This window comes from Bubalus bubalis, chromosome X, assembly GCF_019923935.1.
Source record: "Bubalus bubalis isolate 160015118507 breed Murrah chromosome X, NDDB_SH_1, whole genome shotgun sequence".
NCBI classification, from domain to species: Eukaryota; Metazoa; Chordata; class Mammalia; order Artiodactyla; family Bovidae; genus Bubalus; species Bubalus bubalis.
In genome coordinates, this window is record NC_059181.1 from 82,792,478 (window position 1) to 82,936,656 (window position 144,179).

Genomic DNA, 144,179 nt, shown 5'->3' on the forward strand with positions numbered 1-144,179 from the left:
AGATGTTACCAATGTTTGTCACACCACCACAGTTATGAATACTAAAAATACACAGTCTTTTAATAGTCTGAGTGTTTCTCAGTGTGGGAATTGAATGCTTTAAATGATATGGCAAGGATGTGTGAGATTTAAAGGTCTTCTTTACTTAAAATATATAATAAAGACAAAAAAATCTATTATTAAAACTTAACATTTATGATATCCTACCATTACACATTTTTGCTTGTCACCCTGGAATGCTATTGGCATCTAGTGAGTAGAGACCAGGGTTGTTGCTAAAAATCCTACAATGCACAGGACAGATCCCTTTAACAAACAATTGCCACACTCTACATGTCAATTGGTTGGGAAACCCTATCCTAGAACACATATACATTTTCTAAGGAATACATGAAGGCTGTTATCCTAATCTAGACATAACTCACCAGTTGAGGGCCTGCTACGTGCCAAACACTCTGCCAGGTAGTTGGAGCACAGTGATGAGCAAGATATAAACAGCCCCTACTCTCTCATGGAGTGACACACAATAATAATAGAGGGTGATGAATGACGGAGTATTCTAACAAGAGCAACACAAGGTACTGTGGAGACACAGAAATGGGGGGACACCCAGCTGGGACTTGGGGATTTGAGGTAGGCTTTTCAGAGGAAGCCATGTTCAAGCTGAGGTCTAAAGGAGGAGCTAGTTGGATAGAAGAGTGTTCCAGAGAGAACAGCACATGCAGAGACTCAGGCAAGAGAGAATATGTTCATACAGGTGGACAGTGGCGAGCCTGGGGAAAGAGTAGAAAGATATGAAACAGGAGAGATGAACACATACCAGGCCTTGAAAAACCTTGTAGTCTGTGGTATGGCATTTTTCCTTTTTCATAAGGTCAGTGACAAGTTACTAAAAAGTGTTAAGCAAAAGAATTAAATCATCAGATGTAAGCTTTTCAAAGATGGTTTTTAAAAGAGCAATCTAGTATCTAGGCAGCCAGTGAGAGATAGAAGACATTTCACAGGGACTTGGATAAACAGGGTCCCCTGTCCCAAAATGGGGCTTCCCAGGTGGCTCAATGGTAAAGAATTGGCCTGCAATGTAGGAGATGTGGGTTTGATCCCTGGGTTGGGAAGATCCTCTGGAGGAGGAAATGGCAACCAACTCCATTATTCTTGCCTGGGAAATCCCATGGACAGAGAAACCTGGCCAGTTACAGGCCATGGGATCACAGAGTCGGATACAACTGAGCGACTGAGCACTAGTCTCATCACCTGACATTCCACTTCCCTAGTTTTATTGCTGAGTCCTAAAGCTTTTCCTCTTCTGTATCTTTCTCTATGCAGATGTCGATGAGAGCCAATACACTACTCTAATACCGTCATTGTTGGTTAACATTTCAGTCTGTTGGTGTACTCCTGATAGGGAGGTTCTGAAATCAACTTTACCAATTGCACATTTTTTTCCAATGGCCAGCCCTGCCCACAGATTTGTCACTATGTTTTTCTTGTGGTGGAATAATGTAAGATGTTTCTGGTAGTTCGTATACCTTGTGATTTGCTATGAGACAAAAACCTGGAACATTCCAAAGCTTCTTAACATAACATGTCTTCTCTCTTGCCCTAGGAATTAAAGCAGGATATCTCCAGCTTTCGATATGAAGTGCTTGACCTCTTGGGAAACAGGAAGCACCAAAGAAGAAGCTTTTCCACTAGCAGCACTGAACTCTCTCAGAGGGATGATACCAATGATGGCAGTGGTGGGGCTCGGGCCAAATCCAAGAGTGTCTCTTTCAATGTAGGCTGCAAGAAAAAAGCCTGCCATGGGCCACCTCTCATCAGGACTATGCCAAGAGTCGGTGGTGCCCAAGGCAAGTCAAAAGCTGAGTCATCAAGCAAACGATCCTTCATGGGTCCCTCTCTCAAGAAACTGGGTCTCCTATTCTCCAAGTTTAATGGTCATATGTCCGAACCCAGTTCAGAGCCGATGTACACAATCTCTGATGGAATTGTTCAGCCACACTATATGTGGCAGGACATCAGATACTCTCAGATGGAGAAAGGGAAAGCAGAGGCCTGTTCTCAAAGTGAAATTAACCTCAGTGAGGTAGAATTAGGTGAAGCCCGGGGCACTGCTCAGAGCACTGAATGCCCTCTAGCCTGTTCCAGCTCTCTTCACTGTGTATCCAGCATCTGTTCCTCAAATTCTAAACTTTTAGACTCCTCAGAGGATGTATTTGAAACGTGGGGAGAGGCTTGTGACCTGCTCATGCACAAATGGGGTGATGGACAGGAAGAACAAGTTACAACTCGGCTCTAAGTCAAGCCGTTATCACGTGTCCTGGAACTCAGAAAATTTCTCATTTCTTTGCCCTCAGAGGTGACATAGAATATGATTCCCTCACTGCTCCCCCACTAGACAGGAGAGTGAAACTCCTATTGCTTTCACCATCTTTTATAGTTACAATCATTTTTTTGTTCTTATTAGTATCACTATTATTTGCCTTTTTATACCTATAAAACACTAAGTCCATTTCATAACCAACTGAAGGGGTATTTGCCCCTAATCAGCAGAGGTGCAGTCAGGTGCTTAACCCTTTGGCTTTGCTTTTCTTACCCTTGCTTCCTTGAAGCTCCAGGTGCCACTTTGCTACTGTCGCTGCCGCACAGATTCCTGACCTTCCTTGGGATCTCACACCATTTCCCCACAGGGCTGAGGGCTGTGCTCAGCAGTCCCCACCAGCTATCAGATGAGGCAAACTCACCTGCCTATGTTTGTTGCCCTTCAGTACTCCACGCTGCCCATTCTGGTTCAATGAACAGCATCAAAGGGAGACTGAATAGACTCCAAAGAATTGTCAGCTTGTGGTTTCTAGGTATAACTGGCTTTCGTGTTTTTGTTTTTAAACACTACAACTTCTCCTTACTGTGGGGGCTGTTGAGTTTTTTTGTTTCTTAAAGACTTGTGGGTTTCCTAATGTATGCCAGTGACTATTTAACCCCATAGTATATGTCATATCTAATAAGTTAGTGAATTCCTTTCCTGTGTTTGTGTATTTCAGTTAGCTTACTACATCTTAAAATTTGACAGTATCAAGATTAGTATTTAGGATGTGGACTCTTTTTAAAAACTTTTCCTGCACTCTAGCCAATAGTCACTACATCTCATACATTGGTAAGAAAAAATAATTAGCTGGCATATTTATAGGGTTCTATCTACTGTTGATAGTTTTAATCATTATTGCTATCAAAAGTATTTCTAAGATAAAAATCTGGATTTGAAAATATTTTATCAGAAAAATGACATCTTGTTCAGGTGTCAGAATCTGAAAACAACTTCATTTTAATTAATTGCTCTCTGATAAAACAAGAACAACAAAACAATTTTAGGTCTAGATAACTTGATTCAAGTTGCAGTTTTAATGCTCAGTGGAGACAGTGGAATTGCATGTGTAAACTGATGTTAAATATATAACATAACAACCCTAGTGAATTCATGGAACTACAAACATGATCCAAATTCTACTGTCTTCATTATACACCAAAACAAATTATTTTCCACAGCTTAAGAGTACCTCATCAGACAACATAGGTGAAGGTTATAAAATGAAGCCCATAATGTGTGTGGTGATCATGTTAGACCTGGTAACCAGTGACTGATTACCTGCTAAACAAGGGTGGTTCTTACCAACATTAGCACAAAGGTATCCCCAACTTACACTCTTAACACATGACCTAAAATAGCTCAAGGTCTGAGTCCTGGTGATTAAATTAACACATAGCTCAAAAACATAAGAAACTTAATTGGTTGTCACCCTGTTCTTGTAAAGGCTAACAGTAATAGGAAACCATCTAAATTAATGTGTATACTTTCTGGCAAAATTTAGTGAAATTCTCAGTGCAAATATGCCGCCAAAATGGTTTTTGACAGTGTAGTTTCTGTTATTTGAATTGATTCCCATTCCAGCCCTAGCTTCAGTGATTGACAAAATATTCTACAGGAAAAAGACACAAACTGGGGATAAAGGGGAAACAAGAAGAGGTATTGAAGAACAAAGCTCAGATCCAGGACAAAATGACCAAGAGAGCAAGCTGCATCAAGATCCATTTGGCAAGAGATTATCACAAAATAATTCCTTGATCATACCTGAAGCGATCCTTTACTCAAACTTCCTGCTTCTCTAAGTGAGACTATTCTAAGTGGCCCTGACATCAGTAACAGGTTACCTTCCAGAAGGAAGTTTTCTAAAGTTACAGATTCAACTTTCCCAGTTTCCAAATTCACTTTGAATAATAAATAGCACCTAGGCTACATTTCTTTTCATATTGATGGCACCAGAAACCGATGGCCCTATTTCATCTCTCTTACAAATGCATGTACTTATGATAACCTAGGCTTAATTGTTCCAGCAGTTACTTTATCAATTTGTCAGAAAATAAGGATAGCCAGGGATAGAGCCATGGTCCAAAATACAGTCTTCTCTATGTGCCAAAGAGAGAATATGTATAAGTCATAATAGCAATCTCTACTACTGAAAGAAACCAGTGTCATATTTCATTCCTTTTCAGATCGTCTCAGGGTTATTGTCTTTATGACGTGAGCTTAAGATTTCACCAGCTATGCTCAGGCCTAGCTGTGTTGAGGATTGAAGCCAGTTAGCTGTTAAAGCTAATCAGTTATTGCCCTAACGTCTATGATGGTGACACCAACATTTTAATAACTCTAATTTCAGTAGAAAGTAGGAAAGGAAAGAGACTTGTGTTAACTCTGTATCAGCTACTATCAAGAAAGACATTTCAAATCAAATGTTTAACTATGTTCTCTGACCCCAGAGAAGGTATAAGTCAACTTGAGAGTAAATTTATAAACATAAAAGTTAGAAGTAAAAGAGAACCTTAGTGGGGATCCACTCAATTCTAAATTCTTATTTTACAAATAGAAAGAAAAAATGAGGCCCAGAAAATAATGACTTGCTCAAGGTCAGAAAGCCAGTCAACAAAGCCAGTTCTTCTAGATCATAGAAACAAGACATTTACTATTAAGCATATATATACAAAGGAGATGTGGAAATGGATTGGCCACTGTACCTTTTTGTTCATTTGCCCAAAATGCCATGAACTCCATAATTTAAGACTGACATATTTATATGTAAAGTTAAAAATGTACTCCAAAGTCAGATATAATAATAAATGATTCAAGAATCACTTTTTGTCTAAATATACTACGGTTCACCTCCACAACAGGTGAACTTATCATTTATGGACACCTATATTTGTTTGATTCCATCATAATTATATTAACATCTCCTTCATAATAACCCACTCCAGTACTCTTGCCTGGAAAATCCCATGGATGGAGGATCCTGTTAGGCTACAGTCCATGGGGTGGCAAAGAGTCGGACATGACTGAGCAACTTCACTTCACTTCATAATTAGTAAGGGTAAAATTGTTTACAAAGAAAATATCTGAAGTATATTCAAAAATGGCCATTGTTGAAGTAGGTCCTCCACTTACAGCTTTAAATCCAGTGGAGTATAAAGAAAAAGGAATGATTCCAAATTCAAAGTCATTACTTTTGGAAGATGTCAAATTTTATAGGGATATAAATCTCCAAGTTATACTCCTGTCCACTTATATAGGCATACTGGAAAATTTTCTGATTCTTTTTGCCTCTCATAGTCATTTTTCATTCCACTCTGACCTAATTTAGGGCATTTCAGCTAAGTTCAAAACATCTAAACATTTGTCTGCACTTGATTAAAGACACACACACACACACCCCAAACCACACCACCACCCCCCCATGGCCTCTACCTTCTGAATGACTTAAAATGAGTTGATAGCTTAGCTAGGAAATATAAATAACCATTTGACATTCATATTGCCTTGTGCTGAGACTGAAGGGGTGTTTTAACTAACAGTTTAAGTGGCCCAGATCTTGGTTTGTTCAACCATTAGGAAAAAGTACTTGAAGTGAGTCAGGCATTCTTTCCTATTTAAAAAGTACACAAGAAATATTGATCATATTATTTTGGTAATCAAATTTCAAAACAGTGTTAGTAAACAGATTGTTTGTATACACACAGCTAATATAAGCTGATGTAGTTATCTGAATCACTTAAATAACTTTTCCATATATACTTGTCAGCTCCCTTCAACCCCAAACCCTGTGGCTTTGCCTCAAATCTGTGTAGATTCTTTTTTGACATGCTTTATCTAGATAACTTTTCCAAATACACACTTTGTTGGTGTAGAACTAGTCATTGGGAATCGAGTACCCCAATTCAGTGTGAGCATTACTTTAGTACAGAGAAATGCTATTTCTACTGTTTCCAAAGACCCTTCCCATCGCTTTTTCCAACAGATGTGGGTCATGGCTTGCACTTTTTGGGGATGTTTGTAAAAGTGAGAACCTTATCTGTGTGCGCGTACACACACACACACACATGCAATGAAACTTAATAGCATTTGATTGCTCTGGCTTGGCCCTTCATCCCTTTTGGTAATTACTAAATCATTTTGAAGGGAGGGGGACAGGAATAGGCTCAATGGAAAGAAACTGCCTGAGATGTGATGAGGAATTGCTAAAATGAACTGCCAAGGCAGAATCCACTGTAGTACAGCTGTTCAGACAGCGCTCAGGATTTGGTGTTTCCAGTTTGAAGGAAAACCAAAGCTTGTCAGTCAGAAGAGAGAACTTACCTATAAAAAAACAAATATATATATTTTTTGTGAATTAAAGTCTGCATAATTCAGATTTACTGTATACTTGAGATATTACTATTCATATGTTGATATGTGGCCTAGGATTTTCATCTATATACTGCATGGTGGTCCAGAGAAGGTGCTGGTAGGTGGTTTTGAGAGCTTTAAGAAATTGAATGTTTATTAAGAAACAAAGGAGTTAATTGCTGGAATGATACAGGCAGCTGGCCAGGGTGCTCTAGCATTTTTAAACTCTAGAGTGGATTTGTATCTTATACTTGTTAGTTTATTGGATCTGAGTTGTGGTCTTTTTCTAAAGATATACCATGAGTGTTTGTGGTACTTGAGAAACATGTACATATTGAGAATTATTAATGTTTAAATATAAAATCAAGCAGAATGCCCTTATGCCAAAAGGTCATCTGATGTGAAAATTGTGAAAGTTCTGTAGCAACTTCTCCTTACTATCCAAATGAAAGGCATTTTCCATAGTAACAAAAAGAGCCTGCAAATTTTGGTCATTGTAATCAACCTTCATCAGTCCATCACTATAGCACACATTTGCCCTAACCTCATCCCTCACCCTCAAAAAAAAAAAAAAAAAAAAAAAAAGCCTCCTGACAACTCCAAATGACTTGATAGAACCAAAACAGACTAAATGAAGAAGAAAGGCCTACAGTGTGAATGCCATTTTCAGCAATGTGCAGGGCATTTTGCTCTTTGACTTTGTCTATGAGCAAGTTCTAGAGCCACCTAACACCCCAGAAGCTGCACTTCAACACAAGCATACACACGAGACATCACCCTTGGAGGCAGTGTGACTTTTATTTTAGCCTGTGATAACCAACCATTTGCAAATACACTTAAGCTAGGTTTGGCCATTTTGTCTTGTCCCACAATGTTCGATATGTCCCACAATACTCATTGGGACTCATCACCTTCTAACCTAGTAACCCTCTTGACAATTCTCTGGTCTTATACAACCCTTAAAACTGACCCTTGGGTGACAAGACAAAAAGGAGGCTTTGGACTTTTATGGGGAGTGCTTGAGGTACTTGGTGTGGTAAAGAGAGAATTGGAAAAGCTTTCAAAGTAAGGACTAGTATAGATAAGCACTTTAAAATGTAGTGCTAAATCATCACACTGTCAAACTTTTTCAATAACCAAACTGAGGTGGCACTCCTTGATTTTTTAAAATATGTAGTTTCTGGATTAAAACATTAACATCATCATTTTCTCCCTTAACACAACCCAGAAGTGCAACAGTATATGCAAACTATCTCTGAAAAAACTGCAAATCTTTTTTCAAAGGTTGAGTTATATATATTGAGATTGAATTTCAGATCACAGCACATCTCACCTTGTGATCACTGTATTCCTAAATTCAACACATCAAACTCATAGTAAGGTTACATTTTAAATTGTACAATATCACTGTCTTTTATAAATATGTACATATGACCAATTACTGAAAGGAATGATTTCCCCACATTTTATCTAAGAAATGAAATTAATTTACCAAAACTCTACAGAAAAGAGAAATAAAAGGTAAAAGTGGGAGAGGGTAGTATGGAAGAAAGCTAGATTCTATATCTGATGTCATAGTTTGAAAGTGAAAGTTGCTCAGTCATGTCCGACTCTTTGAGACCCCATGGACTATACAGCCTATGGAATTCTCCAGGCCAGAATACTGGAGTGGGTAGCCTTTCCCTTCTCCAGGGGATCTTCCTAACCCAGGGATTGAACCCAGGTCTCCCACATTGCAGTGGGTTCTTTACCAGCTGAGTCACAAGGGAAGCCCAACAATGGAGTGGGTAGCCTATTCCTTCTCCAGCGGATCTTCCCAACCCAGGAATTGAACCGGGTCTCCTGCACTGCGGGTGAATTCTTTACCATCTGAGCTATCAGGGAAGCCCCTGTCATAGTTTGGCCTCATAATTTAGGATAAACATATAAAGTGAGATTATAAAATGAGACTGGTATTTTCATAAACATGGCAATTAATATGCCCAAATTAATGTTGTTCTTCAAAATTCTTCAAAGTAGCCACCTTAAGGTGTACCCATATTCGAATACTGACATTACTCAAACCATCATGGACTCCTGCTTTGGGGAGGATGTTCAAAACACACAATACAATCTCTGAATACCCTCAATGGTAGAAAATCATAATCTTATAAAATTAAATTCCAAGAAACAGTCAAAACTAATTTTAGATTCATACTTGATAAAAATTTGGACAATTGAGGTTAGTTCTTTTTCTGGTAAAAAAATAATTTTCAACTGCTGTCACACAATATGCACTTTGATAGGCACAATTATAAAACAAGTTTCTTGTGGGGTTTGTGAAGTAACCTGAAACTTCTTTGGAATCTAGTTTTTTCCTTATCAGCTCTGAGGAATAATTTGTGTACAACTACCTGCATCCATTTAAAGTGTACAATTCAGTGAGTTTTCACAGTTGTGTATATCCCTAGAATCATCACCACCAAAATCAAGATACAAAAATTTCCATCAGGCCCAAAAGAAGCCTTGTTCCTCTTTCAAGTCTGGAATCTAGTTTCAAACATGCTTGGAACAGTGCCAGCCTTACTGGAGTAAGTTTATAGCTTCCCAAGGAGGAAACATTAAAGAACACCATGTTTAGATACAGAACCATTATTGATTTGAGAACAACCTTAATGACTTATCTCTTGAAATATTTGTATTTAAACAGTAAAACACATTCCAATTTCCAATGGCTTATGTTATAAATAAACTCAGAATTGGCTTCCCAAACCTTATTTGATCCATAAGAAATCATACTTTATAATACAGAGGTTCTGACAGCTAGGCTGTTAGCAGGAAGAAAGAGCAGTAAAGAAAAGCCCTAGCCGCCCCAGAAAATTGAGGGGAGGGTTTTGGATTCAGAAAGTGCTCTAGTAACAGAAATAGGGGGCAGTGCTAAAGCGAAGATGGCAACAGCTAGCTGAAATTTCAGGTCATTTGAAAATCACATGTTAACACTTGATATTTCCTATATAAAATATAGTCATATTATTTGAAGTACAGGTTCATCCATTTTTGGTCTCATCTTGTAGGACTTCCTTTTACAATATGTATTAAGCAATCGGTTTAAATAACCAAAGCAATGTAGCCTGTGGTCCAATAAGCAGAGTGGTAACTGTGCTTTGTATATACTTAGGCAGGAGAAGCAGTCAGAATCCTTGAGTGTCTAGTAGGATTCACTGAAACCAATCACACTAAAATGAATGTTGCGTGAACTCAAGAGGAAACCTTGAAACCCAAGGGGTTAATACATTAGTCTGTAGTTTTCTTAAAGACAATCCAATAAATTATTAACCTAAAAACTTTTAACTGTTCAAATTACTCTTCTAGCATAGCAAAAGTAAACCCATACATTCTCTAGTGAAAACATTTTAATTTGTCTGTTTCTTATAACATATAAATGCATACCAGTGGTAGGATTCAAGAAAATATCACTATTTAAACTCCTCACAGGATTCAAGATTTCTCAAAAACAGGTTGAAACTGAGGATGAAGAATTTCTTCCTATTCAAAACAATGAATGTAGTTTGGAGCCAACATTTGAGGAAGATAAAGAATACCTTTAGTAAACACAGGCAGTGTTTAATTAACTTTCTTAGCCTAGTTGGAGGCCCCAATTACACATCACACCACACAGAAAATGTATGCATCAAACTTCAGGTTAAAATTGTATCTCCTGAGCTTAATCATGAAAAGGGAAAATTCCAAATGTTTGTGTAAATGGCATTTTGGCTTTACAGACTATTTTAAAAGCTAAAAACTTGAGAAAACTATTACTTTTATTTAAATATTTTCTGTAGGAAGCGCAAAGCTGTCATCCTTAAATGTGTTAAAACATATCTTGTACAATAAAAAGATTTTGTGTGTTTTTAGCTTCAGTATAAACAAAAATAAAGCATTTACTTTTTCCTCTGAAATGTATGGCTGCTCAGATTTAAGGTGTTCTTTTCCTCCCTTTTGCAACATAACCATTTCTAGCCACCTATTATTAATAAACATTTGTGAACAATGATAGATTTTACACTATAATTTAACCAGCATACACACTTAAGGGAGACCTCCACCATCCAATATATTTTTAAAAAGTAGATGATTAAGAATAAACATTATTATAACTCTAACTTTTATACTTCCCATTAAATAAAGCTGTGTTAAATATTTAGAAAACTGCAAGCATTCATAAACAACTTTGAGATGATGAATGAAGGGACCAGTACAGCTACAACTTACAATACTGACAAAACTGAGTATCCAAAGAATGATACATGTTGTAGAGAGCTATTTCAACCTGTGGATCAGTGAGAAGAATCATAAACTGAGGTTAGGCTGGTCATTATTAAGCTAGTATAATCTGAGTACATTTGGGTAATATTTTCTGAAGCTATCAGTTGACATTTCTTTTCAAGTTTTTTTTTTCTGTAGTCATGGACTCTTTAGCAATTAGCTTTCCCCTAATTAATTCAGATTCCTGAAAATCTGTCTTTTATTTTACATAATTAACTTTTAGGCCATCAGAGCACTGGTTAGGATATCAGACCAGCTTAACGTTCAGTCAAATAATTCATTCCAAGTGCTGGCCTAATTATTTTAAGTGTAACTGGGTATATAACATGTATACATTGGTTAGATAAGACAATTAAAAAAGCAGCAATATATCTAGAAAAGATGTGCAACCACTATATGCAAACTCCAACAACTCAATAACAAAAACACAATTTGAACAATTTCAAAAAGAAAATATATATGCCAAGTGAAGAAGCAGATGGAAAAGTGTTAAATTACAGGGATATGCAAATTAAAAACCACGAGATAACACTTACTACCAAACCCATCAGAATGGCTAAAATCACAAAGACCAATACCACCAAATATTGATGAGGATGAAAAACAACTGGAATTCTCATATGTTGCTGATGAGAGAACAAAATGGTACAATCATTTCAGGAAAATTTCCTGCATTCTGTACTAGTCATATACATAACTTATGATCCAGTAATTCCAGGAAAAATGAAAACAAATGCTCACAAGATGACTTGTACAAAAATGTTCATAGCAACTTCATTCATATCTAAAAACTGGAAATGGCCCAGGTATCCACCAACAGGAGAATGAATAAACAATGGCTTTTGTGTACAATGAAATGCTGCTCAGCAATAAAAAGAATTATATACACACACCATGGATGAATTCCAAATACCTATGCTAAAGAAGTCTTACACAAAGGAGTGCATGCTCTGATTCATTTACTTACACTTTGAAAAACAAACTATGATAGGAGAAAAATCAGAAGAAACAGTGGTTGCCTAGGGGACTGGGATGGGGGAAGCAGTGATTGACTGGGAAGGAGCATGAGAGAATTTTCTGGAGTGATGAAAATATTATCTTGATAAAGGCCTGGATTTCACGGATGTGTGATTTGTAAAAAGTTCATTGTATCAAACACTTTAAGATTTGCACATTTCATCACATGTAAACTTTTTTTTCTGAAAAGAACCTTAAAAAAAAATGAAACTTTAACACATACTAAACTGTAGTTAACAATACGTATGCTTAAATGTTTAGTGGGGAAATGTATTTAAGTCTGCAATTTTCTTTGTAATCATCAAAAAATAGAATTTATAGATGGGTATGTAAAAAAGTAAGTGTAGTAAGATGTTAATTATATAATCTAGGTGGTGAATATATAGATGTACACTGCACAATTATTTCAACTTTTCTGTCTAAAATTTTCAATAATAAAATGCTGGAAAAAATAAGCAGCAATTCAAGAAAAGAACTAGGTTAATAAAAGCCAAATCTACACCATGCTTCAAAAAATTCAAAACAATTAGGAGGAAGAGAACTTCTTGAATAATTGAAGCTATTTGAGCAAACTTAAAAGAGAGAAAGAAAACTAAAAGTTCAACTGCTGATGCAACCAAAACAGCTGAATAGAAGTTTGTTTTTTTTGTAGGGTTATACATGTGGTAGAACTTTTATTGTGGTAAGAACACATACCATGATATTTCCCTCTTAGTATTTTTAAGTGTACAATCCAGTTTTGTCATCTATAGGCAAATGTTGTAGAGCAGATCTCTGGAACTTCTCTTGTGTTACTGAAATTTACCAAGAAAAAAAATTGTTACTTGGATCTGGTTAATACACTAGCAAGGAAATAAAACAGTTTAAGTCAAGAAATTTAATACCTTAGTATTATGGTAGAATTTTTTCTGTGATTCTGCAAATTATTTGAATAACCTGTATTAAATTTCTTAGAAAAAGCCATAATATCTGCAAGAAAATGTTTACTAGTTGATTAGGAAAAGGGGCTGAACACCCATATAAAACCTATTATTAATAGTTGGCATGAGAAAAAGAAATGCAAAAAGGCAAAATGGTTGTCTGAGGAAGCCTTACAAATAGCAGAGAAAAGAGAAGCTAAAGGCAAAGGAGAAAAGGAAACATATACCTATTTGAATGCAGAGTTCCAAAGAATAGCAAGGAGAAATAAGAAAGCCTTCCTCAGTGATCAATGCAAAGAAATAGAGGAAAACAACAGAATGGGAAAGACTAGAGATCTCTTCAAGAAAATTAGAGATACCAAGGGAACATTTCATGCAAAGATGGGCTCAATAAAGGACAGAAATGGTATGGACCTAACAGAAGCAGAAGATATTAAGAGGAGGAGGCAAGAATACACAGAACTATACAAAAAAGACCTTCACAACTCAAATAACCACAATGGTGTGATCACTCACCTAGAGCCAGACATCCTGGAATGGGAAGTCAAGTGGGCCTTAGGAAGCCTCACTACAAAGTTAGTGGAGGTGATGGAATTCCAGTTGAGCTATTTCAAATCCTAAAAGATGATGCTGTTAAAGTGCTGCACTCAATATGCCAGCAACTTTGGAAAACTCAGCAGTGGCCACAGGACTGGAAAAGGTGTTTACATTCCAAGCCCAAAGAAAGGCAATGCCAAAGAATGCTCAAACTACTGCACAATTGCACTCATCTCACACGCTAGCAAAGTAATGCTCAAAATTCTCCAAACCAGGCATCAATACTATGTGAACAGTGAACTTCCAGATGTTCAAGCTGGATTTAGAAAAGGCAGAGGAACCAGAAATCAAATTGCCAACATCCGTTGGATCACTGAAAAAGCAAGAGAGTTCCAGAAAAACATCTACTTCTACTTTATTGACTACACCAAAGCCTTTGACTGTGTGGATCACAACAAACTGTGGAAAATTCTTAAAGAGATGGGAATACCAGACTACCTTATCTGCTCCCGAGAAACCTGTATGCAGGTCAAGAAGTAACAGTTAGAACTAGACACAGAACAACAGATTGGTTCCAAATTGGGAAAGGAGTATGTCAGAGCTATATACTGTCACACTGCTTAACTTATATGCAGAATACATCACGCAAAATGTCGGGTTGGATGAAGCACTAGCTGGAATCAAGACTGCCAGGAGAAATATCAATAATCTCATATATGCAGATGACAACACCCTTACAGCAGAAAGCAAAGAAGAACTAAAGAGCCTCTTGATGAAAGTGAAAGAGAAGAATGAAAAAGTTGGCTTAAAACTCAACAGTCAAAAAACTAAGATCATGGCATCTGATCCCATCACTTCATGGCCAACAGACCAGGAAACAATGGAAACAATGATAGACTTTATTTTGGGAGGCTCCAAAATCACTGCAGATGGTGACTACAGCCATGAAATTAAAAGATGCTGGCTCCTTGGAAGAAAAACAGTGACAAACCTAGACAGTATATTAAAAAGCAGAGACATTATTTTACTAATAAAGGTCCATTTAGTCAAAGCTATGGTTTTTCCAGTAGTCATGTATGGATGTGAGAGTTGGGACTATAAAGAAAGCTGAGCACTGTAGAATTGATGCTTTTGAACTGTGGTGTTGGAGAAGACTCTTGAGAGTCCCTTGGACTTCTAGATCAAACCAGTCAATCCTAAATGAAATTAACTCTGAATATTCATTGGAAGGGCTGATGCTAAAAGCTGAAATTCCAATACTTTGGCCATCTGATGCAAAGAACTGACTCATTGGAAAAGACCCTGATGCTGTGAAAGATTGAGGGCAGGAGAAGGGGACAACAGAGGGTGAGATGGCTGGATAGGATCACTGACTCGATGGACATAAGTTGAGCAAGTTCCGGGAGTTGGTGATGGACAGGGAAGCTTGGCATGCTGCAGTTCACGGAGTTGCAAAGAGTCGGACATGACTGAGTGACTGAACTACTATGACAGCATCTCTAAAATCTTATGTTTCTTTTCAGGATTCAAGGCAAAATATTTAAAAATTTGAACTTTGACTAACTGTATAATCATTCACTCTCTAGATGGTCGGTTTCCAAGGCAGTTTTTCTTCAACTAGTATGAAAGTTTTCAAACACAAAAGTAGAGAGAATAGAACAATGAACTCAAGTTTCAATATTTATAAATGTGCAGCTTACCTTTCATCTTTAAACACCATTCCCCAGATTATTTTGATGTGATACCCAAAATACTCTAAAGCAGTTTTACTGCTTTATGCTTTTATAGGTCTTAAAGCTTTTTTAGATACTCTAAAGCAGTTTTAGTCACATGTAGGTAGTTACCTAATCTCAGGTCCATCCTTTCCCGAAGCTTTATCTCCCCATATTCAGACATCCTACACATCCCTGAAAATCCCTTTGATAACTGAGGCAGGAGAGAAGAGAAGTGTTCTAAATCAAGTTGCTCAAACTGAAATTTAACATTCTAGGTAAGATGGGTGAAACAAGAGGTTGCCTTTTGCTGTATGAGTTCTCTTGAATTCTCATTATAAATGGAAATATAAATGGCTTCAAAGAGGTTTCCTGTAAAATGGACTAAGTCTGCCCCAGATTTAGAAAAATCTAGGTTAAGTTCACCCTCCTCCAATGGACCATTTCATTATTCATGGAGATTTATGTCTGAATTAAGTTCTGAATATATGCTGTTTGCATAAAAATCATAATGTATGCTTATACCTTTATTTCCAAAGCGAATTAAAAGGTTATGCCTTGTTTTAGGCTCTAAGGAAACAAAAGATGTTTTAAATTCACATGTCTTGAATTTCAACAGCAAAACAGATTCAATCTTTTCATCTGCTCTTAATCAAGGCAGAAATCCACAATTAGTTTTAAGAATAAATATACACTGCATAAAAATGAATTCTAATGGTTTTTCCTCACTATGGAAATGAAACAACTTTCTACTTCTGGTGTAAATCAAATTTATCTCAGGAAAGGGGTGAAAGTAAAGGGTCCAGAACAAACCACAGTGCCTTTATATCCTCCTTACCCTAATAATTCTAAATGGATGAAATCTGGGTATAACAGCCAATAAAAGAAAGGATACCTTTTGTAACATTAATCGTAACTAAAGGGGCGATATATAAAAAGTCTACCACAGTAGTAGACTTATGTTGTATATACTTATGAGTATACAACTTATGTTGTATATACTTATGTATACTATATATATTATATATACACTATATATAATACATTATATATATACTCTATATAATATATACTTAATATATACTATATGCTTATAATATGTTGATCAAACATACATCTTTTATTGTTGTTCAGTTGCTCAGTCATGTCCAACTCTTTACAAGCCCATGGACTGCAGCACGCCAGGCTTCCCTGTCCTTCATTGTCTCTCAGAGCTTTCTCAAACTCATGTCCATTGAGTCAATGATGCCATCCAACCATCTCATCCTTTGTTGCCCCCTTCTCCTGCCTTCAATCTTTCCCAGTATCAGGGTCTCTTCCAGTGAGTCAGTTCTTCACATCAGGTGGCCAAAGTATTGGAGTTTCAGCTTCAGCATCAGTCCTTCCAATGAATATTCAGGGTTGATTTCCTTTAGGATTGACTGGTTTGATCTAGCAGTCCAAGGGATTCTCAAGAGTCTTCTCTAACACCACAGTTTGTAAACATCAATTCTTCAGTGCTCAGTCTTCTTTATGGTCCAACTCACACATGGTCCAACTCATACATGACTACTAGAAAAACCATAGCTTTGACTATACACACTTTTGTTGGCAAAATGATTTCTCTGCTTTTTAATACGCTGTCTTGGTTTATCACTGCTTTTCTTCCAAGGAGCCAGTGTCTTTTAATTTCATGGCTGCAGTCACTGGACCCAGTGATTTTGGAGCCCAAGAAAATAAAGTCTGTCACTGTTTCCATTGTTTCCCCATCTATTTGCCATAAAGTGATGGGACCGGATGATATGATCTGAGTGTTTTGAATGTTGAGTTTTAAGCCAGCTTTTCACTCTCCTCTTTCACCTTCATAAAGAGGCTCTTTAGAGCCTCTTCACTTTCTGCTACCAGGGTTGTGTCATCTGCATATTAGAGGTTATAGGTATATCTCCTACCAATCTTGATTCCAGCTTGTGCTTTATCCAGCCTGGTATTTTGCATGTAATCTGCATAAAAGTTAAATAAGCAGGGTGACAATATACAGTCTTGATGTACTCCTTTCCCGATTCTGAATCAGTCTATATAGCCTTGATATACTCCTTTCCCACTTTTGAGCCAGTATGTTGTTCCATATTCAGTTCTAACTTTTGCTTCATGACCTGCATATAGGCTTCTCAGGAAGCAGGTAAGGTGGTCTGGTATTCCTGTCTCTTGGAGAATTTTTTTTTACAATTTGTTGTAATCCACACAGTTAAAAGTTTTAGCATACTCAACGAAGCAGATGTTTTCTAGAATTCTCGTTTTTTTCTATGATCCAACGAATGTTGGCAATTTGATCTCTGGTTCCTCTGCCTTTTCTAAATCCAGTTTGTACATCAGGAAGTTCTCAGTTTACACACTACTGAAGCCTAGCTTGAAGGATTTTTGAGCATAAATTTACTAGTCTGTGAAATGAACACAATTGTACAGTAGTCTGGACATTCTTTGGCATTGCCCTTCTTTAGGACTGGAATGAAAACTGACCTTTTCCAGTCCTGTAGTCACTGCTGAGTTTTCCAATTTTGCTGGCATACTGAGTGCAGCCTTTTAACGGCATCATCTTTTAGGATTTGAAATAGCTCAGCAGGAATTCCATCACCTCCACTAACTTTGCTTGTAATAATGCTTCCTACGGCCCACTTGACTTCACATTCCAGGATGTCTGGCTCTAGTGAATGGTCGCACCATCGTGGTTTTCCAGGTTAAGATCTTTTCTGTACAGTTCTTCTGTGTATTCTTGCTACCTCTTCTTAATCTCTTCTGCTTCTGTTAGGTCTATATTAGCTTCTGTCCTTTGTTGTGCCCATCTTTGTATGAAACGCTCCCTTAGTATCTCCCATTTTCTTGAGGAGATCTCTAATCCTTCCCATTCTATTGCTTTCCTCTATTTCTTTGCATTGTTTACTTAAGCAGGCTTTCTTTTCTCTCCTTGCTATTCTTTGAAACTCTGCATTCAGATGCGTATACCTTTCCCTTTTGCTTCTTTTCTCAGCTATGTATAAGACCTCTTCAGACAACCATTTTGTCTTTTTGCATTTCTTTCTCTTGGGGATGGTTTTGTTCTTTGCCTCCTGTAAAATGTTATGAACCTCCATCCATAGTTCTTCAGGTACTCTATCAGATCTAATCCCTTGAATCTATTTGTCATTTCCACTGTATAATTGTAAGGGATTTGATTGAGGTCATAACCTGAATGGCCTAGTGGTTTCACCTACTTTCTTCAATTTAAGTCTGAATTTTGAAATAAGGAGCTTATGATATGAGCCACAGTCAGCTCTAGATCTTGTTTTTGCGGACTGTATAGAGCTTCTCCATCTTCAGCTGCAAAGAATATCAATCCAATTTCAGTATTGACCATTTGGTGATACCCAGGTGTAGAGTTGTCTCTTGTGTTGTTGGAAGGGGTTGTTTACTATGACCGAGTTCTCTTGGCAAAACTGTTAGCCTTTGCCCTGCCTCATTCTGTGCTCCAAGTCCTAGGTTTGGAGTTTTTATTATTATTATTATTATTATTACTATTACCAGAAAGACCTCTTCCTTTTTATCTGAAAGCTGCCTTCAAAACCCACTGCTGATTTCTGCAGCAGTACAGGTTACCTTCATTTCCCTGGTGGCTCAGATGATAAAGAATCTGCCTGCAATGCATTACACTCAGGTTCAATCCCTGGGTCAGGAAGATTCTCTGGAAGGAAATGGCTACCCACTCCAGTATTCTTGCCTGGAGAATCCCATGGACAGGGAAGCCACATGAGCTACAGTCCATGGGGTCGCAAAGAGTGAGTGACTTTCGCTTCACAGGTTACCTTCACTGTTCAAACTCCCAAAACAGTATAGGAGGGTCAGGGTACACTCTTTGATTATCTCTTAGGGAAGTCTGAATGTAAAGCATAAACAAGTGGACTATACTTGTATGACTTATAAACAGAGCATACATACCATTGATTTCAATTGTGATAAAAACAAGTTGATCTTGGGTTTCTAAGTTAATAACAAGTATTTCATTAAATTGCATTAAATTAGTAGTGGAAATGAAGGCAAGGAAACAATCTACAAGTTTAAAATATAAACAAATTAACTGGAAGCCTAAGGCAAACATATTTATCTCAAAGCTACATAATTTCCAGACCCACATTCTCAAGATACACTACAACCTTCTAAAACACTGCTTAGAATCTAATTAGTGAACCATTGACAGTTATAGATATAGGAAAACCACTTAATATGAGTTATATACATTTCAGAAATGCTGCATATTTGAAAAACACTGGAGAGGGGTTGTTCTAGATTTGAAGCTTGACTATAATAAACATTTACTTAAAATAATCTGTAGGTTGCACAAATTGTGAACCCAGGAGGTTAGTAGAGAAAAGCTGACCAGGCACTACTGTACATCTTTCTTTATTAAAGTTGTCAGATGCCAACTTGTAGAGCAAGAATTTCTAAAGATGAAGGATGGAAAACCAAAACACTACCAGTTCCATGTCTATTATGAAGCAGAAGCTTTAACTAGTACACTGATTGATTTGACACTATTATCAATTATCTCAAGAATAGTATATTGAAGATAGGATATCCTCTTTGAAATGGATTCCATTCTAGTTTTTTCAACTGTTCAAGCCCTGAGTCTCAAATGGTTCTTTTTCCCTGGGGTTTGCCTTAAGGTGGAAAAGAACAGAATGATTCACAAGCATAAATAACTTTTAAAGGAGGAAATATTAATAAGTTTTGTGGCAACCAAATAGACGTTTGTAGGTGAGACAGAGCAGAGCATTGTGATGAATTACATCTCAGAAAACTAATGAATACAGAAAATTTTGTGGTCTTTGGGTAGGTGAAAGGGAGAAGGCAGAAAGGCTAATAAAATAAGTCTCACAGAAAGCTGAAGATAAGGTAGGCCTGGGCAGATATGAGGTAAATCTAAACAACTTAAAGATTCAACAGGGGCGGTCCTAAGACGGTGGAGGAAAAGGATAGGGAGACCACTTTCTCCCCCACAAATTCATCAAAAGATCATTTGAATGCTGGGCAAATTCCACAAAACAACTTCTGAATGCTAGCAGAGGACACCAGTCACCCAGAAAGGCAGTGCATTCTCTTCCAAAGAAGGTAGGACAAAATATAAAAGACAAAAATAGAGACAAAAGAGTTAGGCATGGAGACCTGTCCCAGGGAGGGAGTCATGAAGGAGGAGAAGTTTCCAAACACCAGGAAACCCTCTCACCAGCAGGTATGTGGGGAGTTTTGGAATCTCAGAGGGTAACATAACCAGAATTGGGAAAAAAAAAAAAAAAAAAAAAACTACAGAATATGTGCCTAACTGCAACTCCCAGTGGAGAAGTAGCCCAAATGCTCATGTCCACCAGCAGCAAGCGGGGGCTGAACAGGGAGGCACAGGTTGCATGCTTATGGTAAAGACTGGGCATCAATGCCCTGAGGACAATCTGAGGGAGCTAACATGAGAGAGCAACCCAAACTGTGGGTTAATCAGAGAGAGGAAAAAAAAGGAGAGAGAAAACGTTCCCACAAAAAGCTCTAACCTAAGGCACACCCTGGTCTGCTCACAGAACAAAGGATTGAGTGAATACCAGAGGAGAGCTAGCCAGCTGCAGACAGGCCCATTCCCCTGTGAGAGGCAGAGAGGCAGGCGGGCAACAGCCAGAGGCAGAAGGCAAGGGGCAATCTCGGCCCCAGAGACAGATCCTCCACCAAATTGTGAGCAGACTCCCAGCTGCTAACCAAGTCTTCCTTGGATCCTGGACAGTTGACATCCACCAGGAGGGTCAAGGCTTGAGATCAGCTCCCCAGAGGAGACACATGGCACACCTGAGACAGTGCTCTCATTGCACACCCAGGAAACCAAGCAGCTGGGACCTGGGAGGTGATAAGACACACCACACACCTGGGACAGCACACTTGCCAAGCACCTGGTGCCTGAGTTGCTTGGACCTAGGAAGTGCACAAAATGCAGGCCCAACCAAGTCTGTGCCTTTGTGCAGTACCTGAGAACTTGAACCTGAGCAGCTTAAACCTGGGAAGTGGGACAACGTCAAATGCCACAACATTTGAATCATAGCAGAAGAAGAGAAAAAGAAAGGCCATGAGAAAATACTTGAGAGATAATAGTTGAAAACTTCCCTAAAATGGGGAAAGAAATAGTCACCCAAGTCCAAGAACCCCAGAGAGTCCCAAACAGGATAAACCCAAGGCAAAATACTCCAAGACACATATTAATCAAATTAACAAAGATCAAACACAAAGAGCAAATATTAAAAGCAGCAAGGGAAAGGCAACAAATAACACACAAGGGGATTCCCATAAGGATAACAGCTGATCTTTTAAAAGAAACTCTTCAGGTCAGAAGGGAATGGCAGGACATACTTAAAGTGATGAAAGAGAAAAATCTACAACCCAGACTACTATATCTAGCAAGATCTCATTCAAATATGAAGGAGAAATCAAAAGCTTTACAGATAAGCAAAAGCTGAGAGAATTCACCACCACCAAACCAGCTCTTCAACAAATGCTAAAGGATCTTCTCTAGACAGGAAACACAAAAAAGGTGTATAAACTCAAACCCAAGACAACAAAGTAAATGGAAACGGGATCATACTTATCAATAATTACCTTAAATGTAAATGGGTTGAATGCCCCAACAAAAAGACAAAGACTGGCTGAATGGATACAAAAATAAGACCCCTATATATGCTGCCGACAAGAGATCCACCTCAAACCTAGGGACACATACAGACTGAAAGTGAAGGGCTGGAAAAAGATATTTTACACAAATGGAGACCAAAAGAAAGCAGGAGTAGCAATACTCATATCAGATAAAATAGACTTTGAAATAAAGGTCATGAAAAGAGACAAAGGACACTACATAATGATCAAAGGATCAATCCAAGAAGAAGATATAACAATTATAAATATATATTCACCCAACATAGGAGCACCGCAATATGTAAGACAAATGCTAACAAGTATGAAAGGGGAAATAAACAGTAACACAGTAATAGTGGAAGACTATAATACCCTACTCACACATATGGATAGATCAACTAAACAGAAAATTTGCAAGGAAACACAAACTTTAAATGATACGATGGAGCAGTTAGACCTAATTGATATCTATAGGACATTTCACCCCAAAACAATGAATTTCACCTTTTTCTCAAGCGCACACGGAACCTTCTCCAGGACAGTTTACATCCTGGGCCATAAATCTAGCCTTGGTAAATTCAAAATAATTGAAATCATTCCAAGCATCTTTGCTGATAATGCGGTAAGATTAGATGTCAACTACAGGAAAAAAAACTGTTAAAAATACAAACATATGGAGGCTAAACAACACACTTCTGGATAACCAACAAATCACAGAAAAAAATCAAAAAAGAAATCAAAATATGCATAGAAACGAATGAAAATGAAAACACAACCCAAAACCTATGGGATTCAGTAAAAGCAGTGCTAAGAGGAAGGTTCATATCAATACAAGCTTACCTCAAGAAACAAGAGAAAAATCAAATAAAAAACATAACTCTACACCTAGAGGAAAAAGAAAAAAAGAAGAACCCCAGGGTTAGTAGAAGGAAAGAAATAAAAAAATTAGGGCAGAAATAAATGAAAAAGAAAAAACACAGCAAAAATCAACAAAGCTAAAAGCTGGTTCTTTGAGAAGACAGATAAAATAGACAAATCATTAGACAGACTCATCAAGAAAAAAAGGGAGAAGAATCAAATCAACAAAATTAGAAATGAAAATGGAGAAATCACAACAGACAACACACAAATACAAAGGACCATAAGAGACTACTATCAGCAACTATATGCCAATAAAATGCACAACTTGGAAGAAATGGACAAATTCTTAGAAAAGTATAACTTTCCAAAACTGAACCAGGAAGAAATAGAAAATCTTAACAGACCCATCACAAGCACAGAAATCAAAACTGTAATCAGAAATTGTCCAGCAAACAAAAGCCCTGGACCAGACAGCTTCACAACTGAATTCTACCAAAAATTTTGAGAACAGCTAACACCTATCTTACTCAAATTCTTCCAGAAAACTGCAGAGGAAGGTAAACTTCCAAACTCATTCTATGAGGCCACCATCACCCTAATACCAAAACCTGACAAAGATGCCACAAAAAAAGAAAACTGCAAGCCATTATCACTGATGAACATAGATGCAAAAATCCTTAACAAAATTCTAGCAATCAGAATCCAACAACACATTAAAATGATCATACATCATGACGAAGTGGGTTTTATCCCAGGGATGTAAGGATTCTTAAATATCTGCAAATCAATCAATGTAATACACCACATTAACAAATTAAAAAATAAGAGCCATATGATTATCTCAATAGATGCAGAGAAAGCCTTTGACAAAATTCAACATCCATTTATGATAAAATCTCTCCAGAAAGCAGGAATAGAAGGAACATACCTCAACATAATAAAAGCTATATATGACAAACCCACAGCAAACATTATCCTCAATGGTGAGAAATTGAAAGCATTTCCCCTAAAGTCAGGAACAGGACAAGGGTGCCCACTCTCACCACTACTATTCAACATAGTTTTGGAAGTTTGGGCCACAGCAATCAGAGCAGACAAAGAAATAAAAGGAATCCAAATTGGAAAACAAGAAGTAAAACTCTCACTGTTTGCAGATGACATGATCCTCTACATACAAAACCCTAAAGACTCCACCAGAAAATTACTAGAGCTAATCAATGAATATAGTAAAGTTGCAGGATATAAAATCAACACACAGAAATCCCTTGCATTCCTATACACTAATAATGAGAAAATAGAGAAATTAAGGAAACAATTCCATTCACCATTGCAACGAAAAGAATAAAATACTTAGGAATATATCTACCTAAAGAAACTAAAGACCTATATATAGAAAACTATAAAACACTGGTGAAAGAAATCAAAGAGGACACTAATAGATGGAGAAAAATACCATGTTCATGGATCGGAAGAATCAATATAGTGAAAATGAGTATACTACCCAAAGCAATCTGTAGATTCAATGCAATCCCTAACAAGCTACCAACGGTATTTTTCACAGAGCTAGAACAAATAATTTCACAATTTGCATGGAAATACAAAAACCCTCGAATAGCCAAAGCAATCTTGAGAAAGAAGAATGGAACTGGAGGAATCAACCTGCCTGACTTCAGACTATACTACAAAGCTACAGTCACCAGGACAGTATGGTACTGGCACAAAGACAGAAATATAGATAAATGGAACAAAATAGAAAGCCCAGAGACAAATCCACTCACCTATGGACACCTTATCTTTGACAAAAGAGGCAAGACTATACAAAGGAGAAAAGACAATCTCTTGAACAACTGGTGCTGGGAAAACTGGTCAACCACTTGTAAAAGAATGAAACTAGAAAACTTTCTAACACAATACACAAAAATAAACTCAAAATGGATTAAAGATCTAAACGTAAGACCAGAAACTTTAAAACTCCTAGAGGAGAACACAGGCAAAACACTCTCTGACATACATCACAGCAGGATCCTCTATGGCCCACCTCCCAGAGTAATGGAAATAAAAGCAAAAATAAACAAGTGGGACCTAATTAAACTTAAAAGCTTTTGCACAACAAAGGAAACTATAAGCAAGGTGAAAAGACAGCCTTCAGAATGAGAGAAAATAATAGCAAATGAAGCAACTGACGAAGAGTTAATCTCAAAAATATACAAGCAGCTCATGCAGCTCAATTCCAGAAAAATAAACGACCCAATCAAAAAATGGGCCAAAGAACTAAACAGACATTTCTCCAAAGAAGACATACAGATGGCTAACAAACACATGAAAAGATGCTCAACATCACTCATTATCAGAGAAATGCAAATCAAACCCACAATGAGGTACCATCTCACACTGGTCAGAATGGCTGCTATCAAAAAGTCTACAAACAATAAATGGTGGAGAGGGTGCAGAGAAAAGGGAACCCTCTTACACTGTTGGTGGGAATGCAAACTAGTACACCCACTATGGAGAACAGTGTGGAGATTCCTTCAAAAACTGGAAATAGAATTGCCATATAACCCAGCAATCCCACTGCTGGGCATACGCACTGAGGAAACCAGAACTGAAAGAGACACATGTACCCCAATGTTCATTGCAGCACTGTTCACAATAGCCAGGACATGGAAGCAACCTAGATGTCCATTGGCAGATAAATGGATAATAAAGCTGTGGTACATATACACAGTGGAATATTACTCAGCTATTAAAAAGAATGCATTTGAATCAGTTCTAATGAGGTGGATGAAACCGGAGCCTGTTATACAGAGTGAAGTATGCCAGAAACAAAAACACTGATACAGTATATTAACACATATATATGGAATTTAGAAAGATGGTAACCATGACCCTATATGCAAGACAGCAAAAGAGACACAGATGTAAAGAACAGACTTTTAGACTCTGTGGGAGAAGGCTAGGGTGGGATGATTTGAGAGAATAGCATTGAAACATGTATATTGCCATATGTGAAACAGATCGCAAGTCCAGGTTCAATGCATGAGACAGAGTGCTCAGGGCCAGTGTACTGGGATGACTCTGAGGGATGGGATGGGAGGGAGTTGAAAGGGGGGTTCAGGATGGGGAACACATGTACACCCATGGCTGATTCATGTCAATGTATGGCAAAAACCACTACAGTATTGTAAAGTAATTAGCTTCCAACTAAAATAAAGTAATTAATTTAAGAAAAAGATTCAACAACTAGTTGAAGAACATGGCAATGAGAAAGTAAATCTAGATTAAAATTCCATGAGGGAATTAGTATATTTTAAAAAGGAAAAACAGAAACACAACTTAAAGGAACATTCTCAAGAGAAAAGAACTAGATATGGTAGTATGCATTGCAATATCTTGAGATTAAATAACATTTCAACTGACCCTGCCAGTTCATGCTATAAATTCATGTTTTTTGCCAACCAAAATAGCAGGGGAAAACATATGGACACAATGAAATATCTGGTACTCTTTGCTGCCATGAAAATGCAAAAGAGAAAAACATCTCAGTCATTTTAGCAATTTTAAATGCTAATTTTTATTTACTGCTAATGTGCAAAGGACATCAATACTGTGCAGTAAAACAATTACATAAATCCAATATTAAACAATAGTATATGGGATAAATCTAAAGCAGAGCACCATGTGCCTTCAAAACTGGTTAATATCATAGAATGCAACTCAGGTCAGACGATTCTTAAGAAACCTGAAGAGCTCTCTCTTTTAATATTATTTAGTTACCCAGAAGCAAATGCTCTTGGTTTTGCTTCATTTTCTAGAAAAAAGTAGGCTTTCCAATTTTGTATTGTTTAATATGATGTGTGACATGTGAACCAAGGAAACAGTTCGTATGATTTATTCCTTTTATCAGTTGGTACAATCAGCTAATATAAAGCTGACAAGCTGGCTGACAGGAAAATAGCTGAATACAAGGAAATGTGCTCAAATATGGGACTAGCTGTACATTCATCTCAATTTCGTTATTCACAACCCAAAGAAATACTCCTTTATGTTAAAGTACTATTTTAAATCAAAAGATAAAATAATCTTAAAGACAGATATAATAGTAACCACTCTAACCACCCTAAATCACTTAAACACTAACATAAAACACTTTTTAAAGCCAAAATAGCAAGAAAGATGGCAGTGCAATAATACTTCATACTGCTGAATCTTACATATTCTGAGGTACATAATGAGAAGCTGAGGGAGGGGCAGCAATATAGCCAAGTGGCCCAGGATTCATAGCACCATGAATTTGCGGAGAACCACCATACGCTGCAACAACTGGATGCCAGGGAGCAACATAGGGATAATCTGGCACAACAGGAAGGCAGGAATCAAAACCTGGCAAAGGTGGCTGCCCATACGGATCTGACATCACTGGATAATAGACTGCTCCATGAGGGACAGATGCAGGGTCAGCATTTGGAAAAGTACCTGAAACAAAGAAAGCACACAGTACACTTCATATACAAAGATTCACTAAACATCAACATAAACAGATGTTCTTGAGGTAAAAATGAAATTAACTAATTTCATTAATTAATTAATTAGCATTAACTCTAAGAAAAGATCCTAGAATTGTAGGAGAAACACTTTAGATATGAACATTACTGACTAAAGCAGACTACTAAAATACAAAAATTTTCTAATTAAAATTAAACATATATGTATATAAAATATATCAAATGTACTCTACCTAGAGACAGCTACCTTTCTGGGATGAGTTAGGTATCAACAGACAAAATACACAAAGAAACATTCTCTAGAGTCATTTTTGTCAATTAAGTTCTTAAAAGAGTTGGTCAGAATTATCAAATATTTTTTCTGTATGACACATATCACCCAAATAGCCATTTTGTATTATTTTAGCAATTAAAAATTCAAGTGTTTTTACAGTTTTGTCTATACTTGAAGGTAAAATTCTGAAAAGCATTCCAAAAATTTAAGAGTCATCCCTTGAATGTCATTAACATGCTGCTGCTGCTGCTGCTGCTAAGTCGCTTCAGTTGTGTCCAACTCTGTGCGACCCCATAGATGGCAGCCCACCATACTTCCCCGCCCCTGGGATTCTCCAGGCAAGAACACTGGAGTGGGTTGCCATTTCCTTCTCCAATGCATGAAAGTGAAAAGTGAAAGTGAAGCCGCTCAGTCGTGCCGACTCTTAGTGACCCCATGGACTGCAGCCTACCAGGCTCCTCTGTCCATGGATTTTCCAGGCAAGAGTACTGGAGTGGAGTGCCATCGCCTTCTCCGCATTAACATGCTAGCATCATTTTAATTTTATAGCACTTCCACTGCATCAGTTTTAGTGGAAATAAACAGATGCTGTTCTGCTATTATAGTGACTATATAAATATTTTTTTAATGGATTCCTTTATTACTTGGGATAACTTCGTTTTGTGAAATTAAGACAGGCACTGTCTCATGTTTACTACAATAAAAATAGCTCTATAAAAGGTAAGTGGAATAAAAAGGCAATAAAAATTGATATTTTAATTTGTATTAGCATGGAGCACATCATACCACCACATGAGGGATGAGATTTTATAGTCCTAATATTCTAAACTATAATATGCCTTCAGAAAAGGGAGGAGAGAAAGAAAATTCACATTCCTCACACACAACAGGATCAGTATACTTATACATATAAGGTCTCATTTAGTTCTTATAACAAGTCTGGAAAGTCATAAAATATATTATTTCCCATTTTATATAAAATCAGACTTAGGGAGGTTAGGTAACTTAGCAGAAATCACATCCATCAAGTAGCAGTTGCTGGAATGGAAAGCAGATTTGGTTCGGTTAGTATACATTGTTCTACCTCCTGCTGATTCTAAGATGGGCAGTCCAAAGATCCTAGTCTAAACCCTTCAAAATGCCTCCTGATCCATATTATACTATAAACTGACAAAAAAAGCAGCATCCTTATGGTCTGGCACAGAGGTCTCAAACTCTTTGGTCTCAGGATCCCCTTACATTCTTAAAAATTGAGGATCTCAAATAGCTTTTGCTTATGTGGGTTATATTTATCAATATTTATCCCATTAGGAATTAAACTAAGTTAAATATGTTATTTCACATAAAAATAAACCCACTATGTTAAACTCATTTTTCATAAAAATCTGTATTATTCACACACCCCCGCAAAAAAAATTGTGAAACCAGTGGCAGTGTTTTACACTTGTGCAATCTCTAATGTATGGCTTAATAGAAGACAGATGGATTCTCATATCTGCTTCTGTATTTTATCTATTATGATATATCCACTTCAGTATTCTTGCCTGGAGAATCCCATGGACAGAGGAGCCTGGTGGGCTATAGTCCATAGGGTCGCAAAAAGCTGGACATGACTGAAGCGACTTAACACACATACACATTATGATATATTTAGTTGAAATACATGAAGAAAATCTGGCCTCATACAGATATGTAGCTGGAAAAGACAGAAGTCTTAATTAGCCTTTTCAGATAAATGTAGATATTCTTTGATGCTACACCAAAACTAGGTAAGTGGTGATTTCTGAGAGGTCAATCGCAATGTGGACTTTTCATACTTTGTTAACATTAAAATCCATCGTTTTTTCTTGCAGACATCTTTTACAAAATCATGCACAGGTAAGATTATACATGGTAATTGTGAAAATACTATTTCACTAAGTTATACAGATCTCCCACATGTTCATACATTTCATTATACAATGTAAAAAACTATCATAAATAGTCCCCCATCACCTATTTTATTAAAAGAAATAATTATGTACTAGAAGCTGTCAAGCTCATGGTTATTAGATAAAAATTAGAATTCTGGATAATTTATATTTGAAAGTTGGAATTTCTATCTTTGACAAAAAAACATACTATCCATTGCCCTTCTTGAAGTGACAGGCTTAGTTGTTCATTTAAGAAAATGTCTGCCAGATCCCCAGTCTGAACAACCACAGTTTGTCTATCATTCTGTCAAGTAAAAATAGCGTTCCATGAAAGTCAGCTAGTTTAGCTCGAAACTCAAGCTCACAAATCCTTTTCTTTTAAAGTCAATTATCATACTTAGATATGCAGAGAGCTTTCTGAATACTTCCTATTTTGTCATATACAATATTAAATACAATTTTTCGAAGATTAAAAATTTAGTAAAATAAGAACATCTTTGATCAAACACAAAATAAATAAAGCTGGTATTTTTATATCAAACATGTGTGAAGATGCTGATTACTAGCACAGTTTGGTGCCCCTGCTTTGATTTGTGCTTAGGTGCCAGCTATTCTACCCACACTGATTTTTGCACCCTTAATACAAATCTAACACAGCAAAAGAGACAAAATCCATGTATTACAATGAATACTTTTAGCCTCATGGATCCCTTGAAAGAGTTCCAAGGGACCCCAAGAGGTTCATGTACCATGCTTTAAAAAATGCTGGTGTAGGATGAATGGATAACAAAGTCGTGGTACATATGCCTCAGCCATAAAAAGGAATAAATTTGAGTCAGTTGTGAGGTGGATGAACCTAGAGCCTCTTATGCACAGTGAAGAAAGTCAGAAAGAGAAAAACAAATATAGTATATTAACACATATATATGGAGTCTAAAAAATAGTACTGATGAACCTCTTCACAGAGAAGAAATGCAGATGTAGACGTACAGAACAGACAGGTGGACACAGTGGGAGGAAGGAGAGGGTAGGACAAATTGAGAAAGTAGCATTGACATATACACACTATCATGTGTAAAATAGCTAGTGGGAAGCTGCTGTATAACAGAGGGAGCTCAGCCTGGTGCTCGGTTGATGACCCAGAGGGGTGAAATGGAGGGGGGAAGGCTCAAGAGGGAGAAGACATGTACATAAAATTATGACTGATCCACAGTGATGTATGGCAGAGACCACCACAACATTGTAAAGCAATTATCCTCCAATTAAAAATATATGAGGGTGGTTTAGTCACTAAGTCATGTCCGACTCTTGCAACCCCATGGACTATATAGCCCGCCAGGCTCCTCTGTCCATGGGCTTCTCCAGGCAAGACTATTGGAGTGGGTTGCCATTTACTTCTCAAAAAAAAAAAAAATATATATATATATATGCAAAATTTAAAAAATAAAGCTACTGATTAAATGAACCAAATTTAGGAAAAGGTTTAAACTGAACTTCCTATTTCTATACTTTTATTGCAATACACAGTTACATAGTTATGTAAAATAAATTAAAGAAATGTTGGTCTAGTATAACATCTGAAGGCTGTTATTGTTACAAACAATAAAATTCAATTGTCTTTCTTGTAGAAAATTTCTCACTACACGCTTACCATTTGCTGATACTTCTGCATGTGTGCCATCTTGTCTCTCCACCTCACTGTATAACTGAGGAATGGTTTGATCTACTAGAGGTGGTGGCTCAGTATAGACTGGATAATTCTCTGCATGAAGCTGCTGCTGTTGCATCTGTGGCACATAGACCATGGAGTGCCAGAAGCTGTGGTGGTAGCACTTGGGCAAGAAAGTAAAAAAAAAAAAAAACTTTACTATTTTTTTTCTTAAAGTAGCACCATTGTTCACTGAGAAAAAAAAAAGCTAGGCCATGATTTTCAGGTGAGATAACAATGACTTTTGAAATAAATGACATGATATTTAGAAAATCTATTCTCCATAGCAACTTTAACATCTTTCGCAGCCTCTGTATTTCATATTTGGACCAGGAATTCTTTAAGGAAAGCACTCTAAGGAAATTAGAGATATACACAATGGTTTGTATACAAAGATATTTGTTATAGCATTATTTTTAAAGGCAAAAAAAGTTAACAGCCTAAATATTCAACAATAAGAAACTAGAGTGCATTATGATACAGCCATGATGTAATACAATACAGGCAATAAAACAATCATGGCATCAAATAAAAAAAAAGTGTTCATATTGTTTAACTTAAAAAGTTTACAAAATACATAGCCTAGTCCATATTTTATGAAATAAGCCGTAAGGAAATATATCAAAGTGTACATTGATTACACAAGTGATTTGTTTTCTTTACACATTAGTATTTTCCATATGCTCCATAATGAATGCTATTACTTTTAATATGAGAAAATATTAAAATATCTATTCTACATAAGAATCTGCTTGCAATGCAGGAGATGTGGGTTCAATCTCTGTGTCAGGAAGATCCCCTGGAGAAGGAAATGGCACCCCACTCCAGAATTCTTGCCTGGGAAATCCCATGGGCAGAGGAGCCTGGCAGGCTACAGTCCACGGGGTCCCAAAAGAATAGGACATGGCTTAGTGACTAAAGAACAACAACAAAATGTAGGAGACTATACTGTACAACACAGGGAACTGCATTTAGGAAATACAGTTTCAAGAACAAAAATCCACTCCATTACCCTTAAATTATAAATGTGTGCCAATTGGGGAAGATAGTTTCCTGGAAATGATATGTTCAAGGTTTTAGGGAAATCAATGTCTTAGAAAATACAAACTAATCTGAGTATTATCCAGGAGAGTATCTAATTTAGTATATCATCAGCCAAATTTTAAGATGCATCATTCTTTTTCAGAAAATATGCCATTTTATTTTATCAGAAATGTATTTCAGGGGGAAATGATCCCTGAAAGAATAAAGTAAAAGAGCTCTTACCTGATATCAGAGATACCTTTCAGTGATATTAAGATATTTGTCAATATTCCCTTTCTACAACTCAGGGAAGTGGTAAAAATCAGTGTTTGGCAAGTATCTATGAACATGAGTGCTTTAAAAATAATACAGCTCTTTAAATGTCTTTGACTTAGTCTAATTACTTTTCATATAAATACAGAAATAGCCACAAAAATGTTTTAAGTAAATAGGATAATCCATTTGAGACAGAAAAACATAGTGAACCGTTAGCATATGATGTTAAACATGGAAGCCAATATATGCTAAAGTTGTATTGCATAGAGACCCCATTCACAACAATTTAACAACTATTTTATAAGAGAAGCTGAAGCACTAGGAGGTTAAAGTAGAAAATTGGCCTGGGTCACCTTCAGAGATATAAAGACAGAAATAAACCTTTTAGGTCACTCAAAGTGTTCTCGGGTTTTAAGGTTCAAGAGTCTGCTTAGCAAAACAGCTTACATTTTTAAGATAGCTTTTTAAAAATCAAAGCAATTTTAATAGGACTCTTACCTGTAATCCCAGATTGAAATAGTACTGCAAAACTTTTGTATCTAAAATTAAATATTTAAATTTTAGTGACTAGATGACATAAAAAATTAAAACTTACTACTTAAAGAGCTCTTCTCTTCGACTATTAATGTATATACAACAAATGCAGTCTTCCCACATCAACACTACCCTCAATCCTACCTTATAGTAAATGACCATTTACCTACCACTAAGATCATGTTCTAACCGAAAGTTTAATCAAGAAATACATATTTTAATTCTACTCTTAATATTAGGCAGATGTTACAGGAATACTACTATGCAAATACTTAGAAAGAATGTAATAAAGGCATTTTCTTGCTTGTCTCAAGACTAGAATTTTATTTTAATACAAATCTACTACAAAAGCAATCATACTTGTCTTCGGAGCTAAGACACAGTACAAATTAATGATCTATGAATGCCAGGATCAGTAATGTCCACTAAGATAACCAGCACTGTTTAAAACAATCTACCTTGTTTTTATTTAACATGGCAAATATACCACCACTAGAACTCCAAAAAGAGGAGGCAATGAGCAAGGTAACTCAAATTATACCCTAAGGTGATAAAATTTCTCCAGACATAGAACTTAATTAAAAATTTCTATAAATGAATAAAAACTAGATGTATGAGAGAAGAGGGAATAGCCTTAGCATTTCAATTATAGCTCTAAATGCATTTTTACTGATTGACCTGGAATTCACATATATTCTTATCAATATAACGAGTTTTACTAACAAACTCTCAGAAAGCCCCTCCTTCTTAAGTTGGAGACTCCCAATACATACAAATGTATTTACTGCCTCTTTAAAAGAATGAGCTCGTATTCTGACTATTATGTGGGAGTACAGTATAAAAGCCTAATGCTCAAGCTGAAGAATATGAAAAGATAATAGCAGGAAGTAAACCCACAAATGTCATGGGATTCCACCTCTTGGTATTCACATATATCCACACAAAATTTGCATACAAAATACACACCAGTATTATTCACAATAGCAGAAATGTAGTAACAACCCAAATGTCCATCAACTAATAGATAATAAAATAAAGTGTATCTATATATAATGGACTGTTACTCAGCTGAAAAAAGAAGGAAATAATGACATATGCTACAACATGGATGAACCTTGAAAACACTATGCCAAGTGAAAGTCAGCCTACAAAAGACCACATATTATATGACTCCAGAATAGGCAGAACTGTATGTCCAGAATAGGCAAATCTAGAGATGGAAAGCAGAACAGTAGTTGCCAGGGCCAGAGAGAATGAAGACTAACTGCTAATTGGTACAGAGTTTCTTTCGGAGTTATGAAAATGTTCTGGAATTAGACAGTGGTGATGGCTGCACAAATAATCTGTGAATATACTAATCATTGGAAAAGACTCTGATGCTGGGAGGGATTGGGGGCAGGAGGAGAAGGGGACGACAGAGGATGAGATGGCTGGATGGCATCACTGACTCGATGGACGTGAGTCTCAGTGAACTCCGGGAGTTGGTGATGGACAGGGAGGCCTGGTGTGCTGCGATTCATGGGATTGCAAAGAGACTGACGCGACTGAGCGACTGATCTGATCTGATCTGATATATACTTTACATGGATGACTTGAATGGTGTATGAATTATATCTCAAGCTGTCAAAAAATGGCAGGCAAGGACTATAAGAACTGAAAAACATCACTTTGAAATGTAATTGGGCTGGGATCATGAAAATGATAGGATTTAAATAGGAAGTTAGATGGAAGAGTGGGGGTCAGGGGAAGAATGTGAGTAGGTTCACCATGTTAGCAAAGGCTTAGAAGTAGAAAACCAGGTGCATAGAATTCTTGTAAAAGTAGGAGATAAGGTACAACTTTGGAATAATGACCAGCTGGTTCTTATAAAACTAAACACATACTTATCTATAAGCCATAAATTTCATTCCTAGGTATCTGCCCAAGGGAAATGAAAACACATGTTCACAAAGACTTTTACAAGCATATTCATAGCAGCTTTATCCATAACAGACCCAAATTAGAAATAGTCCAGGTGTCCCTCAACAGGAGAATGGACAAACTGTGGAATACCTATACAATGAAATACTTACTCAGCAATACAAACAGACTACTGATATATGAAGCAACATGGAACAATCTCAAAAACACTGCATTGAGTTTAAGAAGCCATTCATAAAGAGTACATATTGTATGATTATATTCATCTGAAATTTTAAAACAGGTAAAATTAGGGAAGAAAAATATCAGAATAGTGATTATCTCTAAGGGGAAGTAGAAAGAGGGCTGGGGAACGACTGGGAAGGGGAATGAGTGAACTTTGTGGGATAATGATGTTCTATACCTTGATGGGTATTTGGGTTATACAAGTCATTTGTCAAAACTCAGCAAGTGTACACATAAGTTTTGCTCATTTCATTATAAGTAGACATCACACCAAAAGAAAAATAGATCCAAACTCTAGTAAATGATACGTACGCTGAAGTTTTTATGGGGAAGAATGATGTCTACAACTTACTTTGAAATCCATCTTTGAAAAGACGGATTAATTGATGGACAGAGAGATGGATGAAGGAAAAAACAGAAATACATAGTAATGCAAGTATAGTTAAATGTTTACAAAGGAATATAGGTGGTAGATATATGAATATTTATTTTAAAATTCAAATTTATGTTTAAACATTTTCATAATAAAATGTTGGAAAATGCAATAATCAGCATTATGTACTGAGAAGATCTTGGCCAAGGGTAGGTAGGTGAAAGGAGAGGAGTAAAGGGATCAGAGTTTAGATCCTGGGTGAATTAGGTGGAAATGATACATTATTAACAAAATAGAAAACCAAGGAGAAGAGTCAATGTTTTACACACATAAAGAGAAGAAAGAAGGGAGATAAAGATGAATTTTATTACAGACAGAGTGAATCTGAAATAAAAGAAAGAAAGCCAAATGAAACTGTCTAGCAAGTAAGTAGAGGCCAAGGCCAGACAGATTTAGAAATCATCTACATAAAGTTGATAACAACTTTTAAGGAAGAGAAAAAGAACAGAATGAAGTTGAAGATCTTGAAGACTACCTTAGGGGCTGAAAAACAAACAGAGAAGCAGTTAAAAGAATCAATGGAAAGTTACAACAAAAAAGAAAAGAAAGTATAAATAAGCTACAAACAACTTTCAATTACAATTCTCTTTTGAGATACACTGAGGGGTAACAACAAACTTCCAATGGAAAGCTATCCTTAGTTTAATTAAGGAAATTCAAGGCAGACCAGACCTCCCTCTCCCAAAAACCTTTTCCAATTCCTCAAAATTCAGTTGGAATCCTAAATATCAATAATGCAACAATTTCATGTACTTGTGGTGGGCATTAAATAAAAGAAATGGAGAAAATTTTGTTATCAACTCCTACTTTTCAAGAAAAATAGTTGAGAACAGATACCCAGCTGCAAATCTTTAGGGCAGACATGTAGCTACCTTAGAAAAGCAGCATGAGTCAGCTCAATCATCCTCTTCTTGATGATGCAAAAGATATTCTCAGCTTTCAGTTGCTCCTTTCCTTAGTCATTTCGTCAGCACTGCTCTCAGTTTCCTTTGGGTCCCCCCACCCTACCCTCATTGGTCAACCAAAGAGAGATATGCTCTAAAATTAAAAAGAGAAAAACAGACCTAAATAACCCTCACCTAAGTTTCAAAACCTACTTACCTTGAGGCAGATCACTGCCACTTGGATCACAGGAATAAGGTGGAGGTGGCAGTGCCAAGTTTGAAGCCTCTCCTACCTCAAGAGGAGAAGGAGGAGTTGGTGGTGGTAACGGAGGAGGTGGAGGTGGTAGAGGGCCAGCAGCAGCAGGAATAGGAGCAGAGAGGTATGGATACGATGGTGAAGCAATCACTACAAAAGAAACAAACGAAGTAGTGATTCCACAACTGTAATACCTTATAAGCAGTAGCTCACCTATTTCTTTTGTGTTCTCAATTCCAACAAGCAACTCTCTTAAGTCTTATAGTTTGACTTAAAAACAAAAACTCAGAAGGTAAACTGTCCATAGTCTTTTAGACATGCCAACTGAAAACGAGTTCAACATAAGTTATTTTGAGTTAAGGAAATTACTTGACATTAAAAGTAAAAATGAAAACTGGAAGCTACAAGGTTTGACTACTAAGATTTTGAACAAGTACATAAATATTATTAAGGCAAAAATTTCACTTAGCTTAATACAAAGTTAAGGATGTTCTCAGCCATCTGCAAAATCACAAGATGTAGACACTAATAGGCAAGACTAAATTGCACAGATTACAAATTTAAGCAATCCTTGAAGATTTCTACTTGGTAGTATCAGAGGAATATAGAGAACTCTAAATCATAACAGTTCCATTTGTGATGACCTACAGAATCTAAAACAGGCTATATGAAACCACCTTATTTTCTTTAATTTTCTGTAACTTACTATAGTTTAAAAACAAGACTCATTTAGGAGTTTCACAGTTTTTGACATAAGACATTTAAATACAATTTTGTTTAAATATCAATACGTTCCCCTTTGATGATATAGGAAACAATGAAGCTCCAACCTAGTAAAAATAAATATCTCCATATATACATACTATGTTAGATAAATCTGTCAAATTTATTGAAAGATTATTGATACAACCTTTCAAGTTTAATTGAACATCTTAGCTGACTTAGAAATTCAAGTACTAAATTTTATCACTGTGTTGCTGCCGCTGCTAAGTCGCTTCAGTTATGTCTGACTCTGTGCGACCCCAAAGATGGCAGCCCACCAGGCTCCACCATCCCTGGGATTCTCCAGGCAAGAACACTGGAGTGGGTTGCCATTTCCTTCTCCAATGCATGAAAGTGAAGTTGCTCAGTCGTGTCCGACTCTTCACGACCCCATGGACTGCAGCCTACCAGGCTCCTCCGTCCATGGGATATTCCAGGCAAGAGTACTGGAGTGGGGTGCCATCGCCTTCTCCATATCACTGTGTTACCTGTATTATAATTTTAACCCTCAGAACTATAGAAAGTTTAGGCTCAGTAGTCAATAAAGGTTTAAATTCAGAGTTTTAGAACACTTAATTTAATATAAGTGTTGTCCACATAAGCTGAAATTGTTACTCTGGTAATTTAGCAGAAGGAATTTAAGGCCAAGTATCAGAAGTAATCCCTGTAGGACCTTCTAGAACTAACACCAAAAACAGATGTCCTTTTCATCAAAGGAGACAATGCAAACGTAGGAAGTCAAGAGATACCTGCTGTTAACAGACAAGTTTGGCCTTGGATTACAAAATGAAGCAGGGCAAAGGCTATCAGAGTTTTGTCAAGAGAACACACTGGTCATAGCAAACAACCTTTTCTAACAACACAAGAGATGACTCTACACATGGACATCACCAAATGGTCAATACCAAAATCAGACTGATTATATTCTTTGCAGTTGAAAATGGAGAAGCTCTACATAGTCAGCAAAAATAAGACTTGGAACTGACTGTGGCTCAGATCATGAACGGCTTATTGAAAAATTCAGGATTAAACTGAAGAAAGGAAAACCACTAGGCCATTCAAATAAGACCTAAATCAAGTCCCTTATGATTATACAATGGAGGTGATGAATAGATTCAAGGGATTAGATCTGGTAGACAAGAGTGCCCAAAGAATTATGAATGGAAGCTACATTGCACAGGAGGCAGTGACAAAAACCATCCCAAAGAAAAAAGAAATGGAAGAAAGGAAAATGGCTGTCTGAGGAGGCTTTACAAATAGCTGAGGAAAGAAGGGAAGCAAAAAGCAAGGGAGAAAGGGAAAGATATATCCAACTGAATGCAGAGTTCCATAGTATAGCAAGAAGAGATAAGAAGGCCTTCTTAAATGAACAATGCAAAGTAGTAGATGAAAACAACAAAATAGGAAAGACTGAGATCTCTTCAAGAAAACTGGAGCTATCATAGGAATATTTCATGCAAGGATGGGCACAATAAAAGACATAAACAGCTTCCTGAGAGAAACAGGACCTAACAGAAGCATAAGAGATTAAGAAGAGGTGGCAAGAATACACAGGAGAGCTATACAAAAAAGGTCTTAAGGATTTGGATGACCACGATGGTGTAGTCACTCACCTAGAGCCAGATATCCTGCAGTGTGAAGTCAAGTGGGCCTTAGGAAGCATTACTACAAACAAAGTTAGTGGAGGTGATGGAATTCCACCTGAGCTATTTCAAATCCTAAAAGATGATGCTGTGAAAGTGCTACACTCAATATGCCAGCAAATTTGAAAAACTCAGCAGTGGCCATAGGACTGGAAAAGGTCAGTTTTCATTCCAATTCCAAAGAAAGGCAATGCCAAAGAATGTTCAAACCATAGAACAACTGTGTTCACTTCACATGCTAGCAAGGTTATGCTCAAAATCCTTCAAGTTAGGCTTCAGCAGTATGTGAAGTGAGATGTGTAAATTGGGTTTCAAAGAGGCAGGAGAACCAGAGATCAAATCGCCAACATTCACTGGATAATGGAGAAAGCAACAGAATTCCAGAAAAACATCTACTTCTGCTTCACTGACTACACTAAATCCTTGAAGGTATGAATCACAACTGTGGAAAATACTTAGAGATGGGAATACCAGACCACCTTATGTGTCTCCTGAGAAACCTGTATGTGGGTCAAGAAGCAATAGTCAGAACCTTCCATGAACAGTGGACTGGTTCAAACTTGGGAAAGGAGAAAGACAAGGCTGTATACTGTCACCTTGTTTATATAACTTATATGTGGAGTACACCAAGTGAAATGCCGGCTTGGATGAATCACAAGCAGGAATCAAGATCAAGAACCTCAGATATGCAGATGAGTCAGTGAGTGAAGTCAGTCAGTCATGTCTGACTTTGTGACCGCATGGACTGTAGCCCACCAGGCTCCTCTGTCCATGGGATTTTCCAGGCAAGAGTAGTGGAGTGGGTTGCCATTTCCTTCTCCAGGGGATCTTCCCAACCCAGGAATCGAACCTAAGTCTCCCGCATTACAGGCAGACACTTTACCATCTGAGCCACCAGGGAAGCTTAAAGGGCCTCTAGGGAAGAGTTAAAGAGGAGTGAAAAGCTGGCTTAAAACTCAACATTCAAAACACTAAGACCAAGGCATTCATTCCCATCATTTCATGGCAAATAGATGGGGAAACAATGGAAACGGTGAGAGATCTTTCTTTGACTCCAAAATCACCATGAACAGTGAGTACAGCCATGAAATTAAAAGACGCTTGTTCTTTGGAAGAAAAGCTATTAACAAATATAGACAGCATATTAAAAAAGCAGAGACATCACTTTGTCAACAAAGGTTCATTTAGTCAAACCTGTGGTTTTTCCAGTAGTCATGTACAGACATTAACAGTTGGACGATAAAGAAGGCTGAGCACCAAAGAATTGATGCTTTTGAACTGTGGTGTTGGAGAAGACTCCCAGAGTCCCTTGGACAGCAAGGAGATCAAACCAGTTAATCCTAAAGGAAATCAACCCTGAATATTCATTGGAAGGACTGAGGCTGAAGCTGAAGCTCCAGTGCTTTCGCCACCTGATGCGAAGAGCCAACTCACTGGAAAAGTCCCTGATGCAGGGAAAGACGGAAGGCAAAAGGAAAGGAGGGTGGCAGAGGATAAGATGGTTAGATAGCATCACTGACTCAATGGACATGAATTAGAGCAAACTCTGGGAGATAGTGAAGGACAGGGAAGCCTGGCGTGCTGCAGTCCATAGGGTCACAAAGATTTCGACAGGACCTAGCAACTTAACAACAACAACATAATCTTTATATAGCTACAGGCCAACAGTAAAAGGAAATTTAAGTCTTAGGGTGATTAAAACTTGATAACTAACTCTTCTGGGGGGCAATGAAACTGTTCTCTCTTGGTTTTGGTGGTGGTTGTACAATGTATTGTTAAAACTCATAGAACAGGGCACCAAAAATGAATTTTACTGTATCTAAATTAAACAGTACATTTAAAAAATTTGTTCAAATAACTTTTGATTTTGGAGTTTTGTCATGCATGTAGAAATCTCCACTTTTACAGTTTTAGAAGAGGAATTTAATTTTTAGAACATCTCCAAATGCTCCAAGGACTTTATGGATTTGTTTTCTATAAAATAATGACTTCAACAAAGCCTCACTCATTTCTTCTAGATTAGCACTCAAATAACACCATATTTTTTTCAAAAAAAGCAACTGAAATGAGTTCAATTAGCTAAAAAAAGTAGAAGTGATTATGATTACAAGGTAAAAACCAACTACTAGACATACAAGTAGCTAAATAAGTTCTCATGGGCCTGAGAGAATCAAGGACAGAAGAAATTTGGTGGTTACTTTGTCTGAACTCACCTTTATTTTAAAATGCATATTATAATATACTCCATAAGAAAGAACTTTTAAAACTTTCAGTTGCTCTAGAGATGCATGAGCGTCTCATCCACAGATTTAATGGGGCTCCAAAGAGGCTTAACAGGTATAGTTCAAGGAAGGGACCCAGAAAAATGGAAGCAAACTTTTCTAAAATGTGAATGAAAACCAATGAAATGCATTCAGAAAGTTTATTTACTTGTCCATGCAGATGCAGGCTGCTTCAGGACATTTCAGAAGAGAACATGAAGATTTGGATTCTCTAGAGATCAATGGGCAGGGCCAGGACCAAAGTGCAGTAAGGTGTAAAATTTAAAGGGCCACCAAATTAAAATAAAAAAAATCCATGATGAATAAAATATCAAAATTCTAAAAGACAGAATGGCATTGAAACATGTACAATATCATATATGAAACGAGTCTCCAGTTCAGGTTCAGTGCACGATACTGGATGCTTGGGGCTGGTGCACTGGGCCGACCCAGAGAGAGGGTATGGGGAGGGAGGAGGGAGGAGGGTTCAGGATGGGGAGCACGGGTATACCTGTGGTGGATTCATTTCGATGTTGGGCAAAACTAATACAATATTGTAAAGTTTAAAAATAAAATAAAATTAATTTAAAAAAAAATAAAAGAGAAGAAACTGACCACAATGAATATGAAATAAAGACAGAAAATAAATAAATAAATAAATAAATAAATAAATAAAAGACAGGATCCAAGCTTGCACTTGCATGACCCCAAGAGTGACTGCCTCACTCACCTCATCCTAAGTCTGGCCGAGAGTTTTTGTCCTTTAAAAAATTTTTGATACTTTGTGTATCATGGATTCTTTTTTTGCACTAATCTTTTTTCATATAGTGCATTAAAGTGTTATTTATCTTGATCCCTATGTGTTTTTTTTTTAACACTCCCTTAAATTTTGCACCCAAAGCAAGTGAGTCACTAGTTCTGGCCCTGGCAAAAGACTTGGAAACAGTTACCAAAAAAATCAGTTAACAGGATTTAATGCCTATGAAGACACTCATAATAAAAGCAATCATAGCATCTAGTTACCTGGCAGGTAAGAAGTGACTTAAAGGAACATGGGATGGGGCTGCCAGACAGACACATGTGAAGAACAAGGGAAACATGAATTTTATCTGGAGGACTGACAGGAACGATAAAGAACAACTAAAAAGCACTCATTACCTATTAGAATTATAGCTGAGGTTCACAAGAGACACAATAAAAAGTAAAATGAAGGCAGCATACATTTTTAGAAATGTAAAGTGAAGAGGAACTAAAAAGCCTCTTGATGAAAGTGAAAGAGGAGAGTGAAAAAGTTGGCTTAAAGCTCAACATTCAGAAAACGAAGATCATGGCATCTGGTCCCATCACTTCATGGGAAATAGATGGGGAAACATTGGAAAACAGTCAGACTTTATTTTTTTTGGGCTCCAAAATCACTGCAGATGGGGATTGCAGCCATGAAATTAAAAGACGCTAACTCCTTGGAAGGAAAGTTATGACTAACCTAGATAGCATATTGAAAAGTGGAGACATTACTTTGCCAACAAAGGTCTGTCTAGTCAAGGCTATGGTTTTTCCAGTGGTCATGTGTGGATGTGAGAGTTGGATTGTGAAGAAAGCTGAGTGCCCAAGAATTGATGCTTTTGAACTGTGGTGTTGGAGAAGACTCTTGAGAGTCCCTTGGACTGCAAGGAGATCCAACCAGTCCATTCTAAAAGAGATCAGTCCTGGGTGTTCTTTGGAAGGAATGATGCTAAAGCTGAAACTCCAGTACTTTGGCCACCTCATACGAAGAGTTGACTCATTGGAAAAGACCCTGATGCTTGGAGGGATTGGGGGCAGGAGGAGAAGGGGACGACAGAGGATGAGATGGCTGGATGGCATAACTGACTCAATGGACATGAGTTTGCGTGAACTCCCGGAGTTGGTGATGGACAGGGAGGCCTTGTGTGCTGTGATTCATGAGGTTGCAAAGAGTCAGACATGACTGAGCGACTGAACTGACTGACTGACTGACAAAAAACACAAATCTGGAATTTACAGAATAGTTTTCAATCATTCTACATAAATGGGGTATTACAATGTTTGATTCACATATCGCTTGTTTTTTAAGCTCAGACATCTACTAGAAGCAGATAGCCAACACTTTCCCTTACTATTATTAGCATGCATGCCTGCTAAGTTGCTTCATTCGTGTCTGACTGTGTGTGATGCCACGGACTGTAGCTTGCCAGGCTCCTCTGTCTATGGGATTCTCCAAGCAAGAACACTGGAGTGGGTTGCCATGCCCTTCTCCAGGGGATCTTCCTGACCCAGGGATCGAACCTGCAGCTCTTAAGCCTCCTGCATTGTCAGGCAGGTTCTTTACCACTAGAGCCACTTGGGAAGCCCAACAATTATTAGCACAAAGTAATAAAGCCACTGTCTACATTAACACTTCCAATGGAAAATTTCTGAGATCATTAATGAACATATATATATCCACACACACACACATATATATAGAATGTTTTGTTCCAGGCACTGGCTAAGCACACAATTTTTACATTATAAATAAAACAGATACAGAAAACAAATCCAACAAATTCGTTTCAAGTGGACACTATCCAGATTAAGAAAGAAAAGTTTGCCAGCCATTTCAGAAACATTCCATACACTCCATCACAATCACCAGTCTTGAGTGCTGTATGCTAAGTTGCTTCAGTCATGTCCAATTCTTTGCAACCCTATGGACTGTAGCATGCCAGGCTCCTCTGACCATGCGATTCTCCAGGCAGGAATACTGGAGGGGGTTGCCATGTTCTCCTCCAGGTTATCTTCCCCACCCAGGGATCAAACCCTTGTTTCTGCCATCTCCTGCATTGGCAGGCAGGTTCTTTACCACTAGCTCCAGCTAGGAAGCCACTACCACTCTCCTACCCAACTATAATCAATCATTATCCTGGCTTTCATAGTAATCACTTTGTATTTTTAAGCATTTTGTCACCAATATGCATCCCTAAGGAAGTTTTTAAAAATTAAGATTCTGAATATCTTTCAATCTCTTGGTCCTTTTTCCATCCCTGTCATTTCAATTTTTCTTTCAAGGAACCCTTGACTTGTTGAGTTTCCCAGTCTAGATTGTGCTGATTACATACTCACTGTGCATTTCAACATGTTCTTGTCTTTCCCGTAAATAGGCAACTAGATCCAGAAGACTAGATCAGACTCAAGATTGATTCCTTTAATAATCTATAGGTAACGTCTCACTATCTTTGCAGTCTTAACAACAATTGCTGTTTAATGTGCATCCATTCAGTCAGTAAGGACTGCAAGATGAGCATATTCTGCCACTTCTTTTTTAACTGATCAGAATACTAATATATAGAAATACTTCTCCTCATCTACTATTTGGTAATCCCAGTAGGAAAGTTCATATAAGAAAGGTAGGATAAATACTTGATTCTTTCACTATACTGTCCAGTTTTCAAGAAAGCAAAATTATTTCATATCTTCTTGAGAACCAATTTTTTCAGTTATATATACATATTTCAGATTATTTTCTATTATATGTTATTACAAGATATTGAATAGAGTTCCCTGTGCTATACAGTAAATCCTTGTTTTTTTCCATCTATTTTATGTATAGTTATTTGTATCTGTTAATCACAAGGGAATCAATTTCTAAAATATCATCAGGAACTTTTAAATATATTTGATATGTCCCAACCTATTACAATGATCATTATTCAAGCTCAAACTGTTGCATCTCTGGCCAGTGAGAACCTCTCTAAGATGGCTCTTGAGTCCTTTTGACATGATCCCAGTACTCTTTGGTAGCTTCCTTGCCATCTAGCATGACAAGATGATCCAGGCTCATCTTGAACATTTCCTGCCCAAACCTGGAACCAGAAATTTCTCCACAAAGCTATTTGCTTTGAAGTGAGAAATGGTATTTCAGTGTCACAAACTGAATGCTAAAGATACTCGTTGTTTCTAGGCCTTTTCAGTAGACAGAGCTAGGAAATAAATTTAAAGCTAAAATACTTCAAGTTCATATTGATATTTCCAATTCAAATGTGATATAATACCATAAAAGTTTTTCCTTAGCCTTTTTAGAATATATCTGTATTAACTTTCTTCCATACTGAGACCTGGTGTGCAAGGACACAGGGGATAAAATTGGAATATCCCATATTCATGTATTGTAGCTGACATTATAGTCTCTGAATAACAAGTATAGATTGCTATACAAAACCTGATGTGTTTATTGAAAGCATTAAAAAAAGCTTGGCATATTGTCTCTCAATTCTGCTGTTTTTAAAAATAGCTATACTATATCTACATTGTTCAAACATAAGGCTTTTACATAGTGTATCATCAACCTCTCAGCCTTTATTTTGTGTAAATACATATTTAATATTCACAATCAAGTCTTATGTTGATGTCTCTGTTTTGGTGGTCTAAAAGTCAAAATTCATTCTTCAATACTTTGTCCATCCATTGCAACTTTCCTTGACAGAAATATTCTGTATCTGCACTGTCCAATACAGTGCACTAGTCACATGTGGCTTTGAGCACTTGGTATGTGGTTAGTGTGACTGAGCAACAGAAGATTTATTTTACTTAATAGTAATTATTAAAGTGTCCTATGTGGCTAGTGATTACCTTGCTTGAAAGCATATCTTTAGTAGATTTTTCAAGAAGTACTCATGAGAACAATATTATCTGAATTCTTATATATTATCCTTTAAGCCTGAAAATGTTTGGTTGGATATAAAATCTTTGGTTCACGTATCCTTTCATTAAATGTCACTCCATTTTCTTCTAGCTGAAGCACTGCTGTCAAAGTTGGATGATTATCATTTTATTTCCTTTATATGCCATAGGCTCTTTTATCTAGATAAACAAAGCACTTTCTTTAAGTCCAGTTGTTTTACTAGAATATGCTGGTGTTGGTTGTTCTGCCTCAGTATTCTCAGTTATGCTGAGTGCTGTTTCAGTATGTGTTTCTGAAGTTTTTTTTTTTAAGTCAGGAAAATTTTCTGAATTGTAGATTTTAGTACTCTTTTCCCTTACATTGGTTTTCTTCTTCAGAACTTCTATCAGTGCTGGATATCCTTTGCCTAACTTCAATATGTCACTTTTGAGTCTTTCTCTTCATTGTTTTTTCATTTTAGATTTACCCCCTCTTTTACATCTTTCTCTTAAAGCATTATCTATTGTATATACTCGGTCATGTTCTTTGCAGTTTAGTCTTCACTACCAAAATGACTTTCTTCGATTTCTAATACTTTTCTGAGTTCTTTCACCTCCTCTGAATTTTTCTAATCCTGATTTATTATGTTTTAATATTTTGTATTATTTTATTAATGTCTTTATCTCATTTTGAAATAGTTAAGTTCTGTTTAGTGTACACATTTATGACATGCTTTTACTGTCTACAGGGATATCGTCATTTTCCCTTAAAACACCTCTGTATATGTTTATGTAGGGCTTTCCTTTCATTCATTTTTATGTGAAATTATTTTTCACAGACTCTGAAAGGAGATGGAATACAAGAAAACTCTTCTAACTTCATATGGCTCTCAACTGCTTTTTATATAGTGCTTAAAATATGACTACTTTCTAGTATTCCTTGGCTCTGTTCTTCACAACTTCAGTCTGGACCTGCTCTTTTCCCTATCCTCATCAGTTCTGATTCTACTCCCAGGAGTTTCTGCCCAGTGAGGAATACTATCCCAAAAGGTAGTCCTGCCAAGGTCAGTTTTGAGAGTTCTTAGGGGCCAAACTGTTTCAAAGCCCTTCAGTCCCTTTACTGTGTACCCAAAGCACTCACCGAGTATTGGAGAGGTCAGATCCCTTCCCAGTCTTAGCTGCTCCTTCCAAATTGGCTGCCCCACTTTTCAGTGAATTCTTATTAGCTCTTTCAGGGTTCTTCTGTTCTCGGGTTCATCAGACAACATTCCCGGTGCTTCCATCTTCTTGCTCCCATATAGACCCTGACAGCATGCAGGTCTCGTGCTTGGTGGTTTGTCCCCTACCTGCTTAAATTTTAAGGCTCATGGGCAGACCTTGTCACCTAGTTTTGTTGTTAAGCATTGTCCAATGGGTTCTGGTTTTGCTATTTCCATTTTTATTTGGTGACACAGACTGAAAAGCTATGCTGTGGTTGTCACCACTTTCCAAGAATTTTGAGAATTTTAAACTATATTAACTCAATGAAATTTTATGACAACTTCATAAACTGGTGCTATGAGTACCTCCAAGTTTACAGGTAAGCAAGATTCAATAACTTGTCTAAAGTTACATAACTAGTAAGTTGTAAAACCAAGATTCTAACCTAGATCTCTTAAGTTCTAGAGCCAAACTTTTCATTCTGTAAGAGTGTGAAACACCTCTAGCTTAATTTTAGCATAATAAAACTTAACTCAAAATTTGAAAAACTAGTACAAGTCCTCTAAATTTTCAATGGGGTAGCAAAATGATAGCTATGAAATCATATCAAAGCCAAATTTACAAGAAAAAAAAATTGAAACCCTCTCAAATCTCATGGATTCAACTATAGAACATACATTATTAGTAGGTTAAACAAACTTAATACTGGAGATTCAAGTAATTTTATCCAATCACTAGAATTGCTGTATGTGCATGTCCATGAATAGAAAAAGAGGTTTCCAAAGTAAGCAACCACTAATAACCTACCTGGCCTGCCTTGTGTAGGTGGAGATACAAATAGAGGCTGTATAGCATTCTGTGAGGAAACTGAAGTGGTACTACTAGCTTGATTAGCGGCTGCACAGTTAGGTAAGACTGGAGCTGGAACATTATTGGCACAGGAAGCTGCAACTGCTGCAGAATTTACCATCACCTGTAAGTGTGGAAGAAATTTTAGAACTCTTAGTTTGGTTTCTCAAATAATATTAGTCTCTTATCTGATCCTAAATTTCAGGAAATAGTATTCTGATAACACCAAGAAGTCAATCTTCATGTAAACCTAATATAGGAAGGTTATTTCTTTTAGAAGATCCCAGATTACTTTGAGAGCTTTACTTTTTTAATATTTTTCTGGAAAGGTAATACATTATTATTATTCAAAAACCAAGTATAAACGTGTATATACAATGGAAAATTTCCCTCCAACCCTTGTCTTCTATCTGCTTAGCTCCTCTCTTAACAAGTAACCTCTGGGTTTCTTGAATATTATCCAGAAATTTACACTGCATTTTTAACATGCATATATATTTCCCCATACAAAAACACTTTAAAAAAAAGTGTTCTTTGCTTTTTTAAATGTAAAGTTTAAAAATAAAATAAAATTAAAAAAAAAAAAAAACTCCATACGACTGCAATTTGCTTTTCTGATTTAGGCCACAGCACCCAATACAGGGCTGTGCACAGAGAGATGTTCAATAAATGATAATAGCTTCTTCTTCATGAATACCATCCTTACTTGCAGTCTCCATTTTCTTATTACCCATTGCAATGTGTTTGCCACCCTCTCTGGTTCTCAGAAATTATATTCAAAGTCACAGTGATTTCCATGACAACAAGTCATAGTAGACTCTTTTTAGTCCTTATGTTGCTTGACCGCTTGGCAGCAACTGACACAACTATTCATTGAAATATTTTCTTCCTGGACTTCCATAATACATTCTCCTGCTTTCCTCCCTCCTTGGCTATTCCTTCTCTACCCATTTTTTAAATGGTGATACACAGGCTCTGTTCTAGAAGTTCTTCTCAATCTCTTCCTTTTCCCAGGATGATCATACTAACTCCTATGGTTTCAGCTACCTTTTTGATGCCAGCTCCCCATTCTATAGGAAAGCTTTACATTTTAATTTTCAGGAAATGACACGGACTTGACAGGTAACTGACATTAATTTATTCATTATATAAGAGGTTCAGAGTAGATAGACTATGAATAGCTTAGTGTCAACACGTAGAAAAGTGTCTGGAACAGTAGATGATCAATAAATTTGTTAATAAATTTACTAAATACTGTGCCAGGTACCAGGAAGTACAAGAATACTTAAAGTATGAATATAAGCAGCTTTATGAATATAAGCAGCTTCTTTGAAGTATGATGAAGGGAAAAGAGAACAAAAAGAAAAAATTCATTTTCCTCTGCTCAGGCCACTTCAACTAACTGCAAAGTAAAAAAAAGATTACCTTCTGGGGGTAGTTGTACGAGGTAACTGTGTCCTGAGGAGGCATAGAACATGGTCTTCTAGCCTGAAGAGACTTTAATGAATACACAAATACAAATATGGGGAAATCAAGAAATTAAACAATACACCAATAAAAGATCTGCTTTGTTTTAATATCTCCTAAAATTAAGTGAAACTGATCTGTCCTAAAAGTATTCAGATTTGGAAGTGACTACTACGATAACACTCCAAAAGGCATCACTCTAGTGCCTAAGGTGACTGTTCTATTAGGTTGGTGCAGATGTAACTGCGGTTTCAGGCTGTGAATTTTAAATCATTGTAAGTATGCTCAAACACATCTTTATTAATAAAAATAGGAACCATTACAATCAACACATTTTTGTCAATGAGAAATAAGCTTGCTTATTCTTTTAGTGTAAAAATCTGTGCTTTGGGATTTGACAAACTCTGGAAAACACTTTCTGCATCCTACTGGTTGTGGAAGTGTTTTCCCTGCAAAATGTCAATATGCTTGAAGAAGTGGTAGTCAGTCAGCAAGAGGTCAGGTGAGTATGGGAGATGAGGTAAAGCTTCATAGCCCAATTCATTCAACTTTTGAAGTGCTGGTTGTGCAACATGTGGTTGGGCGCTGTCATGGAGAATGCAGCCCTTTCTGTTGACTGATGCCAGCTGCAGGCATTGCAGTTTGCAGTGCATCTCATTGATTTTCTGAGCATACTTCTCAGATGTAATGGTTTTGCAGGGATTCATAAAATTATAGTGTGTCAGACTGGCAGCAGACCACCAAACAGTGACCATGACCTTTTCTTGGTGCAAGTTTGGCTTTGGGGAGTGCTTTGGAGTTTCTTATTGTTCCAACCACTGAGCTGGTCATCCCCAGTTGTATAAAATCCACTTTTCATTACATATCACAATCCAATCAAGAAATGGTTTGCTGTTGTTGGACAGAGTAAGAGAAGATGACACTTCCAATGATTTTTTTTTTAATTTCAGATCAGCTCACGAAGCACCCACTTATCAAGATTTTTCACCTTTCCAATTTGCTTCAAATGCCAAATGACCACAGAACGGTTGACACGGAGTTCTTCAGCAACTTCTTGGATTGTTTTAAGAGGATCAGCTTCAATGATTGCTCTCAATTGGTTCTTGTCAACTTCCGATGGCCAGCCACTATACTCCTCATCTTGAAGGCTCCCAACTGCTTTGCAAAACTTGTTGAACCACCACTGCACTGTATGCTCGTTAGCAGTTCCTAGGTCAAATTCATTGTTGTTGCGAGTTGTCTCTGCTGCTTTACAATCCATTTTGAACTCGAATAAGAAAATCACTCAAATTTACTTTTTGTCTAACATCATTTCCACAGTCTAAAATGAAAAATAAACTGTACATAACAAGTCATTAGCAAAAAAAAAAACTGAGAAATGCACATTAAAATAATGTATAACACAACCACATTTATTTAAGAATGTATTCCAGTACAAAGGCAAATTTCAACAACACAAAAACCGCAATTACTTTTGCACTAACCTAATATTTCCTACTGTAGAAATCTTGATCATATCCAAGTCTAGTCGCAATGCATATACTAAAATGTAATGGAGGACTGTAATTTAAACACTTTCTCAGTGTCTTCTCTTGCCATAAAAACCTCAAAATCACTAACACCAGGAACAGTGTTGCTAAAAGAAAGAAGTCCATCTAAAGATACAGCTAGGAACAAGGGTGGATAACTGGTCAGATGCATCCTACAAGCAGGATGTAGTATAACCCAAACATCATTCTCCTTTGGTTCAAGACCTTGTCTTTGTGAAAGCAAAAATGATTTTAAAGGACTCAGGATTATGCACGACAGATTGTCATGACAGGAAAATAAACTAGCAGCAGAAACTGGTACTCATAGCAAGAACACAGAAGAAATCAGGGGAAGTAATTAGAGAAAACGAGAGGAACCACAAAGTGACAAAGACAAGCACAACTTAATGTCAACCTAAAGAGTGAACATTTCAAAAGTTTGGTTTCAAGTACAGCACAAAGTGAAAGTGTTAGTCACTCAGTCGTGTCCAGTTCTTTGCCACCCCATAGACGGTAGCCAGCCAGGCTCCCCTAATCCTCAGAATTCTCCAGGCAAGAATACTGAATGGGCTGCCATTCCTTTCTCCAGGGGATCTTCCCGACCCAGGGATCAAACTCTGGTCTCGGGAAGCCCCAAGTGCAAACCAAATACCTGCCAAAAAGTGAACTCAGCCCTGGCTCAGAAGGCCCAGTGTGAATTCCAAACAATTCTAGAGAAGGATTTAGGTGAGACTTAGGCGTGAAAGTAAGAAAAATAAATGCTGTGGTTAGAAGAAGAGTCTGTGCCTGGAAATCTTTAAGTCCTGCAGAGGTCCTCTCTTCTCAGAATGCTGTGGAAAAATTACTTAGAAACTTGGTGACTGGGGCTTGGGAGCAGAACACATCATGAAGAGATTGAAATCTACTGGGGATGTATGATAAAGTAAGTTCAGAACAAAAAGGAAGATGTAACAAATGAAATTAAAGAGACAAAAAGAAAATGTCTACTGTCATTTCTGAAGGTGAGATTTTTCACTTGCCTTTTCAATTTGGGTGGCTATTTCAAGAAATGGTATAAAAAGCATGTAATACTGAGAATAGTAATGACAGAGGGAAGGGAAAAACTATTTCTCTAGCAGGGACAAAGGAAGGGAAGGAGAAATAATGGGAAGAGAATTATATATTACAGTTTTCTTTACCTTCCTAAGATGTATTGCCTAAACAGTAAAAACAAAAATTAAGTACATGAAGCTATCTATCAAAGTTTAAATTAATCACAGAGAACAGAAGGTAGTCATTCAACTTCTTCACAGATATTCCAATTCTCCTCCTAGGTACATGGGTATGTTGCTCTTCCTGGCCTCATCTAGTTAGGTATGGCCTTGTGGTTTGGACAATGACATATGAGCAGAAATATTGATACCCAGTGTTTAATTTCCTTATCTTCAGCTCTGCAAGATGACTATGAAAGTACATGGTCCATCAGCTTGGGTTCTTGAGTGACTCTGATGAACAAAAGCCTGCTACCAACATGCACTGGACCTATAAAATTAGCAAGAACAACTGTGTTAAGCTGCTGAGATTTGGGGGGATTGCTGCCACAGCATAACTTAGCTTGACCAAAACAGTAACTGGTAACTAAAATTAGGGTGCTGCTGTAACAGAAACTTGACTTAGAGAAGATTATGAACTTGTAGCTCTTAAGGGAAGAGGTTTAGGAAACAGAACATTAATTTTGTGTTTTGATTACTGCTGGCAGATTTTAGCAAGGTATTTTAAAATGTGTAAGGAAAAGTAGTTTGTAGGCAGGAATGAAAGGGAATAGAATCCTTGAATGCTGGGACTTTTAGGGTTTGAAGAGGTAACTGCTTCAAATCAAAACTGTACAAGATAAAATTGATAAATATTTTGAACAACAAAGAGAAGTTAAAAGCTGGCTTTGAAGCAAGACTCAAATCATTAAAATATGACTGCACTAAGGTATCTCAAACCAGGAGTACAATTAAGGATATAACATCCAGTTAGTCCTTGCACTTGGACAAAATGGTTCATGGGAAAAGTATTCAAAGGTTATGACTCTTCTATCAGTGATTGATAAGCTCAAGGTATTTGCACTCAAGTAGAGAAACAGGGATAAGAATGCGAAGGAATGTGTGTCTTTGTCACTCAGCTCTGTCTGACTCTTTGTGACCCATGTACTGTAGTCCACCAGGTTCCTCTGTCCATGGGATTTTCCAGGCAAGAATACTGGAGTGGGTTGCCATTTCCTCCTCTAGGGGATCTTCCCAACCCAGCATAGAACCTGTGTCTCCTGCATTGTAGGTGTATCCTTTACCCACTGAGCCATGAAAGGAATAAGAATGCAAAGAATTATAGCAAATCTAATGTCAGTATGGCTACTGGCACATGAAACTAACAGGAAGGAATCAGAGAAGCTATACAATAAATCAATCACACAGCCAAAGAAACCAGGAGCAGAACTAAAACTATCCAATTGAGATTAAAAACCAGCTTTGGGCTCTCAATTTCCTATGAGTAAGAAGCAGTGTGAGGAAGCTGCTTAGCTGCCAACAAGGATTATTCTCCAATGCCTACTTCAAACATGGCCAAGGAAGGAAGGGCTGTGGCATAATCAAGAGCCCCAGTAAACAATTAACCAGGGAGCTTCTCCAGGCAACAGTCCCAATGCCCAGGATGGGGGCCCTCAAAATGTCTGTCCAGCATGATGTCAGAAATGCTACAGGCTAGTAACTGTTTCTCCCATTCTCCCTGGATCCGATGGGAATTTCAATTGCAAGTTTTTAGTCCCTGCTCTACCACTGTAAATTGGGTATGTAGGGGGTAAATAACTTTGTATTTTGGTTTTAGGCCTCCAGATCAAGAGGAACCACATCTGGACCCAATACAAAGAGTACTACACATTTTTCAGAAACCTTGGGCTCTGAGTTTAATCACACTGAAGGAGATTTTAGGGTTGCCTCCTTTGAGGTGGAAGGAAGTAATTGGTCCGTGTGAGGGAGTTTCGTTAAATGTTGTAATCCTTAGTGCTATTAAAATATTCCCAAGTTTTTGACTTCCAGGCACAGAGAAGTTAAGAGTCTCAAGGGAAATATGCTCAGTCCAATTTAAAGAAATGGAAAAGTAATACGTGTCACCTCCACGTGGAAGCTGTAAGAGCCAGTGCACCATTCACTACCTTTTGTTTCCTGTCTTACCAATCATGAATGGAGCTTCCATCAGCCTAAGCCCCTAAGCAGAGCCCTCCTGAGCCCTCCACTACGCAAGTAGCATAACGCAGAAATAAACTTTTGCTAAATTAAGTACCTGAGATTAATGACCCATGACAAAATCCTCTAAAAAAAATCACTGCCAATGTTCAAATTTACTCTTGTATCAACACATATTAGGAATATCTAGGATAATTTCTAGAAAAATGTGATCTTAGATGAGCTAATTTCTGGGTCTCAATTTCTTCATCTACAAAATCAGAATGATACCCTAATACCTCATAGGACTGTTCTGACTTAAACACATTTAAGTGCATAGCTCCTAGAACAGTGCTCTAGTACACAGGAGCTATATGTGTTTGAGATTATAATTAAATACCTACCAAGTTTGCAGTAGATTCAGCTGTGCTATAAACACCTGAAGTGTCATAGTCTGGTTCTAGAAGATATAACCAAGGTACAATAATAAGCATTATTTTATAGTTTGAAATTTTATAAATAATGAATATCAGATCTCACTGACCTGAAGGATAAATATAATCTTCATGATATCCCCCTAGGAAAAAAAGACAGAAAAAGTGCATTTATGTAGAGCTTTTTGCTCAGCAGTATCAGATGGCCAGCACTTGCTTTTTCTCAAGTTTTATGGGTACATGTTCAAAACTAAAATGTACACATTCTTGAAACAAGTGATTTAAAGCTTTCATACTAGTCAACAGATATTAGTCAGACTGGCTATAAACAGCACAAATTTCTCCTTTGAAAGTTCCCTTGGTTCTTAAGAGTTCAGGCAGACGTGAAAAACCCAGCTCTGTCCAATTCTGGCAGTAGATTATGGTGATTAACTTCACTGGCTCTGGAGTTAGGACTGTCTAGATTTGAATCTTGAATAACTATATCACTTTAGGCAGGTTATTTAATTTCTGTGTCTTCATTTCTTCACTGTAAAACAGGGATAATAGTACCTAGCTCATAGTGGGGTGAAAAGAACATAGCATGATGCTTGACATATAGGAAATGGAGATTATAAAGTAATGTGACTATAATAACCAATAGGTTGCTTAGGTGAACGTTAAAGGAATATGTCATACCTCATCTGTTTTTCAGCCTGATACAGGTATATAATACATTGAAAATCAGTTTGTTGTCAGAAGATCGCTTAGAGGACTGAAGTACTTTTCTGTAAGACTGCTATATCATTGAAATTCAGAGAAAATCAACCTTCAGTTGGACTGCTTTCCACCAAATAAAACCACAAAGGTCAAAAGTGGATTTGATTCTTAAACATGTCACTTATCAAATACACATGCAGGCAGCTCCTCCAGAAAACAGGATTTAAGGTGAGAAAAAATACTTGGTTACTCTAAATATGCCATTATAGGTGAAGAGTACATCTGAAGGTACCCACCATGCTAAAAGAAATAGACAAAGGGTCATCCTGAGTAAAAGAGCCGGGAATACGCATACATAAGCACAGGCATACATATGCATGTACAAATTCTTCAAAGATCATTCTTGGGCTAGATATTTTGTCATTAAATTCTTTAAAATATCTATTTTCTTCATCATAAATAGCAGCAAGAAGAATATAACAAGAAAAGACGCTGACCAGTAAGTCAAATCATTCAGAACACCTCATACCTCCTTAATCCACCCAATTCCTCCAGAAGTGTTTCAGTAGGCATATATCATTTTACAGAAAAACAGTTAATAAAAAAAGCACATTTCACAATGCAAGGCACTCCTAACAACTATTAACCGTGTGTGTATATATACACACATATATGCTTTAGAGTCAGATAAAACGAAGTTCAAAACTGATCTCTGCCAGTCACAAAGGACCACATATTGCATGAATCCTTTTATATGAAATATCCAGAACAGGTAAATCCATTAAGACAGAAAGCAGACTGATGGCTACCTATGACTGGTGGCAGGGAAGGGGATGCTGGGGGGATAATGGGGAATGACCACTAATAGGTAAAAGTGTTAGTCGCTCAGTCGTGTTTGACTCTTTATGACTCCCTAGGCTGTGGCCTCTCAGGCTCCTCTGTCCATGGAATTCTCCAGGCAAGAACACTGGAGTGGGTATCCATTCCCTTCTCCAGGGGATTTTCCCAACCCAAGAACTGAACCCAGGTCTCCTGCATCACAGGCAGATCCTCTACTGTCTGAGCCACTAGTGAAGTGAAAGTCGTTCAGTCATGTCTGACTCTTTGGACCCCATGGACTATACAGTCCATGGAATTCTCCAGGCCAGAATACTGGAGTGGGTAGCCTTTCCTTTCTCCAAGGGATCTTTCCAACCCAGGGATCAAACCCAGGTCTCCTGCACTGTAGGTGGATTCTTTAACAGTTGAGCCACTAGGGAAGGCCACTAATGGGTACAGGGTTTCTTTTTCTAACATTGATTGTGATGATGTATGCAACTTCATGTCGGAGAAGGCAATGGCAACCCACTCCAGTACTCTTGCCTGGCAAATCCCATGGATGGAGGAGCCTGGTGGGCTGCAGTCCATGGGGTCGCTAGGAGTTGGACACAACTGAGCGACTTCACTTTCACTTTTCACTTTCATGCACTGGAGAAGGAAATGGCAACCCACTCCAGTGTTCTTGCCTGGAGAATCCCAGGGACCGGGGAACCTGGTAGGCTGCCGTCTCTGGGGTCGCACAGAGTCGGACACGACTGAAGCGACTTAGCAGCAGCAGCATGCAACTTCATGACTATACTGAAAGCCACCATTTACACTTTAAACACTGAATTGTACATGTTAGGTAAAGTGTACAAATGTGTAAGTTACATCTAAGTAAAGCTGTTATAAATAATTAAATCTCTGCCATTTACCAAGTATCTGATTTTGGCTATGTCATTTTCCCTTTGAATCTCAGTTTCCTCATATATAAAACAAAGATACACATTCCTCAGAGGGACAAAGTATTATATTAAATTTTAAATATAATTTCTTAGTACAGTATATGGCCATTAGAACTCAATGAATAGTAATGTTTATAGATCAAATAGATTTCTTCAGGAAAAGAAATTATTTCATAGCAGTCTTGTAAAATAACAATCACAGGAAAATCTAAAGTAATTATACAAATGGTATGGACAACATGAACAGTTGCTTACTAATAAAGAATAGATATTTCCAATACTGAAATCTCACCAAATCAAAACTCACTGAAGACCTATCAGAGAACTGAACATTTTAACAATGTAGTGGCTTTACAGAAATAGAAGTCTGTCTTTCTGAAAAATATCAAGACATCTTCAAAATCTAGCAAGCTCTGATAACAAGAACTGATAACTTTCAAAATGGGCTGCCAGAACGGAGTGGGACCCTTTCCAAACCAAAACTTTAGCCCTGTTGTGCTCATACCACAAGAATCATCTTTTTAAAAAAATACTGAACTGTAACTGACTCACCACTGTCACTCTGGCCATCACCCTCCTCTGAATTCAAAGGCTGTTTGCCTGAGCTATGTCCTCGCCTTGCAACACAGTATCTTGAAGAAGCAGGAACCATTGTAGAGGGCCCTCCATGATTCTGTACCAAAGAGAGACACACAAACACAATGTCCCTATATAGTCAGAGAAAAAGCTACAAATATTTTACATGTACTTGAGAATCAAAAATATGTGAGGAAGTAATGATCAAGAAAACAGAAAAATTTAGCCCATACTTATATAGGCAAGTCCACCTCTACGCCTCTTCTGTAAGGACACCTTAAAAAATTCCCCTAATTTTTAAAAGCTCTAAGATGAAAACTCATGTTTTCCAGGAAGGGCTTTATTTGGTAATTTGCAAAATAGCTAAAATTTATCCACATTACCTTTACTTAAAAAAAAATAAAAGAGAAAAAAGTAAATAGCTTTGTGAGTAAAACTTTGAACTACTTACAGGTAAAGCTGGATAAGCAGTTTCATCCCCTTCTTCAACTTCATAAAAAGTAATGGTTTCTTCCAAGCCCCTGGGCATTTCTGGAGCAAAGCTAAATTGGCACTCCTTATTCATACAATGCATCTGGCGGTGACTACGTCTAAAGGAACTTAAGTTTGCAGAATGAGAAGGGGATAAAAAGATAAAATATGATACTAACTTGTTTCTAAATTTCTAAATACTAGTTCAAACACCTCTATGTTGACACTTTAAAAATATTAGTCCATATATTTATTGCATAGCAATAAAGTCAGACTCACTCATTTTCTCTAACCTTCCACACTTAAAGTTCACTTACCGAGATCTATAGAAGTTGTCATAGCTCTGGCAGCACCTTTTACCTGGACCAGGGTAAAAACCGACTTTAGGGCCTGCCATGTTGTGCCTGTTTATAAAGCGAGAAGAATCCCTAAGAATAACGGGGGGAAAAAACAGAACTCTTATTTACTAGTGCTTGAGTAGTCAGTCTTTGTAGTTAAATAGAATTAACATATCTGTCTAAAAACAATCAAATAGAAAGAGCTTTGCTTTCCTCGCTACTGGCATTAGGCCTCTCCACTGTTTTTTTTTTTTTTTTTTTTTTATGCTCTCACTGCCATTTTCTTTTTTTTTTCTTTTTTTTTTTTTAATTTTATTTTATTTTTAAACTTAACATAACTGTATTAGATTTGCCAAATATCAAAATGAATCCGCCACAGGTATACATGTGTTCCCCATCCTGAACCCTCCTCCCTCCTCCCTCCCCATTCCATCCCTCTGGGTCGTCCCAGTGCACCAGCCCCAAGCATCCAGTATCGTGCATCGAACCTGGACTGGCAACTCATTTCATACATGATATTTTACATGTTTCAATGCCATTCTCCCAAATCTTCCCACCCTCTCCCTCTCCCACAGAGTCCATAAGACTGTTCTATACATCAGTGTCTCTTTTGCTGTCTCGTACACAGGGTTATTGTTACCATCTTCCTAAATTCCATATATATGCGTTAGTATACTGTATTGGTGTTTTTCTTTCTGGCTTACTTCACTCTGTATAATAGGCTCCAGTTTCATCCACCTCATTAGAACTGATTCAAATGTATTCTTTTTAATGGCTGAGTAATACTCCATTGTGTATATGTACCACAGCTTTCTTATCCATTCATCTGCTGATGGACATCTAGGTTGCTTCCAGGTCCTGGCTATTATAAACAGTGCTGCGATGAACATTGGGGTACTCGTGTCTCTTTCCCTTCTGGTTTTCTCAGTGTGTATGCCCAGCAGTGGGATTGCTGGATCATAAGGCATGTCTATTTCCAGTTTTTTAAGGAATCTCCACACTGTTCTCCATAGTGGCTGTACTAGTTTGCATTCCCACCAACAGTGTAAGAGGGTTCCCTTTTCTCCACACCCTCTCCAGCATTTATTACTTGTAGACTTTTGGATCGCAGCCATTCTGACTGGTGTGAAATGGTACCTCATAGTGGTTTTGATTTGCATTTCTCTGATAATGAGTGATGTTGAGCATCTTTTCATGTGTTTGTTAGCCATCTGGATGTCTTCTTTGGAGAAATGTCTATCATTCCAAGCATCTTTTCTGACCACAATGCAGTAAGATTAGATCTCAATTACAGGAGAAAAACTATTAAAAAATCCAACATATGGAGGCTGAACAACACGCTGCTGAATAACCAACAAATCACAGAAGAAATCAAAAAAGAAATCAAAATTTGCATAGAAACGAATGAAAATGAAAACACAACAACCCAAAACCTGTGGGACACGGTAAAAGCAGTCCTAAGGGGAAAGTTCATAGCAATACAGGCACACCTCAAGAAACAAGAAAAAAGTCAAATAAATAACCTAACTCTACACCTAAAGCAACTAGAAAAGGAAGAAATGAAGAACCCCAGGGTTAGTAGAAGGAAAGAAATCTTAAAAATTAGAGCAGAAATAAATGCAAAACAAACAAAAGAGACCATAGCAAAAATCAACAAAACCAAAAGCTGGTTCTTTGAAAGCATAAATAAAATTGACAAACCATTAGCCAGACTCATCAAGAAACAAAGGGAGAAAAATCAAATCAATAAAATTAGAAATGAAAATGGAGAGATCACAACAGACAACACAGAAATACAAAGGATCATAAGAGACTACTATCAGCAATTATATGCCAATAAAATGGACAACGAGGAAGAAATGGACAAATTCTTAGAAAAGTACAACTTTCCAAAACTCGATCAGGAAGAAATAGAAAATCTTAACAGACCCATCACAAGCACGGAAATTGAAACTGTAATAAAAAATCTTCCAGCAAACAAAAGCCCAGGTCCAGACGGCTTCACAGCTGAATTCTACCAAAAATTTAGAGAAGAGCTAACACCTATCCTGCTCAAACTCTTCCAGAAAATTGCAGAGGATGGTAAACTTCCAAACTCATTCTATGAGGCCACCATCACCCTAATACCAAAACCTGACAAAGATGCCACAAAAAAAGAAAACTACAGGCCAATATCACTGATGAACATAGACGCAAAAATCCTTAACAAAATTCTAGCAATCAGAATCCAACAACACATTAAAAAGATCATACACCATGACCAAGTGGGCTTTATCCCAGGGATGCAAGGATTCTTCAATATCCGCAAATCAATCAATGTAATACACCACATTAACAAATTGAAAAATAAAAACCGTATGATTATCTCAATAGATGCAGAGAAAGCCTTTGACAAAATTCAACATCCATTTATGATCAAAACTCTCCAGAAAGCAGGAATAGAAGGAACATACCTCAACATAATAAAAGCTATATGACAAACCCACAGCAAACATTATCCTCAATGGTGAAAAATTGAAAGCATTTCCTCTAAAGTCAGGAACAAGACAAGGGTGCCCACTTTCACCATTACTATTCAACATAGTTTTGGAAGTTTTGGCCACAGCAATCAGAACAGAAAAAGAAATAAAAGGAATCGAAATTGGAAAAGAAGAAGTAAAGCTCTCACTGTTTGCAGATGACATGATCCTCTACATAGAAAACCCTAAAGACTCCACCAGAAAATTACTAGAACTAATCAATGACTATAGTAAAGTTGCAGGATATAAAATCAACACACAGAAATCCCTTGCATTCCTATACACTAATAATGAGAAAACAGAAAGAGAAATTAAAGAAACAATTCCATTCACCATTGCAACAGAAAGAATAAAATACTTAGGAATATATCTACCTAAAGAATCTAAAGACCTATATATAGAAAACTATAAAACACTGGTGAAAGAAATCAAAGAGGACACTAACAGATGGAGAAATATACCATGTTCATGGATTGGAAGAATCAATATAGTGAAAATGAGTATACTACCCAAAGCAATCTATAGATTCAATGCAATCCCTATCAAGCTACCAACAGCATTCTTCACAGAGCTAGAACAAATAATTTCACAATTTGTATGGAAAAACAAAAAACCTCGAATAGCCAAAGCGATCTTGAGAAAGAAGAATGGAACTGGAGGAATCAACCTACCTGACTTCAGGCTCTACTACAAAGCCACAGTTATCAAGACAGTATGGTACTGGCACAAAGACAGAAATATAGATCAATGGAACAAAATAGAAAGCCCAGAGATAAATCCACGCACATATGGACACCTTATCTTCGACAAAGGAGGCAAGAATATACAATGGATTAAAGACAATCTCTTTAACAAGTGGTGCTGGGAACTCTGGTCAACCACTTGTAAAAGAATGAAACTAGAACACTTTCTAACACCATACACAAAAATAAACTCAAAACGGATTAAAGATCTAAATGTAAGACCAGAAACTATAAAACTCCTAGAGGAGAACATAGGCAAAACACTCTCTGACATACATCACAGCAGGATCCTCTATGACCCACCTCCCAGAATATTGGAAATAAAAGCAAAAATAAACAAATGGGACCTAATTAACCTTAAAAGCTTCTGCACATCAAAGGAAACTATTAGCAAGGTGAAAAGACAGCCTTCAGAATGGGAGAAGATAATAGCAAATGAAGCAACTGACAAACAACTAATCTCGAGGATATACAAGCAACTCCTACAGCTCAACTCCAGAAAAATAAATGACCCAATCAAAAAATGGGCCAAAGAACTAAATAGACATCTCTCCACTGTTTTTAATTGAAGTATAGCTGATTTACAATGTTGTATTGATTCCTGCTGTAAAGTGATTCAGTTATATACACATACACACATACACACACACACACACACACACATTCTTTTTTCCTATTCTTTTCCATTACAGTTCAGCCTATTCATTACTGATAGATTCAGTGCCATATACATGGCACTCTCAGCCTGATGGCATTCTATCTTCTAGCAACTGCTTCATATTCTCCTAGACTGTGAGAATACGAGTCTTCCATAAGTTTGCCAAGAATTTAAGTATACATCATTTCCATTCTCTATGTCCCTTCAGGTAGAGATTATAAGAGAAATCTAAACTATTAAGATATTTCTAAGTTCCACCGTAATTCTGCCCAGGAATTATTTCCAATGTCTAAACAGAGACGTACATTATCTTCAAAGTTAGTTAAGACCTACCTGGGCATCACATATCCCCGACCTTGTCTCTGAGATGAATGTTGAGGATGAAAATGTTCATTAGACATAACATTGCCAGCTGTCTGTGAGTAGTGCATTGGAGGGCCATGCCCATAATGCATACTGTGCTGAAGCCTGGGTGGGAGAAGGGGTTCTGCCCTGCTGTAAGCCATAGTCATATAAACCTCTTTCCCTCTAACTTTCTTGAACATCTTCTTCCGTTGCTTCATGTCCATCTCTGAAATAGCTTTCAAGAAAACAAAGCAGTAAGCAATAAGCTTCATAACCAAAGCAGAAGGTCCAAGGTATCCCACAAATGTCTAGAACACTCAGATGTTTTTCTAGGAAATCCATATGAATACAGAGGAATAAATTTCTGTATTTTCAAAGGATGTACTAGAAAAACAAAAAAAGGATGTACTAGGTGTTCCTTTTGGAAGGGCAAAATGAACAAGTAACTTCTGTATCGATGGACATCTCAGCATTATCTTTAGTACAGGCAACTTTTGTCATCGAAACAGTTAATCATTCCATTTCCTATGTTACTACTATCCAAGAAATTATGCCTATTAATATCTCTGTTTGCTTCCATGAGATGCTTTCCTAGTTCTTTGAGAAATCTTTTCAAGTTTTAGGGCTTAAAGTCCACCCCAGCTTAAGCTAAACAAAGTCACCTACACAGTAGTTCTCACCTAGGGACAATTTTGCCCCTTTCCTCCTTGCCCCTTTCCTTCCACATTTGGCAATGTCTGGAGACATTTTTGGTTGTCATAACTTGGAGAAGAATGCTGCTGGCATATAGTGAGTAGAGGCCAGGGATGCTGCCAAGCATCCTACAATGCATAGGATAGCTCCCTGCAACAAAGTATTATCCATCCCAAAACTTCAGTAGTGTCAAATGAGGAACTCTAAACCAGGATAAGACTTGAGTTACAGCTTTAAAAAAAAGTGCAATTTAGATAAGTACAAGAAGAGGAAAATAATAAAACTTTCAGTATACAAACCTATTTCTGGGATATAGCCCCCAGAAATTTTCTGGTAACTTCTTCCTTTCCTACTGGGCATAGCATTCCAGGCAGGAACAGGTGTCACTTGGGTAACTGGTTTTAAGTCAACTAGTGGAACAACATGCCTTAAAGGTAGAGATAACAACATGAAGCCACTGCAAAACAGTCAATTCTCATTTTATACACATCCCTCCTGCTTCATTTTCAAGTGTTTTCTACTTAAACCTGTAACCCCTAGCCTCCTTATTGAAGTTTTCTTTGTACATTAGAAAACTAAGAGCAGTTTGTATAAATTCATAGCTGTTTATAGCACATATCACATTAAGTAGGAAAGATTGTGGTAAACTAGTTTACAAATAATTGTTGCCTCTCCTTGGAGAAGGATTATATTTTCTCACCCCACTGTCTTTAGGCTTAATTATGTAACATATTTTGGCCAGTAAAATGTGAGCCTATGCTTTAAAAGTCAGCACATGGTTTGTCATGTTTTCATTTTCCACCTGCCTGTGATCATGGCAGCATATGTCTGGATAGAGCCCTTGTCAACCTGGGCCCCTTTGTTGACCTACTATGAACATGCTAAATGAGAAAGAAATGAACTCTTTAAGTTTGCTGAGAGTCTGGTTGCTAGGGCAGCACAGCCTAGTTTAATGGTTCTCAAAGTGTACCAACAGCATTAGTATCACCTGGAAACTTATTACAAGTTCAAAGTCTTGGACCCCACCACAAACTTACTAAATCAAACTTTGGGGACAGAGCTCATCAATCTGAATTTTAACAAGCTCTCCATGTAATTCTGGGGTATGTTCAAGTTTGAGAATGAATGGACTAGCCTAATTTGATATTGGCAGAGGCTCAGTTAGCAAACTAGCTTTCAAATTAGTATAAATTTATATCAGAATTTTGTTGTTCTTAATATTTCTAATAAGTTGGCTATTACCTAGGATTTCAAAACTTATGCATAGACTTACTGAAATTTCATACTTCATCACATGCTTTTACAAATCAAAATAAGTCATCTTAGGCCAGTACCAGATATAACTTTGTTCTCTTACTAGCATCCTGGTAATTCTCAATTTAATACTATAAAAAGGCATCAAGAGCCAAAGATTTTAGTTAATTCAACAAATTATTATATTCTTACTTTTCTGCCAGCTCTTCAATGAAGACTGTTACTGAACTGTTTTCATTTCCAACTTCCTGAATATGAGCATTATAATATCTTCCACCTGATTCCAAGCGAACCTGAAAGAGGGGAAGAGACAGTAAGAACACATCTAGTCTTGAGTCTATCAGCAGATCTGGCTTTTGCTAAGCAAAAATACTTCTTCTCCATACTGAATGGAGTTCAGTATCTACTTATTAAAGCAGCTGATAATAAACACTGCCAGTCCAGTTCAATGGAGGCAGCACAAGCTGAAAAAGCTTTACACTTTACATATAATCACAAGTTTGTAATTAAAACCTAACATAAACATTAATTAGTTTTGTTAATCACATATTAATGACTAAAACCACAATCTCAGAAAAACAAATTACTGATTCTTTAAAGAAGAAACTAACCTGACATTTGTCTCCCAAATAGTACTGTCTCCCAGCATACTCCATATAATCAGATTTTTGAAGTTCTATTAAAAGAAAATGAAGATTCAAGCTCAACTGAACTGGTTCCTTTCCTGTTTTACAACAGTTCATTTTCTAATTTGTTTTTACCACAGTGTTTTTGACAATGCTACCAACCCCTATAATCTAAAATCTGTAGGGAAAATGTCCTGAAGCAGGGTTCCCCAACCTCCAGGATCTAATGCCTGATGATCTGAGGTGGAGCTGATGTAATAATAAAAATAAAGTGCACAATACATGTAACATGCTTGAACCATCCCAAAACCATTCCCCTCCCGGTCCATGGAAAAACTGTCTTCCACAAAATCAGTCCCTAGTGACAAAAAGGTGGGGGGACCACTGTCCTGAAAGGTCTTTCCATCACTCTTAACAGGTTATTACTGTGGTTAATTTAAGGAGATTTGCCAGAATAGTTCTGTGCTATAAGACACAAATAAGTGGAAACTTAGAGGTTGTAATCTTAGAATTAGTCATACACCAATAAGGTTCAATTTGAAAGTAACGCTTCAATTTTTTTAAGAAAATAAAAAAAAAAGAAAAAGAAACACTACGCAGCTGCTTCAAAGCAATACAGTTTTCCCCTGAACAACATGGGTTTGAACTGCAGGGATCCACTCATATGTAGATTTTTTTCAATAGTACTACAAATACTGAGGTTGGTTGAATCTGAGGATGTGGAACTGTGGATACAGAGGAATTGGGAATACTGAGGGCAGATTACAAATTATATCTGGATTTTCAACTGCTTGGAGGATCAGTGACCCTAACCTTCATGTTGTTCAAGGGTCAACTGTATTTTTAGCAATTTATTGTGTTCTACAAGGTATTAATCTCATTCTAGATTATTAACTATACCTAGGCTCACCACCAAGGTCCAAGGAGTTGAATACGAAACATTAAAGGCTACACTGATGGCAGAACTTTAAGACCTAATTTGATCAACTTAGTTATAAGGAGAGAGAAACAATTACCTATTTCAAGGGTTGGCAAATTTTCTCTGTAAAAAGCCAGATGATAAATATTTTAAAGAATGTAGGCCATACAGACTCTGTTGCAACTATTTAAATCTGTCATAAAACCTTATGGTCACTGAGAATTGAATATAATTTTCATGTGTCACAACATATTGTTCTTTTAATTTTTCCCTGCCACTTAAAAATAGAAAACCATTCTTAGTTCATGGACCATAAAAAACAGGTAGCAGATTGGATTTGTCTCACATGTCACAGTTTGCTAACACTTGACCTATTTATCTATCATCCATCTTAACACATTAAACTTAAGTGGAACTTATATCCACTTACAATTCTGGTACTCTTAAAGTTATCTAAAGACAGAGTCTTTGCAAAGTTGAAGTCCCTGATGAACATCACACTCTAAAAGATCCCTCACCAATTCTATCCCTATTTGCTTCCTCCTTTGGACTTAAATCATGTATTGAGTAGGCTAAAAAGTACCATATAAACATATAAACGTGTTTTTCATAACCATGGTTTGAAAACATCTCTTATTTAAAAAGAATTTGCAAAATTGTTCTCCTAGATCTGCCAGGATTCAAAAATATCCTGTTATTTCATTACCTTTTCTGCTGTCCAACCAAACATCAAATTCTACATTACGATAGATTTCTGGATCCAGGGCTTTGAGCACCTTATAGGGGAAGAGCATCTTTGATGGATTTTCTGGAGACTAAAACAAAAATAATCATGCTACAACTCACCATCCTTAAGTCTTCCTTCTATGAAGAAGGAAGAAATAAGCTTCTTTTCCTTTTTATAAAACTATGTACATATAGGCCTTTCCTTCTTTATTAAAAGAAATAAAAACCACGATAACTTTTACTGTGTATTTTAAAAAGCAGGAGTCTAAATAAGTAATATGCAGAAATCTAAAAGGTTATAGATGACAGAAGGGAAATGCTTTCTAAAGCATCCAATAACTCAGGACATATATAAATCAATGCAACACAGACAAGAATTAAAGATTCAGTCAGGGCTATTCAACAAGTCTCATCTTGATATACACACAGAGGTGCAAGTGTTTCTGTACCCTAAAGTCACCTGGACAAATCTGAAAACTACTTCGTTTTGATCAAAATCTGTTACAATTTCCAAAGAATTAGCTTTTTCTTCTGCTTTCCTAGAATGGCATGGTATTCCATACTGTTTTCAAATTACCAGTACTTGAGGGCATACACAAAGATTGTTTTAGTAATATTTGCCCTATTTAACTAGTCTCAAACTGAAGGTCTGCTTGATTTTAGACCTATACAGATGGTAAAATTCCTCCTGCTTCTCTAACTAGGATTACTGTCTATTTTTTTTGAGTAAAACAGGAATAAACATTCTCTTTAATGACAAAAAGAAACCTTAGCAACAGAAGATTGACTGCAAACCAAATATCCACTAGGTTTCTAATATTACTTTAACTTGAAAACAACAGCTTCTGAAATTTCTGAAGTGTTCAGAGTAAGCTTTGGAAAAAAATTACAACTCCATAAGAATAAAAATTAAGAGAACATTAAGCACACATTTTACATTTTCAGAGCGAGACTTCCACAAAGGAAAACATCAGCTCCTCCCCCACCCTATATAACTAAAATGGACCATCTGACCTTTACTAGTTTAACTTATAATATTGCAAACCAAGATTATGAAAATTATTTGCCCTAGAAGATCTCAAACCTTTGTTTCGTCTGTTCCTTGATTGTACCCCTCTGGTATATTTTCAACATTGCAGCAGGCACCCCACTCTTCAGTCCTAATTGAAAAGATTTAGAACAAAGAGCTTTATATAAATGCAGTAGCTAAGCAGTCTTAAGTTTAATGACTATACCACCACCTAGTGGTAAAGTAGTTCAGTTCTAAAAATGAGGCAAATATTTTTTTCATCCCAATATCCCAACATTATGCTTCTTTTTCTTAAAGTACGTGCTACTTACACCTTCTGTATTTCACCCCTCCTGTGAGGAAAAAATCTTAAGATGGTCCCTATGGTCCCCACCTACTGGTGTTCACATGCTTGTACGATTCCCCTCTAAGCCTGCATCTAACCAATAGACAGGATGTATATCATTATATACATGATGTATAGTATTCTTGCCTTGAGAAACCCATGAAGAGTATGAAAAGGCAAAAAGATAGATCACTGAAACATGAACTCCTCAGATCGGTAGGTGCCCAATATGCTACTAGAGATGAGCAGAGAAATAACTGCAGAAAGAATGAAGAGACAGAAGCAAAGCAAAAACAACACCCAGTGGTGGATGTGACTGGTGATAGAAGCAAAGTCCAATGCTGTAAAGAGCAATATTGCATAGGAACCTGGAATGTTAGGTCCATGAATGAAGGCAAATTGGAAGCGGTCAAACACAGGAGATGGCAAGATGTGAACGTCGACATTTTAGGAATCAGCGAACTATAATGGACTGGAATGGGTGAATTTAACTCAGATGACCATTATGTCTACTACTGCGGGCAGGAATCCCTCAGAAGAAATGGACTAGCCATCATGGTCAACAAAAGAATCCGAAGTGCAGTACTTGGATGCAATCTCAAAAACAACAGAATGATCTCTGTTCATTTAAAAGGCAAACCATTCAATATCATGGTAATCCAAGCCTACGCCCCAACCACTAACACTAAAGAAGCTGAAGTTGAACAGTTCTATGAAGACCTACAAGACCTTTTAGAACTAACACCCAAAAAAGATGTCCTTTTCGTTATAGGGGACTGAAATGCACAAGTAGGAAGTCAAGAAACACCTGGAGTAACAGGCAAATTTGGCCTTGGAGTACAGAATGAAGCAGGGCAAAGGCTAATAGAGTTTTGCCAAGAGAACACACTGGTCATAGCAAACACCCTCTTCCAACAACACAAGAGAAGACTCTACACATGGACATCACCAGATGGCCAACACCGAAATCAGATTGGTTATATTCTTTGCAGCCAAAGATGGAGAAGCTCTACACGGTCAGCAAAAACAAGACCAGGAGCTGACTGTGGCTTAGATCATGAACTCCTTATAGTCAAATTCAGACTTAAATTAAAGAAAGTAGGGAAACCCACTAGACCACTCAGGTATGACCTAAATCAAATCCCTTACGATTATACAGTGAAAGTGAGAAATAGATTTAAGGGAATAGATCCGATAGAGTGCCTAATGAATTATGGACAGAGGTGTGTGACACTGTATTGGAGACAGGGATAAAGACCATCCCCATGGAAAAGAAATGCAAAAAACACCAAAATGGCTGTCTGAGGAGGCCTTACAAATAGCTATGAAGAGAAGAGAAGTGAAAAGCAAAGGAGAAAATGAAAGATATAAGCATTTGAATGCAGAGTTCCAAAGAATAGCAAGGAGAGATAAGAAAGCCTTCCTCAGCGATCAGTGCAAAGAAACAGAGGAAAACAATAGAATGGGAAAGACTAGAGACCTCTTCAAGAAAATTAGAGATACCAAGGGAACATTTCATGCAAAGATGGGCTCAAAAAAGGACAGAAATGGTATGGACCTAACAGAAGCAGAAGATATTAAGAAGAGGTGGCAAGAATACACAGAAGAACTATACAAAAAAGATCTTCATGACCAAGATAATCACGATGGTGTGATCACTCACCTAGAGCCAGACATCCTGGAATGTGAAGTCAAGTGAGCCTTAGGAAACAACACTACAAAGCTACTGGAGGTAATTGAATTCCAGTTGAGCTATTTCAAATCCTAAAAGATGATGCTGTGCAAGTGCTGCATTCAATACACCAGCAAATTTGGAAAACTCAGCAGTGGCCACAGGACACGAAAAGGTTAGTTTTCATTTCAATCCTGAAGAAGGGCAATGCCAAAGAATGTTCAAACTACCACACAATTGCATTCATCTCACATGCTAGCAAAGTAATGATCAAAATTCTCCAAGCCAGGCTTCAACAGTACATAAACTGTGAACTTTCAGAGGTTCAACTTGGATTTAGAAAAGGCAGAGGAACCAGAGATCAAATTGCCAACATCTGTTGGATCATAGAAAATGCAAGAGAATTTCAGGAAAACATCTACTTCTTCTTTATTGATTACACCAAAGCCTTTGACTGCGTAGACCACAACGAACTGTGGAAAATTCTTAAAGAGATGAGAATACCAGACCACCTGACCTGCCTCCTGAGAAATCTGTATGCAGGTCAGGAAGCAACAGTTAGAGCTGGACATCGAACAACAGACTGGTTCCAAATAGGAAAAGGAGTACATCAAGGCTGTATATTGTCACCCTGCTTATTTAACTTATACTCAGAGTACATCATGAGAAACACTGGGCTGGATGAAGCACAAGCTGGAATCAAGACTGCCAGGAGAAATATCAATAACATCAGATATGCAGATGACACCACCCTTATGGCAGAAAGTGAAGAAGAACTAAAGAGCCTCTTGATGAAAGTGAAAGAGGAGAGTAAAAAGGCTGGCTTAAAATGCAACATTCAGAAAACTAATAATCCATCTGGTCCCATCACTTCTTGGCAAACAGATGGGGAAACAGTGGCTGACTTTATTTTGGGGGGCTCCAAAATCACTACAGATGGTGACTGCAGCCTTGAAATTAAAAGATGCTTACTCCTTGGAAGGTAAGTTATGACCAACCTAGAGAGCATATTAAAAAGCAGAGAGATTACTTTGCCAACAAAGGTCCGTCTAGTCAAAGCTATGGGTTTTGCAATAGTCATGTATGGATGGGAGAGCTGGACTATAAAGAAAGCTGAGTGCCGAAGAATTGATGCGTTTGAACTGTGATGTTGTGGAAGACTCTTGAGAGTCCCTTGGACTGCAAGGAGATCCAACCAGTCCATCATAAAGGAAATCATTCCTGAATATTCATTGGAAGGACTGATGCTGAAACTCCAATACTTTGGCCACCTGATGCAAAGAGCTGACTCCTTTGAAGACCCTGATGCTGGGAAAGATTGAAGGTGGGAGGAGAAGGGGACGACAGAGGATGAGGTGGTTGGATGATATCACCAACTCCATGGACATGAGTTTGGGTAAATTCCGCTAGTTGGTGATGGACAGCAAGGCCTGGCATGCTGCAGTCCATGGGGTTGCAAAGAGTTGGACACGACTGAGGGACTGAATTGAACTGAACTGATATCATTACACTGAATAACAATGTAGTGCCTGTCTTGCTGATCTCTCTCTCTTTTGCTGACTATAAGGAATCAGCCATGTTCACCAACCCCATGCCGCAATGAGCTGAGGGTTATCTCTTGTTGTCAACAAAAAGCTGAAGTTCTTAGTCCTAGAGCTGCATGGAATTGAATAACACCAAGAACCACCTGGATTTTTTCCCAGTTAAAGCTCCAGATGATAACTCAATCTTGATCAAAACCCTCATTACATTCTTGTGACATCCTAAGCAGAAGACCCAGCTAAGCTGTGCCCAGATTCCTAACCCACATAAACTATGAGATAAGAATGTTGTTTTAAGCTCCTAAGTTTGTGGAAATATTGTTATGTAGCAGAAAATTACTAATACACCTTGCCTTCCTACTACTTTAAGTTTCTGTAGGCCTCGGGTGTTTTTTTTAAATTGGAGGATAATCGCTTTACAATGTTGTGGTGGTCTCTGCCATACACCAATGTGAATCAGTCATAATTATATATATATATATATATATATATGTATGTATGTGTGTGTGTGTGTGTGTGTGTATATATATCCCCTCCCTCTTGAACCTCCTTCCCTCCCGCCATTCCACCCCTCTACGTCATCACAGAGCACCAGATTGGGCTCCCTGTGTTATACAGCAGCTTCCTGCTAGTTATCTATTTTACGCATTGGTAGCGTATGTATGTCAATGCTACTTTCTCGATTTGTCTACCCTCTCCTTCCCCCGCTGTGTCCACCAGTCTGTTCCCTAAAACTAAGCCTCAAGTTCTTAGGATGAATAATCAGTGAAGCATGAAGCAACTTCTACCCTGATATAAATGGTTGCCACCCCCCACACCCCTAATACAGTCATCTCTTGGTATCCATGGGAGATTGGGTCCAGGACCGCAGGCAGGTACCAAGTTCAAGATTCTCAAGTCCCTCAAGCCTTTTATATCCACAGGCTCCACATCTGGATTGGGAGTGCTGACTGTAAGTTTGTTTGTTTAAAAAAAACCTCTTTATCCAAAAAAAGAAAAAACCAAGCATTAAACATTCAAGAAATAGAACTGCAAGATAACAAAAAGGTTACATCTGACAAGCATGAAACCTATCTGAATTCCAGACAGAAGAATCAGGAAGAAATATAAGATGACAGCTACTTTATGATCTCAAAGTTTTTGACTTAATCTGTTCAACACAGCTGCTTCCTAAAAGGTCACACAATGTATACTTCTAGTGAGTACCAAAGGCAGACACTCAAAAGTGCCTAAAACTCCCCTTTAGCCTGAGAGATTCTTTTCTGGTAGCTGGATATATGTGTCAAGTAACCACTATGAACCTCAGTTACCATCTACAAATCGATGTACTGATTTAGAACTAGTTGTTCCCCACCATCAAGTGTGGTCATGGCCTACCTGTATAGAATATTTGGGTATACTTGCTTAAAAAGTAGATTCCTGGCCCTATTCTGACCTTCAATTCTAAAAAGAGGCCCCAAAAGGTGCCTTTCTAAACAACCGCCCTAAGTAATTTGTATATAAGTTTGAGAATCATGGGATTAGACAGTTCTAAAGTTTCTTTTAGCAACTAAAAAACTGATTCCGGGGTCAGACTCAAGATGTGTCAGGAGGGAAAAATCCCCCTCCCCCCCCCCCCCTTGAGTTCTTTTGGCTGGACTAAAAATTGACACAAGACAGATTAACAGGAGAACAGGAATAAAGAATGATTCTGACTTGGATCAAACACCCAAAGCCTGAGTGTTTCACAATGCAACATATCTTTTGGTAAAACGTCTCTTCTCCCATTAAAAAATGTATATCCCTGTACATAAGAGCATACATATATACATACATGTGTGTGTACATGAAGTTGGCCCCTTCATTTCAGCAGGTTCCACATTCTCAAACAACTGCAGATGGAACTGGTTGAACTTGTGGATGCAGAGCCAATGGATATGGAGAGGGCCGACTGCACATACTACACTTTATTTAAGGGACTTGAGCATTGAGCGTTTTGGTGTTTGCAGGGGTCCTGGCACCAATCCCCTGCAAATGTTGAGAGATGACTATATAGAAGTAGTCTAAATCACAAGCCTGCCAGGTCCCTTCCAATTTCAAATGATGCACAGAAACAAGATGATCCTATAGCTGACATCCCTTTTCCCTTTGTTACCTATCTTGAGTTGAACTCTTGTAATCAATATGGATATCCTCATTGCCAGTCACAGCACTGTTCCTGTTCTTCTTGGAACCACTTCGAAACAACTCAACTGCAGTCTTCAACTCTTCTTCATCCACAACAAACACATCTTTATAGAGAATTTCATACAATACAGCTAAAGGAAAAACAAATAATCAAGACTCCAGTTGTCAAATAAGAGTTTTTCATAACAAAGTGAAAATAGCTATAATCCAGTATACAAATTCAACAGGCACCAACAAAGTTTTAGAAGAGCTACTTATGGTAGACCCCCCAATTTGAAGATTGGCAACAAACCATCTGAAAGCACACCCAAACATTCATAAAGCCTTAACATACCTTGACAAACAGCTGCACTTGACTGAAATTGCTTTGAGTACACTGAATCATAATGACCATTACTTGAATAGCAGAGTAGAATCTGAAAAAAAAACACACAGCAAGTAAAGTTAATGTTAGACATCTTACAACCCTGAAATATTTGAAGTTGCTAATCAGAAATCAAAAATTAAATATATTTGCTTTTTAAAAAAAGTAACTTTCAGATTCCACATGTGATATCATACAGTATTTGTCTTTCTCTATTTGACTCACTTCACTTAGCATATATGTCAATTAAATCTCAATAGAGCTGGGAAAAAAGCAACTTTAAAATCTAAATAAAGATAAATGAAACCTGTATGCCATTAAAAGATTTTCTGGACAGTGACCTTTATTTTTTTACTTTTATTTTTTAATAAGTGAAAAGAATCTGAAAAATAAATATATATTATATATATATAATATATATAACTGAATCACCCCACTACACACCTGAAGCTAGCACAATACAGTAAACCAACCATGTCCATAAAAAAAATATTTTCCAAAGTGGTTATGCAATTTATACTCATACTAGCAGTATACTATAGAGTTTAAGTTACTCCAAATACTTGACACAATTTTCCATCCTTTTATTCTTTTTTAACTGTTTTGAAGTTGTTTTTGTAATTTTTTGTTCTTCTGTTCTCTTCCCTTATGAGCCAATGACTTCCTCTAATCTTAACATTTGGATTGTTTTCTCTATTATGTGAGTGTATGTATTATAGATTTCTGGTTTGCAGTTAACATTAAATTTATATATGACAATCTCTCTACATATATGTGATGATTTTAAACTGCTGATCTCTTAATTCCAGATGCATCTTATCAACTGCATTTTTACCCTTCTCCCCTCACTACTGTTTTGACATATTTTACATCTATTTTGTGTATCCCTTAACTGATTATGGATATAGATATTTCACTACTTTGTCTTTTAACCTTCTTACCATCTTTGTATGTGGTTGATTTCCAAAAAGATGTGGTTTATACACACACACACACCCCAGAACATTACTCAGACAAAAAAAAAAAAAGAATGAAATAATAGCATTTGCAGCAGCATGAATGGACCTAGAGATAATCGTGCTAAGGGAGGTAAGACAGTTACTTTTAAATGTCAAGATTAAAACCACTACTAAGGTAACACTCTCAGCCTCAATAACATTCCTGATAATATACCACACAAGTCCTGATTTATAAATTTGCAAAAGATGGGAACTTTTGCAAATTGAGTGAATATAACAGAAATCCTAACAGAAGTCAAAAGATATAGCTTAACTTCTAAAAATGGAGAAAACAGGACAAATACACCTAAATCCCAAACTTAAGACTATAGGGGAAGAATTTCAATTTATTCAAAATAAATTGGTACACTGTATTTTATAGCAGTGTACCAATATGCTATATAGGAGCAATACTACTAAACCTCCTCTTAAATGCAAATACTGCTTGGGGTGGGTGAAACTTTGCAACTTAAATTTTTTGTGTTTTACTTTAGCTTGATATGCCCTCTCAGAACTTTGAAATGGATTATATTGATAGAGTTGTGATTTCAAAAAAAAAAAAAAGACTAGGGAAGAATAATAGACCTGGGGTCAGAAAACTGGTTTACTGGGAGAAATTAGCCAGGGTAGTGTAGGAAAGTAGAAAAAAAGAGTGTTTACGATAATTTTCTACTAAGGAAACTTGGTGACACTATCCTCTTATAGATCACAGAGAATTCTCTTTGTTACCTCAGGTTGGTGATGCCAGAGGTGGCTTCAAAATGAAATAGACTTGATCACTTGGGATTACATCCCTTACACAAGATTAGAGGTTTTTGAACAAAAATTCAAAAAGGTCTTAGACAGATTTATATAAACAGATTTCATCATATGGATCCAGGGAGCATTTTTACTGAAATAATTTGGTTAGTAAGCCTGGCCTTTATTTTTTTTTATTTTATTTTATTTTTAAACTTTACAAAATTGTATTAGTTTTGCCAAATATCAAAATGAATCCGCTACAGGTATACATGTGTTCCCCATCCTGAACCCTCCTCCCTTCTCCCTCCCCATACCATCCCTCTGGGTCGTCCCAGTGCACCAGCCCCAAGCATCCAGTATCGTGCATCGAACCTGGACTGGCAACTCGTTTCATACATGATATTTTACATGTTTCAATGCCATTCTCCCAAATGTTCCCACCCTCTCCCTCTCCCACAGAGTCCATAAGACTGTTCTATACATCAGTGTCTCTTTTGCTGTATCGTACACAGGGTTATTGTTACCATCTTTCTAAATTCCATATATATGCGTTAGTATACTGTATTGGTGTTTTTCTTTCTGGCTTACTTCACTCTGTATAATAGGCTCCAGTTTCATCCACCTCATTAGAACTGATTCAAATGTAATTGTTTGAAAAAATTAGAGATTGAAGCAATCAGCTAACAAATTAACTCTTGCTTCTATGCCTTTGCATATAGTGTTTCCTCTGAATAGACTGCCCTTCATACTTGTTAGATTCATTTTTTGGATATTCCACTTAAATATCACAACTACCATGAAACTTTCTGTACTCCCTCAAGCACAGTGAAGGGCTTTTTCTTCTATGCTCCTTGCAAATATTTCTATTATAAAATATATCACTGCACTGTATCATTTACATGTCTGTCTTCATAAGAAAAGGGCAAGGATTCTGCTTTATTAATTTTGGTATCCCCAAAGCCAGTCAATTGCCTGGTACACTATAGGGGCTTAATGTTTACTGAACAAATTGGCAGTACTACTGATAAAATATTATTTTAAATACTATTGATGGAAAAAAAAAAAAAAAGGGAAATACTTGACTTTCCAGGTGGCACTAGTGGTAAAGAATCCGCCTGCCAGTGCAGGAGACATAAAAAACACAAGTTCAATCCCGGGTCAGGAAGATCCCCTGGAGAAGGAAATGGCAACCCACTCCAGTATTCTTGCCTAGAGAATCCCATAGAGAGAGGACCCTGGCGGGCTACAGTCCATGGGGTCACAAAGAGTCGGACACAACTGAAGCGACTTAGCACACGTTGGTAAAATAATTAACATGTTCCACTTTATACTTACAATTGAAGTTATCTCTTGCATCCTGTTCAGTCTTTTTTATTCTTAATGCCACTTGCCTAGTTCAGGTCTTCTATCTAGATTAATGTAATATTCTAACAGTTCTACCACTGTCTAGTCTTTTCTTACTATCAAAATGCTGCCTGAATTTTGCTCTATGGTATGAAACAGACAAAACTCAAGTACTGTGTAATCTGTATTCACTAATCAAATCATGTGGATAGAAGGGTGTTCTTAAAAACTCTTTGGAAGAAAAGCTGTATGCTGAAAAACAACTTGTTTACCTGCTGAGAGTTCTCAACCAACACAACAACCTCCTACTATTTTTCCAGGCACTTTACTAGACAGTAGCTTAGCACAATGTCCCTATACTTAAGAAACTTTCAGACTAATAAGAAAAACAGACATGAAAACATATATAAGGTGATAAACACTATAATTACTTGGGTGATGCTAAAGGAACAAAAAGGGAGGAAATAACTCCAGGGGAGTTGGTAAGGTTTCAAAGAAACTAACATTTTAGATACATAGGAAATCATGAAAGCTGGACACTCTGGCCTCATGATATACTAAGGCTGAAGGACAATGAAGCTGGAGAGAAGGTTTGGGACCCTGGCAAAAAGTGAAGAGGAACTAAAGAGCCTCTTGATGAAGGTGAAAGAGGAAAGTGAAAAAGCTGGCTTAAAACTCAACATTCAAAAAACTAAGATCATGGCATCTTGTCCCATCACTTCATGGGAAATAGATGGGGAAACAGTGGAACCAGTGACAGACTTTTTTCTTGGGCTCCAAAATCACTGAAGATGGTGACTGCAGCCTTGAAATTAAAAGATGCTTGCTCCTTGGAAGAAAAGCTATGACAAACCTAAACAGCATATTAAAAAGCAGAGACTTACTTCACTGACAAATGTCTGTAGTCAAAACTATGGGTTTTCCAGTAGTCATGTATGGATGTGAGAACTGGACCATAAAGAAAGCTGAGCACTGAAGAATTGATGCTTTTGAACTGTGGTGTTGGAGAAGACTCTTGAGAGTCCCTTGGACTGCAAGGAGATCCAACCAGTCCATCCTAAAGGAGATCCGTCCTGAATATTCAGCGGAGGGACTGATGCTAAAGCTGAAGCTCCAATACCTGATGAAAAGAGCTGACTCACTGGAAAAGACTGATGCTGGAAAAGATTGATGGTAGGAGAAGGGGAAGACAGAGGAGGAGACAGTTGGGATGGCATCACTGACTCAATGGATATGAGTTTGAGCAAGCTCCAGGAGATGGTGAAAGACAGGGAAGCCTGGCGTGCTGCAGTCCATGGGGTCACAAAGAGTCTGACACAACTGAGCGACTGAACAACAACAAGGGCACTTAATGTCCTTCTTCAGAGTTTGATCCTATCTTCTAATCAGTGAAGAGTCAATTAGGGTTTTGGGTGGGTTTTTTCCTACTACAGAGGGGTGACAGGATCAGGTTGTTCAGAAAGATAGCTAACAATACTAAGGCTAACTTGAGATGAAAAGTCTTGCTTGTAAAAAAGCTTGGCTTTTAGACTGTGCTTATTTTTCATTAATTGGTTTAAAAAAGGATGATTTGTTGATAGCAAACTGGTAGTATCATTCAATTTTTTATTTTAGTAAACACTCACTTATCTTCTTACCTTGTCTTCATAGCCATTATCTGTGACAGAAGTTGGAGGCTTGCCAGGATAGCGATAAAGAATGAAATCCCGACTACATGGGTAGAAAACAAAGATGGATGAGAAGAGACAATTTAGTATACACAAGAAATAGTTATAGGAACAAATAGTTGTGCTTTTAAACTGCCTACTTTGTTCATATAAAATAACTCAAATGCTTAAGAGGTTAAATTTTAATTCAGCATAGCTAGCTAACTGTCCCCGGAGAAGGCAATGGCACCCCACTCCAGTACTCTTGCCTGGAAAATCCCATGGGTGGAGGAGCCTGGTAGGGGGCTGTCCATGGGGTCACTACGAGTCGGACATGACTGAGCGACTTCACTTTCACTTTTCACTTTCATGCATTGGAGAAGGAAATGGCAACCCACTCCAGTGTTCTTGCCTGGAGAATCCCAGGGACGGGGGAGCCTGGTGGCCTGCCGTCTATGGGGTCGCACAGAGTCAGACACGACTGAAGCGACTTAGCAGCAGCAGCAGCTAACTGTCCCTAAAGTCCTATGCATTTTAATTTGAGGAAAGGAGGAGTAAAGAAGATAAACTTCCCACTGTATGAATATCTGTAAGTTTTGGAGGCTATTTATTTAAAGCAGGGGTTGGCAAAATTTTATTGGTAAATGAAAAATTTTCTTGGTAAATGACCAGATAACAAACATACGGCTTTTGCAGGCTATATGATTTACTTAACTTTGACTTTCTAGCCTGAAAGCAGCCATAGACAATGTATAAACAAATGTACATGATTATGTTCCAATAATGCTTTATTTATGGACACTGCAATTTGACTTTTTTTTTTTTTTTTTTTTTAGCTCTTGGCAGTAGTTTATTATTTAGAAATAGAGATGATCATGGACATTTGTGAAATTCTGTGCTTAAAGTGAGTCGGTGAGTGAGTGATGGTCGCTCAGTCATGTCCGACTCTTTGCGACCCCATGGACTGGAGCCCACCAGGCTCCTCTGTCCATGGAATCTCCAGGCAAGAATACTGGAGTGGGTTGCCATTTCCTTCTCCATGCAATTTGACTTTTACATAATTTTCATATGCCATGAAATGTTATTCTTCTTTTGATTTTTTTTAAACCATTTAAAAAATTTTAAAAAGCATTCTTAGCTAGAGCCATACAAAAACAAAAAGAAGGCCAATTTAAAAACTGGTCCCCTATTTAAAAGCATCATCTGATTAGCTACCTGCTCAATACCTCTTCTGTATTACTTCTTGCTGGATTTAGTGAAGGATAAGCAGACTGCAAAACACTACCTTTGAACAAGTTCCCATACAAGAGAGTTCTGACTCTATCAAGGTATGTTCCATCTCACATCCTAAGAATGAAGAAGTCATCCACAGATCCAACTCCTTAAGTGAACAAGATTCCCTACAACCCACATTTTATAGCTATTTTCAAAAGCCTATGCTTTCAGAAATGCTACTTTGCAGTTTTAAAGACCTAAACAGAACTTTCAAAGCAATAGAGCTGCTGCTGCTGCTAAGTCTCTTCAGTCGTGTCCGACTCTGTGCAACCCCATAGACGGCAGCCCACCAGGCTCCCCGTCCCTGGGATTCTCCAGGCAAGAATACTGGAGTGGGTTGCCATTTCCTTCTCCAATGCATGAAAGTGAAAAGTGAAAGTGAAGTCACTCAGTCGTATCCAACTCCTAGCGACCCCATGGACTGCAGCCTACCAGGCCCCTCCATCCATGGGATTTTCCAGGCAAGAGTACTGGAGTGGGTTGCCATTGCCTTCTCCGCAAAGCAATAGAGCAGTGGCCTTCAAATTTTTACACCATTACTGCTTCTCTAAAGAACAAAGAAATACTTTTCTTAATTTCCTTATAAAAATTTATTACAACAAATATATATATAGTTTGTGTGTGTGTGTGTATATATATATATATATACACACACACACACATACACACTATAATCATATGTTTATGAACCGTGATCCTTTGAAGGATCATAAACCAATGTAATATCTAGTATCTTTTTGTCCTCAGGAAACAATTTCTACCCTGTTGGAAGTGATATTGCCCCATAGAGCATGCATGCACAAGAGGCACAAAGTTAAATATACTAAAATTCTAGAGTATTTTGATTTTCTAAAGGAATAATACTGGCAATTCTTAAAACCCTTTATTATCCCATTCAAATGGACACAAATTATGTCATTGACTTTGCTTAGACTGCTTCATTTTACGTTTCAATATATCAAACCTCAAATATTCTCAATCATTGAGGGACTCTATTAGAAATCTTACACACACACACACACTCTCTCTCTCTCTCTCTCTCTCTCTCAAACAGATTCAACTTACTTATAAATTAGAGAAAGAGCTCTTATTTCCAGCTGGCCAGCACTTTCCTAAACATAAAGAGTACATAAAGTTTTTAAAAACATTCTGTACCTAGGAGGTAGAAGTTTTTGCAAGTTCAACAATTTTTTTTTAGGTGCTTAACACTGTTTTAGATGAAAAATCTGTACAACACACTATAACTTTCTTTGAGCTTGGGATACTGTGATAGTTACTTATTAACATAAACTTATTCTGAAAAAAAAAAGTCGACTTAAAGATCTTAGTTTGCTATAAGGACAGTAATATGGGAGATTTAAAAGGCACAATAAAAATGCAATTAGTGTAAGAATAGAAGCTAACAAGGTATTTAGTAAATGTGTTAAGTCTAGAACTATGCAATTTAATCACATAAAATTATTTTTTAATTAAATATGTTTATGAATCTTAGTCACATATAAAAGAAAGATAACTACAAATCAGAGAAATTATTTAATAAAAACAATGACCTCCTAGTAATATTCATTACCACCCCCCTCCCACATTAAAGTGAAAAGGTTTAGGTCAGTCCTGTTTCCGAGCAGTGTATAATTTCGCTAGTCTATGGATGATAAAATTGTTAGCACACAATTTTCAATATTCAACACAAAACAACAGGTCAATCGCCAGCCTCTCAAGTTTTGCAAGAAGTATCTGACTCAACACAGCTGGCTACTTAAGAAAATAGATTGGCTCTAGCTCAAGTGACACAGCTGAATGATATTTAGGCTACTATTCCAAATACTCTGAAAAGATTAAAGCCCATATTTGATCTTACCTTGGGATCTCCCAACCGTTCCAGGTATTTCTCAAAAGATCCCTCCACATACTTCAAAAATAAAACAAACATGACTTAACCAAATACATAGCATTACTGAAATCTGAGTATATTCTGCAACATAATCCTCCAGTGAGTTTTTGTTCAGCTGAACAATTAGAATATTAAATGACTACTTTGCACAGCACCTCAAGAAGATTTGCACATACACAAAAGTTGAATGGACAAAAGCTGGACTATTATTAAAAGTATCTTAGAAAATATCCTGGCTTATCCACGTATCAGTGCATTTCATCAAATGGTATGCCTTTGAGTTTCTTTTGAAATGCCAACTTAAGCAACAATTTGCATAAATCAAGCAAGCATAATAAGTATTTAAAATTTGACAACAGACATTCATTTACAAAGTTGAACTGAGGAACTTTAAAGGGAATTTTATTAGTTTCAAAAAGAGCAAAAGGGAACTTTTAGATGATGGAAATATTTTTATATCTTGACTGCAGTGGCAGCTGTATGACTGTATATTATTGCCAAAACTTAAAACGCTAAAACATAAAATGGTGAATTTTATCGGACATAAAATATACCTCAATAAAAATTAATCTCAGGGAATATGAGATAATATACATCTAGTTCCATTCATGTGTATCACTAGACTTAAAAAAATCACTTCAATTTTTCTCAACCACCTTTTTAAACAGTTTTGAGGTATAACTGACATACAATAAACCATACATATTTAAATGACACAATTAAGTTCCAACATACATATGCACCCATGAAACCATGACAATTGTGATAGTATGTCCATCACCCCCATAAGTTGCCTTGTGTGCCTCTATAACTTCACTGATCCCAAAGCAACCAATGATCTATCTGCTGTTTTTCTATAGACTGGTTTGTAGTTTGTATTTACTACAGTTTTTTATATACTACAGTTTTATATAAAGAAAATCATACAACATGTACTTTTTGGAAGGTCTGGCTTCTTTCACTCCGCCTAATTAAGCTGAGATTCATCCAAATGGTTTTAAAATTTTACCCACATCTTTGTTACTCAAAACGTGGTCCATGAACAACAGAAGCATCACTCAGGAATTTGGTAACTGTAGAAATCTTGGGCCCCAGGTCAGATCTACTGAATCAGAATTTGTTTTTTAACAAGATCCCCAGGTGATTGGTATGCACAAAAATATTTGAGATGCACTGCTTTACACCATGGTCTTGCATTTGAAGTAATTTCACAAATAACCCTTTCCCCAGGTGTGGTGAAGACTAATTAACTTCGAGGTAAAATGCTTCAAAATCAAGAAGGCTTCATATAGTTTTACAACTCACTGAAACCTATTGAGAAAATTAAGAGTAAACCTCGAACAGCAGGCAAATATCCACAGTATAGTCAGGAGAACAAATAGCACTGGAATGGCTAGAAGTGTATTTAAAAAAAAAAAAAAAAAAAGAACAGCAAAAGTAACAGCCACAGGAAAAGGCACACTTCAAATCAGACCTTGATAAAACCTCATTTTGTTAACATGTTAACAAGACTTCAACTTATACCCCAACTTACACTTCAACATATACAAAGCTGTGTTCTAGAAGTTGTTTTAAAGTCAATTAGCGGAAGAGCTCCAATTACCAGTTTGTCACATGAAAAGACATGTTTGGGACCAATTTGTTTCCTTATAGTTAAGTTTTACATGATTCATCAAGTTGACTGATGATCATTGAGCACAGAATTAAGAAAGAAGTTCTCATCTGTACAAATTTTAAAATGCACGTTTAAAAATATTAACATAGCCAAACCTTTTGTGAACTATGATTACTTGTTTAAGAAAACCGTGAAATGGATAACATGGTCAAAATGTAACTGTTGAGGTATGAGGGGCATAAATGGTAGGAAGGATAAAGATTAGCTTTCATAATTTTTAGAGTACAAAACAATCTAGTTCTGGGAGGAGATCCAGAAGTATGCTACCCAGGGGAAAAGAAGCTAACTGAAAAATTAAATATTTGCTACTGAGAGGAGACTGCAGGATACAATATTCATACATAGGTGCTCAAAATCCATTTCCTATCTGCTGCATATTCTACAAACAACTCTTCCTTGGTTATATATTCTACTTACAGATTCAAAAGTTTGTTGATTTTCTCTCATATATGAGACACAAGCCTTCCTGATTTCCAAGTGATGGACCTGGCTGCAAAACAACTAAAAAGAAGAGAAAGACCAGCTCACTGTCAGCAGTCATTTGAAATAGAAGCTTCTAACTTAAGACTATGAACTAGATACTCAAGCCTCCCCCTCCATTCAGAACATATGTAGGAAATTCAGAAATTAAGTCCTGATCTTACTAAAATCTGTTTTTGTCATCTTTAATGATACTGAGGAGGTGATTCTGTCATGCTCCCCCCTTCTACTACTTATGGGCACCATCTATAAATTTTTCCTTAGGTATAAAGTTTAGAGGAAGACAGAGTTGCTTATAAAGGATCAAGATACATTTCAAAGATTTTTTAACCCCATTATGTTATCTCTTACATTCCAAAGTGTCATTTAGAAAAGACAACAAAGGCACAGCAATATATTTGAACTAATCGGCAAAGGCACACACCAAGCTAGTTAAGTACCAGAGAGAACGTAATGTTTTAAATACGAAAAAGAGAAGGGAATTTTGTTTTGGTGGGTTACAGTTCTTTCAGCTACAGTACTGTGCCAAGTCTCAAACTCCGAAAACTTAGCATGGGAAAGGTATATTTGTTTTCCTTTTACCTGCTCCGAAATAGCACGAAAGAGGCAAGAGGCATCCTTGGCAGTCAGCTTTCGAAACAGCCCTAAGCTGCCTAAATATTCATCCATTGATGCCTCATTCAGAGGCTTCTGGCCGCAGTACTTTTTCCATCCTTTATGCATTGTGTACAAGGGATAGAGGTGGGCAGGGGGAGAAGGGAACACACGTGTGGCAAGAAGGAAAAAGCAGAGCACAGGGAGGAATAGGTAGCAGTGACAAGGGCTTGCTTATGCAGGTATCCGGAAAGCAGCCCAAAGTCTAGGCATGAGAAGGCAGTTGGAGTCAGCGCTGCAGAATCTTGGCACTTCTCAGGAGCAGAAGCAACGGGCTGGCTTGCCCAGGCTAAGTCAGGACCCTGTGAAAAGAAGAGGAAGAGCCGATGCTCCTACAAACAAAGAACTTGATTTGAGAAGGAGACATGAGAGGGAGAAGGAACTTGCAGAGCTACCCAGTTGGGGAACGGTGGGATTAACCCAACCAGCCCAAGGTTGAGAGAAGTATTCACAAGCAGCTGAGCTTTCTGACCAAAAAGAACCTGAGTTTGCAGTTTAATTCAAGGCAACTGCTGCACGAGGTGGCAAAGGAACTGCAATAAGGCTCAGGTGTGTATGATGCACCTCAGCCCACATAACACTGCTTTAAGACCTCTGCCGAATTTTCAGTCTCTGCCCAAGTTTCCTGCTCCCTTCATAGTTTCATGGAGATGAGAGGGGGAAAAAAAAATCTGAACACAATTAACTAAGCTTTTGTACTATCTTAAAAAACAAAGAAAGTGGGGGTGGGGTGGCGGACTCCCTTAATCTAAAGTGGTAGAGGTCACAACTCAAGTAAAGTGCCAAAGCAGTTATCTGGCTATTTCAGGTATGAGATTTAAGTAATCTCATTTAATTCTCCTAGATAATAACCCTCTGCTAGGATCATAGAATGGGCTTCCCTGGTGGCTCAGCTGGTAAAGAATCCACCTGCAATACAGGAGACCTGGGTTGGGAAGATCCCCTGGAAAAGGGAAAGGCTACCAACTACAGTATTCTGTCCTGGAGAATTCCATGGAGTCCATGGAGTCGCAAAGAGCCAGACATGACCGAGCGACTGTCACTTTCAGGATGACAGAAATTAAATCCATTAGTTATGCTAGGAAACACTGGCACAGTTCTTGACTAATGTCTCCAAACTATCGTATTAACATTAACAGAAAGAGAAATTGCAAAAAAGGGCGTTTCTCTGAAAATGCAAACAATTAAAATGTAAAATGAAGTGTAATGAAAAATATCTTACCCACAAACTTTCTAATGGACTACATTTAAAATGCTGTGGCACAGCACTAGAGGCGTGATTCAATGTTTAGGGCACTTTTCTGGGAAAAAAACTGCTCTGAATTCTGAGAAAACCAAAGTAAATATGACTGTTCTTTGTAAGCCTCAAAAACGACTGGTCACTCACATTACCTGATTCCACTGTCAAGTATTAATTAAATGCCAAAATCTAATTTCGTCCTTACTTTTTCTAAGTGTTTTTAAAAAATAAATAGATCTAAAGCTGGTTTTGGAGAAGCTGTAAAATTAAGCTGCTTTCAAAACTGTTTTTCTGTTATCTGTGGCTCCAGTAGTAATGACCACTGCCCCCTAAAGGAAAAGCATCAATAATCAATTTTTTTTTTTTTACTGCTTTCTGTTTTTATTTATTTATTTTTTAAATTTTATTTTATTTTTAAACTTTACATAATTGTATTAGTTTTGTCAAATATCAAAATGAATCCGCCACAGGTATACATGTGTTCCCCATCCTGAACCCTCCTCCCTCCTCCCTCCCCATACCATCCCTCTGGGTCCTCCCAGTGCACCAGCCCCAAGCATCCAGTATCGTGCATCAAACCTGGACTGGCAACTCGTTTCATACATTATATTTTACATGTTTCAATGCCATTCTCCCAAATCTTCCCAATAATCAATTTTACAGTTTAGGAGAGAAATAAAAGCATGGAAGAAAAAAATAAAACCTTTACCTTCTTTAGCATGCCAATTTGAAATTACCTTGACTTATTTTTTAAAGAAATCAAAACACTGGTGTAAAGTCCTGAAACATCGTTTTGGAAGAGGGATCACCATCTTTCTTTAAGACCCCAAATTCACTGAGAAAAATTGAGTTACAGTGAAAAAGTTATTTCATTTTTGGCATTTCTTACTTGTAGAGAAAATAGACATTCTTCATATTTACTGTCCTTTAAACTAAAGATATTAACCCATACATTTCATTTTGAGAAAGGGGACAGAAAAAGGGAAAATAGGAGAGAGAATCAGAAAAGAGGAGAAAGAGCAAGAACAGAAGAAATATTAGAGGCAGGAAGACAAAGATAGAGGAAAGTAAATGTAAACACACAGAGAAAACACACAGAAAGAGACCCATACAAATATGATTTTTGACGAAGTTGCAAGAGCAGTTCAATACAGAAAAAATTCACGTTTTTATCAAAGTGTTGGAAGAAACACTTGACAGCCATATGCATAAGAAAAAAAATGATCCTCAACCTATACCTCATATCTTCTATGATATGCTGCTAAGTCGCTTCAGTCGTGTCCAACTCTGCGACCCCATGATGGCAGCCCACCAGGCCCTGCCATCCCTGGGATTCTCCAGGCAAGAACACTGGAGTGGGTTGCCATTTCCTTCTCCAATGCATGAAAGTGAAAAGTGAAAGTGAAGTCGCTCAGTCGTGTCCGACTCTTCGCGACCCCTTGGACTCTAGCCCACCAGGCTCCTCCGTCCATGGGATTTTCCAGGCAAGAATACTGGAGTGGGGTGCCATTGCCTTCTCTGATCTTATATGATATAATTAACTCAAAATGGATCAAAGATAGAAATATAGAATAAAACTTCAAAACTTTTAGAAGCAAGGAGAAAATTGTCAAGACCTTGAGTTAGTAAAAGAGAACTTAGGTATAATATAATAAAAGAAAAACTGATTAATTGGACTTTACCAAAATTAAGAACTTTTGCTCTGCAAATGACACTGTTAAAAAAGTGAAAACACAAGCCACAGACTGGAAGAATATATCTGTATATCATCTGACAAAAAAGCTTTGTACCAAAAATATATAAAAGAACTCAAAAGTCAACAATAAGAAAACAACTAAACAATTTAAAAATTGGCAAAGATTTGACTACATATATCACCAAAGATACAGGAATGGCTAATTATAGCACATAAGATAATGTTTAACATCATTAGTCATTAGGAAAATGCGAATTAAAACCACAATAAGACATCACTACACACCTATTAGGGTGGCTATGATAAATAATACAGACAATAACAAGTGGTAGCATGGTTGTGGAGAAACTGGATCCTAAGTAAAAGAAGCCAGATGCAAAAGGGGCATGATTCCAAAAGGTATGATTCCATCCATATGAAATATACCAAAAATACAAGTCTAAAGAGAAAGAAAGCAGGTTAGTGGTTGCCTACAGTTAGGATGGGAATAAGTATTAAATGCAAACAGGCACAAAGGATCTTTTTGATGGATAAAAATGTTATAAAACTGTTTTGTGTTGATGTCTGCACAACTCTGAGTATTCACTAAAAATTACTGAATTGTATATTTAAAACTCTGGTGATTTTAAAATAGCTTTATAATATAGTTCACATACTATACCACTCACTCACAAAGTACATTTCAATGATTTTTTGGTATATTTACAGTTATCCATCCATTACCACAATCAATTTTAGAACATTTTTATTACCCCCAAAATGAAACCCCACATCTCACAACCATCAGCCTCCAATCCTCCTATCCCCACCAACTCCAGGGAACCACTAATTTACTTTCTGTCTCTACGTATTTGCCTATACTGGACACCTCGAACAAATGGTATATAATATACTATCCTGTGGAACTGACTTCTTTCACTTAGTATGATGTTTTCAAGAAGCACCTATGTATCAGTATTTCAATCCTTTGTATAGTTAAGGTAGATTTTAGTTATCCATTCATCAGTTGACAGCTATGTGGGTAGTTTCCACTTTTTGACAATCAAATGACTGATGCTGTTATAAACATTCATGTGCAAGTTTTTGTCTGGACACTTCTATTCTCTTGGGTACTACCTAGGAATGGAATTGCTTCAGCTGCACTACTGTCATTCTCATCAGCAGCATATGAGAGTTCCCAAATCACATTACTGTCCATCTCTTGGATTATAGCCATCCCATGTAGGTATGAAATGGTGTCTTCTTTGTGTTTTGCTTTTTTTTGCATTCCCCTGATGGCTAATAATGTTGATCATCTCTTCATGTACTTATTGGCCATGTGTTTATCTTTAATGAGATACTACTACATACATCATAGAATGACCAAAATATTTTTTTAAATGACAATACCAAGTATTGACAAAGATGAAGAACAACTGGAACTCTCATATGTTGCTGGTAGGAATATAAAATAGTACATCCACTCTGGAAAAATAGTTTAGCAGATTCTTATAAAATAAAACAGAGTTGTCATATGACCTAACAACCCCACTTCTGGGTAAATATCCAAGAGAAATGAAAACTTAAGTTCACACAAAAACCTGCACATGAATATTTATAGCAGCTTTATTAATAATCATGATTCCTCCCAAGCTGGAAACAATCCAAACATCCTTCAAATGGTGAATGGAAAAACTGTGGTATATCCATAAAACAGAATATTCCTCAACAATAAAGAATAATTATGGATACATACAAGAATATGGGTGAATTCCAAATGCACTGTGCTAAGCCAATGAAGAGAGCTTCAAAGGGTTACATACTGTATGACTGCATTTATATGATATACTGGAAAAGACAAAACTATAGAAAGGGAAAACAGATCAGTTGCTGCCAGTTGTTAGGATTGCAGCAAAGGGTTGACTGTAAAGGGATGACAGGAGGGGATTTAAAGATGGAGTGGAAGAGTTCTGTATCTTACATTATACATTTTTTAAAATGTATAGAACTATACATGAAAATGCTAATTCTGCTATATTTAAATGTAAAAATGAATAAAACAAAAGCAGTAAAAGGAACAGAATTTATAGTTGAGGAGCTCACAAAACAGACAAGGTTGTAGAGATAAAAACAAGGAAATTAGAGGATCAATTTAGGAAAGCCAATATCCAACCAACAGGAGTCCCAAAATGAGATGAAGAAAGTGCAGGGGAAGAAATGATGATGATGATGTAAGGAAAATTCTACCACTGCAGGATATGACTGTCTATATTTAGACTGAAAGAGTCCATGAAGTAGTCAGAACAATGAAAGCAAAAAAGATGATCTGCAATGCATGTAACAACATTTCTAAAGTCAGGGAATAAAGATTCTAAAGCTTTCTGAGAGGAAAAACAGATCTTATACAAAAGATCACACATATGAATAACAATAAATTCTCAACAGAAGAATTATAAGCTAGAAAACAATGAAGTTCAATATTTGAGGGGAAATTATTTCCAACCTTGAATTTTATACCAAGCTGTCAATCAGATGGGGAGACTAGAAGAAGGCATTTTCAAACTTGAAAGATTAAAAAAATGTGTCAACCTTTATCAGAAAGCTAGTGGAGGACATCTGAAACCAAAATTAATAACCCCACAAAAAACGGGTGGGGTGCATGGAACCCTGGAAACAGAAGATTCCAAAAGAGAAGCAAAATAAATTTTAAGGTAAGGTTGCAGGGGAAATTCCAGGAGGACAGACTTTTAAGCAGGACTAGATAGAGAACCACCAGTTGAGGTAAAATAAAACTACAGCACAGACATATTAAAAAATAAATAATAATAAGTTACAGATAACCTAGCATGTTTAAACATACTAGGAAAGATGACCTCCTCAGATGGAGAGCTTGAGAATAGTTCTATAGAAAACTGAGCAAATGAAAAAAAAAAATAAAAATGAAGTAGTTTTATAGAAATGTAATCAATCAACACAACATGGCTCATATGTGAATATTTACTAAAGAAATCATAAGGTCAATGCTGAAAACAGATCTCACCATAATTGATAAACTAAATTTGTTTTTGTTTTTTAAATTTAAATATCACCTATAGACTTCCTGAGGCTTCCCAGGTGGTTCAGCGGTAAAGAATCCGCCTGCCAATGCAGGAAATGCAGGTTCAATCCATGGGTCAGAAGATCCCTTGAAGAAGATGATGGCAACCCACTCCAGTATTCTTGTCTGGAAAATCCCATGGACAGATGAGCCTAGTGGTCCACGGGGTTGCAAGAGTTGGACAGGACTTAGCAACTAAATAGACTTCCTAATATGGAAGAAAGTGAGGAAGGAGATAAGGCCTCTCTTCCACAGTAAAAAGTCTATCAGTTCAGTTCAGTCGCTCAGTCGTGTCTGACTCTTTGCGACCCCATAAATCACAGCACGCCAGGCCTCCCTGTCCATCACCAACTCCCAGAGTTCACTCAGACTCACGTCCATCGAGTCAGTGATGCCATCCAGCCATCTCATCCTCTGTCATCCCCTTCTCCTCCTGCCCCCAATCCCTCCCAGCATCAGAGTCTTTTCCAATGAGTCAACTCTTCACATGAGGTGGCCAAAGTACTGGAGTTTCAGCTTCAGCATCATTTCCTCCAAAGAAATCCCAGGGCTGATCTCCTTCAGAACGGACTGGTTGGATCTCCTTGCAGTCCAAGGGACTCTCAAGAGTCTTCTCCAACACCACAGTTCAAAAGCATCAATTCTTTGGCGCTCAGCTTTCTTCACAGTCCAACTCTCACATCCATACATGACCACTGGAAAAACCATAGTCTTGACTAGACGGACCTTTGTTGGCAAAGTAATGTCTCTGCTTTTCAATATGCTATCTAGGTGGGTCATAACTTTTCTTCCGAGGAGCAAGCGTCTTTTAATTTCATGACTGCAGTCACCATCTGCAGTGATTTTGGAGCCCCCCAAAAAATAATGTCTGACGCTGTTTCCACTGTTTTCCCATCTATTTCCCATGAAGTGATGGGAACAGATGTCATGATCTTTGTTTTCTAAATGTTGAGTCTTAAGCCAACTTTTTCACTCTCCACTTTCACTTTCATCAAGAAGCTTTTTAGTTCCTCTTCACTTTCTGCCATAAGGTGGTGTCATCTGCATATCTGAGGTTATTGATATTTCTCTCAGCAATCTTGATTCCAGCTTGTGCTTCTTCCAGCCCAGCGTTTCTCATGATGTACTCTGCATATAAGTTAAATAAGCAGGGTGACAATATACAGCTTGACATACTCCTTTTCCTATTTGGAACCAGTCTATTGTTCCATGTCCAGTTCTAACTGTTGCTTCCTGACCTGCATACAGGTTTCTCAAGAGGCAGGTCAGGTGGTCTGGTATTCCCATCTCTTTCAGAATTTTCCACCATTTATTGTGATCCACACAGTCAAAGGCTTTGGCGTAGTCAATAAAGCAGAAATAGATGTTTTTCTGGAACTCTCGTCCTTTTTCCATGATCCAGCGGATGTTGGCAATTTGATCTCTCGTTCCTCTGCCTTTTCTAAAACCAGCTTGAACATCTGGAAGTTCATGGTTCACGTATTGCTGAAGCCTGGCTTGGAGAATTTTGAGCATTACTTTACTAGCGTGTGAGATGAGTGCAATTGTGCAGTAGTTTGAGCCTTCTTTGGCATTGCCTTTCTTTGGGATTGGAATGAAAACTGACCTTTTCCAGTCCTGTGGCCACTGCTGAGTTTTCCAAATTTGCTGGCATATTGAGTGCAGCACTTTCACAGCATCATCTTTCAGGATTTGAAATAGCTCAACTGGAATTCCATCACCTCCACTAGCTTTGTTCATAGTGATGCTTTCTAAGGCCCACTTGACTTCACATTCCAGGATGTCTGGCTCTAGGTAAGTGATCACACCATCATGATTATCTTGGTCGTGAAGATCTTTTTTTACAGTTCTTCTGTGTATTCTTGCCATGTCTTCTTAATATCTTCTGCGTCTGTTAGGTCCATACCATTTCTGTCCTTTATTGAGTCCATCTTTGCATTAAATGTTCCCTTGGTATCTCTAATTTTCTTGAAGAGATCTCTAGTCTTTCCCATTCTGTTGTTTGCCTCTATTTCTTTGCATTGGTCGCTGAGGAAGGCTTTCTTATCTCTTCTTGTTATTCTTTGGAACTCGGCTTTCAGATGCTTACATCTTTCCTTTTCTGCTTTGGTTTTCACTTCTCTTCTTTTCACAGCTATTTGTAAGGCCTCCTCAGACAGCCATTTTGCTTTTTTGCATTTCTTTTCCAAGGGGAAGGTCTTGATCCCTGTCTCTTGTACAGTGTCACAAACCTCTGTCCATAGTTGATCAGGCACTCTATCAGATCTAGTAGCTTAAATCTAGAGATTATATTTAAATATAAGAAACAAGTTAGAAAGTATCATTTACAAAACATATAAAATGTTTACCTACAGGAAGCAGGATCAGAGATGAGGAGGAATGGGACACAGAACTGCTGTCTCTTGTTATAAGCCTTGTAGAACTAGTTAATATTTTACATATTTACATGTATTATCTTAGGAAATAATAAATTAATTCAATAAAGTGAGCAAGAAACAGAACATAATAAACTGGAAAAATGATAAGCATAATGTTACAGCTAAAAGGGACCTCTTGTTTTAAACAAGAGTTCTTCATTCTTTACAGATGAAGAAATAAGTTTCAAATAATTATAAGACTTGTTCATGTTTTCACATCCAATTGGCAATAGTACTAGGACTGGAACTACATATTGTCTCCTGATTTTTGCAATTACTATACAGGGATTGCATTCTAAAGAAGATATGAACTAAGACTCAGAAATGAGTAACTACAAGTTATGTTCCCCAAATTAGTAAAATAGGACTTTTAAAAAAAGACCTGTAGGACAATACTAAAATTCCTCCCGTTTGTAATAGAAAGCAATCTCATAGTAATAAATACTGTCCTTTGAAACATCTATTACACTTGAAATCCCAATTGGCTAACTATTCTTCCACAGCAAACTACTCCAATACTGCAAACCTCTAGAACAATGGTTCTCAAGGGAAGGGCTTGGAAAAAGATTGCCCCATGCCCAGAAATTCTGATTCAGCCAGGGCTGGGGTGGGTCCCAAGAATCTGCATTTCTAATGGCTTCGCTGGTGGCTCAGTGATAATCTTCCTGCCAATGCAGGAAATGTGGTTTGGTCCCTGGGTCCAGAAGATACCCTGGAGTAGGAAATGGCAACCCACTCCAGTGTTCTTGCCTAGTTTCCCAGAGGAGCCTAGTGAGCTACAATCCACGGGGTCGTGAAAAATTGGGCATAACTCAGCAACTAAACAAGCAGTTCTGAGGTGGTATTGATGCTACTAGCCCAGGACCAGAGAAGGCAATGGCACCCCACTCCAGTACTCTTGCCTGGAAAATCCCATAGACAGAGGAGCCTGGTAGGCTGCAGTCCATGGGGTCGCTAGGAGTCAGACACAACTGAACGATTTCACTTTCACTTTTCACTTTCATGCATTGGAGAAAGAAATGGCAACCCACTCCAGTGTTCTTGCCTGGAGAATCCCATAGACAGAGGAGCCTGGTAGGCTGCAGTCCATGGGGTCGCTAGGAGTCGGACACAACTGAACGATTTCACTTTCACTTTTCACTTTCATGCATTGGAGGAGGAAATGGCAACCCACTCCAGTGTTCTTGCCTGGAGAATCCCATAGACAGAGGAGCCTGGTAGGCTGCAGTCCATGAGGTCGCTAGGAGTCGGACACAACTGAACGATTTCACTTTCACTTTTCACTTTCATGCATTGGAGGAGGAAATGGCAACCCACTCCAGTGTTCTTGCCTGGAGAATCCCATGGACAGAGGAGCTTGGTGGGCTGCCGTCTATGGGGTCGCAGAGTCGGACACGACTGAAGCAACTTAGCAGCAGCAGCAGCAGCAGCCCAGGACCACACTTTGGAAACCAGTGCTCTAGAACAAGGTGTTCCACCAGTTATTAATAAGTGTTGCTAAGAAGAGAATTTCAAGGCCCTATACTATAATCCTGTCTTTGAAGTTCATATGCCCATTAGCAAAATTAAAGGCTCCAGTTCAGTTCAGTTCAGTCGCTCAGTCGTGTCCTACTCTTTGCAACCCTATGAATTGCAGCACGCCAGGCCTCCATGTCCATCACCATCTCCCGGAGTTCACGCAAACTCACGTCCATCGAGTCGGTGATGCCATCCAGCCATCTCATCCTCTGTCGTCCCCTTCTCCTCCTGCCCCCAATCCCTCCCAACATCAGAGTCTTTTCCAATGAGTCAACTCTTCACATGAGGTCGTCAAAGTACTGGAATTTCAGCTTTAGCATCATTCCTTCCAAATGACACCCAGGGCTGATCTCCTTTAGAATGGACTGGTTGGATCTCCTTGCAGTCCAAGGGACTCACAAGAGTCTTCTCCAACACCACAGTTCAAAAGCATCAATTCTTTGGTGCTCAGCTTCTTCACAGTCCAACTCTCACATCCATACATGACCACAGGAAAAACCATAGCCCTGACTAGACGGACCTTTGTTAGCAAAATAATGTATCTGCTTTTCAATATGCTATGTAGGTTGGTCATAACTTTTCTTCCAAAGAGTAAGCGTCTTTTAATTTCATGGCTGCAATCACCATCTGCAGTGATTTTGGAGCCCCCAAAAATAAAGTCTGACACTCTTTCCACTGTTTCCCCATCTATTTCCCATGAAGTGATGGGACCAGATGCCATGATCTTTGTTTTCTGAATGTTGAGCTTTAAGCAAACTTTTTCACACTCCTCTTTCACTTTCATCAAGAGGCTTTTTAGTTCCTCTTCACTTTCTGCCATAAGGGTGGTGTCATCTGCATATCTGAGGTTATTGATAAATCTCCCGTCAATCTTGATTCCAGCTTGTGCTTCTTCCAGCCCAGCGTTTCTCATGATGTACTCTGCATATAAGTTAAATAAGCAGGGTGACAATATACAACCTTGACGTACCCCTCTTCCTATTTGGAACCAGTCTGTTGTTCCATGTCCAGTTCTAAAGGCTCCAAGGAATGCCAAAATTACCTGCTTAACTTTGACCTGGTCTTTCCCATAAGGGGAAAGAAGGCCAAGTCAAAGTTAATCCACCTGCAATACAGGAGAGCTGGGTTCGATCCCTAGGTCGGAAGATCCCCTGGAGAAGGGAAAGGTTACCCACTCCAGTACTCTGGCCTGGAGAATTCCATAAACTGTATTGTCCATGGGGTCACAAAGAGTTGGACACAAATGAGCGACTTTCACTTTCAGTTTCAAAGTTAAACAGGCAACTTTAGCATTCAAGTTACTAATGATTTTTAGTGCACTATAGCTAAATGCTTTCAAATTTTCAAAATCTGAGCAATGTTACTCCAGGAATTTTTCTGTGATCTAAATCTAAGGATGTTGGAATAATTACATTAGATACTACATGTCAAGTGCTTACATAACTGCTTAATAAGTATTTGTTGCTGTTGTTGTTTGGTTGCAAAGTCATCTCCAACTCTTTTGCAACCCCATGGACCACCAGGTTCCTCCGTCCATGGGATTTTCCAGGCAAGAATACTGGAGTGGTTTGCCACTTCCCCCTCCAGGGAATCTTCCTGACCCAGAGATCAAATCTGTGTCTCCTGCATTGGCAGGCAGATTCTTTACCACTGAGCCACCAAAGAAGCCCCCTGTTAACTGCTATCTGCCAAATAAAAAGGTTCACTAAGAAATTATTCTTTGGTCCAAAAAAAAAAAAAAAGGTAAGAAACACCATAATTCAAATATAGCTTCTCAGAGGTGCTTTCCCAAACCTTAATGCATCTCCTCCCTTTGACATTGAAAATAGGAAGAAAAACAATTGCGTAAAAGACCTTTTAAGCACTGTACTATGGGTACAGATTAAAATAAATTGAAGAAAATAAAAATAATTAACAAATCATTTGACCTGTCATAAAACTGATGTGCTTTTACAACTACTTTTCATACCTAATTCAACTTGAAAAAGGGATTCGTTGTTTTAACTGGAATAGTCTATTTCTTCTTTCACTGATGAAATAGGGAAATTCTCTGTACTATGAAGAATATAAATACTAATAGTTTTAATTCTAAGATGACACTCCTTCATGTTTCTATAAGTAAATTAAATATGTCTGGATTTTTTTAAAAAGCATACACTGACATATATGGTATAGTTGTAAATGTATAAAAATGCTTTTGAGTAATTATTTTAATTTCTAAGAGACAATACAGTATCATGAAAAGATTATGAAATTTGTTATGCCATTTCAATCTGTCTGCATTGATTTCCTTAAGTGAAAGTGAAGTCACTCAGTCGTGTCCAACTCTTTGCGACCCCATGGACTGGAGCCCACCAGGCTCCACTGTCCATGGGATTCTCCAGGCAAGAATACTGGAGTGGGTTTGCCACTTAACTTAAAATTGACAGGCTATATGATGTCTAAGCTCTTTCAGGTCTAAGGAAGTGTGATTCTCTGTGAGTCAAAAGTGGGTAACAGATATGCCCTCCCTTTAGATGAACAAATTTCTGATCAACATTAACCATAGCTTGTAAGGGGATTAACATATTATCATGGCAAATTGTGGGGCTGAATGGCCCACATAAAAATAAATAATAAATCTTGTCAAATGAAATAAACAGACTTGGATTTTTAAACCTAACAAAATTCATAACTATGTGTGGTGATGGATGTTAACTAAACTTATTGTGGTAATCATTTTTGCTATGAAAGTGAAAGCCGCTCAGTCATGTCCGACTCTTTTTGACCCCATGGACTTACACAGTCCATGGAATTCTCCAAGCCAGAATACCGTAGTGGGTAACCATTCCCTTCTCCAGGGGATCTTCCCAACCCAGGGATCAAACTCAGGTCTCCTACACTGCAGGCAGAGTCTTTACCAGCTGAGTCACCAGGGAAGCCCTTATTTTTCACTATATATACATATCAAATCATTAAGTTATACAATTTAATGTTACATGTCAATTATAAGTCAACAAAACTGAAAAAGTTAATAATAGATATATGTATATAACAACATCATTGCCTGCTGTAAAGGCAATTAGCATTTTTTTTAATTGATAAATCATTTACTTCAGTCATTTTTCAGTATGAAATAACATGGGGCCAATGGGGGAAACTGCTCTGCAATTCTATAGAAACCTGTTATGGTCTTTCATTACTGAAAAATTTAATGGTAAACTTTTTAAAAAACATTTTTAACAGCACCCTGAAACTAGAACCTGTCACTTCTTTTCATGATGAACATTTAAGACAGAATTAGCAAGGCAAGATTAGTGAAGAAAAGAATACAATGGTTCTAAAACAAAATCCTGCCCTAAGACCCTATACCAACTCCTCAAAGTTTTAGGAAGGAGGCAATAAAGAAAAATAACTGACTTCCCAGAACAGTTATTCTTGTTCAGATATGCAAAACAGAAGAAACATTATCAGGAGCCACTTGCTTTCATTTCCTCTCTTCCCTAGTTCCACCCAGAACATTCTAATACAGATTAGAGAAAAAAAGAAAAATAGTATGTTTAAAAATATATTGACACAGAAATACTGAAGGTTGTTTTTTGTTGTTTTTTAAGCTACTTGCAGTGTCCAATCAGTCTACAGACAGACAGGGGATTAAAGGAAGGGAGAATAAAGACCAGAACATTCTTTTGTTTTGATGCACTGAAGAGACTCATTCCCTTACTCCTCTAAGTAAACTTTAATTCTCTAACCACAACCCCAGCTTGAGACTGAATATGAATTTAAATATGAAATTCAAGGAAGATTTTGCTTTATTACTTAGGACTGAATTCTAGGAAAGTATCTCTAAGCCTAATCCTACTTCTTAAAACAAAAACTGTAACCAAGAGGAATGTATTATTTCAACATTTTTTTTTTTAATTTTCAAACATGCCACACATGTCTTAGAAGTCACCTATGAGGGAAGCTAGTTTTACTAATTTACAAATGGAAAAACTGAAATTCAGAAAACTACTTAGGATGAAACATAGGAATGTTTTTCACTCCTAAATTTGGGGAGTAGGTGTATTATCTACTCTTTTCATACAGTAGTAGAGAAACAATCAGTATATTCTGGAAAAAAGAGGAAATGAACAGAAAACAATGCAATATATGGCCTCTCACAGACATTCCAACAGTGACTGAACTAAGGTTCAGCAAATACCTTAGAAGCACACTTGACAGTAAATGAGTAAATTATAACACTATGTTGCTTTACCAGATAGCCTAATGTAATATATCCTAAAATAACTACTATAAATGTATATAATTCATTTAGCTCTTTTTTATCAATTAGAAACTACTACAAAAGTTTTTGGGTTATAGATACTGAGTTAAAGTATTCAGGGTAGTTTCAAAATGCTGCGTGGCATGTTTCAAATGAGAAAAATTTATAATTTGTTTTATATTATAAAAACTGGAAGTCACTAAATTTAAATGTATTTCATCAGGGGGTTTAATTATAAAGGAGTCTGTTATCATTAAATATTAATGAACAATGACCAAGGAATCAAATTACTGAAGTTGGCCTCCATCTAGGGATTCTTAACCTAGCACAGCCTCAAGGTACCTGTAAATTCCTTGTAATTCATGGCAAAATGTTAGTACAGAGAGAAACAGAGTTTTAAGTATTTTGAAGCGTTTCATGATCTCCCAAAAGCTTAAGAACGACTGTCTTTTAAAGCAGGACTGTAGCCATCAAAATCCCATGACATGGGAATTCTCTGAAGGTCTAGTGGTTAAGACTCGGTGCTTCCACTGCCGGGGCATGGGTTTGATCCCTGCTCAGGGAACTAAGATCTAGTAGGCTGCAGAACACAGACCCCCCCCCCCGCCCCCAAAAATCAATCATGACAGAGTATCAATCTGCCAGGATATAGTAAAAATTCATAAAGGCAGTAAGGATCTAGAAATGAAATACTAAAACAGATAGGACATGATGGTATTAAAAACTGCTCAAAATATTTTTTAAGAATCAATATCAACATCAAGAAACACGTATTTTACCTTGCCGTCTGAAGCTAGATTTTTTTCTTTATCTTTTATCTAGCCACCCAAAAAATCATAAGAATTGAAAGAACTATACCAGATTGTACTAGAATATTCATGTAAGGAATGAACCATTTAACAAGGAATTAAGTGTGATTTTGTGGTTATCCTCTATACTCTCTTACTGGAAAACACTATAGCTACTGCTTTTTATAAATCTCGGATTTTTAACACCATGTTTGTCCAAAAATCCCCAACAGGTATCGTTATTTGACAGATCCTTAAATACCACTAGAACATTACATAGGATCAGCACTGCTATGTTTTAGATGCTATTTCTACAAACGCTTGATCCTACAAACTTCACCATATCATGCGATGGTCATCACATCTTTCTTCTGAATGAGAGGCATACTAGATATTTTGAAGTTGAATCAAAGACAGTGTGAAGTGAAAGTGTGCAAGATGACAATGTTTCCTAGCCCCAAAACCTAATCAAGATAATCAGAAAAGACTACTAAATTACAGAAGTGCATTTATCATTTATGGACAGCCTACTGTTTTTCTGGCAGAAGACTCATAAATATAGTTCCTCCTCAAGCATACTGTAAGAGTTACTCCAGAGCAGGAACCAAGTCTAGAGTCCTGCTGATACAAAAAGTAGATTCTTATCATGCATTTATGTTTAAAAATAAAAACAAAAAAAAAAGTAAGAGAACAAATAAATAAGTGGGCTTGAGACATTTAGGAAGTAAAGCTGAGAGTATCTGGTGACCAATCATATATAAAGGATTGGAGATGTAAAAGTTAAAGCCTGGAGGACTGACTCAATGGTGACACCATTAATAGAAATAAGGATCTCAGAAGCATGAAAAGAAGCAAGATTTGTTTGGGGGCACATCAAGTTTAGGATACTTCAGAAATTTATGAGACTGACATGACCTATAGGCAACTGGAAATACCATAGAGGAGCTCAATATATATATGGGGGATATATATGGGAGACAATAAGATAAACCCTGGGAGTGAAAATACCAAGAAAAAGTATATAAAGAGGACCAAAAATAGAGCCCAAAATACAAACATTTTAAGAGAAAACAAGAGCGTGGCAAATAAGTTGCAACCAGGTAACCAACTGGGAATTTAGCAATCAGTATGCTTTCCAATTAGCAATGTAAAAACTGAAATAGATTACATAGCTACAATCACAATTCCCAGACCATCTTTTGGATATTTAAGTAGCATAAAACTACTTTTTCACATTATGCTCTGAGGTCAGTCTCCTCACTTGCAAAATGGAACAGTAACTATTTCATAAGGTTATATTATAAATGAGTATGTTTGTATAAAATGTTTTAAACAGTATACCATACATACTAAGCAGGCAATGGGTGTTAACTGTTACTATTATTTTTCACTCCCCACTCCCCCCAAAAAGTATGGTACTGTTTAGCAGAAAATTGATTACCACACAGCTATCAGGACCACCCAGTCCAAATCGTTTCCAAAACACAATTTCAAATAATCCGCCCATACGTCTCATTTCTCAGACCATATGAAGATTTTTGGTCATCTCTGATAATTTCCTATTTTTAACAAATCACAGAGATTAAGTGCTTACATTATTAAGATAAAGGACCAAGAAAAATTACATCACTGTTAGTCATTCCTGACATCCTTAGTCTTGGAAAACTTCCTCAAATTATCAAAGTGGTAAACATTTTTTATATTGCCCTGTGTCTACATGATTTGCCTTTAAAAACGTACAAAGCAGTGCTCTAATTCTAGGTTCCAGGTGTCTAGAATCACTACAGTACTTTGAGATGATTACTTTTCTATGTTGCAGAACCATATAACAAGTTCATCAGTTCTGTCTTACCTAACACCAAATCCTTTTTTCCTTCCAAATTATAAAGTCTATTATAAATTCTTTACTTTCCAAGCATCCATAACTTCACATCACCTTTCACTTACTCCAACATCAATCAACTTTCTACCATTACCTGCCCACCTCTGAACCTACCAACAATGTGAATTTCTCGAAATGCTAAACTTTCTTTTTCACTGCCTTAACTTCTCAGTATCTCTCAACATAAAACTGCTAAATAAACTGCACTGCACTTAGGCATTGATTTAAAAAATCTGAAGCCCTATCAGGTAATGAAACTAAACAAATTTTATTTTAGTGGATACATATTTCAAATAGAATTTTGGTTACCATTAATTTCTTCATAAGGTTCAATCAGACAAACACTTGGCAATTAATTTATCCTAGCATCTTTCCTAATCTGTAAAATGAGTGGTTTGCACTAGGTATTTTTAAAATTCTCTACCAATTCCAAAAATCTAAAATTCTTTGTCTTAAAGTCTATTTGTTCAATCTAGTATCAATCCTATCCATGGCATTTTGCTAGATTCCAAAAACTCAGGAGTCACCAGTTTTTAAGTCCAAGGTAAGGATGCAACACACCAAAGGAAAACCCAACTTAGTGAATTGTGAAATTCCCACTAAAATAAACTTCTGGAAATGAAGAAAATCTCCCTTGGATGTGATTAAAGTAACTAAAGTAAATACTGCTACTGCTAAGTCGCTTCAGTCGTGTCCAACTCTGTGCGACCCCATAGACAACAGCCCACCAGGCTCTCCTGTCCCTGGGATTCTCCAGGCAAGAACACTGGAGTGGGTTGCCATTTCCTTCTCCAATGCATGAAAGTGAAAAGTGAAAGTGAAGTTGCTCAGTCAGGTCCGACCCTCAGCGACCCCATGGACTGCAGCCTTCCAGGCTCCTCAATCCATGGGATTTTCCAGGCAAGAGTACTGGAGTGGGGTGCCATTGCCTTCTCCAAAAGTAAATACTAGGCAAACATAAAAATAAAACAAAAAGCTTACAACATGTATTATGGTATGGTACAAAGAGCACTTCCCTGGTGGCTCAGATGGTAAAGCGTCTGTCTACAATGCGGGAGACCAGGAGTCGATCCCTGGGTCAGGAAGATCCGCTGGAGAAGGAAATGGCAAGCCACTCCAGTACTATTGCCTGGAAAATCCCATGGACAGAGGAGTCTGGTAGGCTACAGTCCATGGGGTCGCAAAGAGTTGGACACGACTGAGCAACTTCACTTACAAAAAGCACAGGAATGGGAGTCAAGAAGTTGCTTCTCGTGGCAGCTCTGTCAAAGGCTATTATTTTAGACAAGTTGTAACCTCTGGCCTTCTTCCTCACCTGAGAAACGATGGGAATGAACTCGACGGTCTTGAAGATTCCTGCCAAATCAAAATGATTCTAAGATATTCGCTGGTTTTTAAACCCCACAACTGATAAAAAATTTCCTACAAAGCTGTAGTCAAGATGTCACTCACTACACACAACTGACACCACTGGTTGAAGCCTCTGCTAAATGAAATAATGGAATCTGGGTTATGTACTCATGTGGGAAAGAAGCAGAGGATTTAGGGCTTTTTAGTTGTCTAATGTTTAAGTAGACCCTTTCATTTATTTCTGATTCCCTATGGCTAATCCTTCATGACATAAAATAATTAAAGACTGAGTGATCAACATAAATTTTAAGCCACAGTTTTTCTCAAACTAGAGAAAAACATTTAAAAGAAAAGCCCAGAAAAGTGAAACTCTATGGATTTGAATAGGGACTTTCCTATAGCATTTGGTTAACACTAATATATAATACAATTATGATTATGGTGCTGTAAATTCCCAGCCATGTAGATATAGATTACTCACTTTTTAGATTAATTTCAGCAAAATTTTAATCCAAGTTGGCATCCTCCTGCTACCCAGAGTACTTCTCAGCCACCACCTTCTACCATTAGTAACAATTTATTTTATTATTAGCCTAAGTAAAATACAATCAGGAAAATAAATCTACAAAAGCATTATTTAATGCATCCCAAGTAAAATGTTTAGAATATTTAACATCTTGGGATAATACTATTGAAAATAAATCTTTATAGTGAATGCTCTTTTATAGATCAGTTATATCTAAACTTTCTACCAAAAAAACTGTCAATATTTATGGATAATCTAGTTTATTTTATAGGTCTTGAGACTACTTACCCTGTTCAGAATTTCATAAAGTATCTATTTTGAGCTATGTGACTTTTAAAACCATACATTTAGGCCATTATACACCTCAGATCATTTATTCATTTGTAAAACTAATTTTAAGGACATAAATAATTCCTCTATGATGCTACAGTAAATGTTTCAGTACCACTGTAAGAGGGTGGTCCTTAAAAAAAAAAACAGCAATTCCTATCGGCACAAATGCTTTTTGATTTACTCTTCTCAAACCAGTAAAGCTTTGACATTGGGTAAGATTATTTTTGTCACTTTTTTTTATCATTGTGAACTGTGTTTATTAATAAGGGTGGGATTATACCGTTACAAAATTCCTTGCGATTTTTATATTTCTTTTTATTTCTCTAACCTTTTTCTTCCCAGACTTTTAATTCACATGAGGCAGCCCCTAGAAATTATTTCTTGACATTTGATTGTCACTTTCTATTTATACTTTATAGGAACAAAATGAATACATCCACTCCACTCTGTTCTTCAGGATAACAGTTTCTTGAAGTATAATAGATCAACTGACTCAAAAGTTAATCTTTTTAAGGTAATTACTGAGCTTATATAAATAATTTATTTCACAGAACACAACCCATCATTTTTGTTTTGTTTTAATTTGGTTTCTTGGAGTATGAAGCTAAAGATTCTGACTCAAATGTTTTTTTACAAGTCTGTTACTGTTTCATTGTTTACTCTAAGGAACATAACGTAACTACATTTGAGGTTTTTGTCAAAGCTTTCGTATTTAATTATTTTTTTCATGATTCCAAGCCCATTTGGGATTCAAGGATAAACTGTGTGAATGTTCACTATATATTTCTTTTACTAAAATATGAAGATTAGGAAAAAGTCTAATAAACTTGTGAAACTGAAATTAGAATTTGGACCCAAATGCTAACATTCACAAATAAAATTTTCTATACATTCTATAGATGTAGGAGACTTATTAATTTATATTATTCTATAAACATATACTCTATATTAAACTTGATTTAACCACATTCCACGGGTTGAATTTGAGGGGTATTTTTAAAGTGTTGAGAGTTTAGTGTTTATTTTTGTAATCCAACAACTTTATCCAAAAATGTAGAAAATTTTTCTGGCTGGCCAGGAGGAAAACATTTCAGTGTTGATAAGTCCATTGACTGTAACAGCCCAGGAAGCATGCTAAAACAAAAGAAGAAAAATATTAGGTAACATGGGAGAAAATTTCATAATTCAATTCTGCCCACTTGATGACTGAATCTAACTTCCAAGAATAATGTGATGCTTCTCAAACTATGTGAATTTTAATGTATTTTAATATTACAGGTATGTACACTAATAATAAAACAACACAAAGAGCTTATGTCAATAGCAATGCAACAGTCACTTAATCTTTTATGTCAACTGAAATAGTTCAGAAATGTTATTTCATGAAAAATGTGGTCATATGGCTTTGGAACATTTCTCAGGACTATGCAGATATAACTTGAAGTAAATTAATTTAGGAAAACAGAATAAATGAAACCAAGAGTGACAGTTATAAGACAAGCACAATAAGCTGGGGAGACTGCTAGACCATGCATGATGATTGTAAAATAACTTTTTTTGCTAGTAATTTACTATTATAAATCCATATATAATTAAGCAATGTACAATCGCCATGCATGTTGGAAATAAGGTTTCAATCACAACATAAAACTATTACTTCAAGAAATTTTATATTATAGCAGCCACTTAAGTTAGAACAGACATACAATCATCCAGTCTAGATTTGTGGCAAACAAATGATACAACTAAAATGAAAATACAACCAATTGTTGATTCTTCTCATGGCACTCATGCATGTGACTTTCTTGAAATTAATACAAGTAAAAAAGAATTCTAGAACTGAAAAAAGATTAATAAACTGGAGACTTGTACAACTGCCCTTTCAGCCTGAGAGTCAGAAAGTGTTTATGAAATCAATGTTTCCCATTTTTTAATGTACTAACATAAAAATCAAAGCTAATTTAATATTTAAAATGAAAATACTCATCAAAGGTATCTGGAAAAATTAACTTGCATAAACTAAGGAAGATGATTATTTATTCTACTTCAAAAATGGTGTTAACCTGTAACAATCTCGACTACCTAAGCACAGATATGCCAATTATCTGCAGCCCAAGTAATGTTTATTATCTGGCTTCTCCCCACACTCACAATATTGTAAGAATGGCTTCTATATTACAAAGCCATGCTGACATTCCCTCTCCTCCATCATTACAGGGATTAGAACACCAACCATTGCTCCTGCAACATTCAATGAATCTGTCTCCTCTCAATGAAAATAAAAATCTTTGTTTTTGTGTTCACTGACATATGCCAAGTGTCTAGAATAATGCCTGGCACATAATATGTGCTCAATAAATAATGAATGAACAAGTACTTGTTGAGTGTCTAAGAGACAAAAAACATAAAATTAAAAGAAAAGCTTATGTTCTAGCCAGTTTCTTCTAAAGTTTATTTTAAATTTCAACTTTTAATAACATAAATATTTATTCTGTAATACTTCCATGAGGTTTTTTTCCTTTGAAAACATCAAATTAGGACTGTATTTAAAATCAAATAATTGGGAATTACTGACCTGACCCTTTGGCAAGCTTCTAGTGTCGGAAGAAGAATTAATAGAAAACAAACCAGGAATTTTCTTCATCCTTCTATTGTGATGTTGATCAGTTCTTGCTGAATTCTAATACACTTCTAGAAAATAATACTCCTTACCAAAAAGCAATTCCTCTGCTTAAAATACTCTTTTAAAATATTTCTTATTAGACATAGAATAAAACCAGAATTTTTATGTGAGCTCTCCCCACCCAGCTTCATCTTCATATTACAGCCACCCTTGCTTACTATACTTCTGCCACACTAACCCTCTATTCCTCAAACACACCAAACTCCAAGCTCATTCCCAGCTTAGGGCCTTTGCAGTTTCCAATGTTGCTTTTGACTCTAGAGCTTCACATGACTGGCTCTTTCTAGACATTTAGGTTTCAGCTCAAATGCACACCCAGTCATGCCTTCCCTGACCATTCTAATTAGTCTTCACCCCAGCTATCACATCACCCTGCCCTATTTTCTCCATAACACATTTCACCATGTGAAATTCTCTGGATTGCTTATTTATGAACTGTTTAATGTCTATCTCCCACCACTGGAACACAGGTACCAAGAGAGCAGGGACATTATATCATGTTCAGCACTATATCCACAGCACCAAGGGCTTCCCTGATAGCTCAGTTGGTAAGGAATATGACTACAATGCAGGAGACCCCAGTTTGATTCCTGGGTCAGGAAGATCCACTGAACAAGGGATAGGCTAGGCTACCCACTCCAGTATTTTTGGGCTTCCCTTGTGGCTCAGCTGTAAAGAATCTGCCTGCAATGTGGAAGACCTAGGTTCGATCCCTGGGTTGGGAAGATCCCCTGGAAAAGTGAAAGTCTACCCACTCCAGTATTCTGGCCTGGAGAATTCTGTGGACTGTACACTCCCTGGGGTTGCAAACAATGGGACATGACTCAGTGACTTTCAGTTTCCACAACATCAAAACAATGCCTGCTCTGCATTAGGTATAGCTGAATGACTGAATAAACGAGTAAATTTAATTCAGGGATTCCAGTGGATTTACTGAAGTCAAAACCTTAATTGAAAATATGCAAATGCCTTCCTTGCATAATGAAAAATAATGAACTCAAAAGTTTATATCCTCAGAGACCTGAACACCCAGACGAACATAAATAGACACATGTGCACACACATTCAGATATTCACATGCAATGAAATAAGCATAGACACTGAAAGAAATACAACACAGAGATCACAGTCAAAGCAGAAGACAAAGGAGCAGGTTTTACTGGTGAGAAACTCAAAATGTTTGCTAAGTGGAAGAAAGTAAGAAGTCAAAGACACAGGTTGGTTAGGTAGGCAGGTAAGAATAGCTAGGAAGGAATCAAGACAAAAGGTCAAATAATCAGTTTCTAGTATACCTGCAGGTACAGTAGAAGAGATGCCCGTCTTTGTGTAGCTGCTTTGCCAATTCCAGTTGATGATTGTTCATCAACCTTTCATTTATAACCACTATAAGTGGCTTTCTTTTCTCCAAAGTCTCCAAACAGCTTCCTGCACCTACAAAAATACACCAAATTTGTCAATATAGTTTTAAAAAAAGTTAAGGTGCTTCACCAGGCTTTACAGCTTGAACTCAAGGCAACGCTACAAGCCTTTTAATCATAGATTCAAAATGACAAAAAATAGTTATGTCTTGCTCTCTAGTGTTACAAACCTGTGGCGGATTCATGTTGATGTATGACAAAACCAATACAATATTGTAAGGTAATTAACTTCCAATTAAAATAAATAAATTTATATTTTTTTAAAAAGAAAAATACATTCTTTATCACTGCCAACAATTTTAAGACCTATGATTCAGTGCTTTGCAACTTGCCCTCCAGTAGTATGCCCTAGGCATGGGCCCTGAATACAAATAAGATTCAGGTTCAACATACTATACACGAAGCTGTTGTTGTTGTTCAGTCGCTTTGACACTCCTTATGAGTCTGCCTGTCAAAATAGAATAAATCTCCACAAACATGCACATATACGATATTTGGGTCAATTCAACTTTTAAATCTAAACTCATTTAGATAGCTCAAAGGGGAGCGAGGAGACTGTTAAGTGAACAAATTCTTTTGGGGTAGATGATGCCAGCACCAGCCTGTTATCTGCCTACCACTTACTGACTGGACAAGTTACTTAACCTTTTAATAGAAGTATAAAAAATCTTCCAAAGCCAGCAGCATCTCAATGACCAATTGCTGAACATTCCTGCAGAGCTAAGCCCAGATATTAATTTCAACTGACAACTCTTTTTTTTTTTTCAACTGACAACTCTTAACACATGTCATTGGATATATATTTTGCCCCTCTGTGTTTAGGGTTCCTAACTGTAAAGCTGGGCTTCAGTGACTGATTTCCCATTTTCTTATCACCCAGAAATTATAAATCCTCTCCAATAATGTTCTTGGTCTCGACTGTTATATTGAAATCAGTATTATATTCAAAAGGGCTGCTGGTGAGTTAATCTAGTGATTTTATTTTACATCAGAAAGGTTCGAGATTCTGTTCTTATTTATGATCAATCAAAAACCAAACAGGGCGATTCTAAGGCACTTTACCTGCGTGACTAATAACAAGATCTGCTTTCTGAAGGTCTTCCTTCAGTGAATCCTTATACCTGTAAACATCCAGAGTGAATGACTCACTACTGAATGGTTCAGGTACCACTTTTCCTCTACCTATTTGTAGGACAAGTCGGTTGTAACCGAGGCTCTGGATTATCTGAAATGGAAAAAAAAGAAAAAGCAGGCCTTTTAAACAGGCCACTGGAAAACAGCAATGACGGCAACAAATCCCCCAATCAATGCACGGGATGCCAACTAGTCGAACTAGTTTTTCAAAAGGCTCCTTTTTCCCGTCCTGGGCCCCAACGTCGAGCCTCACTAACCCTAAACGATCTAAACGCCCCATCTCACCACGTCGGGCAAGAAACGGCCCTGCAAGATAGAGGAAGCAAGGCAAAGACTCTTAAAGAGACGTTGCAAACTAGGGAGGAAGAGTGAGGCACAACGTTGTCGGGGCCCAGAACTGGGGCTGCGGGAACACGAGCCCTGAGGAGAGGACGCGCGTGGATGCCGGACAGGAGGGCGCCTGAGGCGGAAGGAAGGCGCAGTGGCCTCGGACCGAGGGCGGCGCGCCAGCAGGCCCGGTCGGCTGGGGCCGAGCCGGGCCCACGGTGCGCGTAGACTGCACGTCCCTGAGCGGGCCTGAGGAGCGGCCTGCGAGGCGGGCCCGGGACCAGGAGGCGGGCCGGAGCCTGGCTCGGGGAGGCGGAGCCGCTGGAAGGAGGGGCGAAGCCGGAGGATGGAGAGGCGGAGGCGGAGAATCGGAGGGGAAAAGCCGGGGGGAAAGGAGGAGCTGGAGGATGGGGAGGAGCGGCCCAGGAAGGCGGCGGGGAACAGGCAGAGGAGGCGGAGGAATCTGAGGAGCGGGGGAGCGGAAGGAGGGCCCAGTCAGGCGCGGGGAGGAGCCGGCCGAGGGGCGGCGGCACCTGAGGTCCAGCTGCTGGGGGTTCTTCGCGAGCGCCGCGGTCAGGCAAGGTTACCAAGGTTAGCGGTCAGGCTGGCGGCAGTGACTGGCGAGCGCAGAGCGGCGAGCCCAGCCGCCGCCCGCCCGCCTCCCCCACTCACTTGCAGACTGTCGTGCGCCGATACACACGCAATGAGGTCGTCAAAGCTGGTGGTCCCTACAGTAACAAAAACGCACTTCATCGCGCGGGTTTCGCAACCCCGAATCTCAAGGGCCGGATGTGACGTATCGGAGGCCACGCGAGCGGCCGCGTTGTTTGCAAGAGCCGGAAGTAGGCCATGGCCACCAGGGGGCAGTGGGCGCCTGGTCTGTGTCTCCGGGGATGGGAGGAGAGCAAGGACCGCTCCTGGCCAAAGTGCTGGCCACTTTTGTAAGCCTTTTGCGTGTAGGAGTTCACGGGACCTTCATAGTAAGGAGGTGGGCAATTGACAATTCTTTTTTTTTTTCAAAAGTGGGATTTAAAATAATCATGAAGTCTCACACCCTTATGTTTGCAGCCTGGTTCGGTACCACAGATCTTTGAATGATCCAGGAGTTTGGGGATTCTTTATTGACTACTTTGTTTTGTCAAGAGACATTTGAGAGATGGTTTTACTTCCACGTCTGTTCAGGGCATCTGGAATAAAAAAAAAAAAAAAAAAAGCCCCTTTTAAAAATCGCTCTTTAGCTTGGGCACTTCCATCTGTGGTTCTCAAGTAGCCGGAGCCCTACAGAGTCTCTAGGCAGCTACAGAGACAGTAATCTCAATTAGCAAGCACTGTGTGTAAAATAGAGGTGTTAAGGCCTGGAGCCTATGTCTCTGTCTTGGAACCCATCCATTTAACGATTTAAAACGTAAAATTACCATAAATTTAAATTCTAAGCAAATATAAAATTATATGTTAGCATGAGTGAATACAGCAAATGTGTTACACTTAGGCAGTCAGGTAGAGAGGTGATTTTTCAAGACGCTTCTTTGTCCTACGATCATGACTAGGATCATTACCTGCTTTATTTCATTCTAATGTTTTCTATATGTCCTACCTAAAATTTCAGTTTAGCTGATATGTATGCTTTACATTGCCTGATTATATACAGAAGAGATGCTATGAGAAGAAATTCTTTTAAATACCAGAGGGGATTGGAGGTAAATTAGACCTTAAACATGGTCTAAAATTACCTATGAAATGGCAACCCACTCCAGTACTCTTGCCTGGAAAATCCCATGGATGGAGGAGCGTGGTAGTCTGGAGTCCATGGGGTCACAAAGAGTAGGACACGACGAAAGACTTCACTTTCACATTCACTTTCAAGTGTGTTTCTAACAAGACTTTATATCTTGAGACTTGAATAAACATCTTTTTGAGGGGTGATATTGAGCGACTGAACTGAACTGATGCTGCTACCCCTTTCTTGATACCAAATTTCGTGAATTAATAATACTAGTTTCACCTGGAGGAGGAAATGGCAACCCACTCCAGTATTCTTGCCTCGAGAATCCCATGGACAGAGTAGCGTGGTGGACTACATTACAGTCCAACACGACTGAAGTGACTTAGCATAGGTACATACAATTTCATCATAACAGTAAATAAAGATCATGGTTAAATAATAAAATATAAGCATAAGCATATTTTCTGCCCAATAAAGGAATAAAGTATGAATATTTATTGGAATATAAAGACAAAATATTCCAAAATATTCTATAATTCAGAAAGATCTTGCCTTATGCCTGTGATATTTTTCCTATATCTGGAAGATATAAATTAAAGGGGCACTGTTCTGATGAGCTCATGGAGAGAAATAAGCACATGTAGAAGTTGAGCTTCCATACTGAGTTAGTGACTAATTTATCTGAAACTTTTCCCCTTGCTGTCTCTTCTGGTCCCAATCCCTTTCTTGTCCCCTCTGACCTCAATCCTATGCTAACTGAGCACTAATCAACCAGAGTCAGTCCACTAAAATTGCTGTTGTTGCAGATATTATCATTCTGGTAAAATCTCAGGTTATTTCTCCAGGGCAAAATGAGCTTACAGACCCCAGAGCAACGGTCCAGAGAATTCTAAACCAGAGACATTTTGACTCCTGAAATCATGATTAAGAAATATCAGAAATGTAACTTTGTTCTTCGGAGAAGGTAATGGCACCCCACTCCAGTACTTTTGCCTGGAAAATCCCATGGATGGAGGAGCCTGGTAGGCTGTAGTCCATGGAGTTGCTAGAGTTGGACACGACTGAGCGACTTCACTTTCACTTTTCACTTTCATGCACTGGAGAAGGAAATGGCAATCCACTCCAGTGTTCTTGCTTTGAGAATCCCAGGGACAGGGAAGCCTGGTGGGCTGCCATCTATGGGGTCGCACAGAGTCGGACATGACTGACGCGACTTAGCAGCAGCAGCAGTAGCAACTTTGTTTTTCCCCTTTAAAACATCCCCCAAACTCAAAGACCAAGAAGGAGTGGACCTGAGATTTGTATCCCACTTCCTTACTGTGCAGTGCTTAGTGGCTCAGTTGAGTCTGACTATTTGCGACCCTATGGATTGTGGCAGGCCAGGCTCCTCTGCCCATGGGGATTCTCCAGGCAAGAACACTGGAGTGGGTTGCCATGTCCTCCTCCGGGGGATCTCCCCTACCCAGGGATCAAACCCAGGTCTCCCGAATTGCAGGCAGATTCTTTACTGCTTGAACCCCCAGGGAAGCCCCACCCTCCTGAATGCCCTGCAAATAAATCCTTACATTGCTGAAAACTCCTGCTGTCAAGAATTTGGCTTACTGTGGCACAAGTATATGAGCCTTTGCTTGGTTACATTAATACTTTAAATGGGCTAGACTTTAATTAAAAATCTTCTTACAGAAATTGATCCAGAAACGTTTTAAGAACCCAAGATTACATAATGAATGTAAAATTTTGGCAATTATGTCTTTTCGCTGTCTTGTAAGTGTTAACTATGCATTTTATTTGCTTGGGTGTGTTTTTCTTATGCAGGCTTACTGATCAAATAAATTAATATTACTTCTAAAATTAATATTACTTCTAAAATTAATAAATTAATATGACTTCTAAAAGATTTATGATTATGAATAATGTAAATTTCTTTTCAACTGCATTAAGTTAATATTCTGGCAAACTTTATTTCAATAGTAACTGTGCCTCCTGGTATGCCAGTTTGAAGATAATTTCCAAGATCTTTAAGCACTTTTTAAAAAATTGTGTACTGACATTAAATTGAGTTAATAATTAGTGGATGATTGTGGCACAACTAGATACTTTTTTAAGTTAAATAGAATACTGAAACACTGGTTTAAACGAAACATAATTCTAACTTTATATATTTTTGCTTCTTATTTGAAATGCTATAGAGAAGCTATGTCTTGGAGTTGTGTAATGAATTTGTTCTTTTTTGCCACCCCACTCCAGTACTCTTGCTTGGAAGTTCCCATGGATGGAGGAGCCTGGTAGGCTGCAGTCCATGGGGTCGCTAAGAGTCGGACACGACTGAGCCACTTCCCTTTCACTTTTCACTTTCATGCATTGGAGAAGGAAATGGCAACCCACTCCAGTGTTCTGGCCTGGAGAATCCCAGGGACAGGGGAGCTTGGTGGGCTGTCGTCTATGGGGTCACACAGAGTCGGACACGACTAAAGCGACTTAGCAGCAGCAGCAGCAGCAGCAGCAGCAGCAGCAGCAATAGGATTTGTGTGGCTTGTAGAAGATGTTGTCGTGTGTATTCTTAAATTCTGCTAGCCTATTAGCATGCTTATATGTCAGACAGTTTTCGATTATATCCACCCTGCACTTTTATCTTTAAATTAGAAATTAGTTAATTTAGTTAAAAATTATAGTTAATATGGGTGGTTAAGGCTTTTCAAGGAGTAGCAGTGCAGAGAATTATGACAGTATCTGTGCTTTTGTTTTTCAAGGAAAAAGAATAGTTTTTTTTTTCCCTAAAGCAAATTTTTATTTCCATAATTCTTTATATGCTTAAAAATTATTGAGAACCTCAAAGAGCTTGGATTTATGTAGATTATAATGTTAGTTATAACTATTGATATTTATCATATTAGAGACTAAAAAATGAGAACATCTTAAAATATTTATTGATTCATTGAAAAGTAGCAATGATGAGCATCTTGGATGTTGACATAAATGACCTATTTTTATGAACAATAACTATTTTTCAAAACAAACATTTTAATGAGAAGAGCATGTTTCACATTTTTGCAAATCTGTTTACTATCTGGGCTTACAAAAGAAAGGAATCTGGGTCCTTGTATCTGCTTTGACATTTAATCCGTTGCATTATCACACATCACACAGCCTGTGTAAAAATCCACTATATATTCATGAAAGGACTGGTATGCTGCTACCCCTTTCTTGATAGCAAATTTCACCACTTTGAGAGGATGAGAGTCAAACAAAACACACATCTTAATATTATTATGAAAATTGTTTTGACCTCACAGATCCTGTAAAGGAATATGAGACTTAAAAAAGACAGAACTTAGAAAATGAATTTTATTTAGGTTTGTTTATAATACCTGAATCTGAAAAGAATCTACAAAACGTTAAAATGTTTAGAGTACTGCATTAGTTTCGATGGTATTGCTTCCTTTATTTAGTAAATAATGCTTCCACCTACCATAGGAAAACAGGGGAAAAGTGGAAACAGTGGCAGATAATTTCTTGGGCTCCAAAATCAGTGCAGACAGTGACTGCAGCCATGAAATTAAAAGATGATTGCTCCTTGGAAGAAAACCTATGAGAAACCTAGGTAGTGTATTAAAAAGAAGAGACATTACTTTGCCAACAAACGTTCCTTTAGTTAAAGCTATGGTTTTTTCAGTGGTCATGTACGGATGTGAGAGTTGGACCATAAAGAAAGCTGAGTGCTGAAGAATTGAGGCTTTTAAATTGTGGTGCTGGAGAAGACTCTTGAGAGTCCTTTGGACTGCAAGGAAATCAAACCGGTGATTCCTAAAGGAAATCGGTCCTGAATATTCATTAGAAGGACTGATGCTGGAGCCGAAGTCTTCAGCTTCAATACTTTGGCCACCTGATGTGATTTTTAAGAACTGACCCATTGAAAAAGACACTGATGCTGGGAAAGATTGAGGGCAGAGGAGAAGGGGACGACAGAGGATGAGACGGTTGGATGGCATCACCGACTCAATGGACATGAGTTTGAGCAAACTCCTGGACATAGTGAAGGACAGGGAGGCCCTGTGTGCTGCAGTCCACGGGGTGGCAAAAAGCTGGACATGACTTCGCCAATAAACAACAACAACAATCTGCCTAAATAGCAGAAATTCTGTTTTATAAGAATAATTTTCTATCACTTAAGTTGCCTTTCTTGAATCCTTGATTATTTAAGTGAAAGAAAGTGAAGTCGCTCAGTCATGTCTGACTCTGTGACCCCACGGACGGTAGCCTACCAGGCTCCGCCGTCCATGGGATTTTCCAGGCAAGAATACTGGAGTGGGCTGCCATTTCCTTCTATTGCGGACCTTCCTAACCCAGGGATTAAACCCGGGTCTCCTGCATTGCAGACAGATGCTTTACCGTCTGACCACCAGGGAAGGCCCCTTGATTATTTAAGGGGGAAATAACTACAGAACATAACTCTCCACTTCTAATAGTGTTCAGTCCAGTTTAGTCTCTCATTTGTGTCCAAATCTTTGCGACCCCATGGACTGCAGACCTCCAGGCCTCCCTGTTCACCAAATCCCAGAGTTTACTCAAACTTATGTCCATTGAGTCGCTGATGCCATCCAGCCATCTGATACTCTGTTGCCCCTTCTCCTTCTGCTTTCAATCTTTCCCAGCATCAGGGTCTTTTCAAATGAGTCAGTTCTTCGCATCAGGTGTCCTAAGTATTGGAGTTTCAGCTTCAGCATCACTCCTTCCAATGAATGTTCAGGACTGATTTCCTTTAGGATGGACTGGTTGGATCTCCTTGCACTCCAAGGGACTCTCAAGCGTCTTCTCCAACACCACACTTCAAAAGCCTCAATTCTTCAGCACTCAGCTTTTTTTATAGTCCAACTCTCATATCCATACATGACTACTGCAAAAACCATAGCTTTGACTATTTGGATCTTTGTTGGCAAAGTAATGTCTCTGCTTTTTAATATGCTGTCTAGGTTGGTCATAACTTTTCTTCCAAGGAGCAAGCGTCTTTTAATTTCATGGCTGCACTCACCATCTGCAGTGATTTTGGAGCCCAAAAAAATAAAGTCTGTTACTGTTTTCACTGTTTCCCCATCTATTTGCCATGAAGTGATGGGACCAGATGCCATGATCTTAGTTTTCTGAATGTTGAGTTTTAAGCCAACTTTTTTAGTCTCCTCTTTCAGTTTCATCAAGAGGATCTTTAGTTCTTCTTTGCCTTCTCCCATAAGGGTGGTATCATCTGCATATCTGAGGTTATTGATATTTCTCCCAGCAATCTTGATTCCAGCTTGTGCCTCCTCCAGCCCGGGGTTTCTCATGATGTACTCTGCATATAAGTTAAATAAGCAGGGTGACAGTATACAGCCTTGAAGTACTCCTTTCCCTATTTGGAACCTGTTGTTCCATGTCCAGGGCTAACTATTGCTATCTGACCTGCATATGGATTTCTCAAGAGGCAGGTCAAGTGGTCAGGTATTCCCATCTCTTTAAGAATTTTCCTCAGAAGACACTCAGATGACCATTATATCTACTACTGTGGGCAAGAATCCCTTAAAGAAATGGAGTAGCCATCACAGGTCAACAAAAGAGTCTGAAATGCAGTACTTGGATGCAATGTCAAAAACGGCAGAATGATCTCTGTCAGTTTCCAAGGCAAACCATTCAATATCACAGTAATCCAAGTCTATGCCCCGACCAATAATGCTGAAGAAGTTGAAGTTGAATGGTTCCATGAAGACCTACAAGACCTTCTAGAACTAGTACCCCAAAAAGATGCCCTTTTCTATATAGGGGACTGGAATGCAAAAGTAGGAAATCAAGAAACATCTGGAGTAACAGGCAAATTTGGCCTTGGAGTACAGAATGAAGCAGGGCAAAGGCTAACAGGGTTTTCTAAGAGAATGCACTGGTCATAGCAAACACCGTCTTCCAACAACACAAGAGAAGACTCTACACGTGGACATCACCAGATTGTCAACACCAAAATCAGATTGATTATATCCTTTGCAGCCAAAGATGGAGAAACTATACAGTCAGCAAAAGCAAAACCGGGAGCTGACTGTGGCTCAGATCATTAACTCCTTACAGCCAAATTCAGACTTAAATTGAAGAAAGTAGGGAAAACCACTAGACCATTCAGGTATGACCTAAGCCAAATCTCTTATGATTACACAATGGAAGTAAGAAATAGATTTAAGGGACTAGATCTGATAGACAGAGTGCCTGAAGAACTATGTACAGAGAGGTTCGTGAGATTGTACAGGAGGCAGGAATCAAGACCATCCCCAAGGAAAAGAAATGCAAACAGGCAAAGTGGCTGTCTGAGGAGGTCTTACAAATAGCTGTGAATAGAAGAGAAGCGAAAGGCAAAGGAGAAAAGGAAAGATATACCCATTTGAATGCAGAGTTACAAGTGGGCCTTAGAAAACAACACTGTGAACAAAGCTAGTGGAAGTAACGGAATTCCAGTTGAGCTATTTCAAAACCTAAAAGATGATGCTGTGAAAGTGCTGCACTCAATATGCCAGCAAATTTGGAAAACTCAGCAGTGGCCACAGAATTGGAAAAAGTCAGTTTTCATTCCATTCCCAAAGAAAGGCAATGATAAAGAATGCTCTACTAGTGTTACACTGAGTTTTTAAATGCATTATTTGTATCAATATTTTGATTAAATAGGTGAGGAACGATTGTTTCTCAATCACTTATGATCCTGTCTAATCAAGTGCACAAATCTTCTCTGTCAACCCTTAATTTTGTCTTCCCAAAATCAGTTCCCTCATTTAGGACAAATAAAAATTTCAGGACATATTACTCAGCAGGATGGCCGAGAGGAGCTACTCCACATTCAAAGTCAGGAGGGGTGGCTGTGAGGAGATACCCCTCGTCCAAGGTAAGGAGCAGCGTCTGTGCTTTGCTGGAGCAGCTGTGAAGAGATACCCCATGTCCAGGGTAAGAGAAACCCAAGTAAGATGGTAGGTGTTGTGAGAGGCATCAGAGGGCAGACACATAAAACATAATCACAGAAAATTAGTCAATCTAATCACATGGACCACAGCCTTGTCTAACTCAATGAAACTAAGCCATGCTGTGTGGGGCCACCCAAGATGGGTAGGTCATGGTGGAGAGGTCTGACAGAATGTGGTCCACTGGAGAAGGGAATGGCAAACCACTTCAGTATTCTTGTGATGAGAAGCCCATGAACAGTATGAAAAGGCAAAATGATAGACTACTTAAAGAGGTACTCCCCAGGTCGGTAGGTTCCCAATATGCTACTGGAGATCAGTGGACAAATAACTCCAGAAAGAATGAAGGGATGGAGACAAAGCAAATACAATACCCAGTTGTGGATGCAACTGGTGATAGAAGCAAGGCCCGATGCTGTAAAGAGCAGTATTGCAAAGGAACCTGGAACGTTAGTTCCATGAATCAAGGCAAATTAGAAGTTTTCAAACAGGAGATGGCAAGAGTGAACGTCAACATTCTAGGAATCAGCGAACTAAAATGGACTGTAATGGGTGAATTTAACTCAGATGACCATTATATCTACTACTGTGGGCAAGAATCCTTTAGAAGAAATAGAAAGCCATCATGGTCAACAAAAGTCTGAAATGCAGTACTTGGATGCAATCTCAAAAACGACAAAATGATCTCTGTTCGTTTCCAAGGCAAACCATTCAATATCACAGTAATACAAGTCTATGCCCCGAGCACTAACGCTGAAGAAGCTGAAGTTGAACGGTTCTATGAAGACCTACAAGACCTTTTAGAACACTCAAAAAAGATGTGATTTTCATTACAGGGGACTGGAATGCAAAAGTAGGAAATCAAGAAACACCTGGGGTAACAAGAAAATTTGGCCTTGGAATACGGAATGAAGCAGGGCAAATGCTAATAGAGTTTTGCCAAGAGAATGCAATGGTCATAGCAAACACCCTCTTCCAACAACACAAGAGAAGACTCTACACATGGACATCACCAGATGGTCAACACCGAAATCAGATTGATTATATTCTTTAGCCAAAGATGGAGAATCTCTATACAGTCAGCAAAAACAAGACCTGGAGCTGACTGTGGCTCAGATCATGAACTCTTATTGCCAAATTCAGACTTAAATTGAAGAAAGTAGGGAAAACCACTAGACCATTCAGGTATGACCTAAATCAAGTCCCTTATGATGATACAGTGGAAGTGAGAAATAGATTTAAGGGACTAGATCTGATAGAGTGCCTGATGAACTATGGATGGAGGTTCGTGACATTGTACAGGAGACAGGGATCAAGACCATCCCCATGGAAAAGAAATGCAAAAAAGCAAAATGGCTATCTGCGGAGGCCTTACAAATAGGTGTGAAAAGAAGAGAAGCAAAAAGCAAAGGAAACAAGGAAATAGATAAGCATCTGAATGCAGAGTTCCAAAAAAGAGCAAAAACAGATAAGAAAGCCTTCCTCAGCAATCAATGCAAAGAAATAGAGGAAAACAACAGAATGGGAAAGACTACAGATCTCTTCAAGAAAATTAGAGATACCAAGGGAACATTTCATGCAAAGATAGGCTCAATAAAGGACAGAAATAGTATGGACCTAACAGAAGCAGAAGATATTAAGAAGAGATGGCAAGAATACACAGAAGAACTGTATGAAAAAGATCTACATGACCAAGATAACCACGATGGTGTGATCACTCACCTAGAGCCAGATATCCTGGAATGTGAAGTCAAGTGGGCCTTAGAAAGCATCACTACAAACAAAGCTAGTGGAGGTGATGGAATTCCAGTTGAGCTATTTCAAATCCTGAGAGATGATGCTGTGAAAGTGCTGCACTCATTATGCCAGCAAATTTGGAAAACTCAGCAGTGGCCACAGGACTGGAAAAGGTCAGTTTTCCTTCCAATCCCAAAGAAAGGCAATGCCAAAGAAGGCTCAAACTACCACACAATTGCACTCATCTCCCATTCTAGTAAAGTAATGCTCAAAATTCTCCAAGCCAGGCTTCAGCAATATGTGAACCGTGAACTTCCTGATGTTCAAGCTGGTTTTAGAAAAGGCAGAGGAACCAGAGATCAAATTGCCAATGTCTGCTGGATCATGGAAAAAGGAAGAGAGTTCCAGGAAAACATCTATTTCTGCTTTATTGACTATGCCAAAGCCTTTGACTGTGTGGATGACAATAAACTGTGGAAAATTCTGAAAGAGATGGGAATACCAGATCACCTGACCTCCTCTTGAGAAACCTGTATGCAGGTCAGAAAGCAACAGTTAGAACTGGACATGGAACAACAGACTAGTTCAAAATAGGAAAAGGAGTACGTCAGGCTGTATATTGTCACCCTGCTTGTTTAACATATATGCAGAGTACATCATGAGAAACGCTGGACTGGAAGAAGCACAAGCTGGAATCAAGATTGCCAGGAGAAATATCAATAACCTCAGATATGCAGATGACACCACCCTTATGGCAGAAGGTGAAGAGGAACTAAAAAGCCTCTTGATGAAAGTGAAAGAGGAGAGTGAAAAAGTTGGCTTAAAGCTCAACATTCAGAAAACGAAGATCATGGCATCTGGTCCCATCACTTTATGGGAATTAGATGGGGAAATAGTGGAAATAGTGTCAGACTTTATTTTTTGGGGCTCCAAAATCACTGCAGATGGTGATTGTAGCCATGAAATTAGAAGACGCTTACTCCTTGGAAGGAAAGTTCTGACCAACCTGCTGCTGCTGCTGCTAAGTCGTTTCAGTCGTGTCCGACTCTGTGCGACCTCATAGATGGCAGCCCACCAGGCTTCCCCGTCCCTGGGATTCTCCAGGCAAGAACATTGGAGTGGGTTGCCATTTCCTTCTCCAATGCATGAAAGTGAAAAGTGAAAGTGAAGTCGCTCAGTCGTGTCCGACTCTTAGCAACCCCATGGACTGTAGCCCACCAGGCTCCTCCATCCATGGGATTTTCCAGGCAAGAGTACTGGAGTGGGGTGCCATTGCCTTCTCTGGACTAACCTAGATATCATATTCAAAAGCAGAGACATAATTTTGCCAGCTAAGCTCCGTCTAGTCCAGGCTATGGTTTTTCCAGTGGTCATGTATGGATGTGAAAATTGGACTGTGAAGAAAGCTAAGCACCGAAGAATTGATGCTTTTGAACTGTGGTGTTGCAGAAGACTCTTGAGAGTCCCTTGGACTGCAAGGAGATCCAACCAGTCCACTCTAAAGGAGATCAGTCCTGGGTGTTCTTTGGAAGGAATGATGCTAAAGCTGAAACTCCAGTACTTTGGCCACCTCATGCAAAGAGTTGACTCATTGGAAAAGACTCTGATGCTGGAGGGATTGGGGGCAAGAGGAGAAGGGGACGACAGAGGATGAGATGGCTGGATGGCATCACTGACTCGATGGACATGAGTTTGAATGAACTCCGGGAGTTGGTGATGGACAGGGAGGTCTGGCGTGCTGCGATTCATGGGGTTGCAAAGAGTTGGACACAACTGAGTGGCTGTACTGAACTGAACTGAATACAGTCCATGGAATTCTCTAGGCCAGAATACTGGACTGGGTAGCCTTTTCCTTCTCCAGGGGATCTTCCCCACCTAGGCATCGAATCCAGGCCTCCCACATTGCAGACGGATTCTTTACCAGCTAAGCCACAGGGGAAGCCCTTATTTGTTATTATAACTGTACATAATGGCCTGCCTCAGATAGCCCTGCTTGCTCCTCCGTCTTCCTGACCCTTGGACTAGGGTGCCTTTGTTTGGCTCATAGGGAGATAGCTTGACCCTGCCCACCTCTGAAGGATTGTGATATTCTTAAGTTCTTTTTGTGGAAAATGGTGCCTCTCATCTGCTGCTTACTGGCATGGCTCAGAAAATCACATTTTTGAGGACAGAATCACAGATAGTTGTGGCATCTTTGTTTATTGACATGACAGGAGATATTCCATTTCATACACCTGTGAAATGACTGTAAGTAAGTGAAACTGACATTTTGGAAGATATTTGTAAGAATTAAATGGTCGTTTTACTTTGTTTGCTAACCTCCCCCCATCTCTGATCCATAAAGAACCTGGCTTCCAAGCCCCAACAAGATAGTTATTTACAGACATTAGTCTGCCACCTTCTAGGCCAGTTGGCTCTCTGCTTAAAGTTATATTCCCTGGGTGACACTAGTTATAAAGAACCCACTTGTCAATGCAGGAGACCTAAGAGACACGGGTTCGATCCTTGGGTCAGGAAGATTCACTGGAGCAGGAAATGGCAACCCATGCCAGTATTCTTGCCTGGGAAATCTGATTGGCAGAGGTGGGCTACAGTCCATAGGGTCACAAAGATACAACTGAAGTGACTTAGTGTGTCTTGCCTCAACACCTCATCTCTCAGACTTGTTGGCCTATCGTGGTGAGCAGAGTGAGCTTAGACTAGATAACAATACTAGAAATAATTAGGTTTGTTTAATATGTTACTGTAGTATAGGTGCATGGGAAAAGTTGTTAGATCAGAAGGACATTCAGCGTTTACTAAATTGTTTGTTTTGGTAGAATATTGGTATAAACATTTCAGAAATTACATGCTCTATGGGAAGTCCCTGGCAATTTGTCAGTGCCCTCTGTGATGAATGTGCCCTCCAAAATACTGTTTTACTTTCAGAAATAACCCTCATCAAAACTCCTATGAAGTAGTTATATACTATGAAGTGGTTATATGCAGAATTTTCAGTCAGTTCAGTTCAGTCACTCAGTCACGTCTGACTCTTTGTAACCCCATGGACTGCAGCACGCCAGGCCTCCCTGTCATTCATCAACTCCAGGAGTTTACTCAAACTCATGTCCATTGAGTTGGTGATGCCACCCAACCATCTCATACTCTGTCATCCCCTTCTCCTCTGCCTTCAATCTTTCCCAGCATCAGGGTCTTTTCAAATGAGCCAGTTCTTCGCATCAGGTGGCCAAAGTATAGGGGTTTCAGCTTCAGCATCAGTCCTTCCAATGAATATTCAGGGCTGATTTCCTTTAAGATTGACTGGTTTGATCTCCTTGCTGTCCAAGGGTCACTCAAAAGTCTTCTGCAACACCACAGTTCAAAAGCATCAATTCTTCAGCGCTCAGCTTTCTTTATAATCATCCAACTCTCACATCCATACATGACTACTGGAAAAACCATAGCTTTTACTAGGTGGACCTCTATTATGGTAGAATAGACAATAGCAATCAATTAACCACAGCCATTAAATCTCTTAATGATCTTGTTGTATTCTAAAGCTTACCTGAAGGTTCTACTATAGGCTAGAGTTTGTATCATCAACAAAGGAGAATAATCTCAGAGCCTCATGGAAAAGGACCATACCAGGTACTTTACATGATTGCTACTTCAAAGAGTAGATTTATGAGCTAACATCACTTAGATAAGTTACAAACCAGAACAGTGGACTGAGGCAAAATTTCCAGAATTCTTTTTAATCCAGTTAAGGCTCAGAACACTATAGAGTCAGATAACCAGGAAGGATGTGCTAAACAATGCCAAGCCTTCCATAAAATACCCAATAATCCTTTTTATCCCCTTTCAAAATCTGTGGTAGTTTTTCATGAGATATAAAGCCTAGGTTTTCTGACATGCGTTTTAGAAGGAATATCATACATACTTGCTCAGGTAAAATAAAAATGGAGCTATTTCTGAGAATCTAAAGAAAATATGGAAAATAAAATAGCATTAGTTATCCTTATGATAAGGGTGGTTTCATACTGGTTTTATATAACTAAAAGTGAAAGTCACTCAGTCGTGTATGACTCTTTGTGACTCCATGGACTATACAGTGCATGGAGTTCTCCAGGCCAGAATACTGGAGTGGGTACCCTTTCCCTTCTCCAGGGGATCTTCCCAACTCAGGGATCGAACCCCATTGCAGGTAGATTCTTTATGAGCTGAGCCACAAGGGAAGCCCCTTATTTAACCTAGGAGCTATTTTATTTTTTAATAGTTCAGAAGAAAACTGTGATGAATATATGCCATATTTATTCATATTCTTTTTACATTTTTTTTTCTCCTCTTTCTATTTTCTCTGCCTCTCCATCAATTTGGTTAGCTATCCTTCAAGATTCAGAAGACGTGCAATTTCCTCCAGGAAGCCCTTCTCTAACCCTTGTAAGGTATGTCCATTATGTGCAAATACTGCTCTTTGCCTACCCTTGTCATAATTCTTGATGTTTAAATTACCTGTACACTGTTTTATTCTTCTGGACTGTAAAGTCTAAAAAGAGTGGAGACCAGGTCTAAGTCATCTCTGAATTTCTAGAATTTAGTACTGTCCTTGGAACCTAGAAGATAATCAATATATGTTTATTGAACAAAAAGAATTATATTATTAGATACCATGCTAGGTCCTATGGGGAATACAAAGATAAATAAAACATAGTACCTTTTCTGTCTCAACAATAGATGAATTTATTCATAGGCTGATCAAACTCTTATGCACGTTTAGAATTAAGAAACCATGGAATCCATTCTTTTTATTTTATGGACAGGAAACAAAGATTCAAATAGATTGTGATTCTTTCCCCAATAGCAGGGCTAATAATACTAGAAGTGGGTTGAATCTAAGTCTACAGATGCTTGCCAAGGCATACTACAGTGACTTATCCTTTAGAGATGAGCCTACAGTAATGATATCTGTTTTATAATATAAAGCAATAACAGCAACATGATCTTAAAGTCTGATAAACCAGCAATGTTTCTTCTTAATCTAAGTACCACATATTACAGAATCCTTAAACTACCTATTGTGTTTAGATTTATTTCCTTAATTTTTCATCATTCATCCAAAATTTCTATATATCCTTTATTATTAAATTAAGTATCTTTTATCAAAGCTGAGACATGCTTTGTGGATCCAATGAGTTCTTGAAAAGTTGCCAAAACTTGACTCTCCCTTTCTTTCCCCTCCTTCCAAATATTATTGGTAATATTATTGGTAATTTTCTTACTGTTAGGGACACAAAAATAATTATTTCTTGTCTACACTGGTCAAATCAAAGTACTATAATAGAGTCGATTTTTGGAAAACTGTAGAGAAAATGGTTTAAAGAATAGCAACACATGCCACTGCAAATATGGTACTTTGACATGAAAATTATTTTGAGCTGAAGGTAATTGAGAAGAGGGAAATACGGGTAAAACTCTGCCCTATCTTATTTGCCTAAAAGTAGTTGTAAAAGATAATTACTCCTTGGAAGGAAAGTTATGACCAACCTAGACAGCATATTAAGAAGCAGAGACATTACTTTGCCAACAAAGGTCCATCTAGTCAGTTCACTTCAGTTGCTCAGTCGTGTCCGACTCTTTGTGAACCAGTCAAGGCTATGGTTTTTGCAGTAGTCATGTATGGATGTGAGAGTTGGACTATAAAGAAAGCTGAGCCCTGAAGAATTGATGCTTTTGAGCTGTGGTATTGGAGAAGACTCTTGAGAGTCCCTTGGACTGCAAGGAGATCCACCCAGTCCATCCTAAATGAAATCAGTCCTGAATAATCAATCATTGGAAGGACTGATGTTGAAGCTGAAACTCCAATACTTTGACCACCTGATGCAAAGAGCTGACTCATTTGAAAAGACCCTGATGCTGGGAAAGATTGAAGGCAGGAAGAGAAGGGGACAACGGAGGATGAGATGGTTGGATGGCATCACCGACTCAATGGACATGAGTTTGAGTAAACTCCGGGAGTTGGTGATGGACAGGGAGGCTTGGTGTGCTGCAGTCCATGGGGTCGCAAAGAGTTGGATACAACTGAGCGACTGAACTGAACTGAGTTGTAAAGGTGTCCACCTTCCCTCTGTAATAGGATGGACAGAAGTTAACCATCAGAGACAAGTATAGACCCCTACAGCCTGAAGTCAACATCAGAGGAACCTATATAACAAGCTTTACTGATTAGCTTTTATGGTCCCTTTAGTTCAGTTCAGTTTAGTCGCTCAGTCGTGTCTGACTCTTTGCGACCCCATGAATCACAGCACGCCAGGCCTCCCTGTCCATCACCAATTCCCGGAGATCACTCAGACTCACGTCCCTTAGTTTCCCCATATATTTACCTTCTCCTAATTCTTCACCCCCAAAACTCAAAGTCCTTTTCCTTCATCTTGTCACTTCTATAAGAATTTGTTGTTATTCAAAACTGCTATATGATGTCAAACTCTAACCATCCCTTTCAGTTACTCATTATTGAGTATATGGAGCATGTGCCTGATAAACAGGTTAATAAACTTTTTTTTGTTGTTCTCTTTTTAATCTGTCTTTTGTCAGTCTAATTTACACGGCCCCAGCTGGAGAAAGGTAGAGGGACAAAAAAGATTTTTTTCCTCCTTGACAGTTTATTAATAGATATTTTTATTTCAACCATGTTTTTAAAATTCCAACTAGACTTCCTAGTTTCTTCAAGATCCTATCGAATAAAATGAAGTACTTCATTTACCTAAGAATATGCAAGAGAGCTATAAAATCAGGATTCAAAAGGATACCCAAAAAAGGATATGAAAGGATACCCAAAAAAGGTTATGAAAGAAAATATGAAGAAGCAGAAACAATGATTTCAAATAAATCAGATGAAAGTCTTTGGCTTAAATTAAAAAAAAAAAAACACTATACAAGTATAAAATTGAGGTTTTAATGAACTGTAATGAGTTGGCTGCACCACTACTTGAAGTTATCACAGGCAGGGACAAAACTAATTTTTACTGAGCACGCTTAATGTGACAAGCATTGTGTTAGACAAATTACACATCTGATCTCTTTTTTATCAGACTTAAATTGTAAGACTTTTCCAAATCCTATCTGTACATGAAATTGCTGCTTATAAAAAATTACACTACAAATCATATCAAAGCTACAATATTACTTAAATAATTAAAATGAACCTTTGTGATTTTTACTTCACATTCCTTCCTAGGCTACAAAGACAAAGATCAGAAACCATGAAATGCTTTCTTTAGGTAAAATCCAATTGAGTATGAAACAAGTCACCTAAATGAAGCATTTAATTCTATTATTGTGACTATGAGACTAATTTATATATCTTATTACCAACTATTTTTGGAAGAAGGAAAAATCATTTATGTGATCCTGATTATATGAGTATATGCTTCCTGTATGGATCAGTGAGGTTAATTAAGCCCTGTTGTGTAAAATTATCATAATCAGCTTAACTATAAATGATAAAATGTTTGATTAAAGGAGACTCTACTGAATAAAACATAATTCCAGACATTACTTAAGTCCATTATCTGATAGAAGGCTAGTGCTTAGATGAATCAAAAGCTGTTAAGACTTAGATGTTTTTCAAGAATGCAAGTTTTCTAAAAGATCTGTGTTGTTTTTAGTTAATTTGTTTTTACTTAATTCTCTTTATCTAATTTTTGCTAACATAGCAAAAACTATGGAATATAACATACCATTTTTTATAAAGATCAGAGTCATGGATAGATTGCTTAATAAAAACAAATTAATTAAAAACTATTCATTGAGCACTTAATATATACGATATATATATATATATATATATATATATATATATCTGCTACACACAGATAGACTAGACAGCTTAGAGTCTAGTGAAAACACACAAAGATGTATGCAAATATGTGGTGATAAAGTGCAATAAAGGACTGAGTAATGCAGGAGAGAATAACGGGGGTTGGGGTGGCATGGGAATTTATTTTAGATTCAATGATCAGAGAAAGCTTCTCTGCAGAACTGACATTTAAGCTGAGGCTCAAAAGACAAGGAGCCAACCAGGAGAAGACTGAGGGAACTCTCACATTCATACATGACTATTGGAAAAACCATAGCTTTGACTATACGGACCTTTGTCAGCAAAGTGATGTCTCTGCTTTTTAATATGTTGTCAAAGGTTCATCTAGTCAAGGCTATGGTTTTTCCTGTGGTCATGTATGGATGTGAGAGTTGGACTGTGAAGAAGGCTGAGCGCCAAAGAATTGATGCTTTTGAACTGTGGTGTTGGAGAAGACTCTTGAGAGTCCCTTGGACTGCAAGGAGATCCAACCAGTCCATTCTGAAGAAGATCAGCCCTGGGATTTCTTTGCAAGGAATGATGCTAAAGCTGAAACTCCAGTACTTTGGCCACCTCATGCGAAGAGTTGACTCATTGGAAAAGACTCTGATGCTGGGAGGGATTGGGGGCAAGAGGAGAAGGGGACGACAGAGGATGAGATGGCTGGATGGCATCACTGACTCGATGGACGTGAGTCTGAGTGAACTCTGGGAGTTGGTGATGGACAAGGAGGCCTGGCGTGCTGCGATTCATGGGGTCGCAAAGAGTCGGACACGACTGAGCGACTGATCTGATCTGATCTAGGTTTGTCATAACTTTCGTTCCAAGGAGCAAGCTTCTTTTAATTTCATGGCTACAGTGATGTCCACAGTGTCTTTAGAGTCCAAGAAAATAAAATCTGTCACTGCTTCCACTTTTTCCCCATCTGTTTGCTGAAGAGTGATGGGACGGGATGCCATGATCTTAGTTTTTGAATGTTGAGTTTCAAGTCACTTTTTCACTCTCTTCTTTCACCCTCATCAATAGGTTCTTTAGTTCCCCTTCACTTCTATAAGATTTTGAATTCCTAAGAGCTCTTTCTTGTTCATTTAAAGTTCCCTTTTTATTGCATACTGTTCTTTTATCTTGAATTTAGTATCATCTCATTTCTCTGAAGATATTATTAATAATAGTTTTTGTTTGTTTGTTTCTTTTCTCTTTGACTTTTGTTACTGCTGCTGCTGTTGTTCTGATCTCTGTCTTGCCTTTTAGAAACTTTATTCAAATATCTAGGAACTTAGCCTTAAATATTTAAGAGTGATCCACAAAGAAGTTCTGTCTTCATTGTTGGGACTTCACTGTGTAGTAACTGGGAAGAAATTCAGTCTTTTTAATGGGAGACCCCAAATATCAGTGTTTGTAGGGCTTTACACTTGTGTTAGCTTCTCCAGAATCCTATCTCCCCAACTGATAGTATCTTAGAAACCAACCAGCAGAAAGGTGACAGAGGGCAGTCTTAAAATTTATTGAATTGACACTCAATCCCCATTTTCATTAAACTTCAAAATCCAGCCGTCAGCTATGCTTATTGTTTTCAATACTAGAACTTCTTTTCTGGAAAGATGTTTCAAGCACTATAGAAAATAAAACTTGACTCTTTTTTTTTTTTTCAACCTAAACCATTGTTTTACTTTCAAGTAAATCAACAAACAAGCTTCCTTAACAACAAGAAACACCTGACCCTCCACACAGTGAAAAAGAATATTGCATTAACTCTTGAATCTTTAGTTGAAATTGATGAGGAACTTTGGGGATCTAATTTTTTTCTTATACATACTTTTGATCAATCATCTTCTTTTTAGCTCTCCCTTCAACCTGTACCTCAAAGATATCCAGTAACTTTAAATTAAAAACTGAATCTGTCACCATCAGCCTTAGGTTTCAGCTTTTCCAATTTAAGTAAGCTTAACACTCATCTCATCTGTTGCTCTCCAGCTTCCAAAATTTTGTTGACTTCACTTGTCTGCTGTTGTCTCCTCTCCTGTTCTCTTCATCCTTCTCTATTTATACCTTAAAAAAATTCCTTTATTGTCACTTCAGTGGAGCTTCATGCAGCAGCAGAGATAAATGATGTTTCTCATCTTCCTAGTTTAACTGGAAGTCTTATAGCACACTCTGTATGGAGAAATAATGCCATCCAAGCTAATAACATTAAAGATGGGAGACTGAGAAGCCCACCTGCAAAAAGAAAATCTGTTTCAGAGAAATAAGCAGTTCTATAATATCTAAGTCATATATATGACTATTTACTGTACTGGAAAAGTCTGTTGCTACAGAAAACTGAGTTATATTAACTTTCTCTTTTTTTTTCCGCCTCTAATCCTTTATTTTATTTTATTTATTTTATTTTTTATTTTTATTATTTTTTTTTTACTTTACAATATTAACTTTCAAATACTTAAAATTATAGGTTATTTAACTGGATATACAAACATAAGTTATGTGGGCTTTTCTAGTGTTTTTTGGACACAGAATGCATTTTTATGAAAAATTACCTTTAGACATAAATTGCCCTCATTGAGGAATCTTAAGAAGCATGCCATTTAGTTCCTTGTTGGAGAAGACTCCTGATTTGAGAGACTGAACAGGCATTTTAGTGTAGATTTCATGAAGTAGGTGAATTCAAGACACTATTTTTTAAAATTCATTCAGACAAACTTTAAGTATTAAAAATAAAAATATGTTTGATCCTCCTCTATTTCAACCCTGACCACACACCTGCCTATATGTTCATTTGGGAAAAGAGGTCAAGGTAAGAGCAAAGAAATGGGATTGTACACAGTAATAATACTAGTTGCTAATATTTATTAACCTTTAGTGAGTGTTTACTGTATGTCAGTAACTATGCTAAAAACTTTTTGTGAATTATTTCATAATAAATGGTTAGTGATTATTTGACATGTGAATGTTTTTATTTAAACAGTAAAAAAAGGAAGGATAAGTCTGTAAGGAGGAGGAGAGGGAAAAGAATGCCACCAAATGGTCAACATTCTCATTTCTTTTCCCTATCCCATCCCTCCTTTTCTCAAGTACTGCTGTAGACTTATTTGTATTCCTAGCATAATTTTGTCCTCTATCCTTGCTTTTTGCTATTCTTTCAGTATGTTGATATTAAGTGATTCATCTTAGGTACTTGAATTTGAAGGTTAATGATTTGGAACTTCAAGCAGGAGTTTTGATTGCAATAGTTCACTGTTTTGCAATATATACCATCAAGTATTTCATAAGAGAGGATATGGAATAAAAATGAGAAAAAATAAAGAGAAACCCGTCAAGGCATTTCTATAATTTTTAAACATTTTTAAAGCAATATGGCTGATATTTCCAAGTGATTAAACCTTTATAAAACTCCTAGATAATAGCAACCTGTGATGATTAATACACATTCAGTCTAACAAGCTACTAAGAATGCATGGGTCTGGAACATGTATAAAATTGGTTTAGGATTAAAGGAAGTAATCTGAAGAAATGAGAATTTAAATAATTCTTCCAAAGATTAGTAAAATATATTCCAGCCTTCCAATTGTTTAAGATTGGAAAATTTGTCTTTTTTAAAAAAAAAAAAGACAAGATAAATTTGTCTTATTTGATTGGTATCTATTGAATATATACTCTGCAAGGCATTGTGATTAGCATTATGGGAGAAAGGGCATGAAAATGCCTAAAATGTTGTTTATTTTATCAAGCTGCTCATAACCTAGTGTTGAAGGTAAGGCATATACAAAATAGCTGCTATACTCTATATGATATTATGTGACAAATACTACATGAATGATGCAAAATATTTTTATTTTTTCTGTTTTGTCAACCTGCAATGTAATGAATTTGTAAGTAACATTCCATATATATGTTTCTTTGTATACTATTTATATATGCTAACCTTTGACAATCACTGCAAAACATCATTAAAACCAGTTCAGGTAGAACAAGTCTAGAAAAAGAACTGCCAGCTAAGGCACACTTGGAGAAAAATAACTGGTTTCAGGGAGATATATGCATGTGTTTCTTATAATGGAATGTGTAACTTATTGTTTACTAGAGTGCAGTCCATGCTAAGGGTCGGACACGACTGAGCGACTTCACTTTCACTTTTCACTTGCATGCATTGCAGAAGGAAATGGCAACCCACTCCAGTGTTCTTGCCTGGAGAATCCCAGGGACGGGGGAGCCTGGTGGTCTGCAGTCTATGGGGTCGCACAGAGTCGGACACGACTGAAGTGACTTAGCAGCAGAGTCCATTCAGCCAAGTGCATTAGGTATATATTTCATTTAATTTTCACAATAATCCTGTAAGATCAGTACTATTTTTATCCCCATTTTACAAATGAAGAAACTGAAAATCAGAGAAATAACTTGTCTAAAGTTACACAGCTGGTAAATGATAGAATCAGGAGTTGGAACCAGTCTGTTTAACCCCTAGTGTACACTCTTAATAATTTGGTTTTCGGTCTCTTTTGTGGAACATGCTAGTAGAGCTGTCTAGGAGATATTTAGGTATCTGAGTCTGAAGTTCAAGAGGAAAGGTTAGGTTAGAGATACAGATTATATAGTCATTAGCATGTGTTGCTGCTAAGTCGCTTCAGTCGTGTCCGACTCTGTGCAACCCCACAGACGGCAGCCCACCAGGCTCCCGTGTCCCTGGGATTCTCCAGGCAAGAACACTGGAGTGGGTTGCTATTTCCTTCTCCAGTGCATGAAAGTGAAAAGTGAAAGTGAAATCGCTCAGTCGAGTCCGACTCTTCATGACCCCATGGACTGCGGCCTACCAGGCTCCTCTGTCCGTGGGATTTTCCAGGCAAGAGTACTGGAGTGGGGTGCCATTGCCTTCTCTGCAGCATGTGTTATAGATCCTCACATATAAGGAGACCTCAATAAGAAGATACCAAAAAGGTTTTCTTGTCAACTGGATTGTAAAAATGTTTAGAAATATAAATGAATGAATTGAATATCTATTTAGGTCATTTACATTTTAAATTTAGTAAAATAAGTTCTATTTAAGTTCTAAGTTAAATACATTAATTTAGCTGTATTGCTTTTATCCCCTATTTCATGGAATACGATTTTTCACATGTGTTTTCAACATTAGTATCTGCATCACCAGAGCCTATTCTTGTCATCTGTTTTCCAGAGCTCATCATCCTCACTTCTGCATACAAAACTACATGCATAATCTTACTGTAAAAGTAATTTTATCCAAAGTCACAAATACCCTTTCACATAACATCCCATTTGCAGTGGCGATGTCATATCTCCAAAAGTAGTCACTACATTTGTATTAAATTTGTAATGATATATTTATGTATATGCATATTATGTATTTGCTTGCTGATTTATTTTTTTAAACTAACTTTGATGTGGGGCATTTCATGCAGACATAGTCATGTTAATAGAAACATTCAGGATGGAAAAGTAAATAGGACTTCAGTAAAACACACACAACAACTATAGTAACAACTGATAAAAAAAATACCCATTTCTCATGTTTACTGAGATGTATTAAAAATCTACTTGTTAGGTGCTCTCATATGTAAAACAACCTAGTACTATCCCTCTAGTGTCATTTCCCCCACTTAATTTTCTTATAGCTGAGAAATGAGTCTCAGCAAACAGAGGATTTTAATCCAGATCCAACTCCAGAGCCCATGCTCTTTTTCACCTGTTCTCCTTTATGATCAATAAATAATAAGTAGTTGTGAAATAGCTGACTAATGGCCATGAGAGAGAATTTAGTTAGCTAACTGGTCTTTGTGTAAAAATGGAATAAGTAATTGTGGTTTCATAACACATTGTTTTAAGTAACTGTCACACCTTCTGAGGGATAGATTTTATATTTCAATACATGGGAAATGACTTTTGGGTAGTTTCATTAGGGAAAAGAAGAAGAGAAGAGTAAAAGTAGAAACGTTAGGTGATGATATCTGAATCAACAGTCATTTTGTATTAGAGTAAATTAGAGAAAGAACCATTCATAGTTCTGCCATGTATCTTCTCCTGAATCCTCATAGTAAGGCTGTTAGGTAAAGATACACTTAATATCAGAAGTCACTTTGACATTTAAAACAGAACCAATGTGATGTCATAGAAATTACTTCTAGATTTTTTTTTATTATTAACATAAAATTTTGTTTAGCAAGAATCTGCTAAATAAAAAAAATCACATTTATTACTTTTTGAGTCCTCTCTCTTTTCTTTTTGGTTAGTCTAGTTAAAGGTGGTTAAATTTTGTTTATCTTTTCAAAAAAACAACTCTTAGTTTTATTGATTTCTTGATATTGTCATTCTAGTCTCTTATTTCTCTCCTAATTTTTATTATTTCCTTCCTTCTACTAATTTTGGTCTCAATTTGTTCTTTTTCTGATTTCCTGTAGGTGTAAAGTTAGGTTGTTTACTTGAGATTTTTTTTTCTTAATGTAGGTATTTCTTGTTTTAAACTTCACCCTTAGAACTGCTTTTGCTACATTCCATTTATTTTGGTATGTTGTATTTTTGTTTTCATTTATCTCAGGATGCCTTCTGATTTCCCCTTTGATTTCTTCTTTGATTCATTGGTTGTTCAAGAGTATGTTATTTAATTTCCACATATTTGTGAATTTTACAGTTTTCCTCTTTATTGATTCCTAGTTTTATGCCTTAGTGTTTGCAAAAGATGCTTGATAGGATTTCAGTCTTCTTAAACTTGTTAAGGCTTGCTTTGTGGCCCAACATATGATGTATCCTGGAGAATGTTCCATGTGTGCTTGAGAAGAATGTATATTTTGTGTTATTGGATAGAATGTTTTTTATTTGTCTGTTAGATCCATTTAGTCCATAGTATTATTCAGATCTGCTCTTTCATTATTAATTTTCTATTTATATGATCTATACAATGTTGCAAGTGGAGTATTAAACTCCCCTACTATTATTGGATTGCCATTTCTGAACTGATGCCTTTATCAATATATAGTGACCTTCTTGTATCTTGTGACAGACTTTGATTGAAAGTCTATTTTATCTGATATGAATGTAGCCACTCTTGCTCTCTTTTGGTTACTCTTTGCATGGAGTATCTTTTTCCATCCCACATTTTTTTATCTTTAAAATCCGAAGTTTTAGTATACTATAATATAATATAAATACGAGGTATTTCTTCCTCATATTTAAGTTATAAAAAACAGGCACCCATTCAGAGCAAATCACATAATGTGCATTTAATAAATGTCAAAAGAAATCAGATGTTTTCTAAAAGCAGCAGCTTTTCCCACCTAGAAAAGGATTATTTTGCTTTATCTATAAATGTTGTTAGCTTTTAGTTAGAGAAAATCCACCAGATGGCAACCTCATCTGCATGTGAAGCATGATGTGCAATCCTCTGCAACCCATTACAGGTCCCTTGAGCCAAATGCTCCCTGATTAATGGCTGATTTCTACAGTGATCCCAGTAAATGGATACTAGGTTGTCACTTGGCAGTGACTGTAGGAAGGTGGGAGATGTGCAAAGTTGAGATATATTTAGTATCAAATGTGAAACATTTTTACTACATTCTTTTTAAATTAATATTGAAAACAGAAATAATAGTATCTATTTCCATGTTGCCCTCTAAACATATTTCTAATTTGAAACTAAAGGAAACTGTTCATTTATCCAGTGTATAAAGCTGCAGAGAACATTATTTCCCCATGAACCACACGTTATTCTAGTTGGATTCCTTGTACTTACTGGCAATCTGGTAGCTTAAAATACAAACTGTCTTCTCTATTTCTAAAGCTGATAGTATGCAGAGAATACTGCTAGGGATATTTAACATGTCCCTTATTGTTTTCTGTTTATAAACAACCTGCCCTGAGGTATTAATTAGGTGGAAGATATTGCATATACTTAGCAAATACTGTTGTGTTTTTCCATACAAATAAATCTGTGGTCAAGGTGAAAGTCATTGCTGAGTTGGTTATATGAGTTGCAAATTTCTGAAAATATGCTCCATAGGAAAAGTTCCAGAAAAAGAAAAAAAATTTGTTGAAAAAATTTTATTCCTAAATAACTAGAGTTGTAATTGCAAGTGACATTTCATTAATAAATTTAATTCTAGTGGCATGCTTCACCTACATTAAAATGCAGCTGTGTAAGACATCTGTTTGAATTAAATATCTATAATGCCTAACAGATTGCCTTTTCTTATGACTATAATTGACTTTATTTCATATCTGTATATTTTCTAAGCTCCATATTTGAAAAATATGATTTTTCTCAGTATCCTGGGTATTTTAATAACATTTAGGCATATTTTGCATATCATATAATTCATGCATTTCAAGTATATCATTCAATGATTTTTAGCAAATTTAAGTCTCTTACACATTTTATTTTTTGTTCTTTTTTTTAAATTTTATTTTATTTAACTTTACAATATTGTATTGGTTTTGCCATATATCAAAATGAATCTGCCACAGGTATACATGTGTTCCCCATCCTGAACCCTCCTCCCACCTCTCTCCCCGTACCATCCCTCTGGGTCGTCCCAGTGCCCCAGCCCCAAGCATCCAGTATCGTGCATCGAACCTGGACTGGTGACTCGTTTCATGTATGATATTATACATATTTCAATGCCATTCTCCCAAATCATCCCACCCTCTCCCTCTCCCACAGAGTCCAAAAGACTGTTCTATACATCAGTGTCTCTTTTGCTGTCTCATATACAGGGTTATTGTTACCATCTTTCTAAATTCCATATATATGCGTTAGTATAGTGTATTGGTGTTTTTCTTTCTGGCTTACTTCACTCTGTATAATAGGCTCCAGTTTCATCCACCTCATTAGAACTGATTCAAATGTATTCTTTTTAATGGCTGAGTAATACTCCATTGTGTATATGTACCACTGCTTTCTTATCCATTCATCTGCTGATGGACATCTAGGTTGCTTCCATGTCCTGGCTGTTATAAACAGTGCTGCGATGAACATTGGGGTACACGTGTCTCTTTCAATTCTGGTTTCCTCAGTGTGTATGCCCAGCAGTGGGATTGCTAGATCATAAGGCAGTTCTATTTCCAGTTTTTTAAGGAATCTCCACACTGTTCTCCATAGTGGCTGTACTAGTTTGCATTCCCACCAACAGGCTTACCCATTTTAAATATGGTGTAGATGTACCTAGATGGTATTCCTCATTATAGACAAATAGTCAGCATTTTGGAAGCTCATCTATCTTTGGATCCTAACATGCCTGCTTTTAGATATTATTTACATATGTAGAGGTCAGAAAATCTGACTCGTGTTTGTCTAAAATTTTGTTAGTGTCAGTATCTCAGTGCCCCACCTTCTAGATTGAGGAGGACACATTCACATTACATTACAGAGTTGGAATTTGTCTTCATTATCATATAATACTAACAAATCTAGCCTTCTGTACAACCCAGACCATTGGAGCTAGTGAATATTATTTTAATTTGACATCTCTAGAACTGACTCATTTGAAAAGAGCCTGATGCTGAGAAAGTTTGAAGGCTGGAGGAGAAGGGGACAACAGAGGATGAGATGGCTGGGTGGCATCACCAATGCAATGGACATGAGTTTTAATAGGCTCCAAGAGTTGGTGATGGACAGAGAAGCCTGGCATACTGCAGTCCATGGGATCACAAAGAGTCGGACATGACTGAGCAACTGAACTGAACTGAACTTGATAGGAAGGAAACTATTTCATGTTCACATGAACAGGTCTTTGTGATTTACAGAAACACAGATATATGGAAAGCTTAGGCTTCAATTGTACAACTTCTGTCACAGATCAAGAATAAACAGAAAAACTCATAGGTCTAGATATGAAAGAACTGTTCTCCTTTACAATGGGCAAAAAGTTCTTAATTGATTTGAGTTCATAAATAAGAAAACAGAAAGCCTAAACAAGCTAGATTCTGTTTCTCATTCAAGAGAGAATAGCTCTCCACCATCTATCCAACAGAAATCACCAAATGGTCAGACAATAAAAACAAATTCTCAATCATTACTACCACCAAGGGGAAATAACTTTTTTCAAATACAAACAAGAAAGAAAAAACAGAAAAATCACTAGAGAGGAGAAAATAAAATCTATAGAAACAGAATAAGCAAAGTTTAAGTTCTACTTGAACTTTATTCTACTGCTGCTTGGGATTCCCTCTGACAGCCAAGAAAAATGTATTTGGTCTTAAACAGACTACAGTCTCCCATAATGTAGTATTTTGTATTTACCAGGTGAGTCAATTTAGGCATCATAGAATCTCCCTGATCGCTCAGTTGGTACAGATTCTGCCTGCAATGCAGGAGACCCTGGTTTGATTCCTGGATTGGGAAGATCCCCTGGAGAAAGGATAGGCTGCCCATTGCGTTATTCTTGGGCTTCCCCTGTGGCTCAGCTGGTAAAGAACCTGCCTGCAATGCGGGAGACCCGGGTTCAATCCCTGGGTTGGGAAGATCCCCTGGAGAAGGGAAAGGCTACCCACTCCAGTATTCTGGCCTGGAGAATTCCATGGACTGTATAGTCCATGAGGTCTCAAAGAGTCAGACATGAGGGAGCGACTTTCACTTCACATGGAACCTCCAAAACTGTCAAAGCATAACTTTCAAGCAACTAAAATGATACTAATCAAGCATATGTAAAATGAATACATGTCAAAGATTTTATTTAACTCATTAACTGATGAAGGAACCACTAAGGTGTTATGACTGGGTCAAAGACCATTTTAAAACAGAGTATTGATAGGAATGGGCTTCCCTGATAGCTCAGCTGATAAAGAATCTGCCTGCAATGCAGGAGACCCCAGTTCAATTCCTGGGTCAGGAAGTTCCCCTGGAAAAGGGATAGGCTACCAACTCCAGTATTCATGGGCTTCCCTGGTGACTCAGACGGTAAAGAATCTACCTGCAGTACAGTAGACACTGGTTCGATCCCTGGGTCAGGAAGATCCCCTGAGGAGAGCATGGCAATCCACTCCAGTATTCTTGGCTGAGAATCCCTATGGGCAGAGGGGCCTGGCGGGCTATAGTCCATGGGGTCACAGAGAGTCAGACTCAGCTGAGTCAACTGAGTCAAGCAGAGCACAGCACGTTGATAGGAATATAAGCTTACTGAATTAGATACAAACTGAGTAATATGCAATTTTGGAGTTATCTGTCTACAGACAGAAATTATTTGCATTTATACAAGACAAAAATCTACAAGTTAACATATAACGTCACTAAGTCTGGAACCTTAAATCAATAGTGAATAGTGAGCTGAACAAGTTATTATCCTAGGTCCCCCAGATCAGGGGCTGGCAAATTACAGCCTAGGTCTCCCAGATCAGGGATTGTTCTGTGGGCCAAGTCTGGCCACTCATTTGTTTACAAGTGGTGTATGGCTGCTTTCATGTTATGACAGAGTTGAGTATTTGTATGGCCCAGAAAAGTGAAAATATTTACTGTCTGGACCTTTATAGAAAACATTTTCTGATCATTGCCCTAACAGTTCTTGGATGACCCTCACTTTCTTATGACATTGAAAATATGTGGCCCCAATCTTTTTGCATTATTTTTAAGTTTCGGATACTTTTTCTAATACTGCTCTGATTCTGCCATGATGAAAATGCTCTCTTCCTCTTTTATGTTCACATATATATTTATATCTTTCTTATAATATTATCTGTGGTATTATGATCCCTTTACTAGATTTAAGCTTATTGAGAACATCTCATTCATCTTTGTATCTGCACTTAGCACAGTACTTTGCAAAGAGTAGGTATTCAATAAATTTTCACTGAAATGTGAATATGAAAGCTCAGGTAAGTCTGGAGGTTGGGATTACTTATGGAGGACTGCAGGGATGGATAGCAGAGAGGTGAATGAAGTACTATGCAGAATTATACAAATGCAAAATAGTATAAATTCTCCTGCTGAATTTATTATTTCTAAGGACCCAATCAGTTATCTATGATGTTCCACAGTTTCTTCATCTCTATGATACAAATAGTATTTGCCAGTTACTGACCTATGTGGAATATTCCAGACCCAAAATAAGTAACTTGCATTTTATTGGCACTTGTTCTTACTAGGAACTAACACATTTGGTCAATAAAATCTTATTCAGCATTGACAGTGGCAAAATCACTGAAAACCATACTGTTATGGAATAAGCATTCTATGGTTTTAGGGGTTTTTTTTTGTTACTTTCATGTATACATAGTCTAAGAGATAGTTTGAATGATGAAATTTTGGATTTTCCCAGACATTTGGATGATTTGTATAGACAAGCAGACTGAATGTTACCTTGATTGCCCTAAAAATTCCAGGTCACCATGCAAATTGAACTCAATAAATATCATCTAAATTAATTTGAAATGTGGTTTTATTCTATCATGGAAGGTTAGGATATGGCTGAGCAGCACATGCTATCATTCTTATCTTATAAATGAGAAGTTCAAGTGTAATTTTTTTGCCCTTAACAGGCCCTAATCCTGGCTCATATGACATGAAGCTAAATCTTTCTGCTAAGAAACCCTCAAAATTTGAAACATATTACTTCATTTGACATATTTAAAATGTAAGATTTTCTAGCAGATAGTAACTTTAAGTATACTTAAAATATTCTACTGCCTCTCCAAGTTTACCTGGAGCCTATATTTTCACCTGAAGAATTTTGAAATTTTTTGTTCAGGATTGTTCAGTTAATGTCAGATGACTAGCTCTTCTTAAAAAGTAATTAAATGGACCAATTATTTCAGATATATAGGTGAGAATGTGATTTAGTTGATTTCACAGTTGGCAATTTAACCTCAATAAAAAGTGGTTTCTATTTTTCTCCATGGGCTTGCCTAAAACAAATGAATACCAATTAAAGTATTGTAATCTTTCCACTGGGGTTCAGATCATCATTTTTCTAATTATGGTGTAAGTCCTTCATTGGAAAAAAAAATAAAAAAACCTTCATCTGAAAAGAAGTAATTCCCAACAGAAATCTTATATATTATAGAATGCCAGTTATTATGCATTTCTCAATACTTTTGACAAAGGAGGCATATACCAGTCAATGTATTAAAATGATGGCAGTTAAGGGAAAGATTAACATTGGGAGCAAGTAAAAGCATTGAGTATATAAAATAACTTATTTGACTTTATATATTCTTGATTTTGCTTCACTAAACATGGAGTGTTTTAAAATCTGTTTTTTGCTCTTGGGTAAAATTAAATGAATTTGCTCTATCCATGGAGAATAATTGTACTATTATTCTCCTCTAATTTGCTATCTGTATGAAATGGATTTATTGCTCAGGATATAATTTGGGTAGCAGTATAATCTAGCCCTGGACTATTGGTTGGAGAAGGCAATGGGACTCCAGAACTCTTGCCTGGCGAATCCCATGGACAGAGGAGCCTGGTAGGCTGCAGTCCATGGAGTCGCTGGGAGTCAGACCCGACTGAGCACCTTCACTTTCACTTTTCACTTTCATGCATTGGAGAAGGAAATGGCAACCCACTCCAGTATTCTTGCCTGGAGGATCCCAGGACGGGGGAGCCTGGTGGGCTGCAGTCTATGGGGTCACACAGAGTCTGGCACAACTAAAGCGATGCCACGATCTTCGTTTTCTGAATGCTGAGCTTTAAGCCAACTTTTTCACTCTCCTCTTTCACTTTCATCAAGAGGCTTTTTAGTTCCTCTTCACTTTCTGCCATAAGGGTGGTGTCATCTGCATATCTGAGGTTATTGATATTTCTCCCAGCAATCTTGATTCCAGCTTGTGCTTCATCCAGCCCAGCATTTCTCATGATGTACTCTGCATATAAGTTAAATAAACAGGGTGACAATACACAGCCTTGACGTACTCCTTTTCTTATTTGGAACCAGTCTGTTGTTCCATGTCCAGTTCCAACTGTTGCTTCCTGACCTGCATACAGATTTCTCAAGAGGCAGATCAGGTGGTCTGGTATTCCCATCTCTTTCAGAATTTTCCACAGTTTATTGTGATCCACACAGTCAAAGGCGTTGGCATAGTCAATAAAGCAGAAATAGATGTTTTTCTGGACCTCTCTTGCTTTTTCCATGATCCAGTGGATGTTGGCAATTTGATCTCTGGTTCCTCTGCCTTTTCTAAAACCAGCTTGAACATCAGGAAGTTCACGGTTCACGTATTGCTGAAGCCTGGCTTGGAGAATTTTGAGCATTACTTTACTAGCATGTGAGATGAGTGCAATTGTGTGGTAGTATTAGCATTCTTTGGCATTGCCTTTCTTTGAGATTGGAATGAAAACTGACCCTTTCCAGTCCTGTGGCCACTGCTGAGTTTTCCAAATTTGCTGGCATAATGAGTGCAGCACTTTCACAGCATTATCTTTCAGGATTTGGAATAGATCAACTGGAATTCCATCACCTCCACTAGCTTTGTTCATAGTGATGCTTTCTAAGGCCCACTTGACTTCACAGTCCAGGATATCTGGCTCTAGGTGAGTAATCACACCATCGTGATTATCTGGGTCATGAAGATCTTTTTTGTACAGTTTTTCTGTGTATTCCTGCCACCTCTTCTTAATACCTTCTGCTTCTGTTAGGTCCATACCATTTTGTCCTTTCTCGAGCCCATCTTTGCATGAAATGTTCCCTTGGTATCTCTGATTTTCTTGAAGAGATCCCTAGTCTTTCCCTTTCTGTTGTTTTCCTCTCTTTCTTTGCATTGATCGCTGAGGAATGCTTTCTCATCTCTTCTTGCTATTCTTTGGAACTCTGCATTCAGATGCTTATATCTTTCCTTTTCTCCTTTGCTTTTCACTTCCCTTCTTTTCACAGCTATTTGTAAGGCCTCCCCAGACAGCCATTTTGCTTTTTTGCATTTCTTTTCCATGGGAATGGTCTTGATCCCTATCTCCTGTACAATGTCACGAACCTCATTCCATAGTTCATCCTGCACTCTATCTAACAGATCTAGGCCCTTAAATCTATTTCTCACTTCCACTGTATAATCATAAGGGATTTGATTTAGGTCATACCTGAATGGTCTAGTGGTTTTCCCTGCTTTCTTCAATTTAAGTCTGAATTTGGTAATAAGGAGTTCATGATCTGAGTGACAGTCAGCTCCTGGTCTTGTTTTTGTTGACTGTATAGAGCTTGTCCATCTTTGGCTACAAAGAATATAATCAATCTGATTTCGATGTTGACCATCTGGTGATGTCCATGTGTAGAGTCTTCTCTCGTGTTGTTCGAAGAGGGTGTTTGTTATAAATATTTTGAATGAAACTTAAAACTTCTAATCCAATTCTGAGAATATAAAGAAATACTATCTTGTAAAACACACACACACACACACACATGCAGGAAATTAATGTATGATGCAGTATTATCTGGTGGCTCAGATTTCCCTGGTGGCTCAGACGGTAAAGCGTCTGCCTACAATGCAGGAGACCCGGGTTCAATCCCTGGGTCAGGAAGATCTCCTGGAGAAGGAAATGGCAACCCACTCCAGTATTCTTGCATGGAAAATCCCATGGCTGGAGGAGCCTGGTAGGCTACAGTTCACGGGGTTGCAAAGAGTCAGACACGACTGAGCGACTGAGTAACTTCACTTTCACAGTATTATTAACTACAGACTTTGTTCAAATTTCACAAAATTTTATGCTAGTGTCCATTATTTGTTTTCATACCTTATTCAATATTCTACATTGCATTTAGTTACATTGAGCAGCTTCAGCTGCATGCAAGAAATTCTGATAAATTCTCTTCACTTTTATTCTGTTACAAATATTTCCTAATTTTCCTTGTTATGACTTCTTAGATACACCCTCATTTAAAAGTGGACATTTAATTTCCTGATGCATGGGATTTTTAAATCATCTTTGATAGTAATTTCTCATTTAAACACTTTCTTCTCGGCAATCACCCTCTTTGTTTTTTAGTCTTCTGACTTTATTGAGGCTCTCAATGAGTAAGTCAAAGATCTCTCTTTGTAAATGTCACATTGTACTTGAAAATATGTGGGTTATTTTCAAATATCTTTTGATATTGATTTCTAACGTAATTCCACAGTGATAAGAGAACAGACTCTATGATTTCAATACCTTTAGACCATAAAATTTTTGCACCTTGTTTCATATCCCTGGAAATATTCGTGTCCTCTTTATAGTCTATGGGAACTTGAATAGAATTTGTATCCTGATGTTGTGTGAAAATTGTATAAATCTCAATTATGTTGAATTGGTTCATTGTGCTTTTCGGGTCTACTATATCCTTCTACTTTTCTGTCTGTTCATTCTATTAATTTTTGAAAGGTTGATACTGAAACTCCAACTGAAAATCTTAATTTATCTATTTAAAAATAATTGTAATATGTAATTGTAATTGTAATATTATAATTGTAATAATTGTGATATGTAACTTTGTTCTGTATTTCCAAAGTCTCCTGTAAATGTGTTGTTATACTTTCATAATTTAAAAAATAAAAAATAAAGAAAAAATTAGAAATTGTAAACCAAAATACAA

General features: G+C 37.6%; 1 protein-coding gene across 10 annotated transcripts; it reads right to left on the reverse strand.

Annotated features, from left to right (window-relative positions):
• Positions 1 to 26,279: 26,279 nt before the first annotated feature.
• ALG13 (ALG13 UDP-N-acetylglucosaminyltransferase subunit) lies at positions 26,280 to 110,239 on the reverse strand. 10 transcript variants are annotated; one of them, XM_044937509.1, is made up of 24 exons: positions 107,847 to 107,979; positions 84,083 to 84,166; positions 81,958 to 82,008; positions 81,165 to 81,211; positions 78,816 to 78,888; positions 74,066 to 74,147; positions 73,700 to 73,862; positions 68,082 to 68,157; positions 66,978 to 67,086; positions 65,338 to 65,402; positions 64,919 to 65,019; positions 63,772 to 63,899; positions 62,768 to 63,014; positions 58,494 to 58,604; positions 58,157 to 58,304; positions 57,682 to 57,802; positions 54,778 to 54,810; positions 54,638 to 54,693; positions 49,478 to 49,549; positions 48,011 to 48,176; positions 36,643 to 36,831; positions 32,928 to 32,968; positions 31,074 to 31,254; positions 26,280 to 27,206 (listed from the first exon to the last, which is right to left on the reverse strand). In XM_044937509.1, the coding sequence occupies exons 2-24, from the start codon at positions 84,110 to 84,112 to the stop codon at positions 26,941 to 26,943; spliced, it is 2,556 nt and encodes an 851-aa protein (XP_044793444.1). In that variant the 5' UTR covers positions 84,113 to 84,166; positions 107,847 to 107,979; the 3' UTR covers positions 26,280 to 26,940. The 10 variants fall into 10 exon arrangements, 8 of the variants coding, with proteins under 8 accessions (XP_044793444.1, XP_044793441.1, XP_025133158.1 ...); XM_044937506.1 differs by lacking the exon at positions 107,847 to 107,979 and adding an exon at positions 84,728 to 85,350 and having other exon boundaries at positions 49,478 to 49,540; XM_025277373.2 differs by lacking the exon at positions 107,847 to 107,979 and adding an exon at positions 84,728 to 85,348.
• Between the last annotated feature and the right edge of the window lie 33,940 nt (positions 110,240 to 144,179).

What these genes read in the sequence shown, in the direction of transcription:
- ALG13 (XM_025277373.2), bottom strand. Translation starts at nt 84,868, where the DNA reads ATGCATAAAGGATGGAAAAAGTACTGCGGCCAGAAGCCTCTGAATGAG. An exon ending in GGGCTATATCCCAGAAATAG is followed by an intron (nt 63,015 to 63,771) that starts GTTTGTATACTG and finishes TTTTCTTGAAAG; the next exon opens with CTATTTCAGAGATGGACATG. An exon ending in CTGAATCTACTGCAAACTTG is followed by an intron (nt 49,550 to 54,637) that starts GTAGGTATTTAA and finishes TATTCATTAAAG; the next exon opens with TCTCTTCAGGCTAGAAGACC.